At 31.3% G+C, this 112,044-nt stretch overlaps 14 protein-coding genes and 4 long non-coding RNA genes across 20 annotated transcripts; 11 read left to right on the top strand and 7 right to left on the bottom strand.

Moving 5' to 3' along the window:
• The first annotated feature begins 5,422 nt into the window (after positions 1–5,422).
• Positions 5,423–6,041, top strand: LOC135146398 (uncharacterized). Its single transcript, XR_010283804.1, has 3 exons — positions 5,423–5,463; positions 5,512–5,630; positions 5,789–6,041. It is a non-coding gene; the product is annotated as an uncharacterized LOC135146398 (long non-coding RNA).
• Positions 6,042–19,912: 13,871 nt separating this feature from the next.
• On the bottom strand, positions 19,913–20,448 carry LOC135146380 (small ribosomal subunit protein uS8-like). Its single transcript, XM_064078552.1, has 2 exons — positions 20,392–20,448; positions 19,913–20,321 (listed from the first exon to the last, which is right to left on the bottom strand). Exon 2 carries the CDS (start codon positions 20,307–20,309, stop codon positions 19,917–19,919), a length of 393 nt encoding a protein of 130 aa, XP_063934622.1. The 5' UTR covers positions 20,310–20,321; positions 20,392–20,448; the 3' UTR covers positions 19,913–19,916.
• Positions 20,449–28,737: 8,289 nt separating this feature from the next.
• Positions 28,738–30,258, top strand: LOC135146384 (uncharacterized). Of its 2 annotated transcripts, XM_064078559.1 has the most exons (7): positions 28,738–28,915; positions 29,022–29,223; positions 29,449–29,512; positions 29,637–29,781; positions 29,836–29,911; positions 29,973–30,045; positions 30,104–30,258. In XM_064078559.1, the coding sequence occupies exons 1-7, from the start codon at positions 28,773–28,775 to the stop codon at positions 30,175–30,177; spliced, it is 777 nt and encodes a 258-aa protein (XP_063934629.1). In that variant the 5' UTR covers positions 28,738–28,772; the 3' UTR covers positions 30,178–30,258. The 2 variants fall into 2 exon arrangements, with proteins under 2 accessions (XP_063934629.1, XP_063934628.1); XM_064078558.1 differs by having other exon boundaries at positions 29,637–29,911.
• Positions 30,259–32,510: 2,252 nt separating this feature from the next.
• Positions 32,511–33,114, top strand: LOC135146390 (uncharacterized). The gene is made up of 3 exons (XR_010283800.1): positions 32,511–32,599; positions 32,768–32,833; positions 32,943–33,114. It is a non-coding gene; the product is annotated as an uncharacterized LOC135146390 (long non-coding RNA).
• LOC135146389 (uncharacterized) lies at positions 32,736–34,496 on the bottom strand. Its single transcript, XM_064078563.1, has 9 exons — positions 34,449–34,496; positions 34,250–34,317; positions 34,151–34,199; positions 33,943–34,050; positions 33,830–33,880; positions 33,700–33,767; positions 33,518–33,622; positions 33,378–33,461; positions 32,736–33,324 (listed from the first exon to the last, which is right to left on the bottom strand). Exons 2-9 carry the CDS (start codon positions 34,301–34,303, stop codon positions 32,854–32,856), a joined length of 990 nt encoding a protein of 329 aa, XP_063934633.1. The 5' UTR covers positions 34,304–34,317; positions 34,449–34,496; the 3' UTR covers positions 32,736–32,853.
• A 733-nt stretch (positions 34,497–35,229) lies between these two features.
• LOC135146386 (uncharacterized) lies at positions 35,230–38,142 on the top strand. Its single transcript, XM_064078561.1, has 12 exons — positions 35,230–35,578; positions 35,632–35,787; positions 35,867–35,945; positions 35,996–36,106; positions 36,726–36,827; positions 36,887–36,972; positions 37,031–37,121; positions 37,174–37,242; positions 37,292–37,443; positions 37,500–37,592; positions 37,644–37,713; positions 37,882–38,142. The coding sequence occupies exons 1-12, from the start codon at positions 35,354–35,356 to the stop codon at positions 38,055–38,057; spliced, it is 1,410 nt and encodes a 469-aa protein (XP_063934631.1). The 5' UTR covers positions 35,230–35,353; the 3' UTR covers positions 38,058–38,142.
• A 2,148-nt stretch (positions 38,143–40,290) lies between these two features.
• LOC135146391 (ATP-dependent DNA helicase PIF1-like) lies at positions 40,291–42,829 on the top strand. Its single transcript, XM_064078564.1, has 14 exons — positions 40,291–40,359; positions 40,534–40,806; positions 40,859–40,960; positions 41,025–41,113; positions 41,172–41,271; positions 41,323–41,429; positions 41,624–41,793; positions 41,849–41,954; positions 42,014–42,082; positions 42,134–42,210; positions 42,270–42,316; positions 42,364–42,527; positions 42,594–42,631; positions 42,699–42,829. Exons 5-14 carry the CDS (start codon positions 41,196–41,198, stop codon positions 42,826–42,828), a joined length of 984 nt encoding a protein of 327 aa, XP_063934634.1. The 5' UTR covers positions 40,291–40,359; positions 40,534–40,806; positions 40,859–40,960; positions 41,025–41,113; positions 41,172–41,195; the 3' UTR covers position 42,829.
• Positions 42,830–43,039: 210 nt separating this feature from the next.
• Positions 43,040–43,509, bottom strand: LOC135146397 (uncharacterized). The gene is made up of 3 exons (XR_010283803.1): positions 43,317–43,509; positions 43,176–43,261; positions 43,040–43,115 (listed from the first exon to the last, which is right to left on the bottom strand). It is a non-coding gene; the product is annotated as an uncharacterized LOC135146397 (long non-coding RNA).
• Positions 43,510–43,992: 483 nt separating this feature from the next.
• Positions 43,993–45,476, top strand: LOC135146382 (microtubule-associated protein RP/EB family member 1-like). The gene is made up of 7 exons (XM_064078556.1): positions 43,993–44,067; positions 44,124–44,253; positions 44,315–44,353; positions 44,421–44,527; positions 44,625–44,891; positions 45,182–45,331; positions 45,399–45,476. Exons 2-7 carry the CDS (start codon positions 44,133–44,135, stop codon positions 45,459–45,461), a joined length of 747 nt encoding a protein of 248 aa, XP_063934626.1. The 5' UTR covers positions 43,993–44,067; positions 44,124–44,132; the 3' UTR covers positions 45,462–45,476.
• On the bottom strand, positions 45,352–47,787 carry LOC135146381 (protein farnesyltransferase subunit beta-like). 2 transcript variants are annotated; one of them, XM_064078555.1, is made up of 13 exons: positions 47,747–47,787; positions 47,424–47,465; positions 47,302–47,366; positions 47,132–47,231; positions 46,933–47,079; positions 46,757–46,821; positions 46,426–46,531; positions 46,241–46,370; positions 46,059–46,188; positions 45,970–46,002; positions 45,837–45,906; positions 45,668–45,779; positions 45,352–45,616 (listed from the first exon to the last, which is right to left on the bottom strand). In XM_064078555.1, exons 4-13 carry the CDS (start codon positions 47,173–47,175, stop codon positions 45,509–45,511), a joined length of 945 nt encoding a protein of 314 aa, XP_063934625.1. In that variant the 5' UTR covers positions 47,176–47,231; positions 47,302–47,366; positions 47,424–47,465; positions 47,747–47,787; the 3' UTR covers positions 45,352–45,508. The 2 variants fall into 2 exon arrangements, with proteins under 2 accessions (XP_063934625.1, XP_063934623.1); XM_064078553.1 differs by having other exon boundaries at positions 47,424–47,502; positions 47,747–47,780.
• Positions 47,788–54,762: 6,975 nt separating this feature from the next.
• Positions 54,763–55,987, top strand: LOC135146394 (neo-calmodulin-like). The gene is made up of 5 exons (XM_064078567.1): positions 54,763–55,200; positions 55,274–55,326; positions 55,653–55,717; positions 55,778–55,844; positions 55,904–55,987. Exons 1-5 carry the CDS (start codon positions 55,014–55,016, stop codon positions 55,985–55,987), a joined length of 456 nt encoding a protein of 151 aa, XP_063934637.1. The 5' UTR covers positions 54,763–55,013.
• On the bottom strand, positions 55,707–57,649 carry LOC135146393 (probable GTP-binding protein EngB). The gene is made up of 9 exons (XM_064078566.1): positions 57,365–57,649; positions 56,885–56,972; positions 56,740–56,830; positions 56,575–56,677; positions 56,447–56,513; positions 56,350–56,392; positions 56,213–56,300; positions 56,036–56,150; positions 55,707–55,972 (listed from the first exon to the last, which is right to left on the bottom strand). Exons 1-8 carry the CDS (start codon positions 57,647–57,649, stop codon positions 56,037–56,039), a joined length of 879 nt encoding a protein of 292 aa, XP_063934636.1. The 3' UTR covers positions 55,707–55,972; position 56,036.
• Positions 57,650–60,100: 2,451 nt separating this feature from the next.
• Positions 60,101–61,454, top strand: LOC135146385 (adenosylhomocysteinase A-like). The gene has a single exon (XM_064078560.1). The coding sequence runs from the start codon at positions 60,129–60,131 to the stop codon at positions 61,452–61,454; it is 1,326 nt and encodes a 441-aa protein (XP_063934630.1). The 5' UTR covers positions 60,101–60,128.
• A 554-nt stretch (positions 61,455–62,008) lies between these two features.
• LOC135146392 (tubulin gamma-1 chain-like) lies at positions 62,009–68,244 on the bottom strand. The gene is made up of 16 exons (XM_064078565.1): positions 68,161–68,244; positions 67,990–68,102; positions 67,294–67,347; positions 66,474–66,552; positions 65,542–65,645; positions 64,373–64,448; positions 64,050–64,136; positions 63,861–63,991; positions 63,741–63,810; positions 63,612–63,694; positions 63,236–63,320; positions 63,119–63,177; positions 62,985–63,059; positions 62,805–62,891; positions 62,624–62,739; positions 62,009–62,132 (listed from the first exon to the last, which is right to left on the bottom strand). The coding sequence occupies exons 1-16, from the start codon at positions 68,207–68,209 to the stop codon at positions 62,009–62,011; spliced, it is 1,392 nt and encodes a 463-aa protein (XP_063934635.1). The 5' UTR covers positions 68,210–68,244.
• Positions 68,245–77,012: 8,768 nt separating this feature from the next.
• LOC135146396 (uncharacterized) lies at positions 77,013–77,885 on the top strand. The gene is made up of 3 exons (XR_010283802.1): positions 77,013–77,085; positions 77,254–77,536; positions 77,603–77,885. It is a non-coding gene; the product is annotated as an uncharacterized LOC135146396 (long non-coding RNA).
• Positions 77,886–79,627: 1,742 nt separating this feature from the next.
• LOC135146388 (uncharacterized) lies at positions 79,628–84,053 on the bottom strand. Its single transcript, XM_064078562.1, has 8 exons — positions 83,991–84,053; positions 83,744–83,881; positions 82,784–82,874; positions 81,993–82,030; positions 81,772–81,829; positions 80,776–80,844; positions 79,806–80,002; positions 79,628–79,729 (listed from the first exon to the last, which is right to left on the bottom strand). The coding sequence occupies exons 2-8, from the start codon at positions 83,822–83,824 to the stop codon at positions 79,637–79,639; spliced, it is 627 nt and encodes a 208-aa protein (XP_063934632.1). The 5' UTR covers positions 83,825–83,881; positions 83,991–84,053; the 3' UTR covers positions 79,628–79,636.
• Positions 84,054–98,171: 14,118 nt separating this feature from the next.
• LOC135146383 (alpha-latrocrustotoxin-Lt1a-like) lies at positions 98,172–107,843 on the top strand. Its single transcript, XM_064078557.1, has 12 exons — positions 98,172–98,244; positions 98,300–98,330; positions 98,397–98,444; positions 98,555–99,004; positions 99,129–99,185; positions 99,809–99,892; positions 101,051–101,182; positions 101,433–101,486; positions 104,782–104,919; positions 105,570–105,667; positions 106,776–106,968; positions 107,680–107,843. Exons 1-12 carry the CDS (start codon positions 98,218–98,220, stop codon positions 107,841–107,843), a joined length of 1,476 nt encoding a protein of 491 aa, XP_063934627.1. The 5' UTR covers positions 98,172–98,217.
• Positions 107,844–110,767: 2,924 nt separating this feature from the next.
• Positions 110,768–111,815, top strand: LOC135146379 (small ribosomal subunit protein uS5-like). Its single transcript, XM_064078551.1, has 4 exons — positions 110,768–110,801; positions 110,855–111,045; positions 111,093–111,309; positions 111,370–111,815. The coding sequence occupies exons 2-4, from the start codon at positions 110,866–110,868 to the stop codon at positions 111,813–111,815; spliced, it is 843 nt and encodes a 280-aa protein (XP_063934621.1). The 5' UTR covers positions 110,768–110,801; positions 110,855–110,865.
• The last annotated feature ends 229 nt before the right edge of the window (positions 111,816–112,044 follow it).

Below are 112,044 nucleotides of genomic sequence, written 5' to 3'. Positions count from 1 at the left end.
AGTAAGCTCCTATTTTTACTTCTTGCGCCCCACCATATTTTAAGTTATTATCGAGGGGAGAATTTTTAAAATCCTTTTCCGGAGTTGGATAAGGTAAAAAAGGTTGCATAATTTTTTTAACTCTTTATCAGTATATATGTGGTAATTTTTTGAATTAAAAAGTAGATGAGTACGGATAAAAGATCCAGGGAGACATATATTAGCAGAAGCTAAGACTGTCTAGTTCCAGCGTTACCAAAAAAAGAGGTTAACTAAAGTTAAGATTCCGCGCAAATTTTTTTTTAAAAATTTTCGCGCCAAATTTTGTTGTTTGTACCTCGTGCCTTTTAAAATTTATGTTAATGAGGGGTTTGGAGTTGGCAAGAATTAATATTTAGTTTTGCTGGTTAAAGCTATATTAAAACTTAATATTATATATATTTAATTCAAGACATTTGCATCACATACCATAAGATTTTTGTGAAAATACATAATTTTGCTAAGGTTTACGGGATATTAAACTTTATGTTAAATATTTAACTCAAGATCTTTGCACAAATATAATAAGATTTCTAAAAACCTAACTATTTTAAGGATAAAGAAATATTATAAACATTTTATACAAATTTACAGGATTTTACTATAATTTCAGTTAATAATTTACTTTATTTCCTTAAATTATTTTTATAATACTAACAAATCTTTGCTTTGAGTATTTTAAGAGTTGAATATAAATTACCTTATTTTTTTACTATGCAAGAAAATCTAAGATTAATTTTATAAATTTAACAAATTTTTAAATATTTTATTTAATAATTTACATTCTTTTATAATTATTAAGTTCTTAACAAACTCTTTGCCTCTAATACTTTAAAAGATTTGTAGGTGAATTACTTTAGTTTGTAATTGTGAAAGGATAGTCAGAATCATTTCAATTATAAATTTAACAAATTTTTAAATAAATTTTATAAATTATTAACTTTCTTTCCTTATATTTTTCTTTTATTTTAACAAATCTTTGCATAAAATATTTAAAAGGAGTTGTATATAAATTGAGATCTTCTACTCAATTTTATCTAAAAATAAAATTTCTCGATCCATTGATTTATTATTTTAAAAATCTATGCAAATTTTTGATTTTATTAATTTAAATAAATTTCTTGACACATAACGAAAATTTAATTGTTTCTTATAACACCCGAGCTGCAAGCTTAAATGCTTCCACTCCTTTAATTAGAGAAGAAATTTATAAATTTAGTTACGAACGCAAAATTTTATATATAAAAAATATAGAAATCTTAAAATATTGATTTAATATTTGATTCACTCATTAACAAAAAAACGACTAACGTTCAAACTGCAAACCTTTTAATTTAGTATTTTTTGTTTCAACTATTTTTTTGGTTAAATTTTTTCCTTAGTTTATAAACTTCTATTTTCTATTGTTTTAAATTTTTATTTCCACAAAACTAAATTAACGTACCTCTTGAAATTTCTTTTTAATTTTTTACAGACACATATATTTATGTTATTATAAAATACTTTAATAATATTTTATTAATAAACTATTTTAATTGTAAGTTAAGAAAAAATCTTTACTGATCAAAAAGTTTATTTTGTAGGTTTGTAAGTTTTAAATAAATTTTTAAGTTTCACTATATATTTTTTTAAAAAAACAATTTGTTTTATTATTTCGAAAAGATTCCTACAATATTTTTGGCGTTACTTATACAGGTATAAATTCATATTTTTATATCGTTTCTCTTATAAATTTTTATGGAATTTTTATAGTGAAACGGTTCTTAAGTCTAAGAAATTTTGAATTACGTAAATTACAAAAAAATTATAGAATATAAAAAACTAAACTTCAGGTAAAACAAAGCTTTAATTATAAGTAATAAATTTTAAAGTTCCTTATCTTTTTTTTCCTTTTTTAAATTGGTTTACCTACAAGTAAATAAGAACTAACAGTAAGAGATTAAAATACTTAAAAATTAAATTAAAATTATGTTATTAAGCTGATTTCTAAATGAAGAAGCGCTTGTGAGAGCTTCTTAAACAATTAAAAAACAAGACAGGCATTAAGAAAGACTAATATTAATACAAACAGTTAAAGTTAATTTATGCTAAGTAACTAAGACAAAAAGACTTTTAAGATCTTTTTGGAACAAGCTAAAAACAAGGAAAATAGTTTAAAAAAAAGACCAATATTTATTCAAAAAAAAATTAAAAAATTGCGAAAGATTTAAATAACGAGGTGCTTGTGAGAGCTTTAAAGTATATAGAGTAAACAGAATGAAACAGAGTTGGCATCTCAGAAAAGGCCTAATTAATAGTTCAAAAAAACTTTGCAATAAAAAGAATCTAAGTTATATATATTGTTTATCCTTGTATTCAGCTTAAAGATATTGTACTTATACATGATACACTCTCTTGCAAAAAAAAATATTTTAAAAGAAACCAACTGCTCGGCAGATTATAAAGTCCTTCTTAGCTTAAAACTTTTAATAATTTTTTTTGGAAAGAGTTAAGTAATTAAAGATTGTTCATGTTTTATAGGGCCCGGTGTCCTTCAACACTATAACAATTTTAAACAACTAACTAAAAGAGAGAATTGTCAGCCTGCACAGACATTGCAACTCGGAAAACTACTATAGTTTTAAAATAATAAAAAAATTCAGAAACTACTAAACACGCCCAAACAGTTTTTACAGACGCAATCAACATTTCTGTAGAAGTATATATAAAGCGCGTCCTTAAAATGTATCGATACCAAAAAAATATTAATCACGCAGTGGGCACCGCCGACCGACCAATAAGGCTCAACCCTAAGGACGCGAGGACACCCTCAGAGTGCGCTCAATGGTTGCTCTGTTCTCCTAGGAAACGACTAATGGGAAGAGTTGACCCACCGCGCATTGGAAGGAGAAACTGATTAACTTCAAGAGACAAAGCAGCTTTTATAGGGGTATATATATTAAACTGAAGAAGGAGTAAAATATAGGAACCCACGTAAGGGAAATAATACTAAAATTAAAAAAAGGCAATATAAAAGTTTATGCTTTTAACACAAAACAGAAAAATATATATAAATTGTAGATTCACGGAAGATTCCAGAACGTTCGAGACGGTTTGTAACATGTGCTTGAGCGAAGGAGTATAAAAAACTTTAAGCCAGTGTTCCGCACACTGTGGGGCGTTTTGATTGTTTATATCGGTCACGGGTGATGCATCCAAAGCCGATAACTGTGGCGCTCCTCGTTAGTTAACCTTCGCTGCCCTATTTAATGGCATTACAGCAATGGCGTTATATAGCTTTTGTATTTCGCGAGATCTAATGGGTATAGTTAAAATCGTTTCCTTATTTTAAGCTGGGATCAACACTTACGTTTACTGTCATTTTATAATATCTTTGAGAAGTGAGTTAGTATTAGTATTAGTGTTTCTCAGATAGAAAGAATCTTTTTTATCGCACATTTCAAAAAATTTATGACGAGTAGCTAGTCTTATTACTTACCCAAAGCTCGAGTTTAGTCTCCAGAGGGTGATATTTCAGCTCTTAATACAAGCAATACTGTCAAGTTCACCTTTATTGCTCAGTAGAAGAAATATTTCCCTCGGTTTGAATTAAAAAACTTTCGTTAAAAAGTTATACTTTGTGTTCACTCGATAAAAAACAGTAGTAGTTTCTAGGCGTTATGTGAAGCAACCCATTTAAGATTTTTTTTATTGCTGAGGATCAAAAATACTAAAAGGTAAGAATTATTAGAATTAAGGCTTTGAAGAGATTTGTTTAATATACTATAAATAATGTGTAGTTTTGGTTTTATTAAGTACTTTTTTAAAAAAAATAGGGTTCAGGCCGCTAAACGATTTTTTCCTAAAGTATTAGTTAACTGAGCCGTAATATAAAGCAAGCTGATTTATATTTTTTTTCAGGCTTGCACTGATTACTACAGTGAAAACCATGCAAGAACTTCTTTATAAAAAGTAACTTTGTACGGGATTTACTTTTATTTGTACTTTAGGAAGATAAATTAAGACGGTTGCTTCTAGAAATCTTTGAAATTGTATGTTACATAAAACTTGATTTCGGATTGAGACATTCCGTTTAAGTTGATTGAATTCAGTTTTTGCTAATGGTATTAGTTCTCTGCATTCTTTTGCAAAAAAATTTTTAAGTAACTTTTTAAATATGCAATTTTTCGGGTTGAAAAAGGTAGTATTTAGTTATTTAACTATGTCAAATCTTATCTTTGTTAAAAAAGGGGTAGAAAGGAAGGCGGAAGTGGAAGTTTGTAAAGCTGATACAGGGAGGTCGGTTAAATAGTATTTTTTCTAGGGTACATTAAGCGCACCTCTTAACTTAAGAAATTAAAGAAATATAATTTAGCAGTAAAAGTTAAAAGGAAAATTAAAGTATCTAAAGAAAACCATATAATAAACATCTTTTCCGCATTATTATTTTGCTTGTTTTGATATTTTTCAAGACGTAAAAAATACTCAGCAACGCACCACGAAAAAAAATTATATCAACTTCACGTATACCATGTAAAGAGCGCATTGCCTTTTTTTTTTTTCATAATAAAAGTATAAACGTTTGTGAATTTTTTCTGCTACGATTTTATATTTTCTACAAAAATTAATTTTTACTTATTTTATGCGAGGAAAGGCTCTATTAACAACAGCAACCAGCCTAAAAAAAAAATATTTAGTAGCCAGAAAAAGGCTAACAAACTGCAAAGCGAAGTTCATAAGGTTTAAAAAGATCTTCACTATTATAAAAAAGCTTAAAGAACTCAATATAGGTAACTTCACGAAAGCTTTTGGCAAAAAGCAAGCAAATGAGAACTAATTGCAGCGGTTATAGATCAATAGAATAATAGAATATATATATAAATATTTAAAATAGTTATAAGTGGTAATGAAAATAGCTTATAATAATTACTATGATCTTCTAATATTACTAAAATAGTAGCTATTACAATTAAGAGTAGTGAGTAATTAAACAGTTAGAAGGTCATCGCATTTAAACTGTATTACGATAAGAATGCTAAGAAATATCACACTATGCACATCACTACACTTAGAGAAACTGTATTACGATAAGAATGCTAAGAAATATCACACTATGCACATCACTACACTTAGAGAACAGGAAAGACATAGAGGCCAAAAATTCAGAATACAAGAAATAGTAATACATAAATCGGTTTCATGTACGAAAATCCACACAAATTAAATATTTTTTTTGAAACAAATTTAAATTATCTAAAGATTTTTTTTATTAATACTCCTTAGGGAACCAAACCAGAATTCGGTTATAATTTTTTATGTACCCAAATGCCTTGCGACCCACACACATGAATCGCCCTCCACGCTGATGGTACGACCATTTATTCCTTTTTGAAGTCTTCCTCCTTGCTATGCAAGCATCAACAAAGCTATTTTGTCGCCCTTGCCGTCTGCTGCCGTGATTGCAAGGTTACTATATATGCGATGAAGAGTAAAGCTATATTAATTTCAGAGAAGCGTCCCCTTCAAGATTCCATGGTATCCTCAAGCGAAATACTTGGGAACCATGCTCGAAAACCAAAGCTGTTAGTGCCAGGGTGATACCTACACTTTTTGAATGTAGCCTGAGCACTTCGGTTTTTTCTATATACCTACCTTCACTCATTTTTTGCTATACATTTGCCGTTTATAATATATATACTTAAATTCACTTTAATCTTCCTACATGTATTTGCTCTATTTATTCTGCTGTTCCTTCCTTTTAATAATCTTTCAGCTTACATTATTGTTTTAGCTATAAATGAAAATTAAAAGAACTAAAATTTGCGCTTATCTTTGAATGACGAGCTGAAATCTGTTCGTCTTAAAAATGTAACTGATGTTTCTCCTTATTGCGCCAGCTGTCGAGGTAGTTCTTATCACTCAACTAATTCTCACTTATGCAGGCATATGTTTGCATCCTTAAGTAATATCTTTTCAGTTAGTATTTTAATAAGCCAAGAAGAAGAGTTGCACATCTATATTTAATAAGGAAACGACAAGTTCCGCAGTAAACGTAATAATAAACGAGCTTTTAAGCCTTTGTGGTAAACTTTCTTTGCTGTTTTTATATGTTCGCACGGTGTTTTGAAAGCCTAAAGTCTTAAGAAAAAAAAAAAGGTATAAACTTTAAGAACTAATAACTTTGAAACAATAAAGTTAAGTGCTACAGTATATAATATATTAAAGAAACATAATATGGATTTAGTTGAAAAAAGGCTTTAACCACTATACTAATTTTTTTTGATGACTTCTGAACTGGTTGAGAGTAGAGCCCATCGCCTAGCAAAACTCTAAGGGAATGTGAGCAAAAAAAGATCCGGTAAGCACGCCATCCTTCTAGCTGTTCACATATAACAGTGGTTAGGAAAAAGATGATGCTTTAATAGGTCAGACGGTTATTAAATTTTCTTGGTACACGCTTTATCTACAGGTCGGGAAACGGAGCAGTAGCTCACTCTTACATATCGCTGGGTTAATTTGTTTTTTTTGAAGCAGTGTCCATCAAGTTTGACCTTAGTTACCAAGATGACGTCATTGTTTTTGCATATAGGTCCTCGGATTGCAATTGTTTCCTAAAAAGCTGGTCAACCAACGGTACACTCATACTCTTTTTCGAGGCTTGGAAAAGGCACTCGTCTCGTTCTTAAATTATTTTTTTTAACGTTAAGCACATTACTGAGTGTTTATAAACGACATCATTCGCATGCCTCTCTACCCCAGATTGTTGATTACCGATTCTTAAAAACAGCCGACTCATCCGTTTTTACGTATACGTTCAAAAGTATAAACGCCGTAACACTTGAAGGATTGCGAAAGTTTGCGGAAAGTGCTCGTTGTATAAAATAGAGCTTCAGTTTGTATTTTTTTAAAAGGGCTACGCAGAGCTCTCGCATGTTTTTCAACCTTTATGAAAGAATTACGAATTATAAATTTTACATGTACCTAAATTTTATATGTTCGAACGGTTTTTGAAGTATTTGGCACTCTAAATAAAACAGTAAATCTTAAAAGTACAAGATAAACTTTTTCGGTTCAATTTTTTTGTACCAAAAGACATTTTATTACTAACTGTACAATATTCAAGGTCAAAAAAGTCTAGAAGACTCGCTTAAACTACAACAAAATTACGAGTTTCGTCGTTTCCAGAAGGCTCTGAAGGTAGTTGAGTTGAATGCAAGACATTAACAGATGTTTAGCTTTTTCGAGCTTGTCATCTAACAGTGTAGGAAGGGAGTGTCCTTTAATGACTTGCATGCCCGAGTACACTGAAAGATTCTTTACACTGTACGGTGTCCAAGGGCATTACCATCTATAACCAAGGTGTATAATTGTAAAGATGTCTAGCATGCGCCAAGTAATAATCAATTGAAACCTGTTGTAAACTTTTAATTAAATTGTCTTGAAAGAATAATGTAGTTTACCAGCACGTTAATAACCCCCGCCTACAGCGGAGAATAAAGAGGTTAAAGCAGGGGAGGTAAGGGGCGTTTATAAGTATTTAGTAGCCGCAAAAATGCAGAGGGGAAGCACTGTTTTCTTTTAACTCTTTCTTATTTGCGGTGTCACTTAGAAATGGATAAGTGATAGGTGTCCAAAAATCGCTGGGGCGGCTCTAAGCCTTTACAGAAGATGGCAAGATTTAAATAGAATCACGCCAATATTAACACTACCACTACCTGGCTAAACGTAAATAAAAAATTGAAGTTATCTACTTTTAAGAGACTAGAATTATTAGAAATTACCTGCAAGACGCATAAGCCAGTGGAGATTATAATAGGCAAATTTATAGAGTTTATCAGCTAAGTATTGAAAAATTTAATAAAAAGAATAATACTGATCATCACATAGTTATTTAAAGTCAGCAGCAAGGTAAAAGAATTGCGGAAAGGACCATTCAGCTATAAAAAAGATCAACAAAAAGTTGCACGAAGAATGGGATGTAGTGCTAGACGATTATATTATTATAACAGTCTGCCGTACGCATTTGGTGCTTCACTCACATTATTGCTTTTGGAAATGTAAGCATTTTATTACGAATTATTGAGAGAGAATCATTCACTTGTTAAGAGCTTCAGGAAGAAATTAATTTGATAAAATTATTAAAGCATCACTTTGTTACAGTAAACTGACTAATGCTATGAAAATTTTAGAAGTAAAACAAGAATTATAAGAGGAAAGGAAGAAAAAGGTCTACGATAACGATATCTAGAAAGCGGAAAGGCCTAGTGGCATATTAAAAAAGCTTAAGGTGAAAACTGGGTGGGACCCAACTTTAGAAAAAGTTGTTCTAAGTACTGAATTACATGAACTAAGTTTTGATAAATAGCTAACTAAACGTCACCGAGATCATATCAAACACCGTATGAAATGTATTTTGGTGCTAATTTTGCAAAATAAGGGAGACTAAGAAGTAAGATTTATGTTAGTGAACTCTTTAATAAATTTGACATTACCACAATGGATAAAAAGAAAATAAATAAAAGTTTAAGTGGTAATACGGTCGATCGTTTATGGTTGGGCAGAGTACCCGCTACCACCTATGGGTGAGATGGAAGAAAGTGCAAGTAATAAATATTACTAAATGATGACAAGCTAACAGAAATCCGGATAAAACATTAAGGCCTAAGGTCTACTATACTTGACACTTGTACATTTGAAACTCTTATCAGCTTCGTGAAGGTATGATTTTTCAAGCTATCTATAAAGTAATTTTAACTTTTGTTTAACAGTTTTATGGAGGGCTGTAGACACAAAGGCTTAACCTTCGAGGGCATATTGCTAATAGATAGATGGAATGAATCGTGCAAGCACACCCTCTTTTCTTTGGTCCTAGTGTTTTGCTGTGGTACTTTCTGGAAGTCTTTAAATCTGTAAATAAATTATAACCATGTTTTGAATCTTTAGTAAATCTGTATAATAATATTATATAGCCTTACTATGCAATTTATATTTATAACTTATAGTGTATAATATACCTTTTTTAGGGATTGTACAGTACAAAAACAATTTTTTGTACACGTATGTTCCTACATAATTTACTGTAGCTATGCGACCGAAGTTTATTTTTAACAATGGTTACTGCGTGCAGTTTTGTGTTACGAATTTATCGAATGATGATTATGAAGTGACTGAAAAGATTTATTGGGTAGACGTCAAAAAAAAGCTTGAGCTTTTGTCCTTAGGTTCTAAATTATAGGACATTCACTCATATGTAATAATTATAATATTACTTATGGAATTGTCTAAAATAACTATTATAATCTTAGGGTAAAGAAACTCCTTTTTTTATTTACTTTATGTTGCATTACATATCGTTAAGTTAATCTCTATTTTTACTAATTTGAGTAAACGAAGATATAAACTTTCCATGGGGGTTGAAACTTAGTTTTATTAATAAACTTAATAAGTTTTAGGTAGTGCTATTTTAGGTTATTTAGATTAATTTTTGTAATTTTTCTACCTGTAAATAAAATGGGAGGTTATTTTCAGTGGCCTTTAAAATAAAAATTTTTACTAAAGCCTTTACTCATCAGATTGTAGTGCGAGATATAAATATGCAGCTTAATGAATTTACTTTAAAGCATTACTTCTTTATCGCCTATAACTTTCGATACCACACATGAGGAGATATATTATAACGTAACCTATTAAGCTCGGTTTAAAATTATTTGTGAGGTACCTTAAAAAAAGTCGAGCAACAACTTTTTAAGATCTACTTAGCTCATGTTTTTAAATTACTTTAAAGGCTGATTACATGTTTAACAAAAACCAGATGACAAACTTAATTGAAGTTAAGTTTGCTAATGTCGATGTATCAGATGTTTTTTATTAGTAATTAAAAACTATATCATTGGTCAAAGATAATTAGAAAAAGTTGAGAAAAAATAAATTGAATACTATAACAATACGAGGGCAGGACGTTTATTTACCAGCCTTTTGAGGAATATCTAATTTCAAACTACTTATTGCAGGCAAGGCGGTTCTCATGTGTAATAGAAAACATCTAAGTACAAGGAAAGAACTTAAGTATTAATGACACATTACTACAATAAATTAGTCTTAATTAATTTTGTGTCGTTATGGTCGTTACTTAAAATAACGCTTTTATGCACCAATACTGTTCAAAAAGAATTACAAAAATACGAAATAAGAGGGTGAAGTGCAAAGCTACGTGTTCAAAATGATGCTTAAACTGACTTCGTATATCACTGCTTTTGGGATTACTGTAATTTTAGTGCACTGACACTGCCACTCTAGTGTCCAAAGAAAAATATGGATTAGTTAATAAAAAAAACTATATATTATAATTTATTAATTTCACTAGTCCAGCGACGCTACTCAACGCAAGCCTCTCCGAAACCACGCGATAGAAGAAAAAGATCTCTAGAGCCGCGCCGCTGGTTAGCTTATATACATTATTTTACATCTTAGCTCTCACTGAGCTATATGCAACTTACTAACTAGAATTCCCCCTTTTGCTATTTGCACATAAATAGGAAATTAACCACAGCGCTCTCGTAGTTTTTTTTCAAAGCTATCCTAAATTTACACCTTCAAAAAGTCTATAGGCTGCTCGATGCGTGATGAACTTTTTAAGGGGGGAAGTAAGCTCGTGGACCTGTAGACTTGGTTTGTAATCATCTAAAATGCCCTTAGCCGGTGGATTATATGGCCTAAACCTTTTCCCCTACTAACTCAAACCAACCACCGATCACTGCAGCCACCTCTCCCAACCACGTACGCCCTTTTCGCTTTGAAAATACGACTAATAATTCTTTTTTCTCCATAATTGTTAGTTTAGGCGAGTCCTGTTACAGATATTTTTACTAACCGATCTGCCTAATATTCGATAATTACATACTGGTGTAAGATTCACCAGTTTTAATGGATTGCGATGGTAGATTTTATCGTTTCCATCTAAGCGTACTAGGTATGAGCAAACTACGAAACTTCTAGCACCTTTGCTGGACCATTCTAGTGTTCAATATTTAACTTATTTTCTTTTGTAATCACGTAAACGGTATCACCAACTTTTAAATCCGATTCGGTCCTTACTTATTTATCATAGGCCTTCGTGCAATCCCTCTTGACGTTTTTGCTTTCGTAACCATTCACTTTTCAAAACAGTTAACTTTTCCGAGTTTATACCCACTCTTAACGTAAAGCTATTAGCTAATTACTGTTTTCATATATAAACCTTTCTGTTTTGTTATCCCATCGCAGTCAGTTCTCCCTTTAAACATCATTAAATAGGGACTTCCTCCTAAAACGTTAGGCAACCTGTTATAACAGTGTATGTGGTTCACCTAACAGTTTCTTCCAATCTATTTTACTTCCCTAACTGCTTTTAACCAGCCTTTTCTTATGTTTAAATGCTCTTTCTACCGTCCCATTGACTTGATGATCGGTTTACAGTCAAATATTTCACCTCAGTATTACACTCTGCAAAAAATTTTCACCTTCCGGCTATTATATATAGACTCCCTTCCATAATAACTTTGTTAGGCTCCCTCAACTTGAAAGCCGGCTTTTCACTAGCTCTGTATTTAATGTATTTTTTATATACTTTAGCCCAAACATATGTAGATTACCTGTCGAGTATGACCAACACACCTTCAAAGCCCTCAGGAGTTTTGGACATTTTAAATACATCCATCGCTAATTGGTCTAACGGCTCAATGGGCACTTTTCCTTGAAAAATGATGTTCTTTCAGTACACGAATTCTATTACCAAACCGTATACAGGAATCACATTCCTGAACTACTTACTCAGCTACTACTTTATTTATCTTTTCACCAACAATCCTCCACGTTTTACCAAATCCCGCGTGAAACAACCTCTTATATACCTCAATAATCTTATCCTTCTCACATTTTCCTCAACGACTTGTTCGGGCCCTCGCAGACTCAACCGACATAACTTCGTCAATAATCCGTGAACTATCTCTATTTGAACCTGTCTAGAGAGAAGGTCGGGCACTACAATAGATTTTCCAGGTATATAGTGGAGAGCGACCAATGATTATTCATTAGTTGCTGAATTCTATTCACCCTCTTACCCCGCAGAGTATCACTCTCGCATCCCTTTTTGAAATAAACCTAAGAGACTCTTGTGATCAGTTTCCACATTCAGTCTCTGGCAGCCTAATTTGATATAATTAACGAGCTTATTTGTGCACCACGCCACGGCTACTGCCTCCCTATATGTGTGATACTATACTTTCTCCGGGCATCATTAAATTTTGCACTCACAAATGCTATATATTGTTCTCGGTCTCCATATCGCAGCACACCTCCCATTTTCTATACTGCTAGCGTCCATCTGTAGAATTAACCGAAATTTTGGGTTAAATAAACCCTACACATTTACTGTTTTTAATAACACTCATGATCGTGTTGATCATGTTCCTTGTCTTTCCTGACTTATGACCCATAAAAATTTCACATCCTTTTTCAGCTTACTACTTAACAGCTCTAAAATAATCGCACTTTGAGAAATATACATGTTCCGATACTTTAAGGCCTGCAGAAAACTGTATAGCTCCCTCTTTAGTCTTAGGTTTCCTCATACTGAGAAAGGCTTGCCCGCAATCTGTGAATATTTTCACACCACGGTCAGTCAACTCTTTCCCTAGACAATTGATCGAGTTTTTAGCAAAATTGCATTTTCCTAATCTTATCTTCACATTATAGTATACGTACATTTCCACAAGCCTAACTCATATCCTAGTAATGTCAGATTTTTCTCTGCTACTCATCAAGCAGTCATCAACAAAAAGATGAGTATTATTCAAGCCTGCTGTGATAATATTTATAGACTTCTGATATTCAAAAGGCGCGCACCGTCCATTGAACTTTCTTGCTGTTCGGCATAGTAAAACGCAAAGTATTTTCTGGAGTCGCGATGTAAGCTCTCTGGTAAAACCCTTTCCAATTTCCAAAGTAGTTATCGCCCTCTCGTCTTCATATTTATGAAAAGCTCTTTTGGCACGCCATATCTTTTACTACAAATCGTTTATTTTAACCTTGTAGCGCGTCACACATTCTCATATATTTTTTTGGCTTGCGTTCTAAATCTTGCCGATTAATAGTTGTATTCGGGTTTTTCAACTATAACAAGCCCATGATCCACTCGTGATCGTTTAGAAAGTTCCAACAAATCCAGATCTAGCAGCTTCTCACATTCTCTGATAACTTTTCCCTTTAAAGGATCCTTGATTTCATACTCACACTATATTGGAGAAGCATACTTCAACGCGTTTTAAGTGGTTCCAATCTCGTAACGCTTTTTTTTTCTAGCTTTCATCTTAAGTTATAATACTTTTAGCGAAACAGCACATCAATTCGTTACTTTCCTGAATACTAGCTGCTTTAAAATCCTGTTCAATATCTTCCACAGTAACATTTAATTGCTCTCGAACCGCTTCATTATCATCCTCAAGTCTTCTTAGATCCTTTTATCAAAAATAGCTGATTTCTTCTCCATAAGATTTTCAGTCTTAAAGTGCATTTGAGACCACACGGGTTCTTTAACGTTAACTAGCTAAAAGCTTAAATCCTGGAGGTACTCTTCGCCAAGCAGTAGGTCTACATCTCTTGGAAGTCTACGCCTCACTACTTAGATCCTTAACCGCTTTGTTACATTTTAAACTTTAGCAAATCGCAAATTACTCCAACACCTTCGTGCCTTTCACCTCTAAAAACTAAGATGCCTTACATTTAAGCATAGGTATGTTCCGTTCACTCACCCAATTTAAACTAACGTAGCTTCTATCAGAGCCTGTATCTAACAGGGCTTACATTCATAATATTTAAGTTGGCCATAAATTAGACTACTACTTTCTCTACTGTTATCGCTCAAACACTATAAGTCCCCCGGTAAATTTTTCCCTGTTCAGAGCTCTTATCCCCTTTAGGATTGCACGGGTTTTCAGGGTGAGATCCATCACTAACGTCTTACCAGCATTTGTGTCCAGTTAGCAGTATGGTCCGCTTGCCTTGCTAGCCTTTCAAAAAAGCATTCGAAAATTTTAATTAAAGAGCACACAGGAATTCTTTCCGCGTTCTTCTCTAATAACTGAAAATATATCGTTATTAAACTTTCTTACTAAATTAAGAACATTTTTTCAAAGCAAAACTCTTTCACCCTATCCAAGTACAGTTCTATTAGACACAAAGCTTGCTCCAACTCGACTTTGCCTTGACCCATTATATGTATGAAAAAAATTGGGTAGTAGTTTTTTGGAGTAAAAGTTATTTTAGTGCACTGACAATATCTACTCTAGTGACCAAAATAAAATAAAAATTATTTAGTAAAAAAATTATATATCATTCCCATCCACTCTACTTAACGCAAGATGCAAAACTCCGAACCACGGGGACTCGAGCCGGGTCACTAATTAGCTGATATCCATCAATTTTACAACTTTGCCCTTATTAAATTATTACGCACTTACTAAATACATTACAAAAAAAGCGCAATAATGCCACGCAATGATTAGCTTGTTACGCAAGAGGGTTTTAGTGGCGAGTTTAAAGATTGTAGGGTATTTAAACCTTTACTGAAAGGTATCTAAACCTTTAAGCCCTTTAAAATTAATTGTAAACAAATGTATATATATATAGAGAGAAGTACATGTATGACTAAAACCAAAAAAGCACTGAAAAAAATTAACACGATTGCCGGTTTATTTTTCGTTAACCTTCATTATCTACTAACAACTAAGCAATGAAATAATCCATAATAATCATAAAATTGCCTAAAAATGGTAATTTGCGTTAAATCTTGTGTACTGGATCTTTTTCCTCAACAAAAACAATTTCTAAATACCTCAATTTAATATCTAGTTACTCCCTTTAGATATTTTTAGTATACCATCTTTGAAACGGGCTTATGTCTACAAAAAAGTTGTGGTTGTGATATAGAAATTCCAAAAGTTAAAACCTGAATTATATTAGTAAAGGATTTTAAAAAGGATTTTAAAATTACAATGAAACTGCTTAATTGCGCTCTATTATGACAGCCAGCATTCGTTAAAGTCATTCGTTTAATCACAAGAAGTACAGAAAAGCGGATGCAAGGTTAAAATATATCTTTTCATAAAGTTTGTGCAAAGAGCTTAGCATACACTAGAAAGTAATAAATAAAGCAATAGTTGCCTACATAAGAAAAATGCCCTTAATTGTTTTGCCATATATTTGAAAAAAACAAAAATTGTATTTTCCCCAGGTATCTATATTTAGGAAGCACCCATACATTTAATTAAAATTATTGTTGATACGCTCTACTGTTTTAAATTGCACCACTTTAAATTTCATACTTTTACCATTTATAGAATATTTTAATTGAGATTATTTCAAGTTACTATATAACAAATAGAAAAAGGACGATAGAACATTTGCGTAGTGTACAATTTATTAGTAGTAAGCTTGAACAATCTATTTAAGAAAAAATTTTTTTGCTACAGTTTAAGTTTTGCCCTGATAATTCAAAAATCTAATTTCCTGTGAAGCCATTTTTTTAAATAAACCAGAAATAAAATAATTAAAAAGCGTAATACTAATAATGCACGACATGATAAATTACATATTAACCCAAATCTTAAATTTTACTTACAAACAAGTGTTTCTAAAATAGTATATTTCACAGGAAAAAATCACTTATATACTTAAATTTTTTCTGTACGTAGAAACGAAAAAGTATTAAAGTTGTTGCTAAAGATCAGATTTCAAAAAAATTAGGCATTAAAAAATTGTAATTTGATATTAGAAAAGAGGGGGGTTAAACTTACCTCACTGCTTTGTGGAAGCTGGCAGAGTCACATTTTGCAAAAAGTTACGCCTCCTACTTAGTCGGCCCTGGTGGCACAGCGGAAGCTGTCCTCGGTTTTAAAAAACTCCTTTGGTCACCCATGAGGAGGTGGATAAGAAATAATGGTAACGCGCGCTTAATGGAAGAGCATCATATCTTATTTTCCTCTTCGACTTGAAAATTTAGCCTTTCGATAAGCTTGTTACCCTAATAAATACTTTTCTACACCCTTGATGCGAATGTTCATTTTTTGGCGCGAAGAAAGTTATCACCTTTATCGTAAGATACCAGGTTATATAATGGAAGCATACGACTAAAAAAAGATATATACCAGAAGAAGTCAATTTATCTCTACATTCTTCTGTAAAATACCAATAGCGAAAGCAATCAAGCATCTCATAATTATTGTAGTCTGCAGTATAAACCGCATAATAATTCAGACCAAAGATTGCTTGATAAGATAAGCATGAGACAACTTGAAAAAACACCATAACTTAATAAAACAGGTTATATATAACTTTTCATTGATAACAGAAAGGCTAATTTTCATACTCTATTAAAAAAATTGCTATTACTTGCAAAACACTAGTTAAAAATGATTTAACTATAAATTTTAATGACTATAAAGCAACAATTAATTGAGCCATAAAAAGAAAGTGTTTGTATCTAGGTCATTAACGGTATTTACAAAACCAATACGCATTTTACACCGGCGTAAAATCTTTAATTTCACAAACAATCTAATTTGAAAAAAAACCATTCACTTTAAAAAATGTGATATAAGCTTGGAATATAATGAAGTCCTGTTTTTCAGAAATTCAAAACACATTTTACAAATAATTAAATCCTATAGACTTGGGCCCAAAGTTGAACATAGTACAAACAAAGCGACACAAGGGAGAGAGCAAAAAAACCTTTTCGAATTAAAATAGCTGTATATATATATATAATGGTGCGGATTAGAATATTCTCGAGAATACCATTTGTACCATATAACGTGATAGTTGATAAACAAATGACCATTGTTATTTACTGGTGCGCTAAACAACGCTACAATGTAATGGTAATTCGATCATTGCTATGTCTACTAGCCTCAAATCCCGTGGTGAGTGATCAGTTCATTAACAAAAAAACGTATTTTTTGCTAAAAAAAATCTAAAATAACTATTGATTTATTAAGATTTATAGGGAACAAAAACAATTATATTATAAACAATCGCTCTGTACTTGTGCCCTTTATAACAAAAAAAAAATTATTTACAAATGTCATGTGGTATGGCCTACCAAATTATAAAAAGCATATATTAAGTTGTAGCCATTAAATGTAGATCGGAAGTTAATTCCTTATAGAGTTTTTTGCAATGTTTTTCGGTTGCCCTTACCTGTCCTACAGTTTGATTCTTATATGATTAATTTATTTATAGTTAGCTAGTTGTATTTCGTGTTTTTAGTTATTGCATTATTTTGTTTCGTGTTTTTTTTGATTTATGTGTCAAATTTTGGATTTCAAAAAACTCTATTACTTAATGGCCTTAATATTAAAAGAGAAAATTGAGTTTAATTATAGTTACACACGTTAATATGTTAATTAAAAGTAGCGTTGGAGAACTATATTATATGACCGAATGTATTTCAAAAAGTTTAAATTACCCACTTATAATTGGTCTTATGCCTTAACATTGCCATTTACCATTAACCATCTTATAAGGATTAAGAATATAACCAACCCACTAACGCATTTATGTGATAAAGGTTAAAATTATAAAAACATGAAAACTAGTATGAGGCAGACTTTACTCTTAAAGTTTTAGTACAAGTCAAAATCTCAAACTGCAGAAGGGGCCTTCTCGCTTTTTTTTCTAGACTTAATTATTGAAGAAAACAAAACACTTAGCACACAACCCAACAAGATGTTTAAATCCAAGATGTAGTGTAATTTTAGTGCACTCTTTTTTATTATTGTAGGCGTCTGAAAAATTACCAAGTAACGAATTATCGCGCTCTAGTAGAAATAATCAAATACTTGATTTTAATACAGCACACGAAATACCAACTCTTGATAATAACATAATCATAATGGTCAAGATTATTATAAACCCACCTTAACAAATATATGCTAAATAAAAACAAAAAAAACGAATTAAAAAATATAAACTCACTTAAGACAATATAAATAACATCGGTAAAAAAAAATGATACCACTCGACTGATTGATCTAATTGAAGCCATAATATTAACCGAGTACAACTCAATGATAACGAAGCTAGACTTACTAATAATAAGCCTTAGTTAAAACTTCAACGCAACACAAAAAAAATCACATAATAGTCAAACAACAATTACATCAGAGAGGGCCATACCAATAACTTATATCCATAAAAGCTAAACAAAACGCATAACGCAACGAAGGGCTCCCTTCTGGGTGAGGAGACAATAGTTGGAAGCGGGGGAGGGTCGGTGTCTTCAGGTGGACTAGGGTTTGCACAGTGGTGGTTTTTAGCGGTTTTCCACCGCGCTAGGTCTAATGATGGGAATCCGAGCCGGATTTTTTTCTCTTCTTCAGTCCTTCGGGAGAGAGAAATTTAGTTGAAGCGACTGAAGGTTTCTTACGAAGGCCTGCCCGTGGTATGCCAGTGCTTAAAACAGAAATGTGACGGAGTTATTAAACAGCCATACATTATAGATCAATTACAGTAGTCCCGAGGCCGATACATTTGGGACGAGTGGGATTTATACGGGCGTCTATTTGCGTCCAAATTAAGTCTAAGCTGCTTGCGTTCGCCTAACCGAGCGCGTGCAAAGCAGGAAAGAAGGTATTTTATGTAATTTCGTATTATTGCTATTAGTACATGTCAAACAATGAAATAAACTTACTTTTATAGAAAAGGCTTGCTTTAGTAAATCTAAAAGGATTAGAATGAATATAACTTATATAAATTAAAGTACTTTTGCAATGACTTTAAAACTCATTAAATTTAGTTTCCATAAAAAATATAAGGTAGTCTACCTATTCTTAAGTCATTGGAAAAATAAAAATTAGTTTTGAATCACGATCTGAATTATTCAGTAGAGATCAGGTTAAGGTTATTAGTTAAGGTTTTATTACTTTTTGTCAAAACATTAAGAAAAGGCTGAAATAATTTTTTTTAATAAAAACTTTCAAATATTTTTAAAGTTATGAGAGTGACGAAGGCCGCACTTCTTTTCTATCGTAAAAAAGCTGTGAGAGCTTAGAATTTATTACACAAAGTCATATTTAAATTGTATGGCACAGTTAGTGCGAAGACTAAACTGTATAAATCTCATAAACTATTATTACAAAAAAAAATAACTAATTGACAAAGCAACCAAAAACGTTATATTCCTATTTAAGCTTATAATCACTTAAAATTAGGGGGAGAAATATAGTTATCGTATTAAACAATATCACTTAGGCACTAGCATATAAACAACCATTAATAAGAAAAACATTAAATTAAACATTTTCCTTTGTGCTAAAAGCTAAAAACTAATTATTTCAGCTTATTGTTAAGTTACACTAGATAAATAAATCCTTTCTACAAGAGGCTTCTCAAGTAACTCAGGTCTTTAATGAAGGGCACGGGCAGACTTTTCACCTATATTTAACGCTATTTTACGTATTGTATAGAATGCAAAAATAATGAACTCACACGGTATCACAAGGTTACGAGTTAGACTTTAAAAGAAAACGAGTCGCTTATAAAAAGTGAATACTAACTCAAAGCGTTACCTTACCACAATATAAACACACTTTTCAAAAATCTAATAAAAACTATTAGAACCCAAAGTAAGCATAAATAAGCTTACTTTACTAATAAAATTGTCAATAAAGAGTTCTGTAAATGCATATAAACTCTGTTAGAAGCAAAAGGTCTAAAAGAATTATATTAATAAAAAACTAAGCTGCTGAATAAATATGCATTTAATAACTATGATTATTTTCACAAGATTTAAAAACGAAAACAGGAGATAATAAACAATAAAAAATTTTAAATCAATGACAATTATAGTAGTATAACTTTATCATAAAACAAAGTAGAACACAGAATTAATAAAAGTATCCAAGAATTTTCCCACCAGTATGTTTCCTGCGTGCCTCTTCATGGTCCATAATCCCAGAGGAAGTGGTCAATACAAAATAACCAAATTGACGAGAAGGTAACAGGTTATTAGCCCACTTTTCTATCTCTTCATTACGAACGTCAAAGCGAGGAGAAATACAGCCGCACTTGTTAAGATGCCCATTTAGCTCTACAACGATTTTACCAGCCCGGTGGTCATCAATAACTTCAAATTCTCCAATATAACCATGCTTCATCATTACTTGCAAAAATTTAATAATTACTTTAGAAGATGGTCTAATCAACACCTGACGTTTCCCACGTTTTTCCGCGTTGTAAATCGATTTCAAGGCATCATTTAAAACACTCATTCGCACCATTTTTATAAATATCTATAATAAAGAAAAATATTTATAATTAAAAAAAACATAAAAGTAAATAATAATAATTAAAAACTTCTACCAGGTAGCAGCTAAACAAAAAGTTATAACCAGAAAAGCGAACGAAGGAAAGGTTGAAGGACCTACTTAAAATTTATAGCATGTGCTTGAAGGCCGCAAACGTACTTTAGTGCTGCCCTTGAGGCGGGGGTAAGGGGTGGGGTGGAAAGGGTCGGCACAATTAAAAGTCGAGACCTGCAAGCACTTGCTTTTTTTTAAAATTTGCTTTTTGCCCAAATTCGAGGTTTTAAGATATATTAGTAACTTCATTTAGTAACTTATCAGCCATAACTCTACTTTGTATTTTTTAAAGGTGTTAAGGTGTGGAAGTAGCCATAAAATTGTTAGTTGCACGAATATACTGGATGTTATTCTAACTCGCTGTATTAAAGCGAGCACATGGCCAAATTATTGAGGTGATTTTTGTTTACACAAAAATTTTGACTTGTGCAAACTGTCCTTAACAATTCCTACCACGAAGCCGTACTTCTAGAACTAAATGCACCCCTTTAGTGGGCATTAATATAAATAAACTTTCCCAAAAAGTAATTCGGTGAGTCAGCAAAAAGAGCTACGACCGCCAGTTAAAATATGTTAGCGGCGGGCGGTTTTCTAGGCAAAAAAAAGTTATATACGTAATTTATCGACGAGCAATCTCAAGGCCCTGGGTTCGATTTCCACCAATGCGACTCTTTTTTTTTTTGATCTTTAATGGTCGCAATCGTCCTCATTAATATTAATTTAATAAAAGTTGTATATGAATTTGTCTACCTAAAATCTTAGTTGCCGTCGTAGCTTGGTTAGAGCATTGTGACGCAAACTCAAGGTTGAGGATTCGATCCCCGTCTATGCCAACTTTGGGTTTGGTAATTACGTTTGTAATACCCCTATTAACAAATTTTAATAGAGTTTCAACTTTTTCTTAATAGGGCTTATGTTTAAGAATAAATAAAACTAAGGGTTTGTTGTATATAAATGCAGCCCATGCACCATCTGCTGCTTTTTCTTAACCTCTATCTTTTACCGTATAAATGGTTTTGGGCTTTTATATTGTATTACTTATTTTCTTAATTATTCAAATTTTCAAGGATTACAGGCCTCTAAAATCAACGGTAGTTAGTAAATTAAAATCGCTTTACTAATTGAGATGAATATAAAACCAGGGCCTCTACTTAATTTTTCCAAGTTAGTGCTTCACGTCATGACATGACCTACTTAAGAAAAAAAAAAGTTAGTTATCCTTATATAAAAAGCAAATAGACAACTTATTTATTTCGCTGGGTGAATCTATTTAAGCAGTAGTTATTATAAGCAAAGAGCAATTTTTGTGACCAAAAGACGTGGTCTTTGTTTCTGCACAAGCCCTCAAGGCCGCCTTTGTTACCCAATGAACTGGATATTATTTTTGGCCGTCGTGTAGCTGTATATCTTCGCGGTGATTCATATAAGGAATAAAATCCTGATCTCGTTTTTATTCGAAATTGGAAGCCTTACAGATGACGGAATAAATCCATTAAAGGGTACACAAGTTCGACTTTTTATTGATTTAAGTAAGATTACGATTAACAAACGCTCACATCGCAAGGAAATAAATATTGAAACCATACAAGAGTACATTGGAACGTTGTTTTTATAAACACCTTTAATAACAGGATGGGTAAACATACAAATCCTGATTTATATCTTTAAAAATGAGAGGGGGGATTAGACCAAGTACCGCGTAACTAACCACTACTATTAGTACTAATTTAATGAAATTTAAAAATCAATCTTCATGGGTACCTAGAGAGGCGGCAGTAAAATCGATTTAGCTGCGCATTGTGTAGAAGATTACTAAACATATAGTTAAAAGTTATTGACTTGTTGGTAATAATAGTACAACTAGTTACAACTTTAAAACAATTTTTGTTTTACTTAATAATTCTACTGCTAATATTATTTTCGAAGCCTCTATCAACGAAAATATCGACAAACACTTTCTTGTTAGCAAAAAGAGTTTAAAATGTTATTATATATTTATTATAAATGTATATGATATAGTTAAAGTAGTTTTAGTCTCCCTATTTTATATTGTAAAATAATATGTTTTAATCATTTTTTTAAAATGGTTATATTATATATTTCGAAAAGTACTCTGCTAATGTTACAAGACCAAAAGCTCTATAAATTTAAAATATAATATTACGTTAAGTAATAGCCCAAATTCTAGTAACTTTATAACTCTTAACAGGAAAAAAATACTCACTTAAAACGAGTGCAAAAGTAAGAGAAAAAAAAATATAGACAACAAAATTTAATTTACTTGCGTTAATGAACAGTGATATGTAATGTTGAGAAAAAATCCCAGTTCATAAGTTTTAACGCAAATTACCATTTTAGGCAATTTTATGATTATTATGGATTATTTCATTGCTTATTTGTTAGTATATAAGGAAGGTTCACGAAAAATAAAAAGGCAGTCGTGTTAATTTTTTTCAGTGCTTTTTTTTTTTTAGTCACACCTGTACGTCTCTCTATTATATACATTTGTTTACAATTAATTTTAAAGGGTTGGGTTTAGATACCGTCAGTAAAGGTTTAAATACCCTAACATGTAAAGGGCAAAATATATTTATAAATATAGCCAAACCTTTATAATCCGTTTTTTGTTACTAAGTTCTTAAGTCTTTGCTTTCATTAAAATTTAGTCAACGGTTCCCCGAGCCGAAAACTTTACTAATTTAACATAGTGATTTTCAAGTAAATCAAAGAGTACGGATTAGCGTTATCAACCTCTCCTTAGTAGGAGGTAATTTTTTTGAAAGCACAACTGATCGTACTCGAAGTCGCCGTTTATGAAGAAACATTTTTATTACGCGGTAGTCTACTAAACATTATACCAAAAATTACTAAAATAGTAACCGTGTTTATTGCCTAATACCATTTTATTTACAAAGTGTATGTTAGTAGAATGTTCGCGAATGTCAGCTATTAATCCTAATCTGTGACTTAATTTAAGGATATAATTTTTTTGGAAGACTACACGAGGATGCATCTTTGCTTAATAGTCGGTTTAGTGTGTGTTTGTTCGTATATCGGTTGAGCAGCGCAATCTTTAGGCTGTAATCTATAATTCTGTTATTCTTCGCTACCTTATATAGGCGCTATAGTTAAACACTACCCTAGAAGATTGGGAGTTTTAAACAAACAAAAGCCAAAAGTTTTATAAATTCCACAGACATCTACACAAAAATATAAACCACACTGGAACTATAATCAAAAGATAAACCAATCAAAAATATAAGTTAATATTATCAAAATAAACGCGATATTAAACTTGGCAGAGGCTATGTAAACCAAAAGATTTATTGTACACAACTATGGTTATTATCGACTCTGACTCTAAAACGGAACCGTTAAACTTTTGTTTAAAGAACCCAAAATTTAGATCAAAAGTCGTTTGTAAAGGTATAAACCGCCTGATGGCCTGTAATAAAATAACTCCCGTTCTTTTTTTCGTTGTCAGTGTTATTAAAAAGCGACTCCTATAAACTTGTTTAACTTCGCAAAAAAGAAGAAAAGGATTCTATTATAGTATTTTTGTAAGAAGTTGGAGAGGTCCAGCTTTATTTAATTTTTGCAGCAAAAAGTAGCATAAAACAAGGGAAATAACTTAAGCGCACTCGAAAAAAAAGGACTTCAAAAACGGAAGAGAACCCCTCGCCATACTACAAAAGCAGCAGTAACTCGGGTAGGCATGTTGGTGTTAATATTAATAACTCATTTGCTATCAACACTTCTAAGTTTGTAAAAAGGAAATCTTCGATAACTTCATTGTTTTACTTAATAACTGGTAAATTTATTATTACCTTTACAGAAGCTATATCTTAAAAAGAACAAGGGCTGTAGCGAAGAGTAAAACGTGTTATAATTAAGAAACTAAAATTTAAGCAATTATGTTATGTTGGAGTAACCCTAAGAAATCGCGTGCTCACACCACATGTATACGCGCATGTGTATTTTTCTTGTCCTACATTCGATATTATTTCCCTGAAGGTACAAATACCCCTCCTCTTAGGGACAATAAAGCGATTGCTCCTCCCCTTTTCTCCATCGTATTATACACATAATTGGGAAGTAAAAAAGAATTTTTTATCAAAAATTTATTTTAAAGCCCTGGTTTTATGCCAACTTATATTTATATAAAACTTGTAACATTTCTTAAAAAGTTCAGTTGTCTTTAATTAATATTTTCAGTCAATTATATAAATAGATAGCTTAAAGGGGTTTAAATTTGAATTTAAAGATAAGTTTTTTTATGTGACATAGAAAGTTGCTGGACCCTGGGTACAATAAATAGTTTTTTTTCCCTTAAGGGCTGGGGGAGTACTCTTTTGGGGCGGTAGAAAATCGAAATTGATTTAAGATAAAACTTTTTGACTGATTCTTGAAAACAATACTTACTCTTCTCGTAGAAAAATTGAGCACAGAATATCATATATGACTAGATTAGAGCATGAAGAGGCCAAGAAGAAACAAATTAAATGCGAATGCTTGGTTAACTTGAGCGCCCGTATGTCTATTGAGGGATGCAGGAGGCGTATAGGGGGTTGATTTCCACTATTCGGCTAAAAGACTGGCGGCTGAGTACTAGACCCTAGGCCTTACGGAGGCGCCAACCACATTGCCGCTGGCCAGTTCCCTCTCCCCTTTTTATAATATTTAGATTATAATTTTGTTGTTAAAGTTTCTTCACTGTACCAGGGTTTTCTTGAGATACCCAAGAGTTTTAATGTTCGAGACATATCATAACCTTTCAGTACGTTTATAACTACAGGTTATTTGTTTACTATGATAAATTTGTGATTAGACTTCTAGGTTTTTTAGAGCGACAACGGCTTCGTAAACATGTTAGCTAAGTTTGTTGCTGATGTTCCGTCAAACAATTTTTTCTTTTCAATTCGTTTTTAACGTAATAAAAGACGAAATTAATATGTTTTATACGGCTATTTGAGCCAGTACAATTTCAATATGTCTCTTGCGGCTTCATTACAACAGTATAAAAGTTTTATCCCAGTTTCAAAGTTGAGGAGCAGTTCATTAATTATATTTTGTATAGCAGTCGCGTTTAGTTTTGTTGGTATAACCCTACTGCAATGAGATGTTATGATACTAAAGTTCAGATCCCCATTTCATTTACAAGTCAACAATTCGTAAAAATTTTTTTTTTAGTTATACTTAACATGAGGAATAAAACTGTCAATTATGCATCCCCTCAGCTTGTCTTGAAAGAAATTCTCATCGTTCAACAAACTATTAAACTAATTAATCTTTGTTTTTTAAATCAGTACAGTATTCATAAATTTTGTGTGCAAAGGTAATAAGGGAAGCGTCTCAAACGTTTAAAATTGCAAAATTCTGGCTCAGTAACCTTGAGTTCAAGTTTCAGTTTTTGGAAGGGGGCTACAGTAACTTGTTTAAAATTTGAGTAGCACTTTTCTCACCAATTTTTTTTTATAAAAATAGCCTCACGAATTCCTTGGATTAACACTATTTTAAGCTCACCGATAAATTTAACAGAAGTATTTTTGACAATAAACCTTATAATGGCGATATCGGTAGATAAAAGTGATATAAAATTAAAATAAGGTAGTATGGAATACAAGCAAATAAAAGTTAATATTATAAATAATAGAAGGACAATAAATAAGTAAAGGTATATAGTTAAAGTATGGTAATAACTTAGTGACCAAAAAAATAAGGAGGGTTAATTTCATTTTCTTCATAGATTTGTGCAGATGCCCAGTAAAATTGAGCGCAGTTTGCTTTGTTCTGCATTTTGCGTACTTTTTCGCAAGTCATCTAATTATTTTAAGTACAAATACATATGTGCGTAGGATCTTGAAAACAATGAGTGTGTACTTAAAGTGCATAGCGGACACGTCGAAAGCATGCGCCTATGAGGGTTCGTATGAAAGTGCTAGAGCCCACTGGTGGTTGGAAAACCTTCGAACTCGTTCAAATAAACAGTTAGTTGCACTTTAAAAAAAGACATCAAGGTGTTCCAAACTTGTGTCGTCGTTTAACGTGTCATTGTCCCCAGGGTCTTGTTTTGTTGCGACTGCAGGAGTGCATTGTCGATGGTTATTTATACCTCCCAGTTATAGATGCATAGGCCAATATAGGAGCACGCTCACTTTATAGAGGCGCAGTCATTGTGCTTTTAGCACAGAGTAGTGGAAAGGGTGCGTGGGCTGCTAGTCGCCACGAATGAATTCTACGTTTTGTCTCTAAGTTAGTCGCTTTAGAATGATGATGCCAAATATTTGTGCTGAGTACTATATAGGATCTTACATCTTCGAGGGTTAGAGGCGGGAATAACGCAGTGCATCTTGAATGAGAATTGCTTTGTTTTTTTCTGGATTAATGGTTACTTTCCTTTGCTAGTACCGCTTGGCGAGCGTTTCCAAGTAAAACTGTTGGAGTCACCTTAGTGATAAGGGATTCCTTTAATACGCGTAGAGTTCAGAGTCACGCAACTGTGGGACTTTTCGGGAAGAATGTCATGTACAGCACTAAGAGCCGGTATGAGCAGAGAGTCTTACAAAAAAAAAATTCTGTTAGTCGACAGTAGGACTGTATTGTTATATTTCTAGTAGATTTGCAAAGGATTGGCCACACGTTTAACTGTTTTGAGTTGTGCTCAGAGAGTTTCTACGCTAACACACCGTCCATTAACAGCGAAGTTGATTTATAAACATTTCAAGGCCTACCTATGACCATTGCTACTGTCCAAGATGGCGCTATATCCATGGCTGTAGGCAACTCTACCTCTAGGAATGACGCGCGAGTAAATAACTTGGACAGTCGGCCCCCTTCTCTCGCTCAACTAAACTAAAGAGCAACCTTTTTAGTCCTCTCTTACTTGGTACGTCACAATTACACTAAAAATGTAATTTTATTAAAAAATTCTACATTGAGCGTTCGATTCTAACTTAATAATATTAGTAACATTGAATTAGTCCTACAGGTTAGAGTTCAACTAGAGCCCTACAGTAGGCATTAATATTCATTGCTCAACCAGCCGGTTGTTCCCAGATACCAAAGACTAATATAACTTAAAAAGCCAGCTAACAATTGTATTTGAAGCACCTAGGAACTGTGCCAAATATTAAAAATTAGTATTACTCAATAAAGTAAGTTCTTAGCCGAGACAGTACACCCCTAAGTTTCGTTCGCAACTATTTGCTATTAATGCAGTATTACTTAACTAAAACCTGAGAAGATATGACACGTCTCAGTTTTTTCATAATTTAGAGCAGACGGTCCTCGCTGGCAATAATTCTACTTAATCTACACCACTAGTAATATTTAAAGAGAAAGTACAGACGATTCTACAAAAAGACATAATAGTGTAAAATATAATCTACCAAATTTGCAACCGAAAGGGAATCGCTTTCTGTTCTATTTTAAAGAGAGTTTAATACCCTTATCAGCTATCACTATTTCAGTTCCCTCGGGGGCAACTTTTTGCAGCGTGCGTTAAAGCAAGACAACCATATTCATAACCAAATGATGATAATTAATAAAGTTAAGTATAGCTTACAGCACAATTTTATTTCTACTTTAAGAAAGCATTTAATTATAGAGGGTTACTAACCCACATATCTTTCAGCTAGTAAGTTTACCCTAATCTGCCCTCAAATAGCAATGCAACCCGACATTAACTTGCTATGCCGGTCGCCCTAAACCTAACGCGTTCCTAAGTCGAAGAGAGGTTATCCAAAAAATTTCAAAAACTATGCTAGCAGGATTCCACTATTCCTTCTAGTACTTTATCCTATCACTGTTTTACCTTGAATGAGCTCAACCTTTACAAATGTAAATAGAAATCAGGTTCAATTCAGACCCACAACTCTATCATCCTTTCAAGCCAATAGCTCGAGATCTTTTTTTCGAGAATACTAAATCCTATTACATTTTTTATGAATAAGAATCCTAACTTTATGAGTCATTAATTAGAATAAAATCCGCATAATTCCTAATGTTGAAAATCTATAAGCTAAGGAACAGTTTTGTACTAAGTTATTATTAACTTGCTTAATGTGTATGGAGTTTCTAGTAGTGTAACTGTTATTGCTAAATTAAAAGCATTAATATGTTAGTCCTTTAAAATTTTCTTTAGAAAGTACTTTGAAATGCCCTGCACTGAGTCCCCGTACTCTTTATCTTCCATCGTCTAAGGTAAACGATGGTCTCCTTGAGTTCAGAAAATTGAGTTTTGACACACCTGGAAACAGGATTTCATTTGTTAAGGTCTAGAGGTTAGGCTTCATAGGTAAGGCGCCCCATTTTTCTTGGGTTAAGAACCACAACTTTGTGCCTTATATCTAATTAAGAGTATTGTCTATTTTAAAAAAGTCAATGTTTTGTTTGAGTAACTCTGTAAAATCCACTCTTTCGTCCGTGATATCTTCCGCTTCTTTGCTTCACGTGAAGCAATGGGTAAAGCCGACCGTTTCTAATAGTACCTTCAACGATCCCTTAAAAGTATATAACAGTAATAAGTAAGCTTCTTGCTTTTACTTATTACACATCTTGTTGCCTAATTAAAATTATCTATTTTACCAAAAGAAATTTTTGTTTGAAGATCTTAATTTTTAATAAAAATAGGTTTAAAGTATACAGGTCCACAGCCCTTTCTTTGCTTGGTGCAATTCGCTTTGCACACACGGATCTAGAGCCCCCTTCCTTCGACTGTTATCGCAGGGGAACAGGCCGTGATTATAGGGGTGAATACCAGAAAAGCCGCGTTTTTACTTATCTTATGACTGGAGGGGCCGCTATTGCAGGATCTATATCCGCTAAAAATATTGTATAATACCAAGTTATTAAAAAAAAAAACAGTTTTTAATTTCTGGATCTTCCTGCCTTGTGGTTTTTGTAGTTTTTATTTAGGCCGTTTAGCCCTTATAATTTTGCTTTTTTTAGAAATTTTTTTTTAAAAGTTGTTTAGGATTTAATTTCCATCTTTAAAAATTTATTATCACTTTAGCAAATTTTTTATGCGTTCTATCTTATCTTTGCTACCTTTTACCAGGTACACTCACTAGTAGGCTATATGGCTCCCTCTGAGGATGTTTTAGCTTTAGCCAAAGTGGAAGGTGCGTAAGCTTCTATGTTTATGGTCACTAAAAATACATAAGCAGTGTTTTTTCTTTAAGTTTGTAAATTGAGATTACTTAATATTTGTAAGTAAATTCTCTTTAATAACGAATTTGCTTGAAGTTGGTATAAAAGATATTCCGGAGGGTTCCTCCATTTCGGTAATGTGGAGGGGGAAGCCGTTGTTTATCCGTCACCGCACTCAAGAAGAGATTGACGAGGCCAACAGTGTGGATATCACCTCTCTTCGCCACCCCGAAGCGGATAGGTTACCTTTTGAAGTATTGTTTTTCTTCTTTTATAAAAAAAGGTACATCCGCAGCGATCGGGTGAAGGACCCAAGATACTTAATAATGATTGGCGTGTGCACCCATCTAGGCTGCATCCCTGTGGGGGAGGTACTCTTAGAATTATCATTATCATTCATATGATAATATCCTTTTTCGTCTACGTTACCAGGCCGGGGATTATGGTGGATGGTTCTGCCCATGTCACGGTTCCCACTACGACATTTCCGGCCGGATTCGAAAGGGTAACTCACTAACCGAATTGCTTTACCGGCTTACTATTAAACGAAATTACTGTCCAAGGCCCAGCCCCAACAAATATGGAAATACCGCCTTATGTCTTTGTGGATAATAACTCGGCCGTCGTAGTCGGCTGAAAGCTCTTTTGGCTCTATAAAAGTGTGCTTTAATGGAGTCAAGCTGGACTTTCGCATACTAATTTATAATAAAAAAAGAAAACAAACGATAATAAGGATTAGTTATATGCCCGGTATGTGAAACTGTTTTCGAGACGCACGAATAATGCATAATGCAGTGCTGAATTTTCTTAAAAATTAAGGTCAAAGAAATATATTTTTACAAAAAACTTACATTGGGTAAATCAGCGTTAAAGGCATTTTTGCATGTATAAACATCCTAAGATCAAGTCAAATGCAAAAAAATTCTGAGTAGCTGAGACGCTAAGTATTTTAAGAGAGCACGTTATTTTTGATTTGCGCGCATTATAAATTCTCAGTTCATCAAACCGTGTAACTAAGACTACGCTAATAAAATGTACTTAGACTGCTTTAGAAATGTCTGTTAGTATTAATAGTTCGTCCACTTCTCCAACCCTCTATTAGTATTACGTAAAGTAAAACAATAAAAACTATAAACAAATAGCAAGAACTATTATGTAATTGCCTTCGTATGTTGTTAAAATGTATCAGCGGTAACGGTATATTCACTTTAATTTGTGACCTTTAATTAACAAGGAACGGTATAAATAGAAATAATGTTTAAATATAAACCTAAAAGTTGCTATAGCATTAATTAAATATATTATAATAAACTGATGGGAACGCAAAAGAAAAATAAAAACACGAACTATCGCACGGTTACTTTACCCGGAGGTTGCCTTTTACTGGTCTTGTTTTACTTAGCCTTCTTAAACGCTACGCTACTTACACTTTCCGTGTTTAGCCAATAGTAGATCCTTATAAGAGCCCCCCTACCTATCACAAGCTGACATGCTGTAAAACCTAGGATATGCACATTACCATATGTAGTTTATTATTTATGTAATATTCAAAAGAAACACAAGCCCAGTCTCTTGTCATTAACTTTTTAGTGCAGTTAAAGAATAATTTAGTAATCTTGTAACTCTCTTTATATCCGTATCACTGTTAAAAGCGCTACAATCAACTCGGAAGACTACGTGAGTAGGGGCCTTTACTTGAAAAAAAAAAAAACTAAGGTTAGTATGTAATAAAAGTTGTATAAGTAATTTATTGACCAAAGGAGTGAGTTGTCGCCCTAGCTCAATGGTTAGGGCATGGTCGCGAAGCTCAAAGCCGTGGATTCCATTTTCGCGGTGCCAACTCGCATTTTTCTTGTCTGGTGGTTACGCTTACAATTCCCTACAAATTAAAAAAAATTTACTGGTATGTAACTACGAAAAAACTTACTCAAGCTACCAAGGATTGACAAAAAAGGATTGATGGGAAAGCTAACAGATTAAATTCCCAATTACTCTTGTTCCAGCTACCAAGAAAAATCAGATGTGAGCTATAAACAGTGAAAAGTTAAAGTGATGTGGTGTACGTTTTAGGAGTAGAAACTGGTGGGTGTCCGCTATTAGTCGCGGTGGGAAGGTCTTAGCGCGACTTAAGTGAAAGTGCCGACGTGTGCGATGTTTGAAGAAAATAGCAAGAAGACCAAATTAATGGTGGTAACCTCCAAGGCCCTTCCGTAGGATACTACGCAATATCTCAGACAAAGATATTTAAACAAGAATTTAGGCATAAAACACTCGTATTTTTTTAAATTTCAAAAGGTTAACTTAAACGAACTAAACAATCTTGTTAGGACATCGCTCCGCAGGGGGTAAAATCTAGACAAATATATCAAAATATTCTCGAGAATAACTTCCCTTTATTTTCGATTAAAGCGATATATTGCTTTTATGTCGAATAATACAAATTCTAAATTCTAAAAATTTTACGTAACGAGTAAAACTTAATCTTTTCGAGGTTACGCTCGGAACTTGCAACGAAATGAGAGTTTGCGATTGAAGGGAGGGACATTTACTCCGCCCTTCTCCCTCTACAAAAAATAGATTTAAATTATAAAAAAAAAGGCAGGTAAGGGCATCAAATGAGATTACAGGATTTTTTGAGGTAACTTAAGTGACTTTAACTGATAGTTATATTTTTCTGCTTTGTTATAATTATATATTACAAAAGGTTTGACTGTGTAAGTAAAAAGAAATATATATGTGAAGAAATTAAAAAAAAGTAATCCTAAAAATATAGTAAAGTATTTAATACTTGAAAGATCTAAAGGCAATACTAGGATAGTTATTAAAAGGATTTGACTTAAATACAACTTTATTTCACTTTCAAGGTGGGAAGCATTTTTTGTTTCTCTCTTTCTTATAGCATAATAAACTTTCTACACTTTGTAAAGTAACGTTTATTACCAAAGCAATTCGTTAATGTGCATATGCAAAGTTATATATATGCTTAAATGTTGAGCATTTGAAAAAAAAAGCTCTCGCAAAGGTCAGACTGCACAAGTGGGATACTGCCAATTTTTGAGGTAAAAAAAGTTGAACACACGAGCATTATAAACTTATTAAGCTAAAGGCACTTAAAATAATGGTTTTTAGAAAAAACGAAGGCAAATAGTAATAAACCTTTATTAAAAATTGCTTGTTACATAGTTAGCAAAATGTATTTTTAATAAGTACTTTTTTTCATTGGGAAGGGGTAAAAGCAAACGGAGAAAGCAGAGCAAAGCCGCCAAGAAGTTATAACGAGTAATATTGCAAAGGTTCCTCAATCTTTGACTTATTAACCTCTATCCTTGCGTCTTCTATATCGCTTGTACTTTTCTGTCCCAAGAGATTTATTATGACTTTCTGAAACATTTTTGTTCACAGCAATGTTGCGACGCTTTTTTTCTGTGGACTCTGCAAGTCTCGTCTTGACTGGGGGGCCCTCAGCGGTAACTCGGCTATCTATATAATCACCACTGGTGGCGACAGTGTCGCTCCAAAATTCGTTTTTTCCCTTATCCCACTCTCTAATGTGAGCGGTTTTACTAAGTCTATTGGTAACAGCCTTTTTTTCGTGCGTCTCATCACTTCGTAAATTTACAGAAGGCTTATTAATAAGGCGAGCGCCTTCTTTGCCGTAAGGAGTGTGCGTGTGAAACATGACTGAAAGTCTGCTTAACAAGTTTGAAGAAAGATGACTTGTGCTGCCAACTTTTGTACTGGCGTCCCTATCGGGTTGCCTTGATGATAGTGGGTGGTCCTCGCCCTTTCAGCAAACTTAAAAGTTATAAAAAGTAGAAAAACACAACCAATAGTTACGTGCTCGCGCCTTCTCTTAGCAGCTAACAACAAACTTTTAGCTCTATCGTAGCTGGAGACCCAAGCGTCTTCATAATTACCGGACTGCGGTGATAACACAAGTGCGTCAAAAAGAAAAGAACTGCCTTAAAAGATATTACGTTAATAGAGGGAAAGTCATAGTCCATCAAAAAACTTTTTTTTAAGTGCAGGTCAGTTCTATGGAGAAGGTCGGATCTACGGTCTAGGCGGCGACAAAAAGAAGACTGGTCGATAAAAAAATATGTTTGAGTATTTTAATGCGTTCTCCGCCTTCAGACCATAAACTAATAGAAAAACGAACGCTTTCCGAAGAACGTGTCGATGTCTGCTCTGGAGTACGATCTTTTCTCTTAACAGTGACATTTAGAACTAAACGAGTGGAATATAAAGATAACATGAGAAGGCTCAATAATTATAAGGCCAAAAAATACCTTCAACGGATAGCTCGCCCTCCTCATGTTCTCCTTTTTCGCTACTCTTTTCTAGAAAACAAATCATTAAAATTTTACAAGTAAAAGAAAATTTGTATATTGAAAAGACTCACTCAAGGAAGTATACTGGTTAGTAGGGGAAAGTCTGGTAATAGCATTTTTATCTAAGTTAAATGGCTTGAGCTTAATAGTGTTGGCTTCAGAGCTAAGACTTTCTACCTCTAATATATATATATAAGTATTTTATAATTATAAATATCCAATCTTAACTCCCTATACTTATTAAGAGCATAGATAAATTTCTATAGGTTTTCAATTAACCTCTCAACGATATAGCACTTTCAATAATATTTAACTCACCCTGTTCTTCCTAAAAGTTTATATTATTAATAGTAAGTTATAAATTGTAAGTAAGAGTACGGTTTTTTCGTCAATTTCTTCGGTGAAATCGAGATCAAAATCAAAATCATCCATTATGGAATAAAGAGCTTTAAAAATCTTATTAGAATATACGTAATTCCTTTGTAATAATAATTTAATAACGTTATACAAAAGGGAAAAAATTATAATTCAAAGAAAACAATTTTAGTTAAAAAACTTAGCCTACAAGTACACATACTTTAGAATGTTTTAATTTCAAGTGAAATCCGAAAAAAGGGGAAAAAATACGTCGCAGAAGATATATAAAGGGAAACGGAGCTAAAAAAGCTTCCCTGTTTCAAGAAAAAGCTCTTAAGATTAGTTAACATCGCTGATTCTACAGTTGCTACCAACACAAACAGCGCCAACCTCTATTTGAAATTTCAAAAACGCCCTTTACAGTAAAAACCTAGGACGGATATAGTATAATGGTCTACGAGAAAGTGAATGAACCTCTTCTTCCTTGGGAAAGCCCTCACAATTGTAGCGTGGCTACTTCACTAGACCTGAGAAAAAATTTCTCTTCGTCAATAAAAAAAATTAAAGTTTGCATGAATTAAGGAAAACTAAAGGTTCAAAGTTCATGTTAACATCATAAGAGGATTCATTTGAGAAAAGTAATATAACTGGAAAATACTTGCCTGTAACAATGCATGTTACCTAAAACTTTATTCTTGTTAATTTTTTTTTTTCACTTTAATTAACTTTTATGGCAAAAGCAAACTTAGTTGGGTTTTTGTTAATAAAAATTTTGGTTACTAGCAATTTTAAAGTCAGTTAGGTTCTCTTCAAACAATCATCTACATATCCAACCATACTGTTTGGGAAGGAAGAGGGGGTGAGGGGAAATAGGTCATGATAGGGTTTATTAGCCTTGGTATACGAGTGTTTAAAATTGAACACATTCGAGCACTTAGAAAGCGATACTTGCAAAGAAGTGACCGACTGCTTATGCATTTTTCCTTGTACATGGAGTTTTCTGGCGGTCTCTTCTTGCACCACTTCCGCTATGTTATACTTTTAAGAGCGTTACACAAAAAAGGAACTTTGTGCAATGAAAAGTTTATAAAAAAATTATTTGCCTGTTATAACACAAACACTAACATGCATTTGTTAAAAAGCGAAGTAAAATCTACTTCTTGTAGTTCGAGTTATGAAAAAATGGAAGGCTTTTTTGAACCTCCAAAGAAACAATTAGTCAGGCGCATTCTTCAAAGACCACGTCTTTCGTTACGCAAAATTTTGAGCAACATGGAAGCTTTTAAAGTAAGCTTAGCTTGGAGGAACTTACAATTTGACCTAAAACGCTTGGAAGACTTGCACCTTGAGGTTATTGTTGTAACCCGGTCTATATTTTGTTTGCAAAGCCCTATATTTTACAGCTTCGCCAGATTATTAGTCAAATGAAGTCTTATTCCATCGATAAAAATAAAAATACGAGGATTCTTGCTGATTTTAAAAAAAATGAACAATACCAACGATGCACAGAACTTCGTGGTCAACTACTTGAAATTAAAGATAAGATGAGGATCTACAAAGTAGTTACTCGTTAAAACTATTTTTCTTTTATACTTTGATTTATTTTTTAAATCTTAATATTGCGCAATTATTTTAAAGGATCAATATAAACGAAAACAAGAGGAACTTCTTCTACTTATGGAACAGTTGCCCAATTTGATACATCCATCTGTTAAAGGTTTCATTTGGGTTTCTGTAAGCCTTTTTTAGACTTTTACCTTTTTACAGAAACAGTAAACCAAATTATGTTTACTTTTGGGGAAAAACCTACTTTTGATTATGAACCTCGAGATCACACTAATCTCTGTAGTTTGCTGAATCTGGTTGACTTTCAGCAGGGTACTAACAAACCCTTAATTAGTTTCGTTTGTCGTTTATGTAAATATCATTTTATAATGTATTTGGACGTCATGGTTATGAACATGCCCTGATCTAGTGTTTAGCGTTACTTGTTACTTTTAATAACCTGTTGTAGGCATTTTTCTACTAGTGTTTTAATTAAAATTCTGCAGTCAGCGATTGCAAACCTCTAAATAGCGAAAACACTGTTTACCTATATTGGCTCTAGATGCCCTTTAATCGAGATCTGCAGCTAGTGAGTTACAAAATGGAGACAAGAGTTACCTGGATACGTGCTGCTGGTCTTTGCTTGAATTTTCGGAGATGATGAAAAGTGTACGGTTACTTAAAGTCTAAACACCTTAAGCCCAATACGAATTGCTCTGTGAACGGCCTTCTTTATTGGTCCTTGCGCTATTTCTAAAGTTTTGCTTGATATTCACTTCACACCAGTACAAATGTATGTTAGGTTCCATATAAGTTACTTAGCGACATTTAGGAGGTTCTTTTATATTTTCTAGAAACGCATGCGAACACTAGTACACATTTTGGCGGGGCTGCGGTGATCAATGTGACTTTTTTTTGTTTCTTATTTCTATTTAAACCACTGAAATGGTAGCTTCTAAAGTTTCTGGTAACGGTTTTTATTATCTGAAGAACGAAGCGGCCTTATTGGAAGTTGCTCTTATTTCGTACGCTTTTAATTTTGCTGTCTCTCGCGGTACTCAAAGTTTTTTGTTGGTGTTGCCGGTTCGCCGTAAGCTCTTGTTTATGGCTCAGGCTTTACTCCACTGATGACTCCCGATATTATTCGTTCAGAATTTGTCACAGCTTGCGGGTTTCAGCCCAAAGCCAGCAATACTCAGGTTTCCTTTACTTCAATTCTTTTCCTAATTTTTTTTATAGCACTTTTCGTTTTAAAAGATTTATAAGTTGAGTTTAAAAAGTGAAGATCTTTGCTTGGCTGGAACAGCCGAGGTCCCTTTGGCTGGCCTCCTTCATTACCAAGAGCTGTGTACTGGCAAACTCTTTCTTTTTCTTTCTCATAATCATTATAGTTTATCCAGCCCGCAAGAGTTTTCCGATAAAACTTGTGGGTTTTGGCCGAGCGTACCGCGCCGAAGCTGGAGCAGGCGGTATAGTTTCATTACATTTTCTGCATCTTTTAAAAAACGCTCTGCTTAGCGTCTTCACGTGGGTTGTTTCGGGTGCACCAGTTCAGCAAAGTCGAGCTTTTTTGTGTAACTGAAGATGATCTAGAGAAGAGTGACGCACTGTTGCACGAAATATGTTTGTTTCAGCGGGACTTTCTTACTTCTCTTGGACTGCATGCGCAGGTCCATCCCCTTTGGCCGGTTTCCTTAATGATGTAAAGCTATAAGGCGACTGATAGGCGCTTGATATGGCCGCCCGGGACTTGGGCCATCCGGCGTACCGAAAGATTGATATTGAGGCGTGGCTGCCCGGTTCGAATCGATTCGGAGAGGTTTCCATATTGCATGAAATGAAACCCCTTCTTCTCAAGTGCGCTGCGCAGGTGTCTAGCGCCTCCAATTGCACGGACTATCAAAGCCGAAGATTAAACATCTGCTACAGAGACGAAAACCGTCTGCTTATTTTTGTTTCCTTTAAAGCCACTATAATTTAAAAACTACGGCCGTTGTATAGCTCACACTGCTAGTCAATTTGTTTGCCTATTTTAGTTTAATTAGCCTTCATAAAGCCTTTATATAATCAGACCTTCTCTTGTCTTATATTTCTTTTTTATTTACTAGAAAGGAAAAGGTTTGTTCATACTCTAAATGGGACAGCCTGCGCCATTCCCAGAGTGCTTATTGCAATCCTGGAAACCCTTCAGCAAAAAGACGGCAGTGTAGTGGTGCCTCCAGTGCTTCGCCCTTTCATGATGAACAAAGACGTACTGCATCCACGGAAACGGGGGAAGCTATAGCGGCCCTTTTTTTGGATAAAGCATACCGAAGAGCAGTGGATCGGTTTTCAGCTGGTTGCTCGGAGGATGCGGGATCCCTTTTGTATGCACACTCATATATTTAAAAAGAAATTGGTCAAGAGTATAGAATAGACTTGGGCCACTCTGTTAATGTTATTATATATTTATTATGTAAATTGTTCGTTGTCATACCGAAATTATAAAAGTTCAAGTGTATTTTGTCCCAAAAAAAATTTTCCCCGAGAAATCTCAGTTTTCAATAGTCACTACTTCTGCTTCGCTCTTATAAAGACGTGGGCTAAAAACTTTAGTAATGGGGGTAATAAACTTCAAGATGCTGCCTTTGCGCTCTTGAATCTACAACGTAGCATAATAGAAAAATTCTTTCAAGGTAGTTCGTTTGGGGAGATGACAGAGAAGAGTTTACATTGGTTTGCTGCCTATTAAAGTATTCCGAAAAAAGCTTGAGACAGTAAATTTAAATTTAGAAGCCTTAATAATTGACTTCTGTAGAAATGCAACTGAAGTAGAAGGGAGTAGTTGTAAACACAAAGCGACTATAATCTGTACTCTTCCCTTTAACTACTATATACACCTTCGAGCTATAAAGGCATTGAAAATAAAAATTAGCCCCTAACTATCCTGAAGAAAACGGTAATAAAAAATTAGCAAAAATGGTTTAACCAGTATATAATTATACTAATAATAACAAAAGTAACTACAAAACACAAAAATTGTAGTAGTAACAGTGACTGTTATGTAAGTGTAAACAAATTTACTCTGTACGCCTTACCAAATTTCGTTCATTCCTCTTCGTAATAAAGCTGAATAAGTTCCAATAAACTTTGTTAATTTTAGTCTCGATTGGCCTAAGAAAATGAATTTAGAGTTATAATAAACTCCTCGTCTTACTTTCGCCGTTGCATAAAGCTAAAATATGAAATTAAAATTAGGTATATTAGCTCTTTAAAGAGGTAAAAAGTGAAGCAATTAAAAGATGTGTTTATCTTTTACTTTTTCAAATTATCCTCATCTTAATAAAAATAGATTCTTTGTTTTCACAATCTTTCATAAGCTGTTAAATTAAAGGTTTTAGAGCGCATTTCTCTTAACAGCCAAAAGCGTATGAACAGGCTTGGCACAAGGGCATGCTTAACAAAGTGAGCACTGCAGCCCTCCCTCCTGTACTTAAACCTCATCTTAAGGATACACTTGAAGGTGACGCTCGCCCGTAAAACTACTAAAATTCTTATGTCACCGTTGCTCCTTGCACTTTATATGCTCGAGATGCCACAGCCCGCCTACCCCCACGAGCCAATTGCCTTGACTTATATGCAGCTGTTACGGCGGTTTCCTCCTCGTCAAAGCCCACCGGTATTATTACACCAGCAACTGCAGTGATATCTAGTAAACCTCGAACTCCCCCGTATTGGAGTGGTCGTTGGAGAATAACCATTATTGCGAAAAATGCATAACCTTTTTTTCGCGAAGAAGCGCACCGCTTTACCACTGCTACTGGTTTTTGAAACCAAAATAATCCCGTGATATTCCCAAGCAAAGTATTCAGGGGTTAGCATTGGCTATATGCTGTTATGCGGCTACAGGTATACTAGTGCTGGAGCGGCCAAGGTTAAGACAACGGCTCAAACTCTGCATCCTTTGCTTTGTACTAAAGCTAACTCTCTTCACGCAACGCGTCATGACTTGCGTATAGTAATATGTTCGAAACGATGCAATTCCTCAACATCCTGCTTAAACCCCTTACTACCGTATTACCACCTACAACGGCTTAGCACACCAATCGATGATTGGCAGAAGATCAGTTACAAACAACTGGACGCAGCGCACGCTATCACCCCGTTGATAGCTCGTTAATGCAGTGTTTTTTAAAATCGATCGAGCACAAGGAAGTCAATTTTTAAATAAAACCATCCAAAGAAGAAGCTACTAATTTTCTCGTGTCTTCAGCGTGCCTCTCTTGTTCCGGGTACTCTTAAAAAAATTATTTAAAGATATGATGCATGCTTTGTAGTAACTTAAAACTGGGCTTCCTTTGATCTTTATTAACAAGGTCAAACAAAATATATTATATTACATAATGTATTGTTAGTTCTAATTAGAATTGTTAGGTAAATGGTAATAGAAAATTAAATGAAAGTTGAAGGATATAAAAAACTATACATACTTGGTAGATTAATAAATAAAAAAATGAAAAACTTTATACATTATAGTTACTTTTCACAACCCAAGGATACTTCCATTGAACAATCTAATTTTAAACCACGATTTACCGAAAATTTTGGTAAGTTTACTTTTTTTCCCCATCGTTAGATTATATTCGTACGATACTTGAAATTCATAGACCTGGTGATAAATAACAGTTAGATTACTCTTAGCTTCGAGTAAAAAAAATTATTACTATTAATGTGAATGGTATAAATATTTTTTTTTGGTCACTATACTTATAAACTGTCAGCGGATAGTAAAACGAATGAAAAAACTTATGAACAGAACCGCTCTAGCAACTTAGAGGAGCTCTCTGGCTCTCGTAATTCTGATTTTGGAACGGGAAATCTAGAAAGGAGAAAGGAAAAATGTGAAGCTTTCCCTGCCTATGAGAGCATACCACGCGAGGATCAATTAAACCAAGAGCAGAAACTTGTAGTACAGAGCGCACTTCAAGGTGAATCTTTTTTTCTTACGGGTGCGGCCGGCACAGGGAAGTCCTTTCTTCTCCGCTTTTTAGCTGGTATATACATGTAATTTTTTTAACTTTCCGGAACCCAACTTTGTTGTTTAAGACAAACTGCAATCGCTCTATGGTTCCAGTGCTGTCGCTGTGACGGCTTCCACTGGAATAGCAACCTGCCCACTTAAAGGCCAAACCTTGCATTCTTTTTCTGGTACTTTATTCTCGCGAGACTATGAGCGTCTCCTCTTCGTCTTACTTCTGGCATTGGTTATCAGGTATTGGGTTAGGTAAAGGTACAGCGGAAACAGTAGCCTTCCAGGCTTTATATAACCGCAAACTTTGTGATAGATGGAAAAACACCAAAGTTATATATTTTTTCCTTCTATATCCTTATTTTTGGAGGCTTTAACTTTGTTTTTAAGGTGTTAATCATCGACGAAGTAAGCATGATAAGTGGGGAAGTTCTCCAACTGGTCAATGCTGTGGCTCGAGCCTGTCGAGGATCTTCGCTGCCTTTTGGTGGTATTATACATCATTACTTTTGCAGCGGACCTTTCACGCTGTCTTTGTTAGGAGTGCAACTGGTGGTGGTTGGGGACTTCTACCAGCTCAGCCCGGTGGATGCCGAAAAGCACAGTTTCGCGTTCGAGTCGCCCTTGTGGAACGATGCCATAAAAACAGTTAGTTTTACTTACAAGCTATGAACTTAGTCGGGACGGCCTCTAGTATTACTAGATTTCCGAAGTAAAAGTAAATACCGGTAACCTAGTAGAAGCCATGTCCTTTTTTTTTAACACAAGACTTAGTGACTACTGGAATTATTGTTTGTCAGCTTATGGTTGCCAGTGTTGATCTTTATCGTTTTACACTGAAGGTTCATGTGTTGAAATCGGTTCATCGACAGCGCACTGATCCCGCTTTTATAAAAATTCTGAACGAACTTCGTGTTGGCTTTGTGTCCGAAGAGACAGCTGCCTTGTTGAAAGGCAGAGAGCTCCCCCTCTTGAGTGAAACCGGCATAGTGCCTACCAGACTATATCCACTGTACCTTCTGTGCTTTGCTTTCCCCGCCCACCCCACACAAATTAATTTCTATAAGCAATCGAGACGTCAACGAAGAAAATAATTCTCGCTTGAGAGAACTTCCTGGACCTTGTCGCACTTTTACTTCTGTAGATAGCTCTGAATATTTAGTGAACTCGGAGGTTTTTTTAGCGGTTTTTATATTGAAGCTGGTCGGTTTCCAACAATATTTTTTATTTAGAGTTTAACTCAGATTCTAGATCGGCAAACCAACGTGCAGTCCACCATTCACTTGAAGATCGGTGCGCAGGTCCTTTTTTCTGCACTGCCGTTGTCGCCGTTTCTCTCTTTACTCGTTTAGGTTGTTCTTCTAAAAAATTATCTGCCAGACAATCTGGTTAACGGTTCGCGAGGCGTTGTTGTGGGATGGGACGAAAGGTTTGCTTACCAGCTACTCTCTAATACCGCCTATAATTTTATTAACAATTTTTTTGCAGGGACAGCAATTTTCCTGTGGTTAAGTTTCAGAACGGCATAGTTATGGGTGCTGTTTCTTTTTTTGCCTACCATTTCCTCTAAACTTTATTACAGAGGTGGGCCCTGCCAGGTTTGAGGCGTTCACTTACTATAGCGGCGAGTGCATTCGTGAGCAGGTCCCGCTGAAGCTTGCTTGGGCGCTGACTGTCCACAAAAGTCAAGGAATGACGTTGGACTTGGTGGAGTGCCACTTAGCCAACGTGTTCGACTACGGCCAGGTAACGCTCGCGCCTAGTAGAGCGCCCTGCTCACCGTTATCCTGATTTATTTGCCCACTGACGCAGGTCTACGTCGCTCTAAGCAGAGTTCGCCATCTAAAAGGGTTTTCTTTTATTTTTTTCGTTTTGGTATATTTCTGGAAATATATTGTTTATACGCACGCTCTTTAGCTTGAGGATTCTAGATTTCCGTCCAGAATCTGTAAAAGTTCATCCAAAGGTGGAAGAGTTCTACCGTTGTTTAAGTAAAGAGAAAAGGAAGCAGATCCAGTTGTTGAAGCAAGCGCAGTGGAAACAGTAGTTAGCTAGTAAACCTTTCAGAATTTTCTAATAAAGTTATTTTGACTCCCCGTTGAGTTGTATACAACTAGTCCTTGTTTGTTGAATTCAATGTTTACGTATTGTGGATCCTTTCTTCCTTGAATCCGTTTAATAGTAAAGCAAGTTCCTTTGTATGAAACCTTGATATTTAATGAATAGCATGCCTAAGAGTTTATTAAATTAGGGACGAGCTACAGTTGTAATGTTGCAATTTGAGCAGTTCGTCATTTTTTTAAAAATTGCTTATTTTGGCGATCCCGATTTTGCCTTTTATATGCATGAGGTTTAAGGAGTAAATATGTAGTTAATAAGTAATATTTGTAATACCATTATCAATATAAAGCCGAGCTGGAACAAATGCAGAAGAATGTTAGCTTGACTTAAAACGTCTCTAAGCCAAAGGTATTATCCACCTTACTAAAACTGTAAGGAGTGTATAGAGGATATACAAAGATTAAAGTGGTATACCTCCCCTACAAGTAATTAAAAGGCTTGTAATATAGCTAAAATTAAAGCCTGCGATTTTCGAATGTTTAATGGATATAGCTTTGAACGATTCAACGACAATGTTACCTACATATATTTCTTTATAAAACACGGAATAAAATAAAAGTACCACGTAAGCGTTACAACTTTCTTTTCATCCCAGTTAATATGTTTGTAGCGCTTTACCAAGATAGCCTTCAAAAAGCCATCAGGGCTCAAATTCCCAAAAACGCGGCCACCTCTCACGATTCGATACCATAATATTATGATTCCTTATCCCTCAAGGTGGGCGTCACTCTTGGGCATGGCGGAGAATCATTTCCACATCTTGTTTCGACGGTTTTCTATCACTGCACACCGGAAGGGCGGTAATATTTCGCCGCTCCCAAAGTTTCCAACAGGGAGCACACTCCTGGCACTTAATAATAATAAAACACAAGAATTGTTGAGTCAAAAAGCTTTTAACGTGTATACACCCGTCCAAGGTACAGAACAAGTGATAACACTTTTGTGCCGTCACTAAATATTTTCTTTCTTGAGTCGCTGTCTTTCACACTTTGCCCTCGCAAACTGTCTTTTACATACGAACCTTTTAACGTTGTAAACTTAGCCAGTCATATGTCGCCTAATAGCTGAATTATATAGGACGTTTAAATGCTAGTTTCGCAGTTCCTGTGCATTGTAAGGGTGTTATCAAAGTGTTCAAACAATTTTCTACTATATCTAAATTATGGTAATACCTTTAATACTTAATTTATTATATATTTTTAAAATTATACTACATAATAGCTATAAAATATGACAGTAATAAATGTGAAAGTTAATGCCGGAACTATAAGCCTGTCTAGGCAGCAGCTATGTCAATGGATCTCTGAACTTTCCGGAGTTTCCATTTCCAAGGTCGAACAGCTGTCTTCTGGTTAAATATATAAGACGGCTATTGACTTCTTTCTTTTTTAATTATTACTTTTAAAAAACAGGTTATGCTTACTGTGTTATGTTCGAATTAATTTTTTCAGGTAATCTAAAATTAGCAGTACTATCAATTCTTGTTAAATTTGTAAATAAAATATATCCGATTGTAAGGGTCTATTAGTATGCACAAAGTTAAGGTCGATGCTAGGCAAGACCATGAAAAGATAAATAATTTTAAGTGTCTACAGCAGGGTTTTACTAAACGGGGAGTTCTTTATGTATATGAATTTTCCTATATATTTGAACTTTACTCAATTTCTAAATTAAAATTTTCATTATTACTCTTGTTAAAGTTCTTTCTATACACATAAGTAGACCATACCAGTAGAATCCCTAGTTAAAGGAAGATTTCAAGACAATTTTTTATTTCTCCAGTGGTTTTATAAGTTCTTTCAAGCCAACGCTCCTGGACTTGAGAATCCGCGCAACACTGACTTTCCAACTGAAAACACGCATAGAGTCGGTTTAAGTCGCTGTTCCACTGAGGCATCTAAGAGCCCCTGCAGCGTTACCACGCGGTCTCTCCCGCCACTACCTAAGACAGCTATTAATAACGAAGAGTTGGCTCCACTAAAAAAAACCGTAATTTTTTGTTTTTTTATAAGCAGCTGGTGTATAGTAGTCAAGTTTGAAGCCTCATGCGACACTTAAGTAGGACGCATGTGTTTTTATATTACATAGTGAAACCTGTTATTAGAAATATAACGGTCAATATAGCCGACCGTGACTTCTGTTTCTTTTAATTTACAACTGCGCAGTTCAAAGTTAAAGAATTTCTTCAATTAGCACGTTGATGCCCTTAATTTTATTAAAAGAAAAGCTACTAGCTTAAATTTCACCTTTCTTCAGCCTTAATAACTAACAATTTTCAGGTAACTCACTTGAAAATGGAACTTGCGGAAGTGACGAAGGAACGTGATTACTACTTCGAAAAACTTCTAGATATTGAGCAAGTCTGCCAGGAAGAAGAGCACAAGGCCAGCCCTCTAACCGAGCGAATTTTCAAAATACTCGAACAAGAGGTCGAATTTTATTATATTATTGTCTACTGTCTTTTCTTTACAGTCCCATCAACTTTTCTAACGTTAGGCCGAGGAAGTAACTCCCAATAATATAGTCAACATGGCAGAGCGATCTCTCTCCTTGCAATAAAGCTTAGTGTAGCGAGCTCTGGCATACACCGCGTATTAGTGAGGAGCTCACTGCTCTTCGACTATCCTGGAGTGCAACCCGTCCAACGCAGAAAAATACTCTTCTGCTTTCCTAAAAGCGTGCAGGCATATGTTGATTTTCGGTTCGATGGGGCTCTGCGGCGCAATAATTAGCAGAAACTTGGCATAACGCCGTATGATGACCACCAGTAGATTCGAGAAAGGGCCAACGATGCTTGTGTTCCGAGCGCCTCGACCTCCGTGCTGGCAGGCGCTTAATCCGCTCAACACATAGCAAGTGTGGTAGTAGTCGGGGGGGCTAGGGAGGAGAGCTTGCTTAAAAAAGATATACAGATGAAGCGAGCAGGAAGCTCACACGCCCGGCTTGTCCCTAAACCCTCCGCCAGGAGACTGAGCAAGAAATAGTATGTACTCTTGCAAGGCGTCTAAGCAACGCGAGTGTATCTACTCGAAGGAAATTAAAGGCAATGGCGGTAGCCTAAATATACCTCGATTGTAAAAGAAGTGACTGCTGTCTGCGCCTATAAAAAAAAACTTGAACTTCATTAGAACAAGTAAATAAGGAATTTCTGCCTACTGCGCGGGAGGATGGGATCGATCAGTTGAAAAAGACAACCTATCCAAAATGAATAACAGCCATCCACAAGCTTATTTGTGCGGCCCTGGAAGCCACCCTCAACGCTCATTTGTCTTTGAACCAACCAATGCTGAAAAAAAAAAAACATTAAACCGAAAATTTAGTACAAAATCCAGACGAACAGAGAGCCGCTCCAAGTCGATAGCATCAGTCCGCTGCAGAAGGACCAAAGCAGCCACGCCACAGTAGGTGTATCCGCCATGTGCCTCAAGCCCTGGATAACCGGACAGCCCGCCCTCGTATGTCTGGCAACTAAAAAAATGAAAGATAGTTTGCTTTTTTATTGCAGAAAAAAGTGCCCGAATACCTGCCAATCCAGTCGGCCGTCCCCTTAAACAATTCGGGAGTGCCGATATGCAACACTTTTGCTGCTACAACAGCGCAGTAGCAGCCCCGAACGTCGACTTCACCACCTGACGCGTTTATAAAAAATATTTACACTAGCCACGGCTAACCGCTTTAAGAGAAGTGCAACCTACAAGTTTACGCCAAAACAGAACGTAATATACAAGTTATAGAGAAAGCGTGCTTTAAAATAAGAGAGCGGAAAACATAAAATAGAGCCTAATTTGCTCCATAAGGGGGGTGAACGTAAATTATAGTCGCTTAATCTAAAGTTTGCAGAGAAACTATAAAACCTTCGTGCATCATAAAAGCTCCTTCTCTACTTCTCAAGGAAACAAGGAAGCGGTACATCATTTTCCTAACAAATTTATGCACACACTTTACCCAAAGGGCAGCAATAATTTTAAAAAGTATGAAGGTGCTATATAAACTAACTTAGGAGAAAATAGTGGAAACAACAGTGGCGCACCTGTCAACCGTACTGAGGGCCTCCGGAAGCCCAACTGTGCACAGAGCACAGACGGAGGCATACGTTGGAGCCAGGTGGGACTGCTGCTGGGGGCCCCCTCCGAAGCCACCAGTAGGATTTTGGCACAGAGACAAAAAACCAACAGCACTATTAGGAACGGCGTCAATTCTTATTTTTTGAATCATGGATTAATAGGGACCTCAATCGTTCCTCTTTTGAGATGTCCAACTTTAACAGGCTCATAGAATGAAGAATCCAGTAGACAAGCCAGGGGCGACTGGCGTCCAAGTTCGAATAGTCTCAAAAAGATAAAATAATTTGAATTAAAAGTCAGTAAAAAGCGTATAACGAACAAAAGGACATATCAACCTTGCCTTAGTTTTTTTAAACCCCTTCTTAAGAAATTTTCATGTTTGCAAAACTCGATGCGTAAGCTTAGAAGGTGAATATTACTCGAGAATAAACAAGAATAACTTCGATTATAAGTAAACCTTTAACTTACTATTTTCGATAATTAGGAAGACTTTTCAGCTCTAAATATAAGCAATTTATTTTTTCTTCAACTTTTTTCTAAAGGGACAGTATTATTTTACATACCCAAACAGCAATATATAATAGATTAGAACTTCCACACTTACAATAATAAAATATAATATGAAGACCAAGTAGAACAAAAAACGTTAAACCCAGACATGTAGTGTACAGATTAGTGTAAGACAAATAAATTTATTATTTCCATTGCTTAAAATTTAAGTAAGGCAGGAAAGATGTAGATAGACATTTTGGTAGCTAAAAGATACAATAGACACGAAACCTGCTGCTCGCTAGTTGCAGTTTTTGGGCCATCACAACTCATTTTTAACTGTCCTTTTACTCCCGTTCAAATTTATATTTCCCATTCCAAACGGACAGCTACGAGGTTAACCCCCCGGGCTGCATGGGAAACATAGGTGGTTCAAGCAAAACTTCAAGTCCATTTAACACCATTTAAAATATCAAAAGGATCTTATACGCAATCGTGGGGTATTGTATAGTACCGATAAAAAACTTTATCTTTTTATGTAGATTATGACTTTACCACCCTAGTTTTACCTCCCTTTTCAAGAGAATTAAGCATAAATATCTAAAGTGTATTATACGAATATCATAATCTTAAAAAAACAGCGGCCAGAATAATGGTAAGGAGGGTTCTTACGTTATATGTATAGGTATTATCATTAGCGCGTATCCTACTTCTTTATAGTTAATAAAAGTGAGTTGCAAGCATTCTCCGCCTCTTCTCGCTTAAGATACGAATAGCTCAGTAAATTACCCCTGCTACAAATATTACCCGCGGATGTCCCCGCTAGGTCGTTACTATAAAGCGGCCAAAAAAGGTAGGCCCTATATAAAAAATTCGCGGCTGTAGGCGCCTTAGTCCCGGCCGGCCCCGGTTGGTTTCGATCTAAGGCGCTTAAAGCACTAAATGATACAATAATACTTACTAGATTCGAACCAGTTCTCCGATAAGGGCGTTCCACCACTTAAACCACAGGACCGAATAAAATAAAGTTCAGTTACTTAGCTAAACTTCATTTGGCTTAAAAAAGGCTCCGTGGTAGCATTGTCTGACCTTTAGTAGCATCTTTAGTTTAGTATTAAAGTAAAAAGACCACTACCTTGCACCTTAATCTTGAGGGGGAGTTGACATTAGAGGAATAGTGCTATTAACGTAACTCATTATGAAGTTTTTGCGGCCATGACATTCGTTCAAAAGTACACTAGTCCTTGCGGCATGCTTGTTTCGATTTACTGTAGCCAATTGGTTGCCATCCGAGGGAGGAACATGCAAGTAAACTTATAAAATCCGGGTACTTTTTCTTCTCTAACGAATTCAACACAATTAAACAATTAATGTCGTAAGTTTTTACTAAGTTTAGAGAATGATTTAAAGGAATAAAAAGATATTGCTCTATTGACTGATTTTTAGGCTTTAAAACGAGTTCAGCGAAAAGCTCAATAACCATTAGCTTTTCTCCTTAGAAGCCATCCCGTTGCATACTGGCATTGCCTTTCGAGGGTGTTTCTTAAACGCAGTCTAGGAAGAGTTTTGGAGCCTTAGTGAATCATTGGAGAAACTTGCTAGGTTACTAATTTAATCCTCGGTTAAGTGTTAGTAGCAAAGACGTCCGCATTCAGGATTATTTTTAGTATTAAGTGAGGACTAACAGCACCATGCTCGTTTCCAGGGCCGCGGATGCAGTCAGGTTAGAGTATAAAATCCGAAACTAAATTACCTTGAATTTGTACTATTTCGTATTTTTGATTGACTTATTAACCATGAAGGAATGCAATAACACCCTTTATACAACGGTTCACGGCATATGAATTACTTCTTTACTTGCTATTATAAACCTGACGATCTTGTACTCCGCTCGTTTGGGTGCAAAAACAACTTTCCAGAGTAGGAAACAACCACAGTGTAAGGGCCTAGAACTATTTGCAATCGATTTCTGGCCCCAGGATGCAGCGCCACCTGTTCAGCATTTTATTATGTCAGCGAAACAATCTAGTTTTTTAGGTCTCAATCAGCTTTCGCAACTTTTCGGCTTACTGCCAGAAATGAACTCAAAAAAGCGGTGGAGGCCCTAATAATTTCGTTAAAGTAGACATAAAATACAATTAGATTTTATTACCAGCTCTGCAAAGCTTTAAGATAGTTGAAACTTTTTTACCTGGTTGACCTCTCCCTTTAAAGATTCGTAAAACCTCAGGCTTTGCTGTCTTGTGAGGGGCCCTTCCACTTTTGTTGGAGAGTCCTTTACTGCAAGCACCTGCTTGAAAGAGTCATTAGATGTGAAAAAAAAAAAGAAGCATTCCCGATATTTGCTCTGGCGAATACGGACTTGACCCACCGCACACGGCAGATACAGGCAAGTCAGACATATTGGGTGGTTCGCTGTGTAAAGGACATTCATTTAAGCGATCTCAGGTGTTATCGGGCCACTGTCTAGGATGTTTAGACTAGGTAACGAAAAGAAAACTTTAAATTTCTCCATCAGACCTCTTAAAATTCACTCGAGCCCTCAAAAAAACCCCTTTTACCATGCTCATTGTTTCTTACGAAATCCGCCCTTATATAGGACTTACTACCGCTGCAAAGAGCAAGGCGCGTTTATTAAGAAATTATACGTTATTGGACGTTATAGGGCGAGTTAAACATGGAACAATCATTAGATCTAAAAAGAGAATTGCCCTGGAAAGGATAACCCTCGTCCATAAGTTAACGCGTCAATCCTCTTATTTTTTGTTAGGTTACGACGACAACTCTAAATTCAAGTATGATGAAAAATATGTCATTTGTAATATTATCCACCAGGAAGGTTGGCTTTTTATGGCATGGTAACCTCGTGGTACTCCAGAGGCTGAATTCATTAAGGTCGCCACCTACAATTATGAGTAAATCGACCTAAAATCTAGGTATAAGGCAAAGCATTAGGAGCGCGGGAGTTATCGGATTATGGCACAATGAGCACATAAAGTGCAAACAGCCAAGGATAGCGAGTATAAAAGTACTTATTCCTCGAGCTATTAAGTATGTAGGCTTTTGCCCCTCGACTGGTATGTCCTCAGATTTTCAGTTTTAGAATCACATTTAATGGTCATACTATTCCTTTTATAGATAAGGTAGACCTAATAAGACATCTGGGGGTAGTTTTATCTATTAGAAAAACATACCACAGTTTCTCTGGAAAATACCAGAAACTATAAGATTTGAGGTTGTAGGAATGAGAGCTTATAACAATGGTATGCTTAAACCTTTTGTAATCCTATCAAACCCCCAGATCCGGCGGCCCAACACATTATATCACAAATTACACCTTTGACGTACTCGATATTGTCCTTATACATAGCACTTATTTTCAATTTTTATCACAACGACATTTGAACCCTCTTTTAATCACAAACCTTTTACAATAGCGCTTAAAATGCCCCTATATACTCAAAATGGAAAAAACAATAATATGAGAAGAATAACCTTTCATTTCTATAAATACGCCGTTTGTCTCTAGCCATAAAAGGTGTAGTAACGCATTTAGAGTCCTTACTCTTTCAATCATACAATTGAGTGACATATAGAAAACTCTAGTTTTACCTCATATTACCAAAAAATACTGAGTACGCAATTTCATAATTCTCCGAATGACAATTTTATCATATACCAAGTGAATATGATAGGGTTTAAAAGATATGGTTATTCTTTTTTATATATAATAAATGGAGACAATCGTAATAGAGAATTCCTTTACTAATATTAAGTTAGTTGACGCGTTTACGTAACAAAAAAGTTTTGAAATTTTTTATAATGGTAATGATCCTTATAATCTATCCAATTGAGTTGAAGAAAAGTAGTCATCTATAATTTCTTATAACTGATAAAAACCAGAATCCTGTTGTTATGATGAAAACGCGATATATGGATGGGTTTTAACTCTTCTTAAAAGCAATACTTAAAAAGTTATCGAACCTAATGAGGAGACCCGCCTTGAGTTTCATAAAAAGCAATTACAAATTTCTATTTGAACTTAAATACATAAACTCGAAGCCTTTAAGGATTCTTCTTTTATGAAGCTCGCAAAGATCAAACTTCATGAATTTTGTAAAAGGTCTTGGGCTATTTTTATGCGATGCCTAGATGCCACAAGGAAAGTTATATAAAAACTTTCCCAGCGCTCAGACTCTAATAACGTACTATAATAACACTATAAGGAGAAATTGTAAAATGGCTCTACTTTAAACTCTGATTGCAGGCTTTAAATGTCTTTCTTTTAATGAAAATTCATAAGCCCTTAAAACCTTTTCGACTAGATATTGAATCTCTATACTTCTAATTCTATAGATATACTATGAATTGTGGAAATACTTTATTAAAGGTAAAAAAAGAACATGAATTTTATGTTAAATACCATGAAGGTTATGCATGTAAATGCATAAAAAATTTTAAATTTCCAAAATAAACTTTATCAGCTGTTACAGGGCTTCCTATAGGAATTCCTGCTGCGCTAGCTTCAGCTACTCTTTATTTATTATAGAACTATAGTTTTATAGCATACAATTTAGTTGACACCGAATTTAATTGATACATTTTAATTAATCTTGTGTCTTTAATTTATTATTTTTAATGTATATATAAAATTTTACGATTAATGAAGCAGAGGGTTTTTTTCTTTAAGATGTAATTTTTTGCCTGTGGTAGTTCGCTGGGTATTTCACTTTTGCTTGTTTATTATCTACGGCCTGGCGATTCAAAGAAGATCCCATAGGTTCGGTATAAAGAAAAACCTTGTAGACAGACTTTGGTTAAAACCCCCATAAATATTTCAACATATACTATGAGATCCATGAATTTCATAAATTTAGTATAATAAGTTTTTCATACGTTGAATGGATGATACATCGCTTATATGAAAACTAACAAAATGCTCATTTAACCGATTTTATTAACCAAACGCCCCAAAGTACTAAGCTAAACTGGACGTAGATATAAATCAAGATAATTCCATTACTAATTTAGATTTGCATCTTTTAAAAGGAGTCCTGACAGAATCGTCTGCATATTCAATGGAAAGCGACTCAATTTATTACTATACACAGCCTGGAACAGTGTTTATTCTTTGAGTACAGTGAAGGTTTATTACAGATATAGCAGCAGGTATAAACTGCTTTGTACGTTTTCATAGCCTCTGCATAGGTAAAGAGTGGGCTATAATCTACTTCCCTGTCGATATCTATGTATTTTTAAAAAGACTGTTTAAACCCTTTTAGATTTTTTATTCGGTGATCTCCTGCGGGTACTCTTGGATCCCTTTAAAAGATATTTATGAATGACTTCTGTAAAGGGGTCTTTAGCAGGAGGAATCTCACTCCATTAATAGTTAGCGTTCATGATGTTTTAGGTAAACTTAAAAATATCTACTTGGATAGTTAAATTTAAGATTTTAAATAAGTCTAAGTTATTCCTTTATTTAAAACTAACTAAGATATACACGGGATCTGCGAAAAATTTTTCGTTATTTTTTGTTCTAAGTAACTTAAAGAATTTGCTGACTTCGAGTTACTAATTACATATAAAAGTTCAAAAAAATTTATAGCTTTGTGCCTCAAAAACTTCTGATTGGAGTTGTTTAATTGCATTTATGCATATTTTCTACTTTTTAATTTTCTTTTGAGTAAGGAATAGCGGTCATATATAATTGGTCGTATATTAAATAGTTTCTTCTACCAACTGTTTAACGCACTGTTTCAGATTTTCTCGACTATAACATGGGGCTGTTACTAGTGGGGAGTATTCACTCGAGAGGGAATAATAGCAAATGCCCCAGGGCTGTATTGTTATACATAAATTTTATAGTTCGTTTTTATCATAAAAAATATTCATTAATTATTAAAGCTAAAATCATATATAACTCATTATGTACGTCACGCCGTATATTCTTCGTTAGGATAGACTAATCTGTTAGCAGAAACCTATTCCATTTATCTCTTATTCTCTACCTCGAAGAAGAACGGCTACTTATCAGTTCGCTATCACTCACCAAACTGGAGGAGATATTAGAGGGATAAGTACACTTTCCATATATGAAGAGAGCAATTTAGATGGTGAACAAAATTTACTGCTTAAACACGCTCCCATTAACTGCGTACGCTGCTTACACTGTTTATTTGATAGTTATATTTCTTTAAAGGACGTTTTCTGAATGTTGGCTTCTGTTATCTTGATCCCAAGTAAATTGACCTTCACTCGAAGATTATTGCCTCTAAGCATGTCTTGGCAAGGCGCATATTTATACAAGATTGCAAACGTTGCAAGAAAGGAGCTTATAACTCTGGTGCACAATTCGGCCTTTAAAAAATGTTCTTTCTCCGTTAAACAGATGACATGGCTCTTTAAACACGTTACTAAAGCGTTAGATGATAAAAAAGCTGCAAATCTTGTACTTTAAGGTGTTGAGAAAGTCTTTAAAATGCATCTTTTAAAGGCTGACAGTATTACTCCTTTGTACTTAATATAACTAACAATTAAATGTACTGTTATAAAGATAAAAGTGATGGATATTATAACATCCGATCCCTAAACCCTTACCGACGGTTTTCGTTAAACTCCCTTTTGTAAACTCTGCTGCTTCTACCTTTACTTCTAACATCCCAACAATCAATGTTTTCCTTGTGTTTTATACTGATGACTCTGCAATTTATACCCCTCGTAAGCTATAAAAAAATATGCAATCATATTTAAACCCCCTTAAAAACTGGTTACATTTAAAAAACTTAGATTTAATCTGCTACGTGGATAATTTACGGCCCACTGTGGTAATTAAGTTTAAAATGTATAGTAATTCACCGTATAACGCTGATAAACTGAAAAATAGTATTAATTCTACAGTAGTTGCAGTAGCTCTCTCAGGCCCCTCGAGTTTTAAATATTATACTTTTATATTAAATAAAAAAACCGTAAATTTTTGAAAACTTGCTGTTTATTGAGATGTTTAGATAAGCTCACACTAAACTATTCTACCTAATTTGAAAATTTAAAAACGAAAATTGCAGATCTGTGAGGCCCCCTGCGACTACTGCAGGGTTAATTATACCTCCTCCTTTACAGTTTCTACTACTGATAACCCAATAACATTTAATAATAATAGTAACAATAAGAAATAGTAAGAAATAGTAATTTTAATATAGATAATATACTAATAAGTACAGTTTATACTAAATTATAAGTAAATTGCAATAAGCGCTTTATACTAGGTAACCGTAAAGGGTCAACTATCCCTCCTTCGGGTTTTACTCTACTACCTTTACTGCAAAGGAAATACCGTTTTAGAAGAAAAAAGACGTGCATTCTTGACTGTGGCACTCTCCAACTTTATAAATAGAAAAAACACCAGTAAGAGTTACCAAAAAATTGTGATCCGTTTTTTTCTGTAGTGCTTTTCATTGTGTTTCAACAAGATTATTAATTTCAGACAGATAATACCTAACTTTACAGGAAAGTGCCTTTACCTTAAACTCGTTTTTCAGAGAGCGCATTAACATTAAATATGGAAGCAATTAATAAAAGCAAGAATACATCTAACATTGAAACTCTAAGGGCTGCTTTTAACATTTTCGACAAAAACGGTGATAATTCAATTGATTTATCGGAGTTAAAAGACCTTATTATGGTGGCGGATCCTAACGTCACAGAAGAGGAAGTAGAAAAAATGATGGCTGAAGTCGATGAGGACAGTACTCAATTTTTTTTTTTAAACACATTTTTTACTTAGTACCAAGAATTGAAAGGAGTTTATAAATAACCCAGATAACGGACGTCTAGATTTCACAGAATTTTGCGACTTAATGTCTAGAAAACTGGTCTATATGTATATTAATTAATTTTTAAAAATAATTTTAGTTTGAAATTGAGGAAGGTACCCTCTAAGTAACACTTCGCAAACTAATATAACTTCTCCCTTAGTTAATTTCGTTCTTTATTATTTATTTTGTTTGCCTAAACTAATATATAGTCTACCGAGCAAAGTAATTTGTGAAACGAGGACTGCGCGGAAAGGGCAGCCGCTAAAGATCTATATACAACCATCAAGTCTAGTGTTAATTTAGTATTAAAAAACTTGTAGAGCTTGAATTAAATAAAAATGATATGTCTATTTGCTATTAAAATAAAGAATGTTTCGAATTAGGTCGATGCCAGAGAAGAGGATATAATTAGAGAAGTTTTTAGTATATTTGACAAGGACAACGATGGGTAATTTACTTAAGTAATTATATTCCATGAAAATAGTATATAGTAACGTAACTTTTTTAGATTTATAAGTCCAGCAGAGCTAAGGCATTTAATGTCCTGCATGGGAGAGAATCTGACAGATCGAGAAGTAATGAAGTTATAACCCTCCGCTTGCAGTTAATAACTACTCTAAGCGGCGCTAAAAAGATTGAGGACATGATTAACGTTGCTGACTCAAATGGTGATGGACTAATCGACTATAAAGAATTTGCTGTCCTTCTCAAAGAATGAACAACGGCAGTTACACTTTACTTTAAAAAAATAAAAGAAAAATAGCACCTTATCGATTTAATCCTGACTTGACCAAAAGATACTTTCTAAAAGATTCTATGCTCTGGATACTTTGCCGGCTAATCAAAAGACAAGGATACGGGTGCAGCCTCGCTTTCAGACTCTCCAGACGCACAATAATAGAGTCGTTAGCTAGAGAAGTGAAAAGATAACTACTAGTAGTACTTCTTCAACCCCGTGAATAACTCTGTAAAGATTATCCGCATTCGGTAGATCGCATTTTGTTAGTATTACCCGATAATTGGCGTTATACCTTTCAAGTAAAAAAAATGACGTAAAAAAGGGAATACAATAATTTTTACCGATCTAAAAAGTTTAAAAACTCCTTATCAATAGATTTAAAACCTAATAAGTATTAACAAATTAAAATTAAGCTCAATGTAAACTCAAGTTAATAACCATGCCGTGAATCAACTAAAGCGAAAATTAAACGTAAGTTTTTTCTTTCACAAAGATATCTTTGCACCTGGTGGCACAAATTATAAATAATACTGTTTATAAAAGTTGTTAAAAACTGGTATATTTACAGCGTGCAACCAACATCTTCTTTCTTCTTCGTGGGCATATGCAAAGCCATAGCCAGGCAAGTCAGTAAAATTGATTTTGTTCTGCAACGTATACACGTCTATCCTGTGTTACATATATAAATAAGCAAACTTGCAAGCAAAAGCAGCAAAGGCAAACCAAGTTACCTTTTTGTTTCTCCTGGGCTGTTAGAAACCACAGCCGGTTTCGACTTACTTATTAAATTTAGCAATGTTGACTTACCAACGTTGGAGCGGCCTTTTAGAAGATCAAACATAGTAAATCTCCTCTCATAAGAATACCCAGTAATACCGCAAAAAGCAAACTCTGGAACATCTGAAGATTTAAGAGAGTCAAACAAGGCAGTAGAAGCCACTTTCTCTAGCTTGCAAATAAAAAGCTGCAACCAAACACAGTCAAGACTATATTAATATAGGTGCCAAACGCACAAACTAGATAAAAGACGAGCTGGCCCAGAACACACAAATGACCAAGCTATAAATTGAAATAAATTATGTTTGTTACTTTGTTTAGAAATCAAAAAAGTACGTTTAGGCAGCGCGCCTGCTTAGTTTATGATATATTTTGAAAACAATTTAAATTATATAATACTTTCAATGAGGTTTAAAATAAAAAATCTTCATATAAAAAATAATCTTCATAGTTAAAAGTAAAAGAAGCCTTTTATTAACAGCATATTATAGATAAATACTGTGGTCCCTCTCCCACCATAATGAATATAAATAACAAATCTAATATAAATACAAAGCCAGAAATATATTAAGTTATGACCTTCTCAGAAATATTGTGCTTGAGGGCGTTTAAAACACAGTTATTAAGTCTTCTTCTTGTTCTCTTCCCTAAATCTAGTTCATCCACCCTCTTTCGTATAGAGGAAACCACAGGGGTGTTTTTTAAACGTTTTCTAAAAGGAAGTTGTCCATTCAAGGCATTAGGTGTAGATACTTTAGTCGAAAAAGAAAGAGTTCGATTACTAGCCCCACTAAAGGAATATTTTAAGTTAATGTAATATCTTTCCGTAGCCTTTAATAAACAAGGGAAGGTAAAATAACTCATATTGCATTAAAGTATCATGAAGCTGGCTAGAAAGGAGATGGCAGAGCCCTGAAATCAATACTATACAAGGTGTTATCAGCTAACCACGTGAAACTATATGCTAGTACTTGTAAAAGTACTTCCCCGCACTGTACGATACCCGGCCACAGTTCTGGGAACTATATTATTTATATACATGTATTTTAATTACAAACACATGGAGGTAGGGGACTTGCTGTACTCTACCTCCCAAAAAAAGTTCGATCTTTAGATAAAATCCTAATGGAGCGGAATACTTAACGTCAAGATGTTTAAAAACATATCAGATTAAACACCATCAGACTCAGAAAATGTAGACCAGAAGTTGCAATATTAATGTGTTATAAATAAATAAGTAGATAATTAACTTTTTTTTTCTACAAAACTTTTTTTAGTTTCGAAAAACAAAAGTGGTCAAAAAGTGATTACATTAATTTAAATATCGTACTAAGTAATTTTTGAAAATTATCTCAAATATATATATTTCCGCAATAAAAACAACTTAACCTCGCCAGGTCTAATAAATTTTTTAATTTATGACTGCTTATAAAGGCTAAGCTTAATCAGTTTCTACCTATTAAGGGTTTAGGATGTGCCACGGGAGAGTCGTTAATAAACTTTGTTTTCAGGAAGATATTGTTTTCTCAGCGCCGTCAGCAAAAAACACAACTCTACCCTTTAAAAAATATTTTGTGATAGAGAACAAACCTCCGACTTTCCTAGTAGAAGGTAAAAATTAAATTTGCAACGAATAGGCACATTAAAAGCTCTTGCTTAAACGGCGTTCGACTTTGCTACTAACCTTCAATTCAGGTGCCGCTACTTACTTAATAAGCTTACGTTATCAACTGTATTATTTTAAATCTTTGTTGATAACCATCTGAAAAATATAATTTCGGTAATGGTCCTCAAACATGGATCAATTCTCACACCTACGAATTTAAGCTATTTAAACTTTTGGATTTTCTCACCAAAGAACTCCCGAAGTAACAAATAGTTGAGTCAATTTTGCATACGAGTTGTTTTAAGTTCACACATCTTTTTGTTCGGCTAACATTTTATAAAAAGTTGATACCCTTGTAAGGCTCCTGCCAACTCTCTTTTTGGTTTAATCTCGTTTAAAAGAACTTTAGGATCAATGCTCTCAAACTTTATTTGGCTAAAGGGATAAAGCTTGGGTGCAAGCTAGAGCATAGCGAAGGGAAGTTAACCCAAGGAAAATTATAATCATTGCGGCGAGTGTAGTTTTTTAAATATCGAAAAAACTCAGGAGTACGTTTAGAAATTATACCATGTTTTATATGGAAGAAAGTTTACTTTACAAAACCCAGCATGATAATGACTTCAAATAAACTGCACACCAACCACTTACGTTATTATTATATTAAAGTTTGTAAAAAGAGTTCCCCATGTTCTTTTGTGCAATAAAATTGAGGAGAGCATTAGAAGTGAGGTGAGCCTGTAGGATGTGCTTAAAATTCTGATATATAAACTAGCGAGCGATAGGAAAAATTTCAGCTAGTGGTACTGTACTAGTAAAATATATTTAACTTTGTATTGTAAATTATAGGGCAAAATACTAAATATCCATTCTCACCATTTCTTTTTCTTAATAAGCCCCCTAAATAAAAGATTTACAAACTTGACAGATTGGCTGACGCCAAAGTGGGCATAAATATGTTATTTCAGGAATAACTAATTAGAAAGAACTCGGTAAACTGAAATAAACTATCATATAAATTTTTAAACTGTAACAATAAAAAAAACAATTTTTTGTTCACCCATTCCGCCACCAGGACACAGAAAAATCCTCGATTTAACTTAGTAAAGTAACCACAAGGCTTAACCGTTTACTTAAATTGCTGATAAAAGATCTTACTAGAAAATTACTATAACATTCGATGTTAATAACTTAAAAGATTTTTTTTTATTATGTAAAGTGTTGATTGTTACTGTCAATGACTTTAACTTTTAAAGTGAGGAATCTAATATGTTCTCATAAAAAATACACACCTTAAATAGTATAACACTTGGGTAATACGCTATTTCAAAACTTTAATACAGGTATATTAAGAAGATAAAAAATACCATCCGCAGCGTAATTATGGAATTTTTGACTTTGATGGAAGTCAGTAGGTGATGTGTACAACTTAATACTTGTGTTATACAAAAAACCTTTCTATCTTTCGCATGCTGTTTAAGATAGTAAACACATCATGGAGCTCTCTTGGAGTTTTGCAAGCTTTTAAAAACTATCGGAAATGTCGAGGAGATGAAGGCTTAATAAGATAAAACAGGATTAATAATGAGGTCGTTGGTATTATTCAGGTTCCTTTTATAAGTCTGCAGCTTTAGGGTAGAAGCAAATTATAGCTCGCCATGAGGCGTAATGCCATGCAAAAAATATCTAATAAAAATATTTAGTTCATATCATTATTGACGTCATTTGGATATTTTGCGAATGTTTGAGAGTTCAATGCTTGCAGGTGCGGAACGAGTATCTTATAAAGTGGCAGATATTACTCTTGCCGAAGCGGGTCGAAGGGAAATAGAAATAGCAGAAAAAGAGATGCCTGGGTTACTTTTTCTTCGAGAACGTTACGGGGCAGAGAAGCCTTTGAGGGGTGCTAGGATAGCTGGCTGTTTACATATGACTATTCAAACTGCTGTATTAATTGAAACGCTTATAGCTTTAGGAGCTAAAGTTACTTGGTCGAGCTGCAACATATTTTCAACCCAAGATCACGCTGCTGCTGCTATTGCCGCGGCTGGAGTCCCGGTTTTTGCTTGGAAAGGAGAGACAGAGGAAGAGTATATTTGGTGTATAGAACAAACATTGGTTTTTCCTTCTGGGGAACCTCTTAACATGATTCTAGATGATGGTGGTGATCTGACTAATTTAGTGCATGAAAAGTTCCCCCAGTATCTTCAAGGCATAAGAGGGATTTCTGAGGAAACTACCACAGGGGTACATAACTTGTACAAAATGTTGGCAGCCGGGAAGCTTAAAGTACCTGCTATTAACGTTAACAATTCCGTGACTAAGTCAAAGTTTGATAACCTTTACGGCTGTCGTGAATCTCTTATTGATGGTATTAAACGCGCTACGGACGTAATGCTGGCCGGGAAAGTAGCAGTTGTCGCTGGATATGGGGATGTCGGGAAAGGCTGCGCAATGTCTTTGAGTCGACTGGGCGCTCGAGTCATCGTGACTGAAGTTGATCCCATCAATGCTTTACAAGCGGCCATGGAAGGCTACGAAGTGAACACAATGGAATATGCCGCCTCGAAAGGGATGATATTTGTCACTGCCACTGGATGTTCCGATATTATCGTTGGACGGCATTTTGAGGAAATGCAAGATGACGCGATAGTGTGTAACATCGGCCACTTTAATTGCGAGATTGACGTGAGCTACTTAGATAAAAATGCTGTAGAAAAAGTTTTGATAAAACCGCAAGTGGAACGTTACACAATGAAGAATGGCCGCCACGTTATTGTGTTAGCGGAGGGGCGGCTGGTAAATTTGGGTTGTGCCACGGGCCACTCGTCTTTTGTGATGTCCGCTTCTTTCACAAACCAAATTTTAGCCCAAATGGAATTGTGGAATAATGCTCAGAACTACCAGATTGAGGTCTATATGCTGCCCAAGCAACTAGACGAACTGGTGGCACGTGCACACTTGGACAAACTGGGCGTCGTACTAACAAAACTTACCGAAAAGCAGTCAAACTATTTAGGAATTAGCGTAAACGGGCCTTACAAGGCTGATCATTACAGATATTAGTTTATTATTTGATTATTGTAAACTGTAAAATATTAAAATAAAATTTTTTATAAACTTAATTAATTTTAACTCGCAAAAGTTTATTAAACTGTACTTCCATATGCTGATAATCTTAATCTTTTAACTTATTAGTTACAATAAAAAATTCTAAAAAATTATAATGCGATTATTTTATAATTATCGTTAACATCGAACTTTGTTGATTCCACGCTTTTAACTATTAGGTTTAAGACAAATTATAATAATGCTTGCTGCATTTAGTTTTATACGATCCAATAAAATATTATTTTAAGCAGTAAATTGCCTTTAAAAGTTTCTGATTTTCTATTTAATGCATTTAAGTAAAAAACTTTAGAAATATTAAATAAACTGTAAATAAAAATCCTTAACATTGTTTAGTCTTTAGAATTTAAAAGTTTCCTTAAATTAAATTGCAAACAAAAAAAAGTACATATTTTAGGCGTTTTTTTAATAACGTTTACTGTAATGCACAATGAAAAATTGACTTCTTTACAAAATAATCGTTTATTATTAGCAGTTGTAAGCAAAACTTGTTAAGAAACAAGAGGAGCTTGAGGGCGACTTTGCGACTTCTGAAAATCCAACGGCGAAGGAAAATCAGCGTACGACGAAGTTTCGGCGAGTCTGTACTCCTCAATAACTTCTTGAACTTTTGCTCTATAATTATAAATAAAATAAAACTAATTATAATCTTAATTCTTTAAAATACAATTTTTAACAAGTTTTCAAATGTTTCTCGGTAAATTAATCAAAGCAGTGTTTGATAGCAAAGTAACAAAAAAAAAAAACTACGTCTTATGATTATATAATCTTTGAAAAATAAATGAATAATACTTTATAATTATTTTAATATATATTGCATAATATGCAACTAAATCCAAACAAAACTTTTTGAAAAAAATTATACTATCTACTAAAATTTGGAAAGATTCGTATATAAATAATATAAAAATGCTAATAAAAAATAAATAATCTTAATTTATGACAATTAATTAAAGCAGTTTTTCAAATTTAACTTAAAAATAACAAAAATTTACTTTCCAACAATATCATCTATTATAAATTAACACGTCACTTTTTATATAACTTTTATTAAAAAATTTTTCTTGAACGAAGTAAAATTATAAAAAACGAATAAAAAAGGAAACCGAGAGTCGTCCAGTTCGCCAAGATCGTCGCGAAAAATCTCTTCTTTTCGAAATTCTTGAAGATAAGCATTTCGATCGCGAAGTTTATTGAATTGTTTAATCATTCTTTCGAGTAGCTTTAGAAAAGCGATTCAAAATTTAAAAAAATTAGAAGTTTAAGTAAATAAAAAATGTGCTGCACCGTAGCCACGCTAGTATGATTGGCCAGCATAAAGCCAGTCACGCGGTTACTCGTGTGAACAAAAGGAGATCGTCTAGTAATCATCACCTGATTTAAGTTTTATTATTATTAATGATTATTATTATTATTATTATTATTATTATTATTATTATTATTATTATTATTATTATTAGCAACAACTTGTATGGAGGAAGGGCCCCATGGCACAAAGGTCGCCAGGTTGCCTTCTCTTATCCTTTGCAAAGATTTATGCACCTAAACATTAATGTTAATAATGATAATAATAATAATAATAAAATTAATAATAATAATACTTGAGTTGGATCGATATCTCCTTGAATAGCGTTTAAAATAGAAATATAGCAGCCTCTTCCTTTTAATAATAATAAAAACTTTACTATATAGAAAGTTGAAGAAAATGAATGAAAAACCGGAAGGAATGGACATCATTATATTCTGAGATTGAAGCAGCCTCCTCATAACATCGTGGACAGACGTTTTTCTTATACTCGCGTGCTTAAAAAATAATAAGGATAAGGGGGATCACAAGTCTCTGTTTAAGTTCAGCTAGCCAATTATTATACAAGTTTAGCTTATATAAAAATATGATAGTCAGTTGCATCTACTGAATTTTTCTATTGGTTCTATTATCGTTTTGTCTACTTCACGTAGTACTTTCCCAGAATTTTTTTTTGACAAACTCAAATGATACTTAAAAAATTCTTCTAGCGACGCAAAAGTAAAGTTTATAAAAAAGTTATAATTTAAAATAGACGATGTAGAAGTGCAAGCACAATTATCGATTACCTCCTGATGCAATCCAATAAGAGGGGTGAACCCAGTCATCAGATAATGGAGGCGTGGGATTGGTACAAGAGAGGATAAAATCCCTGTGATTAGTTAAATAATAACAAAAAAAAACCGAAAAAAGATGACCAAGAAGCGTATTGTTCATGTAAGAAGGAAAGCGAAGCGTATTAGTGCTGGCAGACATGACCGTCGATATCTGTAAAAATTAATAATAGCAATAATAATAGTAATAATAAAGAAAAAAACCAAATGGTTGACATCACTAAAAGAAGGTTGTTCGATATGGAGCTGATTGGCCGCTATTTTGTTAAGAGCCGTATTATCCAATACAACCACACCGTCAGCGTGCAAAGTCAACCGCTTCAGCGACAATATAGCTGGTTTATAATATTATTATACTTATTATTATAATAATAATAATTATTATTTTGATACCATTATAAGGTTGAACAACCACATCGCTGGACTCGCCAATATTGGGAAACACCGAATAAGTTTGCACAAGTTTTTTAGGAAAGTAATCTAAAGCCGACTGTATATCATTAACAGTGTTGGACTCAAAGCGCACGCTTTAATCATTGGTCGCTTGCAATACACGTACTATATATTGCGACCATATTATCCAATCGAAAGACGTTACTTTGGGAAATACAATTTAGTTTGTACATTTATGCCAATCAAAATTCATTAAAATATAAAAGTTTTCCTCGACAATATTAACAACTATTATATAGTCTGCTTATCAAAAAAAGGAAGACCGGATATCTTTTCCAGCAAATAAGAGCCCATTCCCGAGCCTGTCCCACCAGCGATACTGTGGCAAAATTGGAATCCCTAAAACATACAAGCCGAGAAACTAAAAAATATATAAAACTCTAAAGTTTAAAGATTTTCATATAATAAGTTTATAAGTTTATAGCAAAAAAGCTTCAATAGTTTTCTCTAGATAATAAATAAAAATCTAGTCAAAAAACTTTCAAGCATACTAATAATATATAAATTAAAAAAATTTAAAAAAGTTAAAAGCAAAAAAAAGCATAAGAAAATATCTTTAACTTTTCTGATGAATTTTTGAAAACATAATAAAAAGTTGCCAGCATATATAAGAATAAGAATGATAAAGTAAACTTTCAGTCAATAAAAAGTTTTGTAAATACAAATATATTTGAGCCAGAAATCTTTCAAGTTTAACAAAATTTGTAAAGTTGAAAAAATAAAAATAAATAAAACTAAAAATAAAACTTTTCAAAGTAAAAATAAAGAAAAAGTTCAAAATTTTATTGTCAAAAAAATATTCAAGACTAAAACTTTTAGGCTTAAAAAAAATAAAACAAAAATTATGAAAGTTTTTTAGTCAAAAATTGATAACTTTTATATTGAAAATAACTTTTAAATAAAAAATAAATTTCTGTAATTATAAAAATATAATAAACGTAAACTTCTGGTTCTAAATAATTCTTGTATAAATAATAATAATAAAAATAATAACACTTATTTTAAATGAATTTTTGATATAAAAACATTTATACAAGTAAATAAAAAAAATATATTCAGTATTATTAATTCTTTTTTTAAAGCCACTATATATATTATGTTATGATTTTTACTTATACCGAATTCTTTAAAATAAAAGTTATAGTACCAAGAAACAAAAACTTTTTGATTTATACTTTTAATTATAATTATACATAACTGTAAAAATTTTTTGATTTTATGAAATTTATATATAAACTTCCTACATAATAAAGTTTATTAGAATAATAATGCTTACAATATTAAAGTTTTAGTATATTAAAAGTTTCCAAGTAGTCGTTCAAAATAACAATAAAAAATAAATTTTAAAAAACTTTTGAGCATAATAATGAAACAATTATCCATAAAATTTGTCATTAAACAGCCAATAAATAAATAAATAAAAAATTATAACCTCTAGAAAGTCGCAGCCTTCGGCTTCCCTATTGATCATTTCTATTATTGGCTCAAAATGTTTGTGGCATTGGCAGTAGCCGGCCGCCCAAATGTTCCCAGCCCCTGAAAATAATAATAATAAATAAGCTATTTAAACTATTAAAAGTTTTAAAAAGAGAGCTCATATAAAACTTTAAGCATAGAAAAGAAACAAGTTTATATAAGTTATATTTTTTTAAAAAAAATCTCATATTAAAGTTTTATTTATAAATATAAGATATAATGAATCTACAAGAGCGGGTTATAAAGATTTGAAATATATTTATGAAAAAAAAAGAATAAAACGTAAAGTAACTAATAATCAGCAGTTATGATTATAAAAATTTTATAAAAAAATAAATAAATTTATTATAAAAGTTTGATGTAAAAACTTATACAAAACACAAACCTTTTTTTATTATGTGACAGTAAAATAAAAAGTTAAATAATCTCTTCTAATATAATAAAAATAATTATATAATAGATAATGAGAAAAAGTAAAATGTTAATTAATTTTTTTTAAACTCATTTACAAAATTAACTGAATTACTATTTATCAATTTCTTTTAAAATAAACACAACTAACTAAAAAATAAAAAAATCACCGAGATATAAGAAATTATAAATCCAACAATAAACAAATTGTTCGCACAAAGAAGCTATTTTGGAGGCAAACAGACACCTGTTGCCATCAAACGGCCACAATGAATCTTAAAAAGGCAAAACACAATTTCTTCTAATGAAGTAAAAAATAACCAAATACAGCTAAAACAATCTAGAAAAGTTCGATTCCTAGCAAAATATGATAAAATAATAATAATAATAGTATAAAAAAGTTAAAAAAATAAAAATAAAAATGGAGGGGAAAAAGAGCATTAAAAATTGGGAATATATTATCAAATCGAGTGGGACCTCCTCCTTGCAAAGATTTATAAATATTTTCTTTGTTATAAATTCTCCCGTTTTTTGAATTCAATACTGCATCGATGACCTTTTCATATTATGAAAATATATTAGAAATAAGAAAACTTTAAAAAAAGGAAATAAATTTCAAATAGTTTTTAAGATTTCTAAAAATAGTTAACTAAAACGTCAAAGTATAATCTACTTTAAAAAAAATAATTAAAATTTTTTTATTCGTTTTTCTAAGAAACTTTTATATTATACATGAGTTTTCTTTAATAATAGTTATCTTTGAAAAATTCTTAAAATAAATATTTTTTATCCGGAAAAAAAAAATTAATATAGTTGACTTAACTTATATATTTTCGTGGTAAATTCTTAAAAATCCTTTAATAAAAAATTACAATCAATTTATAATTTATTTTCTTTTATTGTTTTTTTTATTTCTTTCATAATTAGTTTTGTTTAATGTTAACAAATAATAAATACAATAAAACAAAGGGAAGGAGTAAGCCTTTTTTATTAGACAAAAATTTGTTTTGCTCTCGTTATTATTCGATATTAACGGTAAAATTAATAAATTTACAGTAATACGTAAGCTTAAAAAAAACTAATAGAATTACAAGTAGACTAAAGATTTAAGTAAAGTAAAAAGTTGTATATGATAAAAAAAATTAATAAAATCTTTAATATCGGTGATATGAAAGAAAGAAACGGGAGTTACAGATAGCGAACATTTTTTTTTATTTAATTTTATTTCAATATGAAAATAAGTAAGTTAACAGTATTAAAAATATTTGGAATTATAAGAGTTTCTATAATAAAGTACACGAGGCTCCAAATCTAACAATATCGCACGCGGAACGTAATGGTCATCATCGGCCTAAAGTCATATACATACATACATATATATAAAAACAGTATTTCGGCATCAATAAAAGAATTAAAACTACATTAAAGGGTTTAGGTGGATCTGAATTTAGCTTTAACAAAATTTGGGAAGTCGTACGTCCACTTTTATTTTCTATTTTCCTGAAAATTTTAGTGCCGCTACATACTTGATAGAAATTTAAAAACAAACTGGTGCTTAAAAAACAGCTAACAAAACGCAGGTGCAACTCAGTGCCGTTCTAAGAATAATTTTTAATTGTATTTATACAAGCCTTTGCGTAGCGCAGATCCTCTATAACTTTTTAAATTTTTTTACAAGAGTACCATAAAACACAAAACAAACAAACTTGTTCACAAACGCGGTTCTGCTATTAACTTTATTTTTTATTAAGCAGGGTTTAAAAGAGCACCTCTAAAAGGACGAAATCTTAATATTATTCCATCAAAAACCAAGATTACACTTTGAATAACATTATTTCCTTATTTACAATTTTAATTAGAAAAAATTTATAGACTTCAAAGCTAAAATTTTAAGTAACCAAAGTGTACTAAAAAATAATATAATTATAATAGAGTAAATATTTGTACACAACAGAGCATATTACAGAACTGAAAGTATCAACTAAAATAAGACCTGATAAAAAAATACGTCTTTTCTATCATTTACTTCAGTAGACAAGTCTTGCAATTCACCTTCAGGTCCGATACCGTGTTCGGCGGTAATTTGGTTAAAAAATGCAGAAGCAACTTTCAATAAAAAAGGAAAATTTAACATTTATAATAGCATATGACTAAATATGTATACTTTGATTTCCGCATTGTCCTACGGCGAGTGTTACGATTTCTCGAGTCATATTCACTTTCACTGACGAATATGAGTACAAGCAATAGCTCTATTGTATATAGACTTGGCCTACACGTCGCTTACGAGGAGGGATGGAAAGGGTTTTGAAAGGTTATCAGAATATAGGAATAGCGTGTCGCCTACCGTTTCAAAAATTATAATAACATGAACAAACATTAAAAATATAATTATATCTTTAACAAGAGAAAAAGATTATTTGGAAATTTAATAATATTAAAAATATTAGCTGTACACTAAGAGTTTTATTTTATATTGTTAATATTATTATTTTGTTTTATTTATATTTATTAATATTTAGTAATTTTTTTCTTTTGTTATTTTATGTTATAATAACTATTTCTTTCCATATTATTTTTATTTTATTACAGTATTTTGTTAACGTTTTTATATTTATTATTAATTTAATAGTATTTTATTTGTTAATATTACCTCATACAAATTGCCAAAAATTACAAAGTCAAGGTTTTCATTTTAGTGTGTTAAAGATCTTGAGATTATGTTAACCGGTAATTTTTTATCTAACTAAATTTTTTTTAACTAAAAAAAGTAAATATTAGTTATTATATTTTTACTGACTACTGCATTTATTGTTGCTCCACGAGTGGAAATGAGATAGAAGGGATCGTTTAATGGTATCTTTAACCCTAATAATTGACATGCTAAGTTCGCATTTCATTTACAAAATAACATTAGCGTATATATGACTGCTAAGTTTAAATCTTTTTGATTTATTGGTTTTGACAAAAGTGCAGTAAAGTGTAACTTGTTCTAATAGCTTTCACCTACGTAATACCTTAATTTAAGTAGGTGCAAAAACAATAACTGCTCTACCTAACACTATTTGCAGCCCCCTTAATATAAAGCATAAGCCTTCGTATCTCTAGCAATGACGTTTACTATTTTCGTATATTATGATTCACGTCATGGGGTTCAAGCAAATTGGGTTAGTGCAGTGGAATGCTACCAAGGTAGAAGACTGACTATTTTACTGCGCTCGCATGAAACCGCCCACTCCTTGTGTGAGTTACGAGAACAAACTCTAATTAGTGATTTCTCCGAAAGAGTAACATTACCGTCTTAAGACACTTAGTGTTAATGAAGAAAAGGCAGGCCTGCGGCACGCCAATGAGCCTAGGGTGAGGGAAAAGGCAAAGCTTTTAATGAAAGGGGTGACCACTGGAGTGAAGTGATCCAGTTTCTATTATCAGTTAGCCTTACTCGATCGGGCTTTTAGATTTAATTAACCGTATATATTGTATTTCCTTACTAAAATTGGTAAGACTGAACGCCTACCAGTATATTTACTGATCCTAGGACGCCTGGGGACACCGAATTTTTCTATTTGTTGGCAAGGCGTGTACGGTCGATTACAAAAAGATTTTAACTGTTAATCTGTATGTCCCCTCTCCTTAAGGGTTAAGGCCTAAGAGTGTCCCGAAGGACTAAAAAAATTGAAAACTATTGGCTCTGGACTTCTGCCATTTTACCTAGTGGTGAAAAACCGCAAAAAAAATCCAAACTCCGAGAGAAGAGCGACCTAGATACGAGATTCGAGGCCCCTGGAGACCACCCGGCGATTTGAAAGTTAGCTCTCCTAGTGATCCGTTTTTATTTCTTTTAATTTTTTTACAATGATATTCCAAATCACCGGATTTAAGAGCTCTCAACAAGGTAATAGCATAAAAATTAGGGTCAAGCTTTTATTAAAGCAATTTCATATATCCCCTATTATAATATTAAAAACTCAAATTGAGCTCTTCTGCAAGTCTTCGGTAAACGCGCTGAATAAGCCGTTCGTAGGGGGTAAAAGCATGTTGTTGGCAAACGGTGACCAGGGAGCTCGAGCTGAAGGTCTTGAAGTAGAGTATCGTTAGAATAAATTACCTCTCGCACGATATGACTGACACAAAGTGTAATAAACGAAACAAAGAAACACAAAATAGGGACTACTTTACTTTAGATTTGCATTGCTTTCATACATGAAATTAATGAAATTTTCTGGAAAGTTGAAAATGTTCGGGAATATTCTCAATTACATATTAATTTGGAATTTTGGTAGCTTGTAGCCTATTAAAGTGAAGGATAGAGTTTGATCCGTTTCCCTTAACCTTCGCTGCAACATAGCTTGCGTCACAAAAGCTTTTTGTAAATTATGACCCCAAATAATTCGCCTGGGAAACCATGAGTTATTTTGCTTTTAAAGGCAGCGGCGGTGGTATAGTGGGCTTCTTCGTGACAAAACAGCTCTGCTTTCTTCCGCATTAATAGTAATTTTCTTACGACGACAATAGCTGACGAGCGTCCTAAGTAATACTGCAGATCCTGATGCAATAAGTTTGCGGCTTTGATGAGGAGTAAATCGCCGTGATTTCCGTGCATAAGGCACCTCGCATGTGTGGATTGTCGGGCTGTGGCTAATTGCGCATATAAAATGCAGGTTCTCGTAAAAGCTCGCTGTTAGTAGTTTAAAGGCTAGTATGCCCCCGGTTTACAGTACTGTAGAGGGGTCATATGTACCTAAAAGAAAGTGACATATGACAAATTTAAGTATAACATGGTAGCAGCTATTTGGTTAAAAAAAGAAGATAATCAAAGAGGAAGGGGTGGGGCTGGGGCTGACAGTGCGTAACATTATAATAATTCGAACAGTAAGAGCGGACTTCTATCGGCTTTCATAATCTTGCATTGAGACGTAAACCGGAGCGCTGACAATAGAACTATTGCACTTAAGTATTCATCTGTTTAGTAGAACACATTAAATAGATCTTTAAAAAGTGCAAATATTCAACTGCTTTTCAATTAAATTAGCAATAAAAAACTAATGGGACCACTGATTGCCTTGGCACTATACTGTTCTCTTAGCTAAAATTGTTCTTCCAGTTATTGGACGGTTTTTCTACCATCTTGTCTGAAATAGAACACATCACTTACCAAGACAATAGCCTCATGGATTGGTAACTATTTTTCGTAAAGTGCTATAAATATGAAAGATTTATAGTTTGTCGCGCTCTCGTGATTAGCTGATTTTCCCTCTGATTTTAAGAGTCATGCTGGATACTTATATATACTGCTAGATAACACTATTAGTCTTTATAGCAACTTACATAGTTAGCTAGGACGATAATTTACTATATCAGCTACACTAACACAGCCCAATTCTAAGTTACCTATCAAGCTATAGTATACAATTACTGAGGCTTAATAGAGTACCCAGAGTTCAACTAGGTTTGGTATTATACTGTACTAATGGTCCAGGAACGGGACATAGTGTTGTCAGTCATCACCCATACTAGGACTCAGGCCTGACTTAGCGTCGACTTTGCTACTTGCCTGGAAGACCAGCGTAGATAGAGTACTTATTCAATCTTACCAAGGATGTTAAGTGAAGGGTCGAAAGGATCTGCATGATTCCCTCTACGAGACAACTTGCGTAGACCATATCATCAGTATATTGTGCGCAAGCTTCATCGAGGGAATTTAAAGATTACTTAGCCTGTCACTTAACTTTTCATAAAGCTGACAGAAGTCAGTCAGTTAAAGTTCAGAGTCTAATAAGTAAACAGGTACTGAGGAACGAGTCCTAAGAACGCTACTAACGATTACGAACACCTAAAGACACGAGTACTATAGAACCTGGCACAGGACTTAGGCAAACATAGAGTTTTTACCATATACCTTTCGACACGCGGTGTCACCAACTGTTACTCTCCGCCGTGAATGCTAACCCGGAGCCACTAGCTAGACAGAGGAAGGTCACCATAATTACGCTTCTTAGGGTTTTATAGTAAAAATTATTTTACTAGTGCCACAAGTGCGTTTAAGCATCAAATCGGATACCGGATGTATATTGCTAAGAGTATTCACTAACAAGACAATTACCCGAGGAAAAATTACCCATGACTCCAAGGAAAAGAAGAAGGTTACATGGCCCTTGTCTGGATTAGCCTACATTCAACATACATTCCATTGGCGGATGGCAACCTGTGAACAACCTTATACCGTAACCCACGAGAAGTTACTAGGAATAACAATGATTGAGGTGTATTGCGCATAGGCTAGTCTGTTACAAGCACTTGTACGAAGGACAGCCTAGAACAAAAAGCAATCCTCGACCTGCCATATGGCGTACACCAATGGACGAAGCTTCAATCTATAGCTAACAGTCAAATGCTTCAAAATAGACATAGCCCAACATACGAAGCCTAGCTACACAGTCTAAGCTTTAAAGCTTAACTCTAAATCTTGTCAAAAACTGGCCAAGATCGCTATGATTACAGTCCAGTGGAGGATGCCGAGCACATCCCACGCTACGGTAAGATATAAAAAGTATAGCGGACATACGGGACAAGTACTCTCATCGAGGCACGAGCGAAAAAGTTGGTATCTCTTATACAGATTTGGTTAAGACTTTAATTATTAAAAAAATAATATTCTTAGCAAAAAGGTAATTAAATTAATAAAGGTTGAACTAGCTTCTTCTCTAAGGAGATTTTGGCAGTTAAACCATACCATTCTAGAACGCTACCCTATAAGAAATAAGCACTAATCAGTCCATTGCTCAGGGAGTGAACCACAACCAACCATCTTAATACTGACGGTATGTCTCACAAAGGCAAGCTATGCGATCTAGCGTGACACTATAAATGATATATGTAACACAACTAGTTTCAAACTGGTGTATTAACATTTTGATATAATGCCAATAATGCTATTTAAGTAACACTCATTAGGCGGCCGTTGTGAGGCTCCATGAAAAATATTCGAGTCATTATAAACTATCCATTGCTTTCCTTCGCAACTAATCATTTCTGTTAAATAGTGTGCGTTAGCTCATGCCGGACAGAGGCACAGGATCTGCGGATCAATATAGACAGATGAGAGGTCAAAGCGCAGCTTCATTAATTATTTTAATCGTTATTTTTAGTGTAATAAGTATTAGTAACATTTCTTGGGAATAACATTCCAGCATCGCTCTTACCTTTGCATTCATATTGTAGCAGTGGATCGAGCAAAAGGTAGGGGTAATTACAGGATATAGATGTTTCCGGTGAGCTGTAAACTGTGCATTACATCTTTAATTTCCCTTGAAAGCTGAGTCTTCGAAAAAATACTTTTCATTGTGCTATTTAAAACGTTAAAAGCAAACGACCATAAATCTCCAGAATTTATAATTCTAAGTGTAACATATCAGCTTACTCAACATGGTTAAGAGGGTAAAATGTATCACAGGTTTAATCATAGCTAACTATTGTGTGTGTTCCGACCCTATGATAGTAAGGTTCTTTGAAGGTAGTAAGTGTTACAACCCTTAAGCTTGTAAGGTTCTCAGACGATAATAAACGCCCAACGATAGGCTTATAAGAGTTAAAATATATAGTAAGAAGAAAAAAAAGAGTAAACTAATAACTTTGGGCAAAGATAAATAAGAGAACTAAGGCCTTAGGGCAAAGGTGGAGCTGACGCACCACCGTAGCAAAGCTGTTCACAGGCGGAAATAGAATTTAAGGAAAGACCGTAAAATAAAAACAAAACTCAGAAATTGGACGTAGAAGCAAAAATAGTTTAAAGAGAAATACGCTACTGGCGCTCTATATATAGAAAAGTAACAGAATTAGCTTCCTTACATTAAGGTTGAAAGTCTTAACATTTGTTTAAGCGCTAAAAACGCAAATCATAAAACTATCATGCTATGGTCGCATTTAACATAATAATACCCAATAAAATTAATAATAGGGGTGCATGCTAGATCTGTTCCAGAGCAAAGGATTGATAATATAGAAGAAACCAACAAGCATAAAACTAATAAGAGCTTCTAGCAAGAATGGTGGTAAGACACTACTAAGTCAGAGTTGTGCACAGTTGAGGACAGGGTAACTTACATAAAGAACATGAGAAAGAAATTGTTTCTAAAAACTGGAAACAGTAAAAGAAAAATTTATAAAACAAACTAAGCAAAAGGCGTTTTAAGGAAGACAATAAAGTCAGACCCTTATTTATATATCTGCAGATGACTTTTCCTGGTGATCGCTCGAGTCAATAGCCCTTAAAATTTGAACTCTCTGAAAAATAATTCGCGGACAAACTACATAGTAGCTTTGGATTGTTAAGGTTTCTTCATAAAATTTTTCATCTGTGCAACAGTCACAGCGATAGCGTACTCCTTCCTTGTAGCTCGTAAATAAGCTCTCTTAGCGGTAAGAAATTAGTGTGTCTGGCAAGCCAGTCATAATGAACAATGGCATAGAGTCTGCGCAATGGGTCTAGCCGCGAAGAACCATGACGCTTTTGTCATCACGTGCAGTAACTGTTTTGTCATACGTGGAGTGCGGAAGTTATTGTCATAAGGTCGTAAGCCCAAGAAAGAAACGTTTTAATCATTATTGGCAGAATGCAAAACACATACTAATAAGTAAATCCACTCGATTAAGTGAGAATTCAGGAACAGTAATTTTTGCAAAAGGGAAAATATAAATTTAAGTGAAAATAAAGCAAGTGAGTGGTTGTTTGTGGCCTTCTCCTCTCTTTTCTTCCCCTTTACCCCTTTCTGTTTATTACATTATCCTCGTTTGTTGAATCAGACCCTAGTGCGAAAGCTTTAAATGTCTGTTTAAGTTCTAGATTCACACATATAATTATGCTAATTTAAAATGGTTGCAACTAAAATTAATTCCACCAAAGAAAATAAATCTTGTGACGCATGCTAGATAATAATATGTAAACACAGCACATAACACTTATAACATATTACATATAATATTTATTAGAGGGCTCTTCCCTTCTGGGTGAGGAGCTCTATAGTCGGGGAGGCCTAGCAGTGGTGCCGAGGCCTAGCAGTGGTGCCGACCGATGTTTTCAGATAGCCTTAACAAGATTTTATTCAATGAAAATTTAAAGCATTTTATTAAAAAAAGTATTAAATTCAATACCCAATAAACATTGATTTATCAATTAATCTAGATATTTTAGAGTATTTGATGATATATTAAACTTAAAAGAATAACAACAATCGCATCGATTAATCTAATCTAATTTTCTCCCCTTGTCCCTCTGTTTTGTATTTAGCTTTATTTCTTTATTATTTACTTTTGTTTAAAATTAGACATATTTTTAAGTTAGTTCATATTTTTCTTTATTTTCTCTAAATCCTAATAGCTCCAGATCTTGCGCCCAGGAGCTGCCTCCCCCTAGTGGTGATTTTAGCAGTTTTCCAGCTAGGTAAAATGGTGGGAACCCGGGCCTGATATTTCCCGCTTTATCACTCCCTTCGGAACGGTCATTATAGTTCTATAAAGAGAGTAGACTGTTGGTACTCGTGCCCTAACTTCTGCATAAGAGGGAAATTCAGATTAAGCGGTTTAAGGTCTCTTACGAAGACTGGTCGTAGTATGCCCGTGCCTAACAAGAAATCAATTAAAAAATTTTATCTTGTTTTTCTTTGTGTACTAGAATAATATATCATGGCTTTTGCTTTTTAACCACAGGACACAGACCTAGTGAACTGTTGTAAAAGTCTAACTGCCTTCCGGCAGTGACTTGCGTTTAGAGTCATTATTTATAAAACAACTTTGTTATCAACTACGATTATATGGGAATCAAAGTTGCTCGCAAGAAAAGCCCACTAAACTAATAAGACAGTTTCTTTATAGTGGAAGCGTAGGATAACTTATTAATTAAATGACCAGGCGAGTGGGGCCGCCGGTACGTTAAAGAAACCAAAAAACAAGTGACTGTCCTCAGTTAAAAGGGGGCTTTCACCATGGTAAGTAATAAATTTAAAATCTCTGTCGGATAACCCAGTGTGCTAAGAAGAACAGCTAACAAATTACCTTCATTATGAAATGCTTAGAAGCACGAAACAAGATTACGAACGAATTACAAACAATTTAGGTTCATGAGTATTTTTTACCATTGTAAAATATCTATAAAAGGAGTGCAATAGTCCTTTAAATATTTGGGTTTAATTTGAGGTACATTTAAAAAATTAAATACAGGCTTAAATATGTTAATAAAAGAATGCTTCAACATTTTTTTCTTCATGTTTCTTTGCTTACATTCTTGTTCTTTTAATTTTACCTGTTTAGTGCGTAACCATCTTAATTAAAGAGCACTAGCCAAGCTTATAACTTTTAAAAAAAATTGTTTGCTATCAATTTAAGTTTTTCCACTCTTAACGAATGAGTTTATTTTTAACATAACAATCTTTTTTGTGATAGGAATTTTGAGGTTTGAGTTTTGCAACCATTTAGTTGGATAACCTTTTCAATAGTACGTACCCAACATCTTCCAGAATATATTTTTACTACCAAACTTGGAAAATAAATTGTCACATTAGTGGTCCTTGAAATGTTTAAAAAGGAAACAGTTGGATCGCAGCTTTAATCTGAAGTCAGTGTATTCCCTTTGCCTTGGATGGATATGAAAAAAAATCAATAATCTTAAATTAAATAGAAATAAAACAGGTATGACGAAGTGTATACGAGGCTTCAACTACGTAAAAAATAAATTTTTATTACTGAAGTGAGAAACAAAGGTTTTTGGTTTATTAGAACTGCTAAAGTCATTTTTAGCAAACTTTGTAGTTAATTGAAGTTAACCTGAGCACATGTTCCCCCTATATACCTCCCAAAAATAAATGAACTTTCCCCCTCTATGTTTAACTGTAAATAGTTATTTTTAAGTAGATGCGCGTTAATGGTCACTACTAATAAGAAACAGACGCGGAACATACACTACTGCTAAACTTATTAAACTCGTGTGCAATGTTTTAGGCTCAAAGATATTGTATTGCTTAAGTTTGAGTCCACTCCGTGGCGCCCTCCTATTGTTCTTTGTGTAGTCATGACCAGCACGCGCAGGTGCCAAAAGGTTTATAACTTAAACATTTCTTCTTTAGCCGTCTTATAACTCATATATTTAACATAAAAGTTTTTATTATTGTGGTTTGTATTGTAATTTTTAATTTAGTGTCTAACAGTTAGATTTTACGTTTTTATAGTTAGGGCAATCAACAGACATTAATTTTAAAAAATTTAGGAGTATTACGAAGTAATAAACTCTAATCTTTCTGAAATTGTGGACATTGAGTTGAAAGATAACAATATTTTAAGATGGAAAGGGCTTTTAGTTCCCTGTCAGCCACCCTATAAAAAAGGCGCTTTTGAGTTTTCCATCGAATTTCCAGAAAATTACCCTTTCCGACCCCCCAAACTTGCTTTTTTAACTCCCATAAAACATCCGAATATTGATGAGAATGGGACTATTTGTATTCCCATTTTAAAAGATGAGAACTGGAGACCTACTATTAAAGTCTTAGATGGTACTTTTAAGTTTTACTACTATTGGGTTTTTTTTAATCAACATATATCTGTTGTCACGTAAATAGTATTTAAGTCTCTTTGTCATCTTATTCATAATCCGGATCTTTCTAGTCCAATAAACGAAGAAGAAGCCAGATATTATACCTATAACAAACAAATATGGATTGGACTTGTAGAGGACCATGTTTACCGTCACGCTTATAAGCTAAGGAAGAAGCGCAAACTAGCTTAACTATTTTCTAACTTCTTTTTTAAAAGCTAAAGCTTTCCTAGGAGGACGATTGGCTTGAAGCTCCTTGCTAACAACTCATAAATATACTTAAGAATCCTTTTAAAAGTTTTATAACATTAAAAGTAACTTTTACATATAATATATATTTTTTGTTTGATTACGTTATCTAAGTATAAATGCTATCTTTATCAATTTATGTACGTAGAGTAGCAATAGGAGGCTAAGATATTTTAGATAAAGGAAGTAACCAAGCTACTTTTTCTTTGTTCATTTAAACTTATGGTACTTGTAACCTTTTTTGGTAAGCAATTTATTGTTGGTGTCTACATTTATTTATACTAATAATTACTGTACTTCACTATTAATAAGTTATTAACAGTTATCCCTTCTTCCATATAAGTTTGTAAAACTATCGTTTAATAATCGTACATATCCGACTGAAATATTTTGTCAAAACTGAGTTGTTAACACAACTCCTATCGCTCATGTTTCCGATCATTTAGGTAAGCTCTTAGTTGCTTCTCCAAGCGAAACCTAGACACGATATTGGGCAGGGGTTTAAAATTACCTCTTATTACTCTGAGCAAAATGAAAGGAGATTTCTCCCTTATTAGTAAACCAAAGCTTATAAGCAAAAGTCTCGATAAAGTTCCTAGTGCCCTCATTTTAGAGTATCAAGATATATCATTAATCTAGTTAGAAATTTAATGCAATCAATTATGGTTTAAAGGTCAGCCTATACAATTTAAATTTTTAACTCTGAACAAAAAGAGAATATCAGTTCTCATCAAGTAAATTTTTTTTTAAACCCGTTTTATTTTATCATTACTCTAGTTCTGTTATAAATCTATATTTATACTAGTTTTCGTTTTTCTTCTGATTTTATTGGAGAGACCTTAAGATTTTGCAAAAAAAAGTAGCTCTCAATGAGATAAGACTTACCCATTTAAATTAATATGTAACGTTACTAAGGATTGTAAGCAAGGGAGCACTCGTTATCAATTCGGGCGAATAATTTACTTTGATCAAAGTTAAAGAGTTGTAACTGGTGTAAAGTGTAAATAAAAATGTAATTATCGCAGTAAATGGTTATTCTGTAGCTTATAAAATTAGAAATTATATAATCTTGATAACTCTTTTCTGTAGGTAAAAACTATATAAGAAAGGTTTTGATGCCAATCCTTAATAGTAAGGTATATTTAAAAAAAACGAAGCGATATTATCGCTTATTGGATGAGAAAATTAAGCATTTATCCTTACAACTGCAATAACAATTAATTTGTCTGCTACAACAAATCAAAAGACATGTAATGCAGTGCCTAAAGGATACCGCAAATATGGAAACATCATTTAAACCACCCTAAAAGTGTCAACCCAAACGTATCGTTATTCATTATGAAGGTTGTTAATATGTTAATAGTATAAAGGGCAAAAAGGAAACCGGAATCCAATCACGTGATACAGACATGGAGTTAACTCGCTCACCTTAAAATTATCTAGAAGAGTGTAAATTTTGAAGCTTAACTGAAAAGTGCTCTTTTTCTTTCACTGCTATTACCCATGGGGTTTGGCAATTGTTAAACGTAAAATTCGATATAGAAAGTCGCTTAAAATTAAACATGAGAAGATTATACTGCATATTAAGCGATGATCTATTAAATGCGATTAAAAAGTTTGAGATATATATTTCTTTTTTAATTGATAGAAGCTTGTATAATAGCTACATTAAGAAAATTATTAATTGACAAAAAAATTTATGTATATATAAAGTTGCTAAAATCAGTATTAAGGTAGAAATAAGACAAAATAAAGTTAAAATTTTTATAAAGACTGTTTAATAGTAATTTATATGTTCCATTCTGTTTGTTTAATTAATATTAGTATTATTGGGTTGAGAAGTAAAAAGAGATTCAATAATTGACTCTTCTGAGAGATGTTTTGCAATAAAGTCTGGAAGCTCCTGTGTATAATAATATTTTAAGAATGAAACCTAATATGTAGAGTCTAAGTTTATAAAATTTTAAAAATTTTTTTACAGCGAATGGATCATCGGAAGTTTCCTTTATAATTTTTTTAAATTCGTAAGTAGTTTTAGGCAATATGGTAGTTGAAGTTTCTGAGAATAGATCGAGATTCCATAAATCTTTGCAGTAACTGTTGTTGCTGCTATCGCTAAAATTGTAAAAAAGCCCAAAGGGATCGTCAAAGGGGTTTGAATGTTCTCTGGATTCAGCTGAAAAATTAAAAGTATTATTATCCGTACTCAAAATAAAGAGAAAAAAAATTATTACTATAAATTATTATTGAGTAGTAAACGATTGGTTACGAGAATTTTCATAGTTATAATAAAAAAACCCCATTAACGATTTTTTACATCTGGAAATTCCGCTTAGTTGGAGGAAATGACTACCTTAAAATGCAGTTTGGGTTTTTAGGAGATAAACTAAACTTTTTTTTTAAAATCATTTACAATATTAAATAAAAAATTATTCTAGTTACTAAAATTTACGTTAACTTAAAGAAATCCCTTAACCCTGAAAGCTTGTATAACATATAGTGGTTAGCCTAACTATGTAAAACGCCTTCGACGTGGACCACTTTTCTTGTATTATAAGTTAATATTCAAAAATAGTGAAATACTTTTTATTATTAGCAACTGCGAAGAATGAGCCTATGAACTGAGCAAAACTCTTTTAGGTACAGTATGATAAAAACTTTTATACTCGATCTGCACAGACATGCAGATTTTATGACTACAACTGCAGCGGCTGGTGAAAAACAAAAGGAAAGTTTTATTAGGATAAAACTTTTAAAAGTCTTATAGTAAAAGTTACTTTTACTTATGCTGTTTACGTTCGGCCACGACGTTATTTATGATATCAAATAATAAAAGAACAGACTTAATACTAATATGCATTAAACAAGTTGGTAAATTATGGTTAGCAAGTAACACAAATATATTAAAGGTTATTATAAGTAATAATAGACAAGAACAATAGGTAAAACCCAAAGTAGGAGCCCTTGTAAAATCATCATGCAAAAGAGTAATTAGGTCTTTCTTCTCACATTTTTTTTCTGTGGAAAAAATTGTTTGTAAGATAGTATTATATATTTTTAAAAGACCTTCCAGTTTTATAGACTTTTACTTTTGAAAATTAATATTATGTTTGTTATATTAAAAGAAAATTTAAAAATTTGATTTATAATATAAAAGATTGATATGAAAATATTCTTTTATCCTTTTTATTTCAACTCATATATATATATAATATTATGTGTTATATATTTTTAATCTATTTTTCCGCAAGCCCATCCATTCTTTAAGAACAGTTATAGTACTTCCTCGTGGAGAGGCACAAAAAAGAATATGCAGAATGCACTCTTACTCAATTTTACAAATATTTTTATTCACTAGCATTATTAATTGATTATTTTATGACAACTTCTAAATAAAGATGCTTCCTTTTTTAGTAATTTGTTGCAATTTAAAAATTAATGCTACCAGTTCAACAAAGGTTAAAAATATTCGGGAATATTTTGCTATTTTAAAGATACAAGTAATTATAGTTAAACCAAAAAAACTTACCATTTGTGCCGTATAACCTAAATTAGGCAGGTACAGTGTAACAAAGATACAATAAAGTAGTAGTGAGAAAGCGATTCTTTTTTACTCTTTTCGTAATTATACGAAAATTATAAGAATTAAATAAATAATTTTATTTTTTACTAAAAGATTAACCAAGTCTTCACAATTTCTGAGTCACTAAAAATTCCGTTACGTAGTTAAATGAGAATAATTGTTTTACGTTTAGTGGAAGTTTTACTTTAAAATACTTAAATATATCAATAATCACAAAAGTTTTAGTCTGAGAAACAATTAATTAAACTTTTTAAGTAATAGGTCAATGGTGCTATTGACTCGTAGAAAAAAGTAACTAAAAAATTATACTTGTAGACAAAAGAGTATTATTAATTTAAAAAACTTTTTAAGCACATTTCTACCCAATTCTTGAAAAGTCTGGACTTCGGGCGCATTTCTTACATTAACACTCAAGCTTTCCTATAAAGAGGCAAGTTTTATAAGTGAATTGGGATAAATATGAAGAAGTACTATGAAAAATATAAATATAATAAATATGCATATATACTCAGCTTATAGAAAATAATTCTTGTAAGAATAAAAATAAAGGTATTAATTAGTATTAAAAGAGACTTAAAAGTACCTCTATACTTTTATCTTTAGAAGGGATTGTTAAAAGGCCTACAAGAAAGGACATTTTAGAAAAAGGATAAGACTTTAGTAAATATTTATATATTAGTTACTCTAAACTGATAAAATTTTTATGTCGTATAAAAATTTAATTTATTATTTTTCTTTTGTTCACTATTTAAAACAATTTAGTATCTAATATATACACCAGAGTTGAGTATCGAATATATTTATTTTTGGTCAGTAACGATACAAACGTTTTTCTTGGTGCTCTTCTGTTGCTTACCACTACACACTCCTACTCAACAACAGTTTAATATTAAAAGCGAGCCCTTTACAAAATTTTTTTTATTTATTAATTACTTTTATGACAATAAAGTTTATAAAAAATTTACGACACAATAATATTATCACATTGCTTGTCTAACAAAGCAAATATTTTTTTAAACAAATTAACTTAAATAATAATTATTTCTTATTATATAGAGTACCATATACTTTAATATAAATCTGTTTTTTTATTTAGCATAAATTTTTGTACATATAAACATAATCTTAACAAACTTTTTTTAATTGTCAATGGCGCTAACAAGCAAGTTTCAAAACAATTTTTTTTGCGTTAAAGCTGAATCGGGTTATTAATATGAAAGTTTTCTCTGCTTTTACTTTTAACAAAGTTCCTATTACGCTTAAACGGTGATTGTTATTTATAAGCAATATTTTGGAAGAACAATAGTTATTTTTAAGTTAAATAACTTTTTATCGCACTAACTGAAGCACAAAAATAAACTCAATTAAGTTCACTTTTTAAGCTTTCATATAATTCTCGTAATTCTTCTTCTTTGTGCTGAAGGGAACTTTTTACACTTGCAGTTTTCCGGAGACTTTCAAGTAGCTAAATATATAAAATAATAAAATAAGTCCAATTAGAGATTACAGTTAGAGTAAAATGTATCCATTTTATAAAAAAATTCTTTTTATTAGCGTTTGAAATATGATACTAATATTATAATTAATTGTGATATCTATTAGATAAGTTCTTTTGTAGCGCGTTTATTTAATATTTTCAAGAGTGTATTTTTTACATCACAACGCACGTATATTTAAGAGAATCAATTATTTTTAAGACCGTACTATTTCTCTAATTTATATTAATGAGATCAGCCTTTCAATTGCATAGGTTAGAAATAAATGGTTTTAATTAGAACAATAAATAACTTATAAAGTTGGAATAGTGTTGTTTATTGTCATTTTTAAGACTTCTTAAAAGATGGCAACACAACACTTTAAGGAGTTCCGTAACTAACAAGTCGGCGTTTGTCTTATGAAACCTAACGAACCTTACTTTTTTGCGTATTTCAATCTGAAAGTCAAAAAAAACTTGAATAGTCCGACAATTAGTTATATGCTAGATAATACTAAGGATCGCTTTGTGCGCGACCAACGAGAGATGAAACAAGCCAAGTTTGAATTAATAGTTTAATAATATTAAAAATATAGTTTTTACTATAGTAAGGCGGCAATGATAAGTTTTTTTAAAACTGTTAAAGAATTCTTATGTAGCGTTTCTATGAAACGGCTATAGTTTACTGTACAACAACAGATTTTAGATAATACAAGTGAAGTTCAAAACTTTAAAAATGTAAAATAACATAATTTTTATAGGTAAATGTTAGTATACTTTGCTTTTTAAAGTTCAACTCTAAAAATGGTGCCTATTGTCTTCTATATAGTGCTCATTAATTATAATAATTTTAGAATTACTTTTTGCTTTTCTAACTCCAGCATCTCACATTTAGACTCCAAGTCCGTAACAAGATTTTCAAGATGTTTAGTTTCTTCCATTTCAGAAGAGAAATGTAGATTCAAATTACGTATTTCCAATAGTTTGTTATTAACTTCCTTAATAAAAAAACAAGCGATATTAGTAAATCTTTATTAAATTTATATTATCTAATATATTAATGGGACTCTCGTCTGTAATAAAAATATTTTAATTAACCCATCTGACCTTATTTCGTTTTTTTTAAAAGGAATTAATGGACTTCAAAACCATAAAAGTTAGTCTCTGTTTAGAAGGTATTCTTTATTTTAAAAGGCAAAGCAACTTTTTTTAAAGCTTTTTATTACTAGTTATTAAAGAATTGCGTTACTAATCGGAGCGTCATGCTTCCACTTAGCCCAGCTAAAAAGTTAATTTGAACTTCATTTTTTATAAAAAAAATATAGGACAAGCTGGTTCAAGACTAATTAAAGACAATAAAGTTTCTTAATCTTTATTTAAGGCACATTTTATCAATAAATTTATTTTTACTAAACAATTCTACCTTAGTGCAAAGCAAAAAGTCCCTTTCTATACAGTAAAATATTAGCAAAAAACACTATGTCAGAATGCTTGGGAAGGTAACTTTTAAAGATGAAACTTAATTACTTCAAGGATTTTACATCAGTAATAAGAGATCTTCTGCAGTTAAGTGGCAGAAATTATAGGGCTGTTTACTGATGTACAACTTCTAGTAAACTGTAAATATTCTGTTTTGTAATTTTTGTGCGGAGGTAAGTAAAAAGCAAATAATTATTTAAATCTTTTTTCCTCCTTTTTTTTTAGTTCCTGTTTAATTCCGCTTTATACCTCTAAATTAAAATCTAAGAGACGCTCCCCGACTAATTATTTCTGCGACGAACGGTTTTTTTTTTCACGCAAATATTTAAGATTACTTTAACTTTTTTATATAAAGTACATTTTGTTTAAATTTGACTTTTTTTTGCAAGTAAACTTTATAACTTTCCCGTGTCTCAAATTTTCTATTTGAGTTCCCTTGGAAAAGATCCAAACTTTTGTTTTCAAGTGTAGAAAAAAGATAATCTGTTTCCAGTGAAACGGCTTTATTCCGGAAACTTTCCATAATAACTATTACAGTTAAAGATATTAAATTTTTATTAAAAGCTTAAAAATATTTTATTTTCTTTAAATTTTATTTTTCAAGCACATAAAAAAATTTTAGTTAAAAAGAGCAAGCCGTGACCCACAAGTAGTAGTGTCAACTGATTAACCGATATTATATAACTATGAATATAAGTAAAAGAATTTAAATCTTTGAAATTAAAATTATTGTATGAAAAATAAGACAGCAAAACGCACGACAAAAATTACTTATCCTTTTGTTTAGTTGCTCAATTTTTAAGCGATAAATAATTGATTTAAAAATTAATTCGGAAGCGAATCTCAATTAATTAGATTTTCCAAATGTTCTTCTAATTTCAATTGTGTCTTGGATTATATTTTTAATTATGAAAATTTATTTGTAAAAATTAATTGAAAAGTTTGGTGTAAAAATTAATTCGCGGTGAAACATAGCGCTCTACTAATAGATTTCTGTGGCTATAATGAGTTTAGCTATCGTTCTGTCAAGAAGGGATTATAATTAAATTACTTTTGCGTAAACTACTGCCTTCAATTAAAAAAAAGATGAAAATAGGGGAGTAACAAAAATTAAAAAAAGGTATTTAGTAATCTTATTGACGTTTAAATTAAAGGATTTAAATTATTTTTTTCCTTAAAATTATTTTTCTAACTGTAAATCTAAAATATAGCAAAAGAGAGCAATTCCAAACTGATGAATTTCTAAAGAACTTTTATAAGTTATAGTCAATTGAATTTGAAAATAGTAAAAAAAATATAAAAAGAACTGCTAAAATCAACGAGTTGGTAGGATGTTCTAAAATTTTGCACAATTTTTTTTGTACAAGAAATAAATAAACTAAAAAGCAATCTAATTTTAACAAATTATTATTTATTACGCTCTAATTGTTATAAATTTGTCTCTAATTTTTCACGATTTTAACAAGGTAAACTAACCTTATATAATCTTAAATAATTTGTGTACTTTTTAAAATAAAATATTTTTACGTTGTTAAAAATCCAAAATAAAAAAAAATTAAATTTCGATTTAAAAATCTGCAAGAAAAAATTATGAATTGAGTTTCTAATTTTTGTAAATTTCTTAACTTTACTCATAACGAGTTTCTTATAAAGGACGACTTAAGCACCAATTAAACTTTCTAAAATATATTAAATTAAAAAAATAATTTATGTAAAAGTCTCTCGCTTATAATAAAAAACAAACACAAGTTTATAACAAAGAAATAACTTTTGAAATTTACAGCAAAAAAAATCAAGTAGAATCATGATAAAGTTTTCTAAAGTTGAGCAATCGGATGTGGTACCAACGAATAATATTTTTAAAAATTATTAATAATTATTTTTTTTAAAAAAACCAACTGTAGTCTGTAGAGCGGCTTCGAGGTTTCTGCTTACCTTCAATACAACTTGGGATTTTTTTTTCTGCGTCAAAAAAAATTAAGATTCATCTAATTTAAAAGTTTATTAATTTATAAGTTATAAAAAATTTAAGTATATTATGCTTTTCAGTAGTAAATCTTAAAGAAGTTAAAGGGTAAGTATTTTTCGATTTATAATAAAAAGCCTTCTCCCGGTAGATTGGAAGTACTCTGCCAAGAAATTTTTTCATCCTGCAAAATTTTCTTTAGATTACTTAAATAATAAAACTTTCAAAAATTCCTTCAATAAAGAATTAATGTTTTCTGTATTATAATAATGCTCATAATAAAACTTTTACAGTTTACTTCCTAAAAAGAAATTGAAAAATAATAACCCGATGATCTCTAAGAAATAATTCTGAGCGTTATGATAATTATAATAAAAATTAAAGTAATAAGAGAACGTAAAGTTTTTTCTTAAAAAAAGAATATTTTTAGTAAAATAATTTCGTATAAAAAAGTTTATAGAAAAAAAATTAACTAATTAAAAGGTATTAAATATTATATAAAGAACTGTTTTCTTATTAATTGTTTTGTGATAAAATGTTATAAAGTAATTTATATTAATTTCATAAGAAAGTCAATTAATAACATATTAATCTATTAATAATTACAATTTTTGATAAGTTTTAAAAGTAAATAAAATAAACCAGATAGGAAGTAGAACACTCAGAAGCAAAATCCGTTTTAGCAAGATCTTGAGGATCTGCGGGATAATAAGTAAAATTTAAATTAAAAATTATAAAACTTGCAGTTTTAATATATAACCAGAATTTAAATTACTAAAATGAAAAACATAAAATCTAGAAGAAATACTGTTAAAATTCATTTTAGATAATAAATAATATTATTAAAAATAAATCAGTATAAAGAAAAATATATGATAATAATAAGTTACTTTTATAAAAGTTAGTGGAACACTACTATGTAAACAGCTCACTATGAATGTTAGACATCCAATACGGTTTACAATGTATTCAAAAAAGATTATTCTTTGTTCAATGAAGGCCCATCTTCCCTTCTTCCAAAATGAAAACTTACCAGAGCGCTCAGGCGAAGAGGCGTCGGAGATTTTGCTCAAAACTGAAGAATCCAATGAGAAGTCACTATGCACAATTTTGTGCCAATTAGGCAAATTTAAAATGGCGGGTTCCGAAGCCACAAAGAGCCTAAACAAAATAAATTAAAAAAAACATGAAAATCCTTTTTGGTTTTCACAACAACTTCTTTTCCAATTCATCTTTAACTTTTAATATAGTTAAACTGAATAAATAATATTTTATATTATAGTGATGTAAGTTGTAAAGCCCACGCGTTAATTATATAGAAAAGTCGTTAATAAATATATAAAACATTTATTAGTAAAATGCAGTAGTAGTTTCATTATTACAAAGGGTTATTATAGTATAAACAGTTTGAAAAGAAGTTCTTTAGTTTAAAAAACATTGAAAGTATTTTTTAAAGATATTTTAATAATCTTTTCTTAAAAAAAAATAAAATTTGGTAAAGCTACAAAGAAAAGGGTAGAAAGTTCATTTGCTAAGGGAAACGTCGCTTTTTGTTTTAATAAGATTTGATCTATTTATTATAAATTAACTTTTAAAAAATTATTTCATTATTCTAGCTATATATACTTCATAATAATATCACTTTAAGAAATTTTTTAATTTAACTATTTTCTTGCCTAAATAGGGACCAAAAAATTTTGTTAATGAGTAAACTAATATCCCTTTTTTTATCGTACAATAAAAAAATTAAAAAAAAGGTTGGTAAGTAAAAAGAATAGAAAAGCTACTCACTTAAGTTTTAATTAAACAAATCAAAAGCGAAGAACTGTTACTTGCCTAGTTGAGAGCAAAAAAAAGCAAATAAAATACTCAAAAAAAAATTTATTAGGTACTTTCAAAGTAGAAAAGATTTTTATTATCTTTTTGTATAAATTAAAAAATAAAAAATAAGATTAATTTAACATGTTTATATACAATACTAAACGCAAAAAAATATAGGAAGTTTTGACTAGTAGGTAACAAATAAGACTTTATGAATAAGTAATTTGCTAATTATTAAAATAATATTATTTTAATTACTGATATTTAAGTAAAATTAAAGTGAAAAAAATTGCATTAAAAAAATATTTAACTTTAGAAAAATATAGTTATCACATTTTGTTTAATTAATAAGGCATAAAGACTTAATAATGAGAACTATATTTAAACAAAAAATAATAATAATAAAAAAGAGTAGGATTTAGTAAGTAAAAAATATATATAAAGAGAGCAATGAGAAATATAGTTATTTTTGTTTAAAGTATTTTGCAAATAAATACAGAAATGTTCATAAAAGTAACAAAGAAAATTTTAAAAAAAACTTAAAATATAATAAAAATTTTTAATGAAAAAATATAATATGAATGTATGATATCTTATAACATTGGTCGATCTAGGATAATATAAATAGTAAAATAACTTTAAACTATTAAATTGCTTTACAACTTTTGTCCGAGTAGTAAATTTTTATTATGTAAAAATAATTAATTAATAAACGTAATAGTTTATTTAAATCATAAGAACAAAAAAGTAAAATAAGAAATAGCTTTTTCTCTCTAACTATTTCAATACTAATAATTACTATAATATAACCTGTTATTATTAATAATATACAAGTAAACTTAGTATTGGCTAAAATTTTAAAAAAAATAACTTCTATAAGCTTAAAAGTTTCTTAATAAGAAAAAATTATATTAAATAAATCATAACTTAATAGTTTCTGATTATTAAAAGGTTAACTTATAAAAAGCAGTAAATAGAAAAGCTTAAAGATATTTTTTTATTTTATTTATTTACAGAAGTTTAAGTAATAAATTAAACAAGAATTTAGTACTATTTTTATTTTTACTTAGTAATTTTTTTTTATTAGACTATCCATATTATCCAAACTATATGTGAATATATTCATATGTAGTTCGCATCTATACAACATATATTTATATAAAATTTTGTTTAACTTAATTTTTTCCCCTTAATAACCCAATATGAAAAGGCACATAGAAATAATACTTTACAAAGTTAATTAATAACTATAAACTGCAACAAAACTGCTATTTTCACTAAAACCTAGTTGCGGGCCAGAAAGTTAGTTACTCTTTACCCAAGTGTACCACGTGCGGCTACGTAATTCTAAAAATGAAATAATCCCCTCAAGAGAACGTTCTTTATATTTGTGATGTTCGGTGTTATGTGCTCCTCTTAAGAGGCTTTGACTTATTAAAGAGTCGTTACCGTTCCTTAAGTTTCAAATCATTAATATTACTTATAATCTACAATATATTATTTGTAAAGTAAGTTCTCGGGGCTTACTACCTGTTAATCTACATAACAAAACTCAGGAAAAATTTATTTTATTTTTAGTAACTCGTATTTATTTTGAATAAACCGTGAATTAATTTAAAAAATTAAAAAAAACTTAAATATTGATCAAAGTATATAAATTTTTACTTACATAGTGTGTTTTGGTTCAAATCTTCTCGACTCACCTTTAAATTGCTGGGCGTGACCAATTAATTTTAAAATGCAGAATACAATCTTATAAACGATAATATATTTTAATACGAATTATATAATTTTTAAATTTATAATTTTCATAGGAGGTACGACTAGCAGATAATCATTAAATTATTTTTATTTAATTGACTAGATATTGGATTTTAATCTATTTTTTCTGTAAGTCTCAAAGGTGACGAGTTCAGATTGCAGAACTTAAAGTTGTAACACCTCATAAAACCTTAATAATTTATAGGTTTAAACAGATATAACTATATATATAATTTAGAAGTTGCAAAAAACTTATAAAAAATAAAATTGACGTAGAGGAAACATTCTTTTAATATTTCCTATCTGAGAGTTATAAGTTATACAAGCTCATAATAAATGAAAACTATACTTTGGTAAGTATAACTTAATATAATTCTTTAAAGTGAGTTAGAAACTCTCTTGTATTCGATAAAAGCAATTTATAGAATTTTAAGTTCATAAAAAAAAAAAAGTAATTTATATTTGTATAGTATACGTTAATAGAAGTCTTAAAGTGAATATTAAACTCTTAATCTCGGTAAAACTATTGTATATATAATTAAATTTACTTGGGGGATTATCATGGATAATTGAGAGTAACCTTGTTAAAGTAATTTATAAAGGCTAAAAATAACATTTCAGCTCCACTAATATTATAATACCTTTAAGTTTAGTACTTCGTTTTTCATATTAATCAGTTTATTACCTTTAAAGTTCTGTTGTCGCAATTTCTTGTTGAATGTAAACAGTTAAGTTTTAAAAATAAAATTTTACTTATTTTTAAAAACTCAAGTATATTTTTTTTAAAAAAAATTTGTTACATTCGTTCGGAACTACGTAAATTGTAAATTGTCTTAGGATTTATCAATTTACATTTATACAACTATTTTTTTACATTTAGTTATAAAGATAAGTTAACTGTAATAACTAATGTAAAATTTAAAAAGATTAGGGGATAATTAAATAAATTTTATAAGTAGGTGAGCGATATATTAACTTTTTAACACTTACAAACAAAAATTGTATAACTATTAACACCTTTTTATCAAAAGAAGAACTGAAGGGAGGTACAACTATATCCCAAATTTGAGCTAAAATTCTGCGAGGCAAGCCAGAAGCGTTCATCAACGAAATAAGCACCTCCTGTGTTAACTTACCTATATATTAAAGTGAAACCCGCTATTAATAAAGGTAACTACATACAATTATTTAGTTAAAGTCACTCAATATTATTTAGAAAAAAACTCAAGACTTTATAGTCATACATGAATAACCAGTAGTCAAATTTTCGTAAAGAGCTTCATAATATTGAATTTCTCTTTTGCTCAAGCAGGGAACCACATCTTGGGAAAGCATTAGTTTCTTGTATAGTAAGTAACAAAAGAGCGCCCCGTACTTTAATAGATAAGAACCGGTAAGCTTACTGGATCACCCAGCCCTCTGGAATTTAAATTGTGAGGGTAATTTAATGTTTTTTTTTAAAAAAAAAATTGCGAAGCTAAAAGTACTGCCTCGCGTACCGCAAAGCTAATATAATAAAGAATATAAGTTGATAAGCCGTAGCTATGAAATATTTATACAATTATTCGATTGCGATAGAAGTTTTTTTTTTCCGGAAACACTATTCTTTGTGATCCCTCACCTTCTCCAAAATATACCGAATTTTGTATACTATTAGCCATGGGCCAAAAAACGAAGGCTCTTCCTTTTCTGCAAGCAACTATATATTTATTTATATTGGGTTTAAAAAAGAAAAAATGTATAGTTAATTGGAAAGGCTGATCACTTTATTTGTATTAAATTAGGTGCGGAGTGGCAATTAAAAAGTCAAACAAATTACAAAGCTCGGCGAGGAGGATGGGAAAAAATAAAAAAATATAAAATAAGCCTAATAGCGCATGTTTTTTCTTTCCTGTGGAAGATGTTTTAAAAAAAGGGTGGTTAAAAATAGATCTTTTTAACTAATTTATTCCAACTATTTGAATTCTTAGTTTTAATAGTCCTAACTAAATTATATAACCAGTTCATTTTCCATTATCCTCGGTATTAATAAACACCAAAAGGAATGATCTTATTAATGATATGTCTTTAAATTTTAGGGTTAGTCTCAAAAAGAGATCATTAGAAAAATCGGAAGCTTGTCATACATTTACAAAATTATAGTATTGGTATGAAATAGTTTGCTGCAGGCCAGGCGTAGTAACTAGGTGGGCAGAATCTAAAAGACTGATGGAGACACGTGACAACTAGGTGCATGGTTAGCAAAATTAAAAATGTTTGTTTTCGACCCTCGCAAAATTAAGTAAGATGGCTTCTCAGAACAGCTTAACTTAAACAGTGTATAAACCATGAGACTTACCCTCAAAGGCTTTTTATTACTGTTACTTTACTTATCAGATATATCATGTTAAATACCTTAAAAATCAGAAAAATATATGCTCAAATTTTGCTAAACCATATGTTCATATTATCAATGCTCTCTAGAAAGGGTGTAAAATTACAAATTAAGGTTTATTTAGTTTTAAGTAGACTAAATTACTGTTGTATACACACTAGTTGCGAAAAGGAAGTACCCAAAGTTTACAATGAGCAAACGCCTTATTAAATAATACCCAACGTGATGATATTAGTCACCCGCTTGACTATTATGGCTAATAATAAAATTTCGGGCCAGTTCTAGATCTCACGTTTGAAATGTACTCATCATAACCCCGTTCGTCCCTAAAACGAGAGTGTGGCCAGGCAGAGTCCCAGATGTTAGCATGGCAGTAAGCATCGGCGTATGAACCATACTCTTGTTCCCCAGGGTAAGTGCAGCCGTAATAATCTTCTATTCCACCGTAATCTTCGTAATAATTTTTTAAACTACTACTCTCTCGAAATTCTTCTAATCTTTGTCTAACCGATTTTTTATAAAAAATATTTGGAGGCCAGTTTTCACCATTAAATTCGACTCTATTCAGGCGCCTTGGGTGAATATGATGGTCGGTGCTAAGTTTATAAGACAGGTCTTCATAAAAATGAATGCTACTGTCGAGGGTCTCATTATAGCCTAATCTTCTTTTTTCATGATTTGTGTTCTCCCTCATCTCGCCTAAACTAGATGAGCTACTTCTATATTGGTCAATTCTGTTTACAAAGCCCCTTTTATTTTGTGACCTTTCAATGCCATTATTTAAAGGACTCCTGCTTGACCTTTTATACCTGCTTAATAACTCATGTCGGGAATTTTCGATGCTGCTGTACTCATTATGTCGATATATCCTATTAGAGTAGTCATTAATTAAATACTTTGATGATGTGCGCCCATTAAGTAGAGTATGATTATTACGCCGTACCCTAACCATCTTAAGCTTTTCATTATCCGAAGAGTTCCGAAAGCTTGCATACCGTGCTTGCCCGTCGCATTTAAAAGTATGTTCAACTTTATTATGGATAGGCCCCTTGCTTCGGTATTCTAGAAACATTATAACATAATAAATAAATACAAAAAGTTGAAATAAGTTTTTAAAAACACATAACTGAAAGCTACACTTACCAATATCCTTATGTGCACGCCTGATATCCTTACTACCTTCCAAGCTACCATCTGGGGTAGACTCACCCGCAATTTTATGCATCTTGTGAACGCTTTTATTTAAATGGTCTTTGCTATCATTTAAAAGTAACTTTGCTGTGTGGGAATCAAAGTGATTTTTAGTTGTCTTTTCCAGGAGGCCCGTCTCTTTATTATTTTCATAGGAGCCACCGTGTTTGCTAAAGCTAAAATTATACCTTTTTTTATGTAGAAGGCTGTCCGAACTTAGACTTGAGTAGACTTCCTTTTTTAATTTGTCTGGAGAAGAACGTAATTTATTTTCTTTAGAAGACTCCTTTAACGAGTTGGAGGGAGAAGAACGCTTAAGTTGCGTGAACTCCTCGTTTTTGTTATTTTCCTGCGTAGCTGAATCTTCAGTACTGGAGTCTTTTTTATTTAAAGAGCAAAAATCCTCAATCAGTGAAGACTCCACAAAGTTGCGACCAGGAAACTCGTTAACCAACAACGCTTCCTTTTTAAAACTTTCTGATAATGCCGAAGAAGATTCATCTACAGTACCATCTAATGATATTAATAAAAAAGGTAGCCTGAAGATATGATTTAAATATGGTAGAAACTTTAGTAAACGACATAAAAAAAGGTCACCTTGATTCGGAAGCTGCTTATAAGTAACAGCAGACGCAAAATTAACATCTTCAGCGTTGCAAGACGGATTACGCACGCGATTTTTCAGAAGTTGAAATAAGATGTGCCTCTTATAATAAAAGTTAAGGAGTAAAAGAGGCAAGGTGATAGATCAGAGTATAAGTCACTTTGTTACTCAATAAGTTTAACTGATTTTGTAAAGAAAGAATCAACTTTTCCCTATCTTCAACTTTTTTTTGCTCAGATTGCAATAACTCCTTTCTTTTACTAATATTATCTAATAAATAGAGTTCACGAAAAAATTTGAGTAAACAACTTATAAAACTATAAACCTATTTCCTTTTTAGAATTTCGAGTTAATTTCTGGTTTAAAGTTAAAACCAATTTTTTTTTTAGTTTCTTATGACAACAAGAAAAAGTGATTTCAAAAAAAGTAGGCTCCTGTAATAAAGCCATAGACACAAAAGTCAGAAGAAGACTTTTTTTATATGAGAAGCCCACGTCACGCAGTCTGAAAATTTAAAATATTCCAGTCACGTGTCTAACAAAGTAATTTCCTTACGCAGAAATAGTATTTTATGTGGTGTATAAAAGGTTAAAAAAATTCATAGTCTCTCCCCTCCTTAAATACATGGAAGACCACAGTACATTATAAAATCTTAAATTATATACAACGTGGTTATGAAGATGTACATACATTAAAGACAGAAAAACCATAGTTACTAACAACTAATTTTAATAAACTTAAACTAATAGAAGGCATTGAGCAAAAAGCACAATTTCATTTTTTAAGTAATTTAATAGTAAAAAAAATTATTTTTAAGCTAATAAATCACAAATTTATAAGAAGAATAAATATTAATTAAACGGCACAATTAAGCTTCTTTTGTGATAGAAAAGTAGATTTTAGTTATTGTTTCTAAAAAAATTGTATACTCAATTAAAAGAACTCCTTTATAGTGTATACTAGAGTATTAGTTTAAAAAAAGTTTTACTTGAATAAAGGATAAATGTGTCAAAAAATGCGAAAATTTTTCGGTGGTTCAAAGAAGTTTATAAAAGAACAAGCATAAAAGACCTTTTGTGCTTTTAATAAAAATGAAAAAAACAAATAACTTGTGTTTTACTATAAAAATTACTTATATCTTTGAGGTGATTGGATTTGGCTCAAAGGTTGAAAACTAAAATTACTTTGCTTTAATAAGAAATTGAATAGTCCAGTTAGACGGAAAGAACTGAGTTGATTAGATTAAATATTCAATAAGAACCGCCCTTTTACGTTAGCGTTTTATTCTTTATAGCTTGCATTTTTAATGTTATCATCTCATATTATCTTAATGATTTTATTATAAAGAAAATTACTATTGCTAACCTTGGCGTGGGTTAATGTGTTAATGTCGCATTTTGACTTCTAACACATTAGTTTTTTATGGTTATGTTTTCTACATATAGATGTATAAGCTTAAATATAACTAAAAAAGTAGAGACCTTAATAAACAGACTGCACTAACATCTCTGCCATTTAAGAGATCTTCACTTTAATAAGTTTATTTTAAGACATAATATTTTCAAAAATTTACATGAAAAGAAGAGAATAGCGAGCAATTTTTTTTAAAGATCACTATTTTATAAAACTAAAGCAGCTTTAAGTAAAATTTAATACCTAGAGCCCGTTAGCTAACGGGGGTATATGTAGTAGTAATTTAGATCATATTAATAGTTAAATATATCCTTCAATCTGACAAAGGTATTTATACCTTCAAGAAAATAAGACATTTATTTTATAAATACTGTTTCTTTTTAATACTAACTTTAAACAATAAACAATTTTTTTGGTATTTTGTTAAGTGATGTAATTTTAAATAGTCATATATAAATATCCTAGTTTACTAACTACTTACCTAACCAATATTAATTGACACGAAGCAAAATAATGTGTTATTACTCAAAAGAAACTTATTTTTAAAAGGATTGCTAGTACAATTAAGTAATAACTCCATTCATGAAGACATTGTGGAAAGGAACAAATAGCCCTAGAGCGTCTTTTTAAGCGTACCACTTATAAGTGTCTCTAAAATTCCACAAATTTAGCTAAATGTCGTTAAAAAAACGGCAAATAGATTATAAATTATTTGGAAAATTAGTAAAAAAGTAGGAGGCAAACTTTGCACTTCAAGATCATAGAAACAGACCTGGTTTTACTAATTATGTACCAGTTATATATTCACATTTATTAAAGAAGAAGAGGAAACTCATTTTACAATAGAGTGGAGCTAAGATTGAGAAAAAGAACTTGATTAATATTTTTACAACTATATCATAATACCAGTTCAAAAAAACCACAAAATTTGGAACTTTAATGATCTGTGTTTTTCCTATTATCAGAAGTTCCTTTGCTTTTTCAGGAGAGAGCGAGAAAAAAGAAACGATAAAAATATCCCTCATTAAGAATTTTCTCTGTTAATAGAACACAGTATCTTGGTGGATGAATAGTTGTCTTATGAACGGGCTTTTACTTTCAACGTGATGAAGGAATCTAGCACCATACAACATTAGGTTCTAATATTTCTTCTGTCATTAAATAACCACATCTTACATTAAGTGAAGCTTCTATCTTAAAAAAAGTTCATAAACCACTATAAGAACTACTAATAAGAGAAAGAGAAAAAAAAGAGATATATTTTAAACAAAAACGACTAAAAAAAGAAAACTTTCAGTTTTTAGGAGTATAATACTAAGTCGACTGTTAAACAATAAATTGCCCCTAATTAAAAACAAAAAGCCGGGCCCCCCAATAAATATGATAAAATCTAAATGGGGTGTAGTTGGAGGTAATTCAAAGCTAAGGAAGTCGGAAAAAGCAATTTTTACAGTACATTGTTAAAAATTATCAAAATTAGTTAAATTAAAAAGACCCTATTATTATACGGTGAAAGTTTACGTTTAAAATTTAATCTTTCCCTAGGCGTAAGCTCATTCTAACGAGTATAAATATTTGGTTGTTGAGTTAATCTGCTAAATGAGCTCAACATAAACAATTGTAATTATGCTTTAGTTATTCACCTTACGGATATTATAACATATTAATTTTAATAAAAAATGTAAAATGCTTAATTAGTAACACTTAGTTTTTATTATAGGTTTGTTAATAGATTCTTTACCATAAAAAATATAGTCTGTTTTCAAGGAATATAGCTTTTAAGTAAAGACTTTTCTTGCGACACAAAGGGATGTTAAATTATCCCGAGGACCTTTTGTCATTAGTTAATGTTACTTTGTAATAAAGGTAACAATTAAGAAAGGATGCATTTACATACTAGACTACTTCTTAAAAGTAAATGCTAATTTTTTAGAATTTTTCAGTAATAATTTCCATTTGACATTAAATACCAAGGTAAAATTTAATTTTATTAAAGTTTGCCTAAAATGTCCTGTAACAAAAACTTAAAAAATAGATATAAATAAATTGTTATATTTATTTAATAACTAGTGCGCCTAGGTTCCTGTCTGCTCCCTATAGTTAATGGTTCTTAGATATTTAAATATGCTTTTTTAATATAAGACATTTTTGATAGTTTAATTATTTTAACTACATGTAACTAATTAAATTAAGCATGACTATCATAACTTTAACGGTAGATGCAAAGTATATAGCTTTTAAAATATGGAAATGTTACATTTATCTAATTAAATTTAGGACATTTACTAAAATAACGTAAGCCTGCACACATTCTTCTGAAACTTAAATGTGACCTCTAAAAAAAATAGCTCATTCTTGAAAACCTGAAAATGAAGAGAATGCAAATATTTTGTTATGAGGAAAAGAACCAATAAATTATTTAGAAAACCATTTTGACTTATTTGTAAGAAATGTCCAATCGTTTTTAAAATAAATTTCACCGGTAGTGTCTACTGATTATTTTCCCTGCTTTCCCTGAGGGTAAGCCCTTTGCGATCGCTTTTTTTTGTGCTAACTTATACTTAAATTTTTGTTTTAAAATTTATTTATTACATCATTAATATAAGTTTTATTTAAATATTTTTATTCTATATCACAAGCTATATTTTAGTTTTAAACTCAAATATAACATATATTATAGGTTTATCTGGAAATTCTTATAGTAAACTATTTTAATGTTTAGCTAATGAGTTTTATATTTTCCATCTTTCAGGTTTGATCCTTTGTTTTTAGTTTAATAACTAATGTGATATAATATTTAACTATAGAGTTTCTTTTCTTTTTTTAACCAGAGAGAAGGTAAAACAGTTGTGTAATTTGCTTAATATAATAGCTTTTTTGTTAAGTTTATTAAATATACCGCAGCGACATCTCCTCAGGTTAGCAAAGATTCACAGGATTATAGTTTTAACGGTTCTACTTTGTCTTTGCATGTTATTGATCTTTTTTTATATTTAAGGAGTCCTTAGAAAATCTGTTTTTTACGTAGACTTTCTATAGTTATATGTATTTTAATTATAAAGAAGCCCAAGAGAAGAATCTTGCTTCTATCACTATTACTAAGTCAACCACTGATGGAGATGTTGTAGAGAATGTTAAGATTATTTCTGACCAAGGATCCTCTAATTTGGAAATTAAAACAAATTTACACGATAATAAAAATTTAAAAGGAACAACGCACTCTGATCTTTACGTTAAATGGCGAGGAGACGCTAAAATAAATATTAACATAAGCTCCGAAAAACAGTTAGGAAAAATGGTTAAGGAAACTGCAGAGCAAGAAGCAGTAGTGGAAGACGAAAGGCTGGAGCAAAACGAAACACCAATTGTTTTGGAAGAAAGCAGCCCGTTTTCTAGTAATTTAACTGACGATCGTGATATCGCAGAGAAGATGATGGAAGCTTTTGGAAGTAAAAGTTCAGATTCTGTAGTGAGTATGGAGGGGAGTGCAGATAGCGTCGTAATTAAAACTGGTTGTTTTTTATAGTAGTCTTTATTGATTTCGTAACTTCTAATTAAAATTGTATTGGTTTTTTTATATATACGATTTTTTTTGAATATTGCGAGAATGTTTTTGTTTACTCTATTTTTTTTTAGGACCAAAAAAAGTTTCCTTTGAAAAAAGGGATTTACATGATATGACAGAAGCCGTTCGTAATAGTAAACCTTTTATTATTCTCATGAGTATTTAGAGATTTTCGCAAACTCTTTTTTTTTTTGACCTTATATAAAATTTTATATTAAATGTAGAGCTACAAGACTTTTTTGGTTACTTGACATTATATAAACATGTTTTATTATAATTTAGCAAACATAACGCTTCTTTCAGTCCTATTTTTCTTTTAATTTATTTTGAATTTTTTTTAATTAGTTCTTATTTATAACATTTAGATTAATATATTATTTATAATGCTCTTAAGGAAATCACATAATTCCTTCTAATCTTAATTTGGAATTGTGTTTATTTTTTTAATGACTTTATAGCAAGCCCATTGAAAATTTTAAAATTGTAGGAAAATTAAGTAAACGTTTTTAAATTTTGTTAGCATAACTTTTTTTAAAAAAAAATTAATTATAATATGCGGAGCCAAAGTTTAGGATTAATTTTGAAGTGAGATTTTGTAAGTGACAGTTTTTATTTAAGAAGTAATTTATTGTAAATTAAGTTAGCATAAAATTTTATTTAATACAATAAAATTTATTTTTTAATTTAACAATTTTTGAATTTGTGATTAAAAACTATTTTTGTCCTGCGAAATATGAATTATTTAATTTAGATGATCTGAATTTTTTAAAGACTAAGGACGTCACGTGTGTGCATGAAAATGGGAGATCCATTCTACATATAGCCGCTTATGAAGGTTGCTGTTTATATATATATTTGAAATCTAATAATAATTAGAGTTTAAATTATTTTTAAAGTAGCGCACGTTTTTCATATTATAGATTAAAAAAGTTTAGTCTTTTTTAGTGAAACTGTAACTTTATATGGATTTATATTATTTTTTTTAATTTTTTTTAATTTGTACCACTTATTTCATAAATTTACACCTTGAAACTTTCAATGGATAATTTTATTTAGAGATTTTATTGTTATTTTTGAAATTTGTTTTATCTATAATATTTATTTTGAAAATAATATATTCAGCACTTCTAAAATTTTATTATAATTATGATATTATATTAATTAGTTAGTCATTATATTAATTTTTAATATTTTTTTTTCAGGACTTTTTTAAGTGTGATGGTTTAGACTCTTTTAGAATTTAATATTATTATATTTTCCATCTTTTTTCTTTTGTTTCTTTCTATTTTTCGTTTGATATAATTTTTTTTATTAACAAAATTATTTTTCTCAACTTTTTTACTACATATTTCTTATTAAATTTTGGGAATTATGTTTAACATCTTTATTTTTTTGTTTTATTATGCATGACTGCCTTTTTTTAATTTGAATAACTTTTATTTTTTGAGTTTTATTATAAAAATCAAATTTTATATAGATCTGCTCTTTACTAATTCTCAATTAAATTTCTTTATTATTATTTATATATTTTTCTAAGGATTTTATTATTATTGCACTAAACTTTTAGCTTCTAATAAATAATAAAAGTAGTTTTTTTTTACTCTCGATTTACTTTTATATTTATTTTCACCATTTAAAAGTAAAATTAATAATATGAATAATATTAATAACAATAAACTATAATTCGGCCAATGTAAAGTTGCCAGAAAATTAATATAGAACTGATTGGCCGCATTTATATAATGATAAGCGGATGTGAGTTTTTAACTTGTAAATTCAATTTTGATTGGAGGAGGTGTTAACTGCAGGTTTACAATGGCTGAAAGTTAGCGCGCCAGTAAAAAAATAATTTAAATAAAATGTAAACCAATTATATTTAAGCAAGCCATCATAATGCTTTTGTTTAGTTTATTTGATGCTTTTTTACTCACGAGACTGGTTTTTGCTACATATTCTCAGCTTATTGGGTGGCGTTAACTGTATTTTCCACCAGGAAGACTTGAAGTGTGCCGGTTGCTTCTTAGTAAAATTGACGTTAACATTAAAGATCCTGAGGGCATCACTCCCCTGCACGTGGCCGCTTGGCGTGGATGGGCGGATATTGTTCTTTTCTTATTGGAAAACGGTTAAATTTTTCGTTTTTAACCCACCAAAAATAGTTTTTTTGTTACTGCTAATTTTGTTAAACTTAAAATTCATAATTTATTTTTTTTACTTGTAAATAAATTATGTTTCTGTTTTAATAATTCTTTATATACTTATTTATAAATAATATTATAATACTTTTTTATAGATTTACTTTGTATATTAGAAACTTTTTATTTCTTTTTAATGTATGTAAATGTATATTTTATTTTATCAAGTATCATTTTCAGGCGCTTTTGTTAATGAAAAGGACCACCAAAATAGAACTTCTCTTCATCACGCTGGTCTCATTATTTCATTATTTATGTAACGTTCGCAAATCTTACTATTTAAACTTTTTCTATATTTACAACGTTTATCGTTTATTTATAACTTTTTTTTTAATAATTATATATATTTTTATTAATAGTAATGGTTGTTAGTAGTATAGCTTTATTACTTTTCACTTTATTTCATTATTTTTTTATTCCTAAATTGTTGGATTCATTATTTTTAAACATTAATTATTTTTTTAAAATTTTTAGTGCTTTTCTATTACATTTTGTTATCATTTTTTTTCTTGAGATTTTGTAGTTATTATTACTTTGTATTATTTTTAAAACTTTTTTATAATATTATAATTATTGTAATATTTTATATTTACAAAACTTTTTATACTAAAAGTTTTATATTTTTTATTTTTGTTATATATAAAACTTTCCCCCCATTCTTAGAGCTTACTTTTTTTATATATATTTCTTATATTTTTCTTTAATATAATTTATTTTAATTCATTACTTTTTTAAGTTTTTTTAAAAACTTTTGATTGGCTTATATAATAAAAGTTTTACACTTTTTAATTACTATTTGGGATATTGATTATTTTAAAACTTTAATACCTTTTATATTTTTTTTTATTTTTTAAATATTACTTTTTAGAAACTTTGATTTATTTTTAACTTTTTTTTATTTTACTTTACTTTATATAATTTTATTGACCACAAAATTTACTGAATTATTTTATTTTTATTTATAAACATTTTCCTTCGGCTTTAACGAAGTTTTTTTTTCATTCCATTATATTTATATTTCTTTAAATTTTATGATAACATTTCGCTAATTTGTATCATTATTTCCTGTTGTCTACTTTAACTTAATACTTGTTCATTACATTTTTTGGGGTGTCACTTATTATTTAAAAGTGTCGCTATTTTACTTAAAAGCTGTCCACGTGGTGTTTCGCTTATTACGAACGCGTTCAAGTGCTGTACTGCGTTAACAAATTTTAGCGGACCTAATAAAAAGTTTGCATAAGACATGTGCGTATTGTTGAGTAAAAATATGTTATTAAAAAAAGTTGTTTAGCAAAATAGTGAAAACTTTATGAACACGTTTTAGAAATTTTTTTTAAAAAATATATATTTTAAATATTTAGTGAAAAATATTCTCGTACAACTTTAGCACGGAAAAAAACAGAAAAATTATGATAGCTATATTTAGAGATTTTAATATTCTTTTGTATGATTATTAAAAAGAAAATTTATTTAATAACAACCGCAGAAACTACTATTTTCATTAAAAATTATAGAAGGGCAGACGCATATTTAATGAAAATATAATAACTTTATATTGGGGTTCCTTACAAAAATTGATTTTTTTATAACCAATTACTTTTTTATATAAAAAGAATAATATAAAAAAAGTCAACCTCTTATTATTAAAAAAAAACTTTTTTTCTTACAATAATTCATTCATTATTTATATTTTAAAACGAAGAAAAAAAAACAAAAAAACTTTATTTTTAATACTAGAAACATAATGAAAGTTAAATAGCTTTTGGCTATTTTCTCATTACTTTATTGTACATATATTATAATAAATTTTAATGAATATATTTTCATCAATAAAAAAATACAAAATATTAACTTAAAATTCGTTAAAGTTTTCTTTTATTAATTTTATAATATTAATTTTATTGTATTTCTTGATGAATATTTTATTACTTTTTTTTATTGATGTCTAATGAAAATAATTTTTATTATATTATAAAATATTAAGATAATTTTTTTAAAAAGACGATCAATAATATAATGAATGTACTTCTAACAGTATTCATAGAATGTATTGCACTTGAGAGAATATAATAAAATTTAAGAACCTTTAAAAATGGAAACATTTATTGAATATAATAATTATATTTTAAAAGAAGTTCTAAAAGTATAATGAAAATATGTAAACATAAAAACTATTGGTGCTCAATTATATATGAATTATGTATGGCTAAAAAAAATATTGTGATTTAAAGTAAAATAACTGGTAATATAAAAAAATGAAGCGAAATATGATAAAACTTTACACGTCATTAAAAATTTAAGGTTACTGGGTTATTTTCATTGGTTAAAATTCAAATTATATAAAATATTAAAAGGATATAATGAAACGAATTTACCTCTTATAAAGTCGAAATAGTGAAGAAGTTTATATTTTCCTAAAATTATAAATGAATAATTTCTTATCATTATAATTTTTGAGTTTGAATTAATGTAAAAATAATTGAAAATAATAATGAATTTTTTTGACCTGAATTTCAGTGAGGTGGGATTCTTATTTTTATTTTATGATTTGCTTAATTTTTTAATAAAAAGAAATTTCTAAAGTTAAATTTTTATAATCAAGTTTAATTTTACACGTTTTTTTATTAGCTCACGATTTTTATATTATTTTTTTACTTTTTTCTATATTTATTACGAATTATTTTTATAAATTTTTAAATTTTTAAATAACTAAATAGTTTTTTTTAATTGCTTTAATTATTTTTACGAGAACCTATATATTGAATATAATTAAATTTATTCGCATCAATTTTGAAATGTGCTAAATATTTTTTTAAATAATTTTATATATTACAAATTTTTTATTATTCACTTAGAAAGATATAAATGTATTGAATTTTATCACGACATGTTTAATATTTTATATATTTTTACTTTTATTTTATAAGAAAGTTATATAATACATATTTTTAAATATTTTATTTATTACAAAAAATAGATTATAAAATTTTACAATTCTACTAATTAACAATTTTTTTCATTATGAATATTAATAGTTATATATACTATATAATAGTAAAATACATCTTTTCTAATGAATACCCAATGTTACTACTAAATTTATTATAAATTTTTCTAATTAAATAATATAATTTTTATTTAATTTTCAAAAATTCACTAAATTTTTTACGATTTTTTTTTAAAATTTTTACTTTAGAAGTTTTTATAATGACTTTTTATATCAATAAAAAATCTTTAATATATTAAGTTTTGAGTATTTTTGTTTTTGGTTTTTTTTTTTAATGTTTTTATTTCTACATCATGTTTTAAAGTCTATGTACGCCTCGTTTTTTATTTTACTTTTAATTTTTTATTTATTGTTATTATTACAGTTATAATAGTTAATACTACATTTACATTCTCCAATTAATTTTTACTTTTTTTTATATTTAAAATATATTATAATGTTTGAGAATTTTTTTTATTCACTATTTTTATATTTGCTTTAATATAATTTTATTGAATTATTATTTTTTTCTCACTAAAGTTCGAGAGTTATACGTTCCACTGGACGATATGGACCCCCACTTAACCATAAAACGAGTGGTCGATGCTGGGGTTGATATTAATTGTGTAGATACTTTTAAACAAACAGCACTTCACGTGGCTATGGCTTCGCGAAGGCGTAAGTATTTTTTTTGTTATACAATAATAATAATAATTCTTAAAAGTAGAGTTTTTGTTTGTAATAATAAATTTTAAAGTTTTTCCTCGTCATAAGAACAACAACAATAAATTTTTTAGTTTATATGATAAAAACAAAATTTTGTTAAGGATAAATATCGAGTAAACTTTTAGCGATATTTAGGTATAAAAAGTCTCTTTATCTGTATACTAAAAATGATAAGTTCTATAGAGTTATAAAGTTTTTTATATCCTATTTTATTATAGATTACAAAATAAATAACTTTATAAATGTAATATAAAAGTTTTGAAATAGTATTGGATTATTATAAAAACTTTATAACTTTTTTTTTTACAAAGTACACAACATTTTTAAATTTGCTTAAATAAGAAATGAACTGAACTTAGAAGCTCTTTATTTTTTATTTTTTGCAGTTTTTTAGGGAATCGTTTCAGAGTATTTTAGTGCATAACCGATTAAAGGGGACAATTATTAAAATTTGTTTTAAAAATTTTGGAAAAAATGCATTAAATAAGTTTTTTCGCTTGAAATTCTTTTTTAAAATAAGGAATTTCATTATATTTTTATTAATAATTCGTTTTAAATCGTATAAAAATATATGAATAATAACAGTATCTTATTATTTTTAGTTTCGGTCGATACTATTGGCTATATGCTCGACCACGGGGCTTCCTTGGAAGCTGTCGACGACGAAGGCCATACGCCTTTATATATAGCAGTTTTGGCGGTAAACATCACTTTGCGGTTTTTTTTCTATTTTTTCTGCCGTATAAATTTTAGCAAAAGTTGTATAAGTAATTTATCGACCAAAGTTGTGAGTTGTCACCGTAGCTCAGTGGTTAGAGCATTGTCGCGCGTTCTCAAGGCCGCGAATTCTATTCCCGCCGGTGTCGACTCGCATTTTCTGGTCGGGTGGTTACGCCTACAACTTCCCTACAAACAAAAATTCTAATAAATTTAACTGGTGCAATTTAATCTATTGCGCTGATTTTATCAAACAGATTTTATTTTGTTTTTGGAGGCAGATAACAACTATTTGTTGCTATTTTTCATATAGTTTCTTAAATGGGCGTTGTTTAGTATTATAAATACAGCTCTTATCTTTTAGCAATTTTTTTATAATTAAATGCCAAATGATATATAGTTTGGTATTGTTAAATTTATGTATATGCAGCCGTTTTGGCCATTTTTTATTTATTATATAAAGATAATAACAATAGTTATTATTCTACGAGTTATAATGAAAAAATTAATTTTTTATATTTGCTTGAGTTTTCTTATTTACAATATTTTTTGACGTTTTTTCTTTTTTTTTAATGAAGTTCTAAAATAAAAAATTTTGTAATCTGTTATCTGTTAATAATTAAATATTCGCTTGAGTTTTCTAATATTATATTTATATTATAAAGTATTTATTCTATCATAATAGTATACTAAAAAATTAAAGACTTGTTTATATAAAAATATTAGCTAAACATTTTCTTAAACCTTATAATAACTTAATAACTATTTCTATATGCATAATAAGAGACTTGTATTTTTAATTTATAATTGTATAAAACCTATTAATTTAGTTTATTTTTTAATAAAATTATATTTTGAATAAAAAATATAAAAAATAAAAGAAATACTTTCATATAACAAAAATTTTTTAACCTATTTTTGTGCATCCCTATAAAAACTTAAACTAAATATAATTTTTTTTTAATAAAAAATTATGTATTTCCTTATTTTTTCGTTTTTTTATTAAATGTTATTTTTTTTTCACTATTATTTTAATTATTAAAAAGTATATACGCTGCAATATAAGAGCTTTACTAACTTTTTATTGGCAGAGCGATTATTTATATGTGAAATACCTCATTACCCGTGGGGCCTCTGTTCAATTGGTCGATTTCCAGCAGCGCACGTTGCTAGAGGCTGCCGAGGGTATGGAAGTAGACCTCAAGGCTTCGGCGTTTGCCTTTGAAGGAGAAGTGGGCTTCGGTGATGAAAGTTTATTAGCTGAAGTGCAAGAGATAAAAAACCGTAACTCATATTTTTTACATGTTTTTTTATTTTTCTACTATAAATTTATTAAAAACACGTTACATATTATTTCTATTATTATGATTATAAATTAAGCTCACTACTTTCCTTTAACTTGTTGGTAGCTTGGCATTTAAACTTTTATATTTATTTATATTTCATTTTATTGGTCAACTTTACTGATTTTGTCTTTTGAAGTTAAGTTTTATTGGCTGCACTAAATTGCATCAGTGCTCTTATAATTATATCAATACGGTGTACTTTCAATTGCAAAAGTTTGACTTTATTGCTTCTATACTTTTATAATACTAAACTAAATCTTGTTACTATTATGTATTGTTTAGTTTAAAAGTTTTTTTGAAATATTATTTTTAAATATAATTTTTTTTTTTTAAAAGTTTAATAAAAATAGTATTTCCTTTTATATTTGAACTTATTGTAACTTGAAAAGTTAAGAACACTTAGTTATTTGCGGGGTTTTTTTGTTAATTTGTAAGTTATTTTATTGGCTTTTTAATATATCTGATTACTTTTTAAAAAAATTTAGTTAGGAAACTATTAAATTTCTTTTTTATAATTTGCGCTATGCACATTTTATTAACTTTCATATATAAAAAATTTACTTTTTTTTCTTTGCATTCTCCAGAATAAATTTATTTTGTAATATAAAAAATTAACGTTTTGAAATTAATTTTTTCTGATTTTATTTAGTCATAATTACTGCCTTGAAAAATGAAAGGGTTATTGTAGCAGAAGAGGAAGAAGAAGATTCAGAATTTGCAGAGGGAAGCGACTTAGAGGAAGAATTCAAAATGGATTTAATAAAAGTTGAAGGCTCTTCAGAATCAAAAGAAAAAGATAATTTAATAACTTGAAGAGTATTAAGATTTAGAAATTTAGTTGGATTTGTACAAAACTAGATTGTTGTACAATCTTTTAAACTCTTTAATAAAGGATTCAATAGTTAAATTCTTTTAAAAAAAAAGAAAGTAAAAATCTGATATTTTATTTAAAAATCATAAACTAAAAGTTTTTGTTTTGTGTAAAATAAGATTGTTATTGAACTTAATAAAATTAAAAAATAAAGATTAGGATGCTTTTTTTTATTATTAAAAATATATATAAAGAAAAATAAAATAACGAGTTATTTAAAATTATGAATGTTTAGATTTTTTTGAAGATTCCCCAATCAATATAAAGGTTATCTTTTACACTTGCGAAATAAACTAACGTACTAATAAAATATTCTTTTTTTGCACAACGATGTTCTACTTTTTAATCTTAGATAATAAAAGTTTGACAGAAGTATTGCGGAGCGATACATTAATCTAATTAAGATCTTCACAAAAGTGTAGCATATATGCCCTACAAATTTTTTTTATTAATGTCAAAAGCATTCAAGTTTAGTTTAAAGAAGGTGCTGATCGACTTATAGAAATGCAACATTTGGTATTTTATTTTTTTTGAGAGGGAAAGGGTATACTTATTTTTTAAGTGTTATTTTTATCAGGAAAAATTATACAACTTTAAGTTTTGGTTTTCATAAAATATAATTTTTCAAGGGAGCTCCTAATAAGACTTAGCTACATAAAAGTTCTTTTTATTGCACTAAATTGGAAGTCATTACTCTTTAAGGCTTTATACCTAAGTATAGTTAGTAGTTAGAAGAAATTTAGTTTAAAAATAATACAAGGCACCTTTAAATAAGTAATAAATAATACATTCATACCGGTTAATAACTTAAGACTGTATATTTATGAAGATAATTATAATAAACAATGTTTGTGCTTTGCTAAAGGTGTAATTTTTTTTTTTGCCTTGATTAAAAAGTTTGTAGTTAGAACAAGAGTCATATGTATATAAATTTCTAGATAGGGTTAAACGCTCCGACTAGGAAAATATATGCCGAAAATATATTAGGTTACAGTTAGAAGCTTTGAAATTGATAAAAACCTAAACGATAAACTTTTAAAAAATGGCATAATTAAGGTGCACTTAAATGTATTAGATTTGTCTAAATTATTACACTTAGCTCGAGCTCAGAGCAGACAATACAGCTATTTAAAAAATTATTAGTTATTAAATACAAACTGGAGAAGTTTTAATAATTTAAATTGCCATATTATATAATATAAATCTAAAGCCCTAAATCCCTCCGATTCACGAGCTAACATTATGCCATTATTATTTCGACTTAATGAAATAATATCACTAAACTTTATGTTTTGCGATAAAGTTATAGTATTTCAACTTAAAAGTTTAATGCAAGGGCTCATATAATACTGCAAAGCATTTTTAGGATTATAAAATTAATTAGTTAAAGTGTCCTCCACTGCTGTAGTCATATATTGATAGCTTAGAAATATTAAAATTTTATTATTTTTAAAGGAAAGTAATGAAGTTTGCTTGAAACCAAGTAAATTTATCTAATCCTTGTAAGGAAGGTTTTGGAATAAAAGCGATTTACGTACACTCTATATATATGTATGCGAAGGTTCAATACAGCAGATATATAATTGCGTTTAACTCCAACAAGAAAAAAAAAGTAGGGATAAAATGGTCTAAAGCGTTTGAGCTGCTAATATTTATTCCTGCAAGTGAAAAAATAGTCACCATCACTATAATTTTATAAATTTCACCTTCTCGTGATATAAGGGACTAGAAACCTATCAGTCTATTAACCTGGCAATAAAAAGAAGCATACTACAAGCAAAACAATACGGCGTCCTAAATTTCATTTTACTGAAGTAACAAACTTTTCGCATAGTTGAACACAACATAGAAATTAAAAAATGTCCCAAAAACTATATCGAAAAGAGCAATTATTTATTTTATGCTTTTAAAATTACTGATATAATAAAGTTAATACAGCATTTTATATAAATCGAAATTAGTTTAATAAGGTGTCACTTCATACAAAATTTATCCTACTTGTAAGTACCCTTATAGTACTATAATTTCAAGTTGCCCTTGTCGTCTATATGGCTTTACAAACGTATAAAATTTTTTAACTTAACGAAGGCGAGATAACTCGAGCTCTGTAGTTAAAGAAAAGTTTAAGTTAAACCAAGCAAATATATTTCACGTAATTAAGAAAGCTGAGAATCCACACCCCATATTAACCGAAAAAGTAAGTTTTCTTTTTTTTTTTTCATCATTTTCTCAGTATAGTTTTGCTTATGAAAACGATTTTCAGATATCAAAAAGATATATGCCAAAACTTTTCAAAAATCACAACATTATGGGAGACCTAAAATGTAGCTTGCCAGTGTTATAAATTAATAAATATATATATCCGCTATGACATTAATTGTTGGCTTGTTTTTTTCTTACCTTTTCACAGCTGTAGCATAATTGAAATAAACAATATAAAATATATATCTAAGTAAGAATGACATAATATATACAAAATTAAATATTTCCTTAAAATATTACAACAGTCTCCATTAGTGAACAAAGAAAAGAAATATCAGATACAATAAATTACGCTCGGGGTCAGCACAAAGTTTGATAATTTTTTTTCTTTTAACTAAATAAAGGATTTTTTAAATGATAAATCCTTTGCAAGCAACGTATCCTTCAACTATTTTTCAAAGAGGTAAAATATATCAAAAAAGCCTTGACTCAAGTTTTAAACGTTCATATTTTGAAGTTAAAATAAGAATAAAAACCGTACATAACAAAAATTTTTAAAATTGCGTTTGAATAGATTTTTAACGCAGTTTTAGCTGTCTGGGCGCGGCCTTATAACGGCACGTGCACGGGGAAAGCTTTCATAGAGCACATTGCCTAACTTCCTCCCTCTCTTCTCTATATCTTTCCGCTTGCTTTGGGTGAGTCTTTACTTTATATATTGCAGTAGTATGATTAACGTTATTATCAAAAGTAAATTACAAGATGACTGATTCTGGCACTCACACTGGAGCTGGGGGGAGTTTCGGAGAAAAACGAGGTGGTTTTGGGATGGGGAGAGGCCGAAGACGCCCACGACGTAGCGAAAAAGATGCAAGGGACACTTGGCAACCCGTTACTAAACTTGGAAGATTAGTTAAGGAGCAAAAAATAAAATCACTTGAGGTAAGAATAAATTATTTTAATTATAATGTCACTTATATTTTTTATAGGATATCTATCTTTACTCGCTTCCAATTAAAGAGCACCAAATAGTAGAAGAATTCATTAGACCCGCAGGGCCCAACGTCAGAGATGAAGAAGCCGTTGACAAGTTAAAAGATGAGGTTCTTAAAATCATGCCTGTCCAAAAGCAAACCTGCGCAGGCCAGCGTACTCGTTTCAAGGCCTTCGTTGTTGTTGGCGATCATAATGGACACATTGGTTTAGGTTTTATTTATTTAAAACGTAGTATGAACATATATTTTTTAATTTTTTTTTACTCATAAGGCGTGAAGTGCTCCAAAGAAGTTGCTACGGCCATTCGCGGTGCAATAATTTTAGCAAAGTTAGCTGTTGTTCCCGTGAGACGAGGTTACTGGGGAAATAATTTCGGTGTTCCCCATACTATTCCGTGTAAAGTTACGGGTAAGTGCGGATCTGTTCGTGTGCGACTCATTCCAGCACCACGCGGTACTGGCCTCGTAGCGGCCGGCTACGCAAAGAAATTGTTACAGTTCGCTGGAGTTGCTGATTGCTTTACTTCTGCTTGCGGGCAGACTCGCACACTTGGAAACTTCGCGAAGGCCGTTTATGATGCTCTTTGCAACACTTATAGTTACTTGACTCCCGATCTTTGGGCTGACCAGCTGCTTACGCCGGATCCCTACGAAGAACATTCCGAACATCTTAAAGCAGGCAATCTTACAAGGAAAGCCCGTTATGTTACAGCATAATTTGATACTAATAATAAAAAATATTATTTAACTCATCTTTAGAAAAATAACTTCAACTTTTTATTTTTTTTAATTTTTCTTGCAGTTCGGGACTTTTACTAAACCTTTTTATTAAAAAACTTTTGGGGTGTTATGGATGTTTTACTTTTTTGTTTGATTCTTATAAACTTATCACAAAGGATCATTTTCATTTTTAAAAAAATTTAAATTGATAGTATCCTTAGAGGTA

Source organism: Zophobas morio, unplaced genomic scaffold (assembly GCF_036711695.1).
Source record: "Zophobas morio isolate AGI-343-1 ecotype UQ-CSIRO unplaced genomic scaffold, CSIRO_AGI_Zmor_V1 ptg000226l, whole genome shotgun sequence".
Taxonomy (NCBI): domain Eukaryota; kingdom Metazoa; phylum Arthropoda; class Insecta; order Coleoptera; family Tenebrionidae; genus Zophobas; species Zophobas morio.
The sequence above is the reverse complement of the archived record's forward strand: the minus strand, read 5'-3'. Positions and strand labels throughout refer to the sequence as shown.

Excerpts from the sequence above, each read along its gene's own strand:
- LOC135146380 (XM_064078552.1), bottom strand. The coding sequence starts at position 20,309 with ATGGTGCGAATGAGTGTTTTAAATGATGCCTTGAAATCGATTTACAAC.
- LOC135146381 (XM_064078555.1), bottom strand. The coding sequence starts at position 47,175 with ATGAGCCTGTTAAAGTTGGACATCTCAAAAGAGGAACGATTGAG. Across the intron at positions 47,080-47,131 it reads TCAAAAGAGGAACGATTGAG|TGCTGTTGGTTTTTTGTCTC; the intron begins GTCCCTATTAAT and ends CGTTCCTAATAG. Across the intron at positions 46,532-46,756 it reads AGCTTTTATGATGCACGAAG|GTGGTGAAGTCGACGTTCGG; the intron begins GTTTTATAGTTT and ends TAAACGCGTCAG.
- LOC135146379 (XM_064078551.1), top strand. The coding sequence starts at position 110,866 with ATGACTGATTCTGGCACTCACACTGGAGCTGGGGGGAGTTTCGGAGAA. Across the intron at positions 111,046-111,092 it reads AAAAAATAAAATCACTTGAG|GATATCTATCTTTACTCGCT; the intron begins GTAAGAATAAAT and ends TATTTTTTATAG. Across the intron at positions 111,310-111,369 it reads TAATGGACACATTGGTTTAG|GCGTGAAGTGCTCCAAAGAA; the intron begins GTTTTATTTATT and ends TTTACTCATAAG.
- LOC135146393 (XM_064078566.1), bottom strand. The coding sequence starts at position 57,649 with ATGAGTTATTTTACCTTCCCTTGTTTATTAAAGGCTACGGAAAGATAT. Across the intron at positions 56,678-56,739 it reads AGCCCAGGAGAAACAAAAAG|GATAGACGTGTATACGTTGC; the intron begins GTAACTTGGTTT and ends TATGTAACACAG. Across the intron at positions 56,514-56,574 it reads GAAGATGTTGGTTGCACGCT|GTGCAAAGATATCTTTGTGA; the intron begins GTAAATATACCA and ends TTGTGCCACCAG.
- LOC135146392 (XM_064078565.1), bottom strand. The coding sequence starts at position 68,209 with ATGACTCGAGAAATCGTAACACTCGCCGTAGGACAATGCGGAAATCAA. Across the intron at positions 64,449-65,541 it reads AAGGCTGCGACTTTCTAGAG|GGATTCCAATTTTGCCACAG; the intron begins GTTATAATTTTT and ends TGTATGTTTTAG. Across the intron at positions 63,811-63,860 it reads TTAGTGATGTCAACCATTTG|ATATCGACGGTCATGTCTGC; the intron begins GTTTTTTTCTTT and ends TAATTTTTACAG.
- LOC135146382 (XM_064078556.1), top strand. The coding sequence starts at position 44,133 with ATGACAGTAATAAATGTGAAAGTTAATGCCGGAACTATAAGCCTGTCT. Across the intron at positions 44,892-45,181 it reads TGGCTCCACTAAAAAAAACC|GTAACTCACTTGAAAATGGA; the intron begins GTAATTTTTTGT and ends AACAATTTTCAG. Across the intron at positions 45,332-45,398 it reads TCAAAATACTCGAACAAGAG|GCCGAGGAAGTAACTCCCAA; the intron begins GTCGAATTTTAT and ends TTCTAACGTTAG.
- LOC135146385 (XM_064078560.1), top strand. The coding sequence starts at position 60,129 with ATGTTTGAGAGTTCAATGCTTGCAGGTGCGGAACGAGTATCTTATAAA.
- LOC135146394 (XM_064078567.1), top strand. The coding sequence starts at position 55,014 with ATGGAAGCAATTAATAAAAGCAAGAATACATCTAACATTGAAACTCTA. Across the intron at positions 55,718-55,777 it reads TTTGACAAGGACAACGATGG|ATTTATAAGTCCAGCAGAGC; the intron begins GTAATTTACTTA and ends TAACTTTTTTAG. Across the intron at positions 55,845-55,903 it reads AGAATCTGACAGATCGAGAA|ATTGAGGACATGATTAACGT; the intron begins GTAATGAAGTTA and ends GGCGCTAAAAAG.
- LOC135146389 (XM_064078563.1), bottom strand. The coding sequence starts at position 34,303 with ATGGATGATTTTGATTTTGATCTCGATTTCACCGAAGAAATTGACGAA. Across the intron at positions 33,768-33,829 it reads GGGCGAGCTATCCGTTGAAG|TTCTAAATGTCACTGTTAAG; the intron begins GTATTTTTTGGC and ends CCACTCGTTTAG. Across the intron at positions 33,623-33,699 it reads CGACACGTTCTTCGGAAAGC|TCTTCTTTTTGTCGCCGCCT; the intron begins GTTCGTTTTTCT and ends TTTATCGACCAG.
- LOC135146386 (XM_064078561.1), top strand. The coding sequence starts at position 35,354 with ATGCATTTGTTAAAAAGCGAAGTAAAATCTACTTCTTGTAGTTCGAGT. Across the intron at positions 36,973-37,030 it reads CCAAAGCCAGCAATACTCAG|ATTTATAAGTTGAGTTTAAA; the intron begins GTTTCCTTTACT and ends TCGTTTTAAAAG. Across the intron at positions 37,122-37,173 it reads CCTTCATTACCAAGAGCTGT|CCCGCAAGAGTTTTCCGATA; the intron begins GTACTGGCAAAC and ends TAGTTTATCCAG.
- LOC135146384 (XM_064078558.1), top strand. The coding sequence starts at position 28,773 with ATGTTTTGTTTGAGTAACTCTGTAAAATCCACTCTTTCGTCCGTGATA. Across the intron at positions 28,916-29,021 it reads AAAGTATATAACAGTAATAA|GTTTAAAGTATACAGGTCCA; the intron begins GTAAGCTTCTTG and ends TAATAAAAATAG. Across the intron at positions 30,046-30,103 it reads TTCCGGCCGGATTCGAAAGG|GCCCAGCCCCAACAAATATG; the intron begins GTAACTCACTAA and ends TTACTGTCCAAG.
- LOC135146391 (XM_064078564.1), top strand. The coding sequence starts at position 41,196 with ATGATAAGTGGGGAAGTTCTCCAACTGGTCAATGCTGTGGCTCGAGCC. Across the intron at positions 41,272-41,322 it reads ATCTTCGCTGCCTTTTGGTG|GAGTGCAACTGGTGGTGGTT; the intron begins GTATTATACATC and ends TGTCTTTGTTAG. Across the intron at positions 42,528-42,593 it reads ACGTGTTCGACTACGGCCAG|GTCTACGTCGCTCTAAGCAG; the intron begins GTAACGCTCGCG and ends CCACTGACGCAG.
- LOC135146383 (XM_064078557.1), top strand. The coding sequence starts at position 98,218 with ATGAGTTTTATATTTTCCATCTTTCAG. Across the intron at positions 98,445-98,554 it reads ACAGGATTATAGTTTTAACG|AAGCCCAAGAGAAGAATCTT; the intron begins GTTCTACTTTGT and ends TTAATTATAAAG. Across the intron at positions 101,487-104,781 it reads AACTTCTCTTCATCACGCTG|TTCGAGAGTTATACGTTCCA; the intron begins GTCTCATTATTT and ends TTCTCACTAAAG.
- LOC135146388 (XM_064078562.1), bottom strand. The coding sequence starts at position 83,824 with ATGGAAGAAACTAAACATCTTGAAAATCTTGTTACGGACTTGGAGTCT. Across the intron at positions 82,875-83,743 it reads TGGAGTTAGAAAAGCAAAAA|CTACTTGAAAGTCTCCGGAA; the intron begins GTAATTCTAAAA and ends TTATATATTTAG. Across the intron at positions 81,830-81,992 it reads CTAAAGATAAAAGTATAGAG|GAAAGCTTGAGTGTTAATGT; the intron begins GTACTTTTAAGT and ends GCCTCTTTATAG.